This window comes from Melospiza georgiana, chromosome Z, assembly GCF_028018845.1.
Source record: "Melospiza georgiana isolate bMelGeo1 chromosome Z, bMelGeo1.pri, whole genome shotgun sequence".
NCBI classification, from domain to species: Eukaryota; Metazoa; Chordata; class Aves; order Passeriformes; family Passerellidae; genus Melospiza; species Melospiza georgiana.
In genome coordinates, this window is record NC_080465.1 from 4,822,703 (window position 1) to 4,966,881 (window position 144,179).

The 144,179-nt window shown below is 43.4% G+C and overlaps 1 protein-coding gene across 5 annotated transcripts; it reads right to left on the reverse strand.

The window, feature by feature from the left end:
* Positions 1-31,951: 31,951 nt before the first annotated feature.
* On the reverse strand, positions 31,952-121,415 carry ZNF462 (zinc finger protein 462). 5 transcript variants are annotated; one of them, XM_058043517.1, is made up of 13 exons: positions 121,334-121,415; positions 81,636-81,886; positions 75,477-81,001; positions 74,438-74,602; positions 72,575-72,849; positions 69,385-69,503; positions 65,084-65,275; positions 49,872-50,136; positions 47,231-47,367; positions 41,745-41,968; positions 39,134-39,266; positions 34,874-34,988; positions 31,952-33,922 (listed from the first exon to the last, which is right to left on the reverse strand). In XM_058043517.1, exons 2-13 carry the CDS (start codon positions 81,853-81,855, stop codon positions 33,721-33,723), a joined length of 7,572 nt encoding a protein of 2,523 aa, XP_057899500.1. In that variant the 5' UTR covers positions 81,856-81,886; positions 121,334-121,415; the 3' UTR covers positions 31,952-33,720. The 5 variants fall into 5 exon arrangements, with proteins under 5 accessions (XP_057899500.1, XP_057899503.1, XP_057899501.1 ...); XM_058043520.1 differs by lacking the exon at positions 121,334-121,415 and adding an exon at positions 120,697-120,832 and having other exon boundaries at positions 72,575-72,678; positions 75,477-80,575; XM_058043518.1 differs by lacking the exon at positions 121,334-121,415 and adding an exon at positions 120,697-120,832 and having other exon boundaries at positions 72,575-72,678.
* Positions 121,416-144,179: the final 22,764 nt, after the last annotated feature.

A 144,179-nucleotide genomic window follows, 5' to 3' on the forward strand; every position in this document is an offset into this window, starting at 1 on the left:
AAAAAAAAAACCCACCCACAAAACTCAGGGAAAACACCCAGAGGCAGAGCAAAGAGCTGAGATGTTGGGTTTGGGCTGCTTCCCCAGCATCAGGATCTCTGCTGCTCAGAGATGTGTTAGAAAGTCTCTTTTCTGAGCCTGACAGTCAAAGAAGGAGTCAGAGCTCTTCATTTCTTGCTCTCAAGGTTGTTTAATGTTTCTTATCTATAAAATTCTTTCCCTGTCCTGCCAAGGTCCATCCAGCAGGACAGTCAGAGGCACTCTGCCTGCCCCTGGGCAGTGTCATCTTTTTATACTAAAAACTACATGTACAATGTTTACAATTATTTTCCAATACCTATCACCTATGTTAGATAGTGCACTTCTACTCTAAACCAATCCCAAAATGCCAACATCACTGCAGAAAATGGAGAACAAGAAGAAGAAGAAGAAGGCTGGACATTCCCAAGTTCCTCCATCTTGTCCCCATAACCCCCATACCAAAAATCCTAAAATCTACATTTTCACCCTGTGATAATTTTATTATTACACCATTCAAACCTGTGTGACTTTCAGGTCCTCATACAAAGTTGGCAACTTGCTCTAGGGGTCAAAATGAAATCCCCAGGTGTTCTGGGCTGTGTGCCAGGGTCTCCGAGCCCTCTGACAGGGTTCTTGGCAACTCTGGACACGCGGAGGGATGCGCTGAGTTCCGACAGTTTATGTCCTCTCCCAGGGAATATTCTGGGGGAAGGGAGAGCAGGACCAAAGAGCAAACACCCCACCTCAGCTCCAGCAATATTCTCCTCCTCTCTTAGGTGTGGCTTGCCCTTTTTTTTGGCCCTTTTTCACTGCTCACACAGCCTGAAGGGGTGGGAGGGGGCATGGGGCTCTCTGTGTGTCAGAGCTTCCCCATCTTCCCCATCTCTCCCCAAATGAAAACACAAAACCAACACAACCAGAGCAGCTTGAAATGTAACTCGCTAGGAAATAAATTTTTTAGGAGGAAGAGCAAGCAACAGGAAGCCTACTTTGTCTCCACTACTGCCTAAACATCACATTTCTCATATCAATCTGATGTCTCTTACCAAAACTCCTCCTTCTTATGTGTGTACTTTTAAAACTCAAGGCTCCTCTGAACCTAAATGTATTTGTTCAAGCCTAAAGATCTGATTGACTCTAAAGGAGTTATTTTTTTCCCCACTACTTTTTTGTTTTATAAGGAAAAAAAAAAAAAAAAAAAGAAGAAAAAATATAGCTGTAACAAATTGCCACATGGCCAGTAGAACTAGAGATAAGTGTAAAGACCTATTTTTCACAAAGTTCCAGCCTTATTAACTTGTAATATGAGTAAGACAGTGCGAGTTCCAGCATCTCCTGTCCTCTCCCTGTCTCTCAGCACACACCTTATTGGAAGGTGCTAAAATGCACGCGGGGGAGATGTGATGCAGGAGGACAAGCCCCACTGAGTGCCAGTGGCAGCTCAGAAACCAAACCCTTCTTTGGTGTTTTGGGTTTGTTTTTTTTCTTTTTAGCTCCATTTAAATCTGCAACTACATATTTACAAATGTAATTTGTGAATCATTTGTGTCCCTCCACACTTCAGGAATGTAACAAAATGAGACGATCACCCTGTTTGTGTCACTCAGGGCATGTCAGATATCCCTGTGGGAGTGGTGGTGTCAGATACATCACCAGGTGCATTCCAATACCCAAATCTGAGGCCTGACTCTGTTTCTATCCACTTTCTTCAGGCATGTTATAAGGAAATTATCAAAGAGGTCACCAAAATCCTGACAGAAAAATAGCCCGTTTCGTGTCTGTTTGCTGATAGAAGATTTCTGAACCCTCTGGTGTGTCAATAAGCTATTAAAGACCATATTTCCACTGTAATAATAATTAAAATATCACCAGTGGGAATCTGACCCTGTGTGTGTACAAATCCTTGTATGACAGTTAATGTAGTAGGGAGATGTGCTCCTAAAAACAATTAAGATATAATTGGATGGGTTGATCCAGAAAACATATGGTTTATTTGTAAGGAGGCAGAGGTGGAAGAGGCAGCCACTTTCAAAATGGCACAAATTAGAGCACGAGAAGAGACTACACTGTGGCACCCTAATTAACTGAACTATTTAATGTTATATTTAATTTAGTCTTTATCACAGGGAGAAAAACCACCTAATTACACAATTCCACAGCTTCATTTTCACCTTCACAGCTCCTCATGTGGTCAGATGCTGTCACCCTCAGGTAGGTGGCAAAGCAACCCTTCACTTGTTGTCTTCAAGGATGCCACCACCCTGTCGCACACATCTTTTATGGAAAATCCTTTCCTTAGGATTTTTTCTCCTGAGAAGGTGAGAGGCCTCAGGACCAAAATGCAAACAATGGTTATCTGCTGCTGTGGAATGCAACAGGTGCCTCTGTGATTGGGGTCATGTGGTTGTTTCTAATTAATGGCCAATCACAGTCAGCTGGCTCAGACAGAGGGCTGAGCCACAAACCTTTGTTATCATTCTTTCCTATTCTATTCTTAGCCAGCCTTCTGATGAAATCCTTTCTTCTATTCTTTTAGTATAGTTTTAATGTAATAGATATCATAAAATAATAAATCAGCCTTCTGAAACATGGAGTCAGATCCTCGTCTCTTCCCTTATCTAAAAACCTCTGTGAACGCCATCACACCACCCTGTCCTTCCTCTTTGTGTGGCTTTGTTTGTATTTTTTTATTATTGTTATTTTTGTGGGATGGTGTTCTCATGAAACAACTTAGCACCAGTGAGAGCTCATCACGTGGTGGCAGGGCATGGTTTGGCAGCACACAGCACACAAGAGATGCTGGAGATCACACAAAAGATGCCTGGGGCACAGCCAGCTGCTGGATTACACACTGAGCCTTCCTGCCCTCTGCCTTGGCCAAAAGTTGTCTCCAAAAAACAGCTGGCAGGAGGAATAGCCTGAGGATTAACCTGTTCTTCGGGGGAGAACCCATCTCATCTCGTGTGTTCTGCCTAAACAGGCATCCCTCCTGTTTAGGGCTGGATCCCCCGCCTGCCTCTGCACTGCCTGTAGAGTGAGATGGCCATGAAACCCAGAGCTGGGCCAGCATCTGTCTCATCTCCTTATTTGTGAAATGGAAGGCAAAGCGTTTCCCTCTTCCAATCAGTTCCTGAGGTTTTTAAAAGAAATTTTTTAAAAAGAAGGAAAAATTGAAAGCAAGCTCATAATGTGCACAAACTCCATCGTAAAAATGCAGTAAGAATACAGTAAATAAGGTCTCCAAGAGGCCTGAAATAATTTTTTTGAGGACTGAGTAAATCCTGGAGGAATGGGAAGGAGGTCCAATGGAAACCTCCTGTGGTTCTGCTGTAGCTGGGAGATGGCTGACATGGTGCAGAGGCAGTGCTAAAACAAGGCTGTAGGGTGACAAATACTTATCTTAAAAACCTCCCAGCCGTGTTCGGACCTCTTGGAGTTGAGAGCAGGATTATCTGGGGGGTTTGGGATTCTCCAAAACAGGGCAACACCATCAAGACTGTAAGAGCCTTTGTAAGAGAACCAACAACAGAACAAAACCCAAATCCCACAGCAAACACTGGGCTGGACAGTGAAACCAGCACACTCTGAGAAAAACAGGATGACCTGACCACACCTGCAGAAACCATTGTGGCCACGATGGGCAGAAAAATTACTTATATTACAGATTAATCAGCCTGGAACTTTGCGAAAAATAGGTCTTTGCACTTAGTTCTACTGGCCATGTGACAATTTTTACAGGTTTTTTTTTTTTTACAGCTTTTTTTTAGTTTTATTTTTTTTAATTTTTCCCTTATAATAAAAAAAAAAAAAAAAAAAAAAAGTAGTGGGGGAAAAGTAGCTCCTTTAGAGTCAAGAAAATCTTTAGGCTTAAACACAAACATTTGCCTCCAGATAAGCCTGAGTTTTAAAAGTACACACTTAAGAAGGAGGAGTTTTGGAAGAGACATCAGATTGAAATGAGAAATGTGATGTTTAGGCAGTAATGGACCAGGAATAGGCTTCCTGTTGCTTGAGCTCTCTCTCTTCCTCCTAAAAAATTTATTCCCAAAGAAATCCCTCCCTCTTTGACATCCTCTCCCTAGCAGGAGAATGACCTGGATCCACACTGGTGTGGCGGCAGGCTGTGTCAGAAACCCCTGGAAAGAGGCAAAGCTTCTCTCAGAACCTGCTGGTTTTGGCTGCCTGGTGTCTCCTGACACCTGCCTGGATAACAGGAGAGCAGCCAGAGGTATGGACAGGGCTGGATTTTCCTGCTTCTCCTTGCTGGATCCCAGCCAGCTTTCCCTCTCAGGAGCAGCACATCCCGTCCCAGTCCTTGAGAAAACTTTGGGTTGCTGCAAACAAAACTTTAAACTTTAGATAGGGTCTTATTTGTTCCTTCCTGTGTTTTCCAGCCACTTCTTCCAGCTGCACTGGGTGTGGCATGAGGAAATTGTGCAGATTTAGTGGTGCTGGCAACAAACAAGTTCCCAAGAAACAACACAGTGAAGTTTTTCCAGCCTGGGTTGCTATAAAGGACAGAAATCATGCCTTTCCAAAGGGGGGATGAATTTGTCCCAGAGGAGACAAATTCCAGAATACACCAAATCTGGGACTCTTGAAATACACCTGGATGCATGCAAAATTCACTTAATTGAGTCAGTATTCCTTTGGAAATCACTTAATTGCTCCAGGGGCTTAACTGCTGTTGCATGAGGGAGAAAATTCTAAAATGAAATATATATATATATATATATATATAAAATTTTATATATATTTCATTTTAGAAGTTTCTTATATATATATTATATATATTTTCTTATATATATAATATAAATGATATATCGTTATATATAAATATATATTTTATATACATAATATGTTTTTCTTATATATATCTTATATATTTATTTATATATTTCTTTTATATATCTTATATATAATATATATTATATATATTTATATATATAAAATACACTTATATATAAATATATTATATTTTATATTTTTATATTTTTAATATATTATATATGTGATATATTATATACATGATATATATTATATATATTATATAATATATTATATATATATTATATATATATAATATATATTATATATACTTTGGAGCTGAATCAGCCGCACAATTTCAGATTGGCAGGGCAAGCTGTGCTTGCAGCTTGGTGCATTCCGTTAAAAAGGCGATCTAAAACTTCTTCACCACAGCTGAAGAAGTTCTGAACCTGAGCAAACTCATTTCAAGTCCCGAAAAAGTCGGGGTTTTCTTATATAACAAAGCAGCAGCTGGAAGAATCAGTAATAAATAGGTGTCTCAGCCCATATCTTTGGCTGGTAGAACACGCAGACACATCCATTATCACCTTTTCTCTTTTTATATGAGCCCTTCCACCCCTGGCTGTCGCAACAAGAATGGATTCAGGAATCAGAGGAATTCACAGGAGCTGCCGGGAGCACAGAGCCCTGCATTCTGCATATGAAATACCCGTGGAAAACAGAGAAACAGACAGCTTTGGGCAGCCTGTGTAATTGCTGGTGAGTGTTACAGGAAGTTTTGGACCGCTGTCAGGCAGTAAAAGCAAGTGAAGGAATGATACTTTTAGGAGTTTTGTCCCTTTTTCAGTGCCGAGGAGTGAGTCAGTGCAGTCTGGCAGCCTCTGAAAGTCACATTCCTGCTTATATTGCTTGGTGAGGAAGAGATTCCTGATGTCATTCCCAAGCTTGGTGAGACCCAAAGCCAGCCAGTGAAACCTTGGCCATAAACCAGGTCTGCCTCCAAATTCTGCCCCCAAATTCTGCCCCCAAATTCTGCCTCTTTTCCCCGCACATATCTCTGATGTCTCAAATTGCATTTTCCTGCACGAGGCTTCCTCTGTGTGCCTCCTTTCAGGGAGACGCTGCTCAGAGAAGCAGAGATTACCTGGGCATAATAAAAAAGCCAATTTGCAGCAATATTCAGATAAAGGCTGCGTTCGACATTTTTTTTATTCAATATTTTTATTGATTTGAGGGACTCGAAAGTCTGTTCATTAGTCTGCAGGTTGTGAGTGAGAGGGCCTGTGAGCTTTGAAAAACAGGGTGAGGAATTCAATCTGATCTTGACAGAGTAGGAAATTAACCTGGGAAAAGGGTGAAGAAAGTAAATTAACTGACTCAAAAAAAAAAAAATAAAAAAGAAAACCCAAAAAATCTGGAAGGAATAATCAATTGTGCAAATACAGTATAAAAATAACTGGGGTTTTTAGGTGGTCAAAAATTACATGTGAGCCAAGAGTGATGCAGACAAGTTTTGTCTGGATGCAGGAATACAGCAGTTATTGCCAACACATCTGAAGTCATCCCTCTGCTTCTTCAGACAAAGGTTTTGCATGTAATGTAAAACATTCCATTTTGTGGGCATCAGATTCCAAGGAAAATGAGTGCCCATTGCAGCAAATGCAAAGGAGAGCAACGGTGAGATGGAGAGCCTGGAAATCCTGACCTGCAAGGACTGAGAAACCCTTTGGTGGTTGTCCAGCTCAGAGGGCAGCAAAGGGAGGTGTGGGAGGCATCCTCAGCTGCTCTGAGGGAGAATGGAACAACCTGCTTCCCATTTCCATTGCAGATGGGACACAAAATTATGGAAAATGTCATTATCTCCAGCTTCAGGGAACAAAGCATCCAGCCCCAGGGCACGGCGCCACACCTCCACCTCTGGAGGGGTTGAAGAAGAGATTACTCAAACATCCATAGCTCAAACCAGCCTTGGGGCATGGCCATGGAGCTCTTCCAGGCCTGTTCTCTGCTTTCCTGTTTGACTTTTTAAATAAAGCACTTCCACCAGGGGATTATTTTGCTTGAATGGGTTGCTGATGCTCAAATTCGCTGTCTCAGTTTTCCTCGGGCTCCTTTGTGGATCTGGCATGGCAGAGAGCCCCAGAGCAGGGTTTTCCTGGCTGTCTGAGCACTGTGAGCACCTCCCTTGTTTGTGCCTGAGTTGCCACAGCAGCCAGGTGTCTCCTCCAGCCATCCTCCCCAGCTCTGCTCACTGATAAGGAGCCCGAAAACCTTGAGGAAAATACATTTTTTTGGAAAGATCACACTCCTCTCAACCCCTTGGTGTTGAAGGTCTACATGGAAGCAGAATGCTTAATTACACTTGTGTTAATTTCTAATTAATGAAACCTTATTTCCCTCGCTAAATACCCTCACACAATTCAAATTTTACTCCCAGCTCTTGTGAATTTAGTAACTGGGAGCGGCCAAGTTGGAAATCAGGGGTTTGCTGGCCAGCTGCATGGAAATCAGTGTGAAATCAGGAGTTTGGAGCCCTGTGGTTTGTGCTCCTGCAGTGGATTGTTTCCTCAGATGCAAGACCACAAAAGCCAATTTAGATAAGAAGGAACTTTGCAGCAGTTGTGATAAAAGGATCCAGAAACCAGGGCTGGGGGGGCAGGAGCAGAGTCAGAAGGAGGAGGGGAAAGGGGGAATTTACTGTTTTACACACACAGAGAACAAAACAGCACGAAAAACCCCTATGTCTTACCCCAAAGCTGATAATCACTTTTCCTGCTCTTTGAGCAGCAGGAGGAGGCACAGACACATCATAGGGAGGGATGGCAAACCATCCCTCTGCCTGCTGTTAACAGAGTGACACCTGTCCACTTCAGCAGCAGCGGCGTTTTTAAGGAATTTATTGGAATTGTTGGGTAGGAAAACTCCTGTTCCATCCATCAGTCTGGGTGGATAAGGGCCCACATCCTCAGCTGCTGCCCAAAACCATGATTGCCCACACAGATATGCCTCCCCAAAACAAAGCTTAGGTGCCTGCCAGCAAAGTTCCTTCACTCTAATTTGGGACTGGAGATAGGAGAAACATTCCCAGCAACGTTGCTGTGGCACTTGGATCAAAATCACTGTTGTCAGGGGGAGTGGAACAAGAAATTGCACAGGGATTTTTTTTTTTATTCCTGGTGTTTCTTCTTTTCCTTATCTCTCTGTGACTCACAGCCTGAAAAAGTTGTAGTTAGAATATCTTTGGGGTTTGGTATGGTTTGGGATTTTTTAATAAAAAGATAGGCGTGGGGGGGGGGGGAAAACTTTCAAGTGGGGAAAAAAAAAAAAACAAAACAAAAAAACCCAAAACACCAAAAAACCCCCCAAAACAAACAAACAAACAAACAAACAAACAAAAACACACCAAAAAACCCCAAACAAAAAACAACCACAAAACCCCCAAAACACACACTGAAAACCACCAAAAAAAAAAGTCAACCAAAAAAAAAAACAGCCTGGAAAGTGCAGCAAACATTATGCTTTGGTATTTCTTTAGGAAAAAAAAAAAGAAAAAAAAGATTTTTAGGAAGCCACCTTACTCAGTTCAGAAAATCAGGCAGCAGCTCCTGCTTCCCCTTCCACCACAGCATTTCTCATGGCCAAAGCAGCCACCAAGGACGACCCCAAAAGTGTTATTTTTTGTTTTTATCCCCCTAAGGATTTCAAGTCTTTGAGTTTCTCCTTGCACCACTTTTGATGCCATCACTGTCACTTCCCTGCTCTGGCAGACGCACCCAGCAGCCCAAATCATTTTGGCAGATGTTGTGCAAACACACAGGTCCATTTGGTCCCCCCTGAGCTCTCCTGTTATTGCTGGGATTTATTTGCATTGCTGGTGAGTGTTTCTGTGCTACCTGCCTTTCCAACACCCTTGTCTCAGCCAGATCTCTCAGAGAGCTCCTCCAAGTGCAAGCAAGCCAAGACTTGGTGGAGGAATCTCTCTCTCCAAACTGTCACATTCCCAGAGAGAGTGTTGGGTTGGCTTTGTTTTGTTTTGTTTTGTTTTTTCCTCCTTTTCAAAAGTGGAGGCACCAAGGCAGAGGGATGAGGAGAGCTCAGCTCTTTCTGAGCACTTGCCCATCAGCGTGTCTCGTTTATATTCCCCTCACTTTTAGAAACCCTTCTCAGGGCTTTGTTTGCTTTTCAACTGCTGCCAAACATTGTCCAGATGGTCTTAATGTCACATCACTGTGGGCCTTTTATTTTCTAGCCTGTGCCCTGTTTTGTCCTCCCTTCCAAGCCAATGTCTCTAAGACTATTTTGGGCCCCTTACTTCATTTCCCCTCCCTTCTGTCCATCAAGCTGGGTGAGTCACACTCATCTGTCCAGGAAACCTCATCTATTACCCCAATTGTTCTGGGCTGAAAGGAGGAGAGGAACAGTCATCTCCAGATGACATTGTTTATGCCACCCCAAAGCAGCTCACCAAGGGTTTAGGTGCTTAATACCAAGCAGTTGCTCCACACACACACAAAAGGCTGCCCTAGCAGCGCTGAGTGAACCTTCAGGAATGTGCCTTGGAGAGGGAGCATCCTGCCAGGAGCCTGCAGTTATCACACGCCAGTGAGTGTTTCTGAGCAGTACCAGGAGGTCCAGTTCTCACCTACACACAGGAGGATGCCGAAGGAGACCACCAGTGCCAGCAGAGATGCCCAGGCACAAATTTTGGGCTGAAGTTCAGCTCCAACCCTCAGGGAGGGCTAGGAAAGATGCACACAATGCTTGGGTCTTTAATTCAGACAAATGGATGCATTTCCTCAGTGTTTTCCTCATGATCATTAGAAATCTTCATTTCTCTCCTGAGCTTTTCTCTTGCACTGTAAGTAACTGTCTGCCCTGAATTTAGCTCCATCACAAGGAACATTTCTGCATTCCTTCAGTCCCATTCTCAGGGAAGAAAGCTTTCCTGATTTCTGCCACTTCCTTCCAAATCCTGAGGACATTTTTCCAAGGCTACTGGTTTCATCATTGCCCTGAGTTTTTGATGCTCTCCTGCCTGCTCAGTCTTAAAATCGAATCCTGGCCAAACATTGCATTCCTCCAGAACAGGCAGCTCCTTCTCTGCAATGTAACCATCAATATCAGCAAACATGAAGGAAAATAAATTATCTAAGCCTCAAGGAACAGCTACTCCTGCCCTTCAGAGGCACAGCAGAGGAGACATTTGGATTTTGGAAACAAGGCTGTGCAGGGTGACACAATGTAAAGCTGTAGAGCCCTTGGCAACCTTTAGTTTAACACCACTCATTCCTGAAAGGAGTGGGAAGCTTTTCTGCTTTTAAAAAGAAGGGGAGGGGGGAAGAAAGCCTAACCTCACCTGTGTCATAACAAGCTGTAACAATCAAGGGAGCTGAAAATTTTATAAATAAAGGACTTGACTGACAGCATCTTGGGGGCCCCCAGGTTGTGTTCAATCCATCAGACTTTGGGAGACATGCAGCCAAAATCTCACCTTGCTTAACCCCGCAGTGCAGGTAAAATCCCTTCTAGTGCCACAGAAATAACTCTGGAACCACACACTGGCATTTTCTAGCAGGTGAACTTGGTGTTTTCTCTCCCACCCAGTTCCAGGGTGATGAAAGCGCTGCAGAATTTCTCATGGGGGGACTCTGTGTGCTCACCAACCTGTGCAGCAAAAAGTGCTGCAACCAGCAAGTTAACTAGATAGAAAGATGCTGAGGGTCATAAGGTCTGCATGGAAATTAATTTTGGGAAGGAAGGAAGTTTTCTTTTTTTCCATGAGAAAAAAAAAAGAAAGAAAAGAGAGAAAAAAAAAAAAAAGGAAGAAATCTAGTTCACAGAAACTTCAGGTTGACCTCATTTTTTTTCCTAAGAGCACACAATTTCAAAAAATCAAAAGCTCCTGCAATCATTCAACACCTCTGCGAAATCAGGGCAAATCTTGGGCTTTTCTTATTTTCCAGAGTAATATAATACAGCAAGTTCAGACCAGAAGATCCTTCCCAGCCTGCCTGGTAATCTCCTGAGAGCCATCCCATACATCCTAACACAATGCTGTCAGTTGGATGATGGGATTAAATAGCATCCAGGTTAAAGCCAATGCAATCCAGAGAACAATGATTTCAAACTCAGCAGTCCCTGGAAGTGGAATGTATGGTGTTCCTCCCTTTTTTTTTTTTTTTTTTTTTTTTGTGCCTTCAGGAATATTCTTCCATCCACTGAGAAAATGAGAGTGAAACTCTCAAAAGCCACCCTGGCTGCCCACCAACAAGAAGATCTGGGTGGGATGTAGCAACAATGGTGTCAGGAGTCATTTAGGACCATATTTAAAGCAGAGGTGTATTTTACAAGATGTTAATTAAAGGGAACAAAATTTTTTTTAATAAATCTGTCCAATCTCCATTTCTCAGCAGGTTATAATGATAGAGGCTTGAGATTGCAAAAAGCAAAATACTCAGGCACAAAAATCTGGCTTTGGATTTTTCACTCCCTCAGTCTGTAACTCAGCTTTCATTTTTGGAAGACAGAGTCAATGACCCTGACAATTTTGGTAAAATCCTTAAACTCTGGAAATGGTACTGTGTTCTATTGTTGGGCACCTGCTTCAGGGTCCTGGATCCAACCAGGATCTGAGGCTTTGTGGCAGGGTTGCAGACAGCCTGTCCTGCAGCAAGGGTCAATATCAGTGCAAGAGAGGAGAGGCATTGTGGACAGGAGAGTGTACAGAAACAACAGAGACATTGGCCAACACAGGCCAGCCAGTGATCCTGGGACAGCAGCAGCAACCTGCAAGGGTTTTATGTGCATGGGTTGGTAGAAAAATCTGATTTTTGACGTGTTATGCACGCACTGAATAAGCAAAGCTGAAGTGTGGCCTCAACAGACAAATCTGCTGAGAAACCCAAATCAGAAATTCCTACGAGCAGCTTCCCGCCACCTCCACAACCCCATTATTACGGTTGTTACTGTAATTATTGCGGCTGTTGTTATTATTTCACCAGTTCTGATGTTTGCATTTAATCTCCATCTGCCAGGCAGCTGCTGCAGAGCAGGGGATCCTCTGCGAGCGCACGACTGCTTTGGTGACCCCAGTAATTACAGGAGCACTCCACAGCCTCTCCCTTCCCCAGACACCCTGGAGATGACATCCCTGAGGCAGCAGGAGACGGGTTTGCTCTGTGGATCATCACTAAATTGTTTCCTGAGCTCCTGTCACCACCCTGCAAGGATTGATGCGAGCAGAATGAAAAGCAGAGCTTTCCTCTCGGGCCCTTCCACTCCTGCTGCTCACAGAGGAGGGTGAGCACAGCCCCATGGGCTCTCAGCACTTGAGGCAGAGCTCTCAGGAGCCTGGCAGGTGGGGAGGAAGGGGTAGAGTGATGGTTGGGACGGATGGAGATGAGGGATCTCTGAAGCCAGATCGTGGAACTTGAGGTTTATTGCAAAGGGCCTGGGTGCAGGGCCCTGCTGGGAGCTGCCAGCCACAGCAGGCCCGAGAGGAGAAAGGGGTTGAGAGGATGAGAGGGTAAGAGCGTAAGAGAGTAAAAGGGGTAAGAGAGTGTTATAAATGATCAAATTGAGAACCAAATTTATGAGAAAATTTAGCAAAGATTTATTAATTTGTCCGTGAGACGGAAGTTTGGTAGTCAAAAACCACCACAGCCAAGGGCAGTGTCGAGCCCAGGATCAGCACTGGGTGAACACGGATCTGACCCCTGAATGTCAGAGTCTCCCCTGTTCACAAATGCTGCTTCACACAGCGAGTTCTAATACAATTTATTCTGCCCAAGGCAGAGATGACCGAATGTTCTTTGTGTCTCTTCACATGCAGAACCGAGGCTTTACATGTGCAGAGGTGGACAAAGATCCAGTCCAGGTGTCCAGATGTTGTCAGAGAACTTCGGGGAAGTCAGCATTCACATGCATCAGGGTGGTAGATATAATCTTCAGGTGATAATCACTCTTGAGTGGTCCCCTTGTCCGGGGAAACCAGCGATTATTATCCTGGAAGCTTCTATTCTTATATTAAAGAACCCGATTTTATCTCCACCTAGTCTGGGAACTAGATGTGTATGAATAAGACACTGCTCCCAGCCAGGCTGGTCAAAAGACATCGTTTGGATCTTACAATATTTTATACATTAACAGCATGAATTATCTCTACCATATACTACAGAGTAAAAGGGGTAAGAGAGTAAAAGACAAGAGCTAAGAGGCAAGAGGGGCAAGAGCTACGAGAGTAAAAGCCTAAGAGAGTAGAAGGGATATGAACTAAGATGGCAAAGTTCCCGCTACAATACAATAAATAATCTTCTGTGTTGAATATTCTAATTCTCACTAACCAATGTAGTACAAGATACAAATCCTATAGCATTTCCATACAGCCTATAAGAATCACTACATTACCATACTGTGTTATATTGAAACAATAAAAACTCCTCTTTGGGCCCTTCTGCCAAGCTGGCAGGGACTGCTCGGACCCTTGGAGCTGTCTTCAAGCAGAGGGTGTTGTTTCATCAAAATGGGATTACCTTCAGCTGGCCACACCATTGCTTTCCAGTTGTTCAGTAACTGAGGAATCTCAAAGTTTGCTTTCATTTCAATCTCACTTATAGTTTCCATAGTCTCAAAATCATATTTATAAGGCTTTCCTGTTTCATGTTCCCCAACAGTAGAGGACGGTACCCTGAGGCACGGAGGGTGGGGATGTCACCAGCAAATTGAGCCTGCACCTCTCCAGGCACTTCAAGCCTTACTTAGAGGCAGCTCTTTGTCAAGAAATACACTTTTATTTTTTCTGAAGGAGGACACCTTGCTCCTTGTTCCAGGTTGCAATGCAAGATATTTTCTATTACCATCTGTACGGCAGATTACCTTTGTCAAGTGGGCAGTTTGCCTTATCTCTCTCTCTGAGTGACCACAATCACTCCTCCCTCGGGAGGGGACATTGCTGATAACAGCTATTGAATGTCACTGCATGGCTGATAAGAACTATAACAGCCCATTGGGAGATGCTCTGCCAGAGGGAGGAGCCAAGCATTCCTGCCTGGATATACTCTGGAGATTCTGGAACACCAGTATGGGTTCTCCACTGGATTTCCCAGAGGAACAGCAGCTGTCTCTTCTTCCACTGGCTCTTCATAGGAAGAATGTACCTTTTCTATAGGATCCCTGCTCCAGCAGAACCACCCTTGACGCTGCAGGAGGGCTGAGCCACAATTCCAATGGGACTGCCGCCAACACTCTGACCCACAGGGTGTCAGGTTGGGTTCTGACTCTGGCAGTGTTGTTCTAGTGTACTGCATTGTTTATTTTATCCTTTTATTTTTTTCTTTCTTAAAAAGAACTGTTATTTCCTGCTCCCATATTTTTGCCTGAGAGCCCCTTAATTTAAAATTCATAGCAGTTTGGAGGGATGGGGAGGGTTTACATTCTCCGTTTTCAGGGGAGGCTCCTGCCTTCCTTAGCAGACTCCTGTCTTTCCAAACCAAGACACTTGCATTGATCCTGCCTTGTGCTGAATCCCTTGGGCCAAGCAGGAGGCAGAACTGGGGCACAGGGGAGCCCATGCTGCTCATCCTGCTCCTCTCATCCTTGCCAGGTGAGGCCACTCAGCTGAACAGCAGCTCCAGTGGTCAGCCATGCTTCTGAAATCATGTATGCACTGAGCTCCTGAAGGTTCCTCAGGTTTTTTTGCTCTCCAGGCAGTAGCAGCAATAACTCCCATAAATCCTCACAAATTTATGAGGCGCAGCTCAATGTCACTGCAACCATGGTTAGAAACACTGAGGAGCTGGAACCAGCTACCTATTTATAGGGGACCTTCCAAATCACTGGAAGTGCTCCAGGCTGGCTTGTTTTTTCACTGGAACCAAAAGATGGGATTTCAAAGAACCTAGTTGTGTAAATGTGCACCTCTGAGTACCCGACAGGGCAGTAAAGAACTGTGGCCAGAGCCTCTGGTCAGATTTTTGGGGGGTACAAAGGGGGGTAAATCCATTAATCAGGGGAGGGGTGGTGATGTATGCCAGTGGAAGAGCTGCTGCCTTGGGGGAAACCTCACAAATACTTCAGTTCCTGTTCATCAGGAAATTGCTCTTGCAGAGATGCATGTGTGTGCATGTGTGAAGCCAGTGAGATTTCCCTCTTTATTTATTTTTTTTTCTCTGCAGCTGGGTGGGAACAGCTTCATCCAAGTTCTCTATGGAATTGTGTGGCAACTACCCAAACACTAGATCTTCACACACCTTCTAGTTCCACGGTGTTCCCATCTTTCCACGTTCATGGTCCCCACCAAGTCTGTCCTTGCAGGGCCACCACTTTTCCCACTTCTTTTTGCCCTGTGCATCCCAACAACTTTGTGTCCTGCACCATCTTCCTGCCACAATTCTGTCAGGCAGCACTTGCCCTGGCATTGGAATCAAAATTTAGAGCCCCAGCTGAGCCCACAAGGGATCAACACCTTTGCTGTCACTGCCATAGGTTGAGAAATACTCAGGAGCTCATTGTGTTATGTTTTTTTCTTTATGAAAAATATTTTTAATAGTCCTCAGAGTCTTACTGTATTTATTAAATCTTTCTGGGGTAATTTCACAGAGTTCATAATCTTCTTTTTCTGCAGCAGCATGAAGTGCTGGAGGAAACAAGGGCTGACCAGTGTGGGTGAGGAAGGAGAAACTGACAAAGCTTCTGCGGTTTTGTTTTTGCAGTCCCCTTGACAGAGAGCAACAAGCCACAGATGTGCAGTTGAGCAAAATAGGTGCTTTTGTAAGAAAGGGAGCATTACAGCTCTGGGCATCATGTGAGACTCAACCTTTTCTAAACTGAGGTTCAGGAAAACCTGTAAAAAGACTTTGTGCAACAAGAAAGAATATTGAACCAGTGCAAGTCCACTGACAGTTGAAAACTCTTTTTATTTTTGCTGTGGTAATACCTCTGGAAAGGCTCAGAGAGGGGAAGATACTCCAATTTTCAGGCAGCAGCTGGTGGTAGGATACAACAGGGAAACAAAACAGCTACTGTGGGATGCTTGCAAGTCTAAAGGCATGATCCAGCTCCCTGGCACAGGGGAATTTTTCACCAGGAGTGTGAGAAGTGCATGCCCTTCTTTAGGATCCTCAGTTAGTGAGTCTCCCTGGGCTTCAGGAGGTGAGAAACCAAGCCTGGTGAGGTCATGGAAAAACACCAGGGCAACGCTGGCTGACATGCTCTGCCTTTCCTCAGCCTGTGCTGTTTCTGTAATCCTGACCTCATCCTTTTCTCTGGTGTCCAGCCTGGATCCAGGGACGGTAACTGGAGCTTCTCCTCTCAGTTCCCTGCCTCTCTACCAAGCTCCAGAGAAGCTGTCACTAAAGGCATTGACTCCCTGGCACTTCTGCTGCCTGGCTGAGATGCTACCACTCTGTAGAGCCCCTTTCCTGTCGGAACTCAGTGCATCCCTCTGGATGTCCAGAGTTGATGAGGACCCCACCGGGGGGCTCAGAGACCCTGGCACACAGCCCAGAACACCTGGGGATTTGATTTTGACCCCTGGAGCAAGTTACCAGCTTTGTATGAGGATCTGAAAGTCACACAGGTTTGAATGGTGTAATAATAAAATGATCACAGGGTGAAAATGTAGATTTTAGGATTTTTGTTATGGGGACAAGATGGAGGAACTTGGGCGTGTCCAGCCTTTCTTCTTCTTCTTCTTGTTCTCCATTTTCTGCAGTGATGTTGGCACTTTGGGATTGGTTTAGAGTAGAAGTGCACTGTCTAACATAGGTGATGGGTATTGGGAATTAAGTGTAAATATGTTATACGTAGTTTTTACTATAAAAAGACAACACCGCCTCAGGATTGGTCAGAGTGCCTGTGGCTGCCCTGCTGAGCAGATCTCGGCTGGACAGAGAGAAAATTTCATAGATAAGAATTAATAAACATCCTCAAAACTGAAAAGTGAAGAGTCCAGACTCGTTCTTCACCTGCACAGGCCGAAGCAGAGACATCCTGCACATCTTGGGGCAGCAAATATCAACAGCAACCCGAGACCTTCCCTCTGCATCTGTGCTCCACAGGGATGAGATAACCCAGCTTTAATCCCTCTTTGGTCACTGTGCCCTCATTTGACAGCCCAGCCTACAGCACTAGGTTTAAGAGGAATTGGAGAGCATGGATTCCTGCTCCAGAGTGTGTGTCCAATAAAGTGCCCAGGTGTTGAAGTCCTCTGGGATGGGTTTGTGGGACTTGGGGGAACAGGAATGCTGCAGGTTCCAATCAAAACTAAACCCTTCTCTCTCCTAACAGCACATTGTCCCTAAACAAAGGCAATTGCTTGAGCAAGTGGCACCCACTGGCTTTGATTTTCCAGGAGATTCCAGGCACAGCAAAGCTCCTGCATGGCAGGTTTTGCATCCATGGAATCAGCACCTCCCAGCAGAAAACCTCAGCCTCGCCTGTGGAAAGTTTCCAGCCATCATTGCTTTGGAAACAGCGCTTAGGGCAAATCACACTGCCACATCAACACTGAATCATACCTCAGATGCAGATAGAAGCCTACAGGGTTTCCAGAACAAGCTTTATTTTTTTTTTTTTCACCACACCCTGAATTAAAAAAAAATCCTTTTCCCACTTCCAGTTCTTCCCAGGGCAATGAGCATTGTTAGAAGTGTTTACATTGCTGCTCTCTGCCAAATTAACATTATCACTCTCACCACCACAAGAGCTTCTAGGTGATGCTAGCTACTCACAGGCAGTTTCAGAAGCACCAGGAGCAAACAGGATATGTGACTACATTTAACTATCACTCTGCTTCAACAGGCAAGAATCTTAAATTCTAAGCTGTGTGGAAAAGCCAGAATATCAGATGCCTCCAAGCAACTTGCTTTAAACACATATTTTGTTGCTCTTTGCTCTTTCAGGTGTCTTTCCACAGCCACTGTTGCATCAGAAGGCAGGTAAAAGTGAAATTAAAAATGATCTAAAACACCAGTCCACGTTGTGAACCAGGTACACAGGGAATATTTCACACCCTCTTTGCCCACCTTGAACCTCCTGTGGAATTCACTTTCCCCACATTCCTGCTGCTTCTAGGGGTAGGACAGCACTGCCACAGCTGACTGAGGCAGGAGTCACTCTGTGGAGGAGAAAACTGAGGAGGATTCATCCCAACCTTACCCCCAAGCCTGACCTTTAAGATTGTTTTCCCTTTCCCAGCTGCATGTGCCAAGTCTCAATATATCATCATCAGAGGGGAACACTGTACTGGAGGAGGAAGAAAATAACTGGGAGACATGTGAGCAACTGAGACAATGCAGAGCTGCCGGGTCTCTGACAGCTGCTGAGGCCTGGCATTATGCACATCCAGGTAAATTAACGTTTTGATATGTGTTTTGCTGTGGGCAAGCACAAACACATGAGGGATTTGTCATTATTACCACTTTGTGAAGGGAGTATTGAAAGCTCCATTTTGCCCAGTGGCTGTTTTCTGGAATGGGGGAGAAGGCTGGTGGTGTCTGTCCCAAACACCCTGAAGTGGGTTAAATGAAGGCATTCCTTCAAAAATGCTAAATCTGCAACTCCTTAGCCCACCAGAACATATTTTAAATCAGCTTTTCCAAACTTTTCCGAAAGCTCTCAACAAAAATAACAGCAGCCTAAACACTGTCAGCAAAGTGTCTCTTCCATGCTGAACATCTTAATAAAGAAGAAAAGTGAGAAAAAAAAGACACAAAATCAGAAAAGCTGTGGGATATCAAGGCTGTCCCTGTCTCTGTGGGGACAGCTCTGAGTTTCCTTGTAGCTTTTGCAAAACGTCTGGCCCAAGCCTTGAGCTTTGCCAGGCAGGCTCCTGGCTGATCTCAGCCCCTGGTGCTCTGCTGGGTCTCCATCACCCTGCAGGATAAACCACTTTTCCTGCTTTTTGCGCTGAGTGAGTCCCTGCAGCTCTCTGTAGCCTCTGGTGAAATGCACAGCGCTGCCTGAGGCACTGAGCTTCCCCAGCCTGCTTGGAAAACTTTGGCCAAGCTCTGTCAGTGAGATAGGATGAAATATACCATCTTGTGGTGGAAATATTAATTAGTTACTGTTTCTGAAGTGGATTAGATGTTATGGTGCCTCTGTCTCTTCTTATCTGCAATATGGGCTTTCTGGCCCTTCTCTCCACCCCAAACAATATTTTATATAAACCTGGAGTGCAGACTCTGAGCTGACACGTTACAGGATGAGCCAAGTGACTATCATTCAAATATTTATTTCATGAGGAGTAAGAACATTTTGCACTTTTCTCCAGAACTCTTTCAAAATCAGCTCATTTCTTCTTGTTGGAAGAGAGCCCATTGTTCATTTGACACTAAAGATAGAGCTTTGCTGTTTTCTTTTAAGTCAGCATTTGGAGGGTGGACAGCAGAGAGGGAGTTAAGCTTTATTATGCTGCCTTGTCAAAAGGATACAACATTATGCAAAAGGAATGAAGTGGAACAAAAAAAAAAAAAGAATTTTTGCTTTCTTTTCCACACACTCTCTCTCACTGGCATACAGTCTTCAGATTATTTCATTCCTCCTTTGCTTTGTCTGGTAGATTGGATTTCAGATGGCTGTGTCAATTAAGCAGCAAGAGCACCTTGCTGCCTCAGGAAGCAGTTTCCTCCTGCCCACAGAACGTCTAAATTAATGGGGCAGAAGGGTGGTGCTGTTTGTCTGGTTTTAAATCTGCCTTAAATAAGCATTTGAACAGCTCACTGCCAGGAGCCTGAAGCCTGGAATGAGCAATATTCCCAAGGAGTGAAGGCAGGCAGAGGGGCAGGAGGGGCACAGAGGGATCTGCCCGAGGTGACACCAAGCTCAGGAGAAGGGACCAGGGATCACAGCATCCCTGGCTTCATTCTGGAGGCAGACAGAGAAGGGACTGCCTAATCCACCCAGAGAAAAGGGGACAGATGGTTGTTTTCCTCCGTGGCTTTGCAGGATAAACCAGGAAACGCGGAGTGATGCCCCTCCTGATTTGTTTTTCTAACAACGCGTCCCTGCATCCCAGCTGCTCTCAGGATGCTGAGCAGTGGAGAGCTGGAGCTCAGAGCTCATCAGGAGCAGCTGAGGGAGCTGGGAAGGGCTCAGCCTGGAGCAAAGGAGGCTCAGGGGGCCCTCGTGGCTCTGCACAGCTCCTGCCAGGAGGGCACAGCCGGGGGGTGTCACCGTGATATTCTCTGAAAAATCCCCTCACCAGGATCTTTTCTCCTGAGAAGCTGGGAAGCTTCAGCTTCTCCATGTTTTGCTGCTCTGGAATGTGATTTTAAGAATTGTTTACCCAGCATGTGAATTGTTTTTAATTAATGGCCAATCCCAGTCCAACTGTGTCGGACTCTGAATCTGTAATGAGATTTTATTATTCATTCTTTTCTAGCTTTCTGATGTCTCCTTTCTCTTTCTTTAGTATAGTTTTACTATATAATTTTCTTTTAACATACTATAACATCATTATATAATAAATCAGCCTTCTGAGAACGTGGAGTCAATTCTCATCCCTCACCTCATCCTGGGGCCCTCACAACAGCACAAAGGGGGGTCGGGCTGTGCTCCAGGGAACAGGGACAGGAGCAGAGTTTGGAACGGCCTCAGGCTGGGGCAGAGGGGGCGTTAATTTGGATATTAGGAAGAATTTTTTTCACAGAAATGGTGAAAAGCATTGGAACAGGCTGCCCAGGGAGGTGGTGGAGTCACCATCCTTGGAGGGATTTGAAAGATGTGCAGATGTGGCTCCTGGGGACATGTTTTAGTGCTGAATGTCACGGTTTGACACTGGCACAATGTCAGTGTGTCTGTGAAAATATATTTTTTCTGGTGTCTGCTGTGAGATGTGACCAGGAATAGAGCAAAGCAGGCTCCAACTTAGGAATGAAGAAGAAAAACTTTATTAACTTACTACTATATACAGAAATAAACACTCACAGAACTCAGAATGAAAATTTTCTAAAAACATTCCTCCTCCCCCTATTACATTTCTTATACATCTGCCTCTCAGATCACTAACTCTCAGTCTTCACTACTCTTTAGATAATCAATTTTCAGTTTATCAAGGAGAGAGGAGTCTTTCTTTTACCATAGGCTTCCCTTGGAAACACAGTTGAGACTTGTTGTGTTTCCATGTCACACGTGGCACTGCTCGGAGATCATTTGCTATGGTGACATCTCCTTTCTATGCCCAGTGCTCTCACCACTGCACCACTGCACTTAAAGGTTGGACTCGCTGATCTCAAAGGTCTTTTCCAACCTAAATGATTCTGTGAGTGTCTGAAATTTCTCATGATTTCACCTAACTCCTGATCCTAGTGACTTTTAGTCACTGAGTCCTTGATAGCCCAGTCAAATATAAAGAAGTTAGCAAGACAGGGATTTCTCCCAGCACCAAAAGATGCAATTTGGAAGATTTGTGTTTCAGTGCACTATTATACACCTTGTTTCTCAGTCTGGGCAAGCCTTCAGCATTCCCACCACACCACCACAGAAATTCCACATTCTGAGGAGAAGAAAAGCCTGAGAAAGCTTCTCACCAACAGCCTCAGACTGTGCCAGGGGAGATTTAGTTTGGATATTAGGAAGAATTTCTTCATTTAAAGGGCTATTAGGCATTGGAACAGGCTGTCCAGGGAGGTGATGGAGTCACCATCCTTGGAGGGATTTAAAGGACATGTAGATGTGGCACCTCAGGCTCTGCAGAGCTGGGTTAGTGGTTGGGTTTGATGATATCAAGGGGATTTTTCAGCCCAAACAGCTGTGTGATAGCCAATAAAGTGTTCCCCTGTGTGTTTATCATCCTTGAAAGTGGAATCCCTCATGGGTGGGTGCACAGCAAGGTGCACAGAGAGGAACTTCCCAGTGAAATCCAGAGCTGGGTGTGATTAACTTCCTTGGCCCTCTGAGGAATTGCATCAGGAAATTGCCAGCATTGTAAATTGTCTCCAACATGCACTTACTGAAGCCCTTAAAGAGCAATTACTATATGTTAACTGAACACCCATCAACTGTAAAAACAGCAGTTATGTGGGTTTAATAGGTATATAAAGGAGGAAATCTCACCACCCTGCAATTAGTTCTAAATCACATTAAAAAAAAATGTAACTTGTACACTTATTGCTTATTAATACATAAAACATGTACAGCATGTTAAAACATTTAATTAGCACGTACATAACAGGCTAAAAGTTAAGTGCCAAATTATCACTAAAATATTGTTGAGCTCTTCATTAGCCATGTGAAACCACCCCTCAAGCATGCAGGGCTAGAATTGTCCTGGGAATTGGGTGATTTCAGCTGCTTCTCAGTGATTTTAGACTGGGGACAACAATGCACTGCCCATTTCCCCTGGCTCCAGAATATTCCTGTATATTCCTGAGGAAGCCAGAGGGCACGGGAGGGGCAGTGGGAAGAGATCTCCTGATCAAGTGTCCTGAGTTTGCTATATGATGATTTTATCCCAAATAGTCTCGTTCTGTTTATGCTGAATAATAAGTTTTGCACCTTTAAGACTTGTTCCAAGAGTGAAGGGGGGGGGGGGGGGGGGGGAGAAGAAGCAAGGAGTTTCTTTTCAGAAACTGCACTCACTCCTCCACATTCTTGCTCCTGCACTGTGATGTCTGCAGATGGACAGACAGCGGGACAGAGCTCTCCTTTGCTTTTAGTTAGTTTTAGCCAGCTGAGGCAAAGAAGTTCTCTGGACCGTAGGGTTTTTTTCCCTTTTCTTTGGCCCTGTTCAGACCTGCTCTGGCCTGAACACCAGCAGAGCACCGGCAGCTCACACCTGAGGCCCACCAGGCCGGGCCTGGGCCGCGGCATTTCCAGCACCACAGGGACTGACCGGAGACTGAGTGAGCTGAGCCACAGCCCAAGGAGGGGACTTTGTGAGTTTGTCTCTCTTTTGGAGCAGCAAGGGGTCCCATTTATTGTTTAATATTGTTTAGGTTTTATTGTTTAAAAAACAGGTTTTTTCCACTTTGCTCCAAGGAGCTGGTTTCTCACGGCCCAGTTGGGAGGAGGGCCCAATTGAATCTGCTTTCCTACAGGAGCCCCTTTGGGGGGTTCTCTCCCAAATTTGCTCTGAACCAGGACAGCAAGGTCTACAGCCCTCACCTCCATAAGGCTGCACTTTAAAAATACGGCCTTAAAATGAGATGTGAACAGCAATTTACACTGTGCTGGCCTCCACCAGGACAGGAAAAAGGGTCCTGCACAAGGTCATGGCAGTGGAAGAGGAGATCAGAGGTGGAGAACATCAACAGGAGGGTTTTTGGCAGAGGCCAGGGGAGAGGGCAGCCAAAACTGGAGGGCTGGAGGCCCCCACGTCACCAGGAGGGAAGTGATGGGACTGGATATCACCATGGGAAATAGGAAAAAGCAGGAAAAACAAGGTGAGGGCTGGCAGAGCAGGGGCAGGGCCGCAACCTGGACCTGCAGCCAGGATGTATTCTTGCTAGGGATGCCAGAGGGAGGAAAATAATACCTGATGTGTATTGCCACTGGGAACGCCACCCAACCACGCAGTGTGTTGACAGAAGGAAACCACAAGGCAGAATTACCCTTTGTTTAGTCTAAGTCAGCTGCCAGCCTGCACACACACACACACACACCACATGAAAGGCAAAGCCTGAGCATGTTCCCAGAACATCTTCCTGAAAAAGCCATCTGCTGCTGCCCAAGCTAATGTTGCCCATCCTTCCCATCACAACCAGCTTTGGAAGCATAAAACTCAATTTTCCAAGCCAAGTGGGGTTTCTCTGGTTCCACCATGAGGTGGTGAGGACGGGACACGCAAACAGAGCCCTGATTCCATGGGGTAGGTCTGGAAGTGGTTGGTCCAACAGGAGAGGGTCTTCTCCTGTGCCCCAGACACTCAGGTAGGTGGTTGTTTCTCCCCAAAATGGGTAGAAAACCTTTCTTTCCTCAAAAGTGGTTTTTTTCTTTCCTCAAAAGTGTTTCCACCCCAAGGAGGTGTGGAAATTTGTTCTCTCTCAGAAAAAGGATGTGCCCTCACTAAATTTGTTTATTTGACAGTATTTGATTTGATAATATTTGACAATATTTTAGTCATTACCCATCTAAATCCTAATATATGTTACCCCAAGAGATTCAAAGAAAAAGAAAAAAATTTAAATTAACCATTAAAAAATAAAAATCGTAATAAAAAATATGTGCCTTTCATGCAGAAAGGTATAACTTGGAGAAAATATTTAATTAAATATTTAAATAAAATATTTAATTATTTAATTTAAATATTTAGTTTAATATAAAATATTAATTATTAATTACATATTTTAATTAAAAATATTTCCTTTCCATTTCTAAATGTCCTCAGGCTTAGGCCATGGACAAGGACCCAACTCAACAGAATTAATTTTTGGGTTATGATAGAATTCCTCAAAACCACATTCTCTCTTCTACCAGTTCTCCATCTGGCAAAAAGGGATGTTAAACCCCTTTACTGCCCCAACAGCAAGACACAACTTGTTTGTCCTTTACATAGTAAGATTTTTTTGTGAAAGGTTTCTGCTCTCTTCCTACTACAGGAAGCACTACAGAAATATTTGTGTGGCATAATTCCTTTATGCCATTGTCATGCAAAATAGATTATTGTCTTATTCCATTTTTTTCATTCCATCCTCTAATTACTCTCTTTGAAAGCGCATCAGTGGCAGAGGATAAATACCAACAGACTTTTGCTCAAACTCTATCTACTGCTGGTGAAAAGAAACATTAGATTTAAAATAACTGAAATACTTCATGAACAACAAAAGCCTCTCTGGTGCAACTGATCCTCCTTGAAAGGGACCTTGAAATGGTGACAGGAGATATTTACACAGCAGATAGTTCTAAGCCCTTATCTCTTACTGGACTGTAAACAGGAATTAAACTTTGGGGATTTTGAATGCAAGTTTGTACAACTCTTCCTGCTTTGAGAGACTCAGAGTTAAATATTATAGGTTTGGTGAGTGTTATTCCTGACACAGTGAAGTTAGTCAAGACTATCACTACCTTCAAAAGAAAAACATCCCAGCCTGAAATTGGAGGCAACCTCAACTAACCAAAGCTGTGCTGGAAACCTGCTACTGAAGAGGAAAACAAGATTTCCCACTGCGCAGAGTCAGCTGGAGGCAATCTGGAAAACTTGGAGCAGAGCAAAGCAGTCCAGCAATGAAACAGCTGCGCAGGCAGGTTGCTCAGGAACCATCAATTTAGATTTTCTAATTCTCTAGACATGGATCTGAACCGCAACGTTTTGATCAGGATTCAGACAGGCTACAGGCGAGTCTTCAGTCTGACCTACCATGGGACTGGGGCAGTGCTCACATCCTGATGTCTCCAAAGTCCTTGCAAAATTTGGACCTGAGGGGGTTCAATTCACACCCAGCTGAAGCTCCCAAATCTCAGACTCATCCTCTGCTTTGAGGTTTGTGTGGAAAACCACTGTGTCAGCATGGGCAGGACGTACAGATAACCCCAAAGACAGAAAGAAACCAAAGCAAGCTTACATCACCACTCTCTGCTTTTGTTTTTCCTTAGCTTTCAGATTAGGCATCAAAAAAAAAAAAAAAAAAGGAGCAAAAAAGGGAAAAAAATTGTATTGGCAAGTTTTGAGATACTTTAGCTTGATAAAAATGCAAACCACATTTGTGTGCATAATAACCAGCGAGGGGATGGAGTTCCTGGTATTTGCAGAAAATATGAATGAACTCAGAATTAGTAATCTCCCGCAAAGCAGGAACTCACCTGAGTGCTGGAGAACAGCCCAGCTGCACTGCACCCTTGATATTTCATTTACAGCATTTGCTGGTGGTCATTTCAGGATGGGAGCTCCCTGAAACTTCATCTGGACATTTTTAGCTGAGAAATCTTGGAAACTTGTCTTGCTCAAGGTTCCAGTTTTACATGGAAAATGAAGTGATCGCCTCTTCCCTGGGCACTTTAACCACCTGTCAGCACAGCACTTTTCCACTGCTGTGGGAGGAGAGGCACCTGATCATGCCTCTATTTGAATTCAGTGTATAATCACAAAGTTTGCTCTCAAGGATGACACTGAGGGGAAAGTCTGCCTTATTTTTTTTTCTACAGGCAAAACCCAGGTGAATTCTCTCCTTTTACTGCTCTCCCACAATGCAAAATGCTCTCAGAATGCAGAATGCCACTGACTCAGTATCCCTTTTGATATAAATTAATGGGAGGGAGATAAACATATCCTTGTCAGCTTTCCCAATTAAATTATATGGAAAGAAATCTAGGTTACAGCAAGAGACCCTGCAGAATGAGGTCCTAATTGCTAAACATGAACATTTAAATGGATTAAATAACAACACACATTTAATCTGGTGTTAAGAATATAATTATACTCTTTTTTTCTGCTGTTCATTGACTCATTTACATGGGATAGGATACCAACACCTGACCACCAGTCCTTCCCGCCTTTGGTTAACAGCACAGAAGCACCAACAGCTCCTCAAGGAGGGGTCAGTCATTTTCAAAACTGTTGACCCCCAAAAATCTTTTTTCTGCCACTGGGATGAAGAAACACGAATCCTGTTGGAAGCACCCCAACCAACAACCATAATAATGTCTCCTTAAACAGACCAACTCCTACCAGCCCCATCCTGGCCAGCGTTTCCCACTTGGCCTCCAGAGTAATACCATGAGGTAAAAAGGAAAAGAGGAGCTTAAAGGAGCAGCTGAGGAACAGGGGGAGCAAACAGAATTTTCTAACTTGTTTTCCAGGAGGGTATTCCTGTAGTATTAGCAATAAATACTCTGCAGCAACAGCTCAAAGGCCTGGTGCAGTTCTGCAGGCAGCATGTTTTGAGTGCTGGATATTTATTTAGCTATGACAAACCAAACCCTTTCCACTTCTGAATTACCATTTTTACTCAGATCACGTGTCTTCAACAATCACGTGCCTTAAGTCCTGAGGAGTCTAAGCAGAGGAAAATATGGGGATTTTTCCTAGAGAAAACACATCAAAGGCCTAGTGCTTTACAGAGCTTGCCTGCTAATTTTCTGTTGGTTCTTACAGACAAAAACTACCTGCAACAGTTTAAAATTCCTTTAACTGCAGCATCTCTGCTAGAAGCCTGCAGTGGCTTTGGTCTAAGTGATTCCACAAGGAATACTTGAAGCAATACTTGGCACAGCAGCTAAATACGGTTTTCTTCAGTGGCAGAGAAAACTTTAAATTTCATTCCAACGTTTTCAGCGCGAGCTAAATTAATTTGAGGCATTGCTGGTGAATACCCGCCTCTCCCTAAATGCTGCTGAGAGCACAACAGAACAGCTGCAGGGAGACAGATTTCACTTAGATTTGGAAGTCATGCATGTACAGTTGTCTAGACTGAGCTAAGCTCTTCATTAACAGAAGTGTAAACTCCACAGAGAATTCAAGAATCGAGCTGAGGCTTATTTGCTGCTGCTACGCCAAATATTCAAAGAGAGAAATTACTTGAGAAGGAAAGCGTGTCTCTTCTCATTCCAGCACCTGACTTCACCTTTTCCCAAAGCATCCTAGCTGAAATTAATCAATTGCAATTCCTGACTGATTATTTTATGAAAAATGCATTTTATGAACAATGTCAGGGTAATGCAGCTCACACAACAAACTTTTAGGAAACATTTCTTTTTGGGATATTGAAATATCAAAAATTTTTAACACATAAGTATTTTACTTCTCAGTTCTCATCTGAAAAACCAAGTGTACAGTCAAATCTAAAATTGAATTGGTAGCAAAAGTACTGGAACTTATATTATCAGAACACAAAATGAATGTGAAAGAGACAGGACTTCTTCTACTTCCATGGATAAAACTTTTGTCAGAATGGATGAAGGTGAGACTTTCATTAGGGACAAATTATTCTCTTCTTGCTCACCACGGGATTTTCTTTTCTTCTCCTTCAGGAGTCAAGACATTGAGCCAGAGAGGGAACACACCTGATCTGATCAATTCCCACATTCAGCTGGAAGAGAACAGATCTCAAATGCAGCAAAAGGAAAGTCAATTGTGCTACCTGAGTCTTACTTGTCTGTTGTGGACAATACAGTGGATTGCATGAGAATTTATTATATTTTGTTTATTTTTTGGGCCTTTTCCCCCATCTTTTTGTGAGCTGACAGAACTTTGCTCCAGCTATAAACAGGGAGAACATCAGCCCAACCACAAGAGCAAAGCAAACCCAGAATCTCCCCACACTGGCACCATTTTGGGTGTTTTGCTCGATTTGCAGCATATTGTGTGGGTGGTGGAGAGAAGGGATTGTAGGATCCAAGCTGGAATGAATTAAATCTGAAATAGAGACCAACATCTCCTCCTCTGTGATGAAAATCTTCTACATGTTAAAGGCCCTTGTGTGCCGTCCCTTGGCAGTGATGCCTACACACCTAAAGAGAAAATCTGATAAAAATCCACTTTGATTCTGCTAAGAAATCACTATTTCAGTTACATGTTGTGCCACTGAGCAAACATTTGGATGCCCATTTTTTTGCTCCTACCTTTAGATGTGCCTTTTGGTCAGAAATGATGAGACACAGGAGAGGCAGAAACGCTGTTCAGAGTCAGTGAGCACGTCCTCAAAGCAGACATGGGCTTGCAAAAAGAGACAAAGCTGGAGAAGCCAAGGGTTTAGAGAACTCAAGGGTTTAGAGAACACCAGATAAATAGGAATTGGGAAACAGGCTCAGGAGGGAGATCTGGAGATCAAGAGTTTCAGCCTCCTGCCAAAAGAAGGATTATTGCTGATGCTAGACCAGGCCAGTGGTGTTTGGGATCTCTTTGCTTTGGGGCCAGACTCTCATGGAGCAAAAGTCCTGTGTGTTCTCAGAAAAACACTGAAGGAAGACTTCAGGGTGAGGAAGAGAGCAGAAACTCGGGCCAGCCTCCACTGAACTGACCACCAGCAGTTGTGCTGAGATGTTTCCTCAGAGCCTGGAGACTTTTGCTGTGCAGGTTCACATGAAGATAAACGATCCAGGAGCACCAAAATTTCACACCCACTTCCCAAAGAGTGGCTTTTCCTCTGGAAAATCCCACAAATCCAGCCTTGTAAGCGACTCTGCCAAGCTTCAGTGCTGTCCCTGAGCCACAGGGCAGCCTCAAAGGCTGAACTCTCCTCCAGGGAGGCTGGATGTTTGGAAGGGAGGGAGATATCAGCCTGATATTCCTATTCCCTTAGCAACTCCTGCAAAGCCTTTGCTCCGGGGTGGATACAAAGGCAAGAGCTCTGCATGGGGAGCATTCAGCCACTGCAGCTCCAGGCTGGAGGGAAATGCCAGCAGCCAGGGCAGCAATAATGAGGCAAACATTTACCCAGGCTCCGTTAGCAAAGGGAGGACAATGAGCCTGGGAGCACAGTGTGTGCAAAGTCCCACTTGTCCCACGGCACAAATGTCCCCAGGGCTCTCAGCCCAGAGAAAGGGACTTGCCCATGGAGGCAGAAGGGTAATAATGTGAGTAAAGGATCATTTTTAGTAGTCATTCCCTTTGCTTCTTCCCTCCCACTCCTGTGATTTTGGCTCTGCACAGGATCCTCAACACAGGTGATCATGAAGGGAACTCAAGGAAAGACAGGGTGAGACTGTCACTGCAGTGATAGGACACGGGGGAGAGAAAAACTCCAAAGAGAATGGGTTTGGAAGAGATTTTAGGAAATGAGATTTTAGGAAAAAGTTCTTGGCTGTGAGGATGGTGAGGCACAGGTTTCCCAGAGAAAATTGTGGCTGCCCCGTCCCTCAAGGCCAGGTTGGACAGGGCTTGGAACAACCTGGGATAGTGGAATGTGTCCCTGACCATGGCAGGGGATGGAACAAGAAGATCTTTTAGGGTTCCTTCCAACCAAAACCATTCTGTGATTTTATAATCCAGTCACATCCAGCCTGATACCTAAAGATGGGGATATCAAATTCTTTGTTTCAAACTCACACAATCCTGACACTAAGCTGGGTGGGAAAATGCAGCTGCAGGGATCTAGAACTCACCCCAAGGTCTTCCATTGTTACATCAGTGGTGTAATTATTATTAGTGATATATCACCGGGTAGCCCTCTCCTCTTTTAATTTGGTGAAAGTGCAGGTAGGCTCTGGGCTAGAACATATAATGTGCAAATTACTTGTAGTCCTTTCTGAATAAATGTTTCCAGAGATCCTTGAAAAATGTAGTGTCTATATCACCCCTACCCTTTTCCTGTAAACTCAGGTTAAGGAAATAAGCATCTTACCAGGGAAATATAGTATTTCTCTATTTTTTGACTCCTAGGGAAAAAGGCATGAGCAAGTAAAGCTATTAGGTGATCAAAGGTTTCATGCTTTTTCACAGCATACACATTCCTTTGAGATCCAACTCCAGAACAACCAAAAAGCTGCTTAAACTGAGGACAGGATCTGATTAAAACACAAGATGGTGAAAAAATACCCAAAACAAACCAACAACCTTCTGACATCTTACCAACATGCATTTAAAAACGTGCATTTAGCAAAAGAAGATTCTGTGACAATTCTGTGAGCGTCACTTTGGGTTTTTGGAGGAGAATGAGTAAACACACCCAGCTCCAGACCAAGAACAGCCTCAGTGCTGGATCCAGCAGGTCATCAGAAACTGGGGAATGCAATATTCCAGCAGCTCATGACAGGGCTGTGTTGGTAATCCAAACACCAGCCTGTCTCCATCTATTTTGATCTTTCTCATACAGCCTGCAAAATTCCCTCATTTCTCTGTTTGGGTTCAGGAGGAGTCAGCAGAGCTTGGCAGGGTGCCCCTGACCTCTCGAGGGTGTTGGGCTGGGGCACACTCGAGGCATTTTTGGGGGATGTTGTAGACCCTAGACCTGTGTGAGCTATGGCAAGCCACTCCCCACAACCTGCAAATCAAAAATTCCCAGTGAAGCACTGGGGGAAAGGCTGCGGGAGGGAAAAAAGAGGATTTTGCTCTCCCCCCAGAGCTGCAGAACCAGTAACTTGTAGCGACCCACCTCCAGAGTAATATCAATATAAAAACCACGCAAGACGAGCAAGCACTCTTAAAAAGTTTTTATTAATTTTCATTGTTTTTTTTTTTTAAAAAAAACAAACCCGTCAGTGCAACAGTTCAGTATCCCCTTCCTATCCCCCATCAGTAAGCAGTAATTTTAAAATCAGGAAATACCGAGTGCTGAAGCCAATGGGTTAGCATTTTGCTATTATTTCCTTCTGTCAAACTCTGAAAAAGTCCTCTGTATAAATTAAACAATGAAAAAAATGTTATTTTCAATTCTATGTCATTACAGTCAACAGAATCATAATAATGCACCTAAAATGTGTGTCCACAATATATCAGGTATACATTTTTGGGAAAAGAAAAAAAGGAAAAAAATATGACATTCTAAGCTTGTTAAAAGGATAATGGTCCCATATTTTTTTATTACAGGTTAGCAAAACAAAATCCAATGGATTACAATATTTACATGTTATTTGAAAAATTAAGTAGTGATAAAAGCATGTCACAATCATTGTTTCTTTTTTTTTTTTTTTTTTTTTTTTCTTTTTCCTTTTTGGTAACCATTACAAACACCCAATCCAGGTATGGAACTGTTTAAATATATTTGAAATGATGCCAATTAAAAAACAAATACAGACACAAAATGTGTACTTATACTTGTCCCTCCAATGTGTCTTTTTCTATGATGTTCCCTCCCTATTAAAAAAAAAAAAAAAGAAACCAAAACAAAACAAAAAGAAAGAAAAAACCAAAAACAAAACAACAGAAAAATTGAAAGAATCCCCCTAACACACAATTGATGAATCCCCAAAAGCAAAACACCATGCTTCTCAAGTAGCACTTATTCCACAAATGCAACATTTTTGCCATCGCTTTTAAGTGAAGCTCTCCAGGACACAATTTCCTGGAGAGCTTCCTATTTTCCCCCCTCCCCCTCCCCCAGATCCCCCCCAAAAAACAAAAAAAACAAACGAAGACACATGCATTTCTAAAACTAGGTTTCAGTCAAGTACTTTCTACTTTTTGGAAAGAAACTTTTTTTTTCAGTTTTTTTTTTCTTTTCTCGTTTTTCTCTTTTTTTGTTGCTGTTTTTTTTTTGTTTTTTTTTTTTTTTTTTCTGAAATAATTTTAATTCTTTTTTTTTTTTTTTCTTTTTTTTCTCCTCTTTTTTTTTTTTTTTTGTTCACAATCGGAACATACCGTGGGCACCAGATCCTGTGTTGGCCGCTCAGGCAAAATCCCCAAATTTGAGTTTAAATAGGCTTTCTACCCAGGGGGTAGTTGCAGGATCAGCCACTTAAGGTATGAAGGTTCCTATCCATTCTACACTGCTCCCCTCATGCTAAAAAGCTAAGGAGGAGGGGAAAAAAAACTCAGCAACTCCATCCACTGAATCGAGTTAAAAGTAGTTCTCCAGGCTCAATGTCGTGTGTAACCAACTCACCTCCGCTTGCAAAAAGATGTGTTAACAGACACCCCTCCCTCCCACCACACCAAAAAAACAGCAAAAAAATCCCAAAACAAAACAAAACAGAAATACAAACAAAAAAAAAAGAGAAACAACCAAAAACCCACGCACAAACCACAGACGGAATTTAAAAAAAAAAAAAAAAGAGAAAAAAAAAAGGCAGCCAATCTCAACGAAAATTTACAGTTGTGAGACTGATAGATGTTAATATGACAAGCAACAGAACGGTTATGAGGACCCATGTGTTTGGCCCATGAGCTGCATAGCTGTGCTGTAAGTTTGGTTCTTTAGTTTTTTTTATTTTTAAAGTTAAAACTTCTTTGTTATCTCCATTATGTTTAAAATTAACGAGGACAACAACGACGACGACAGCGACAACAAAAAAAGGTTCTATTCACAAGATCTAGTCTCCTTTCCCTGTCCCCCACTCAAAAAGAAATACTCATTTTTACATGAGAAACTTAATTGTGCTGTATTTGTAACACCTCAGCTGATAGAAAACAAAACGTGTGGCAAACAAAACCGCACAATCAGTCACATGAAATCTACCAAATACTAAAATTATAACTGAATACTAACAAACAGCTTACCTGGAATAAAGGATGACAATTCACAAACAGTTATCTAGGAATTAAAGTATCTCTCTCTTTTTTTTGTTTTTTTTTTTTACTAAAATAATTAAAAAAATCACAGTATTTTAAGAAATAAAACCCACACTGGGATTTTAAGCACAATTTGTTTTTCCTTTCTTTAAAACTTTTTTTTTTCTTCCTCCATTCACCACCTTGCCCAGCAGTCTCTCTACATTTAACCACAACAACAACAGGTAGTACTGACAAATGCAGAGATCTCCCTTGGTTAATTCTGAGGTACTAGGAAACAGGTGACTGTTTTAAGCAAAGCAGTTTCTGTTTTGTTTTTTTTTTTTAATTTTTTTCTGTTTTCCATTTTTTTTTGTTTTGTTTTGTTTTCCCTGTGGTGGTTTTTTAATTTTCCTTTTTTTTTCCTTTTTTTTTTTTTTTTTTTTAATTTTCTTTTCTAAAGCAATTGCTTTCAGTCTGGAAAAGCGTTATGTATTAAAACTAGAAAAACGCACACAAACTTGTGCGTCCAAAAGTTGTCCCCCTACCACTTCTTCCACGCTCACGACGCTTCCACTCATAAAACAATCGAAGTCTCCACTGCAAAGCACGATGTGAAATGTAGGAAAAACACGGGGAGTTTTGCTTCATTAGTCCAAAGATGAGCGTAAACTTCCCATCGTCAGATCCGGGAGGAAAACAAAGATGCAGTGATGTAATGGAGCCACTTATTCCATCACTTAAATAACTTTAATATACACACACTCACACAGGTACCAGTGCTTTGAAAATAGATCATTCAGTCCTAAAAGCAGCTTTATTTCTTCCTTCTGCCCGCCCTGCCCTGCCCCGCCCCGCTCATCACTGTTCAAGTACTGTCGATTAGAACCACACCACACTCGCTGTTTTTCTTATTCGCTTTTGGCCTCCGGGGTGTCGAGGAGAGGTTGGTCAGCAGCCACCATGCTGACGGCTGTTTCCCCAGTGTGGGAGTAGTCCAGCACCATGGCCTCGATGCTTTCCTTCTCCTCTGGCAGCGTGCTGGCCGCGTCCTCCACGTCCTCCTTGGGCTGGCTGTCCTCGCTGCTCCGGAGCTTGCTCTCGTTCAGCGCCCTGCAGGAAACAGAAACAGTCAGGGCACACAGCAAAGCCAGCCCGTGCCTGTCACAGGAGGGACAGCAGCAGATCACTCTCCAAAGAGGCAGCCACGCCACTGGCTCCAAAGGAAAGGAGGAGGAGGAGGAGGAGTGGAGCTGCTGGTGGGACATTCTAGCCCTGAAACGGAATCTTTGTTTGTTCTGCGCTGGGACAGGTTTGGGGTCAGAAGGAAGAACTCAAAATGTGACACCTGAAGTTTATTCCCATCTCCCAGGTTCCTTGTAAACAAGACTTAGCAGGCACCTAGCAAAGGCACAGAAAAAGAGTGTTTTTCCCAATGAGTTACTGAAATCCAATAAAACTTTTCACAGGTTGCAGAATTTCCAGTACTTATGCTCAGACTTACATTCTCTTAAGGGTAAGAGAAGTTATTGTTTCTCATTCCAACGCAGTTAACCCACAATGTTGTATTCAGATGCTTCCCACATGTCAGCAGGCTTGAATGAAATCTACTCTTGAATGAATGAATGAATGAACTCTGGCTAGAAAAGAGGTCTCTGCTACCAGTGAGATCTACATCAAAAGAAGAAACAGATTGCTCCAGAGATTCCTATCTGCTATGTGTATCATCCCATAGTGTGCAAACTGCCCTAGAGAGGAAAATTTTTTTTAAAAAAATCAACAGCACACTTTGGGGAAGTTAATCCTGGCCAAGAGGCATTTACCTGGGGACAATCTTAAGTTCTAGAATCACAGTTAAACTCTACAGCTTACAGCCACCCTGGGCAGCAGAGTTAAAAAGGACGCAGAGACATTCAATGACTATCCAACAACAAATCTGGTCTTCACAGAAATATGTTGGCATTTACAGCAGTTTTTTGGGAGGGCAGGGATGGGTTTGGGGGGAACACAGAGAGATGTACTGGCACCTTTGGCTGCTTGGCAAGGGAACAGAACGCAACTCACATGCCATGCCTCAGCACGTGCCGCTCCCACTCGGAGCCCTCGGTGAAGGATCGGCCGCAGAACTCGCACGGGAAGCGTTTCTCTGGAGCGCTGCTGTCAGGAAACATCATGGGATCTGGGAAAAAGACAGCACAGCCCGTGAGCTCGGAACAGCCAGGCAAGAAGGGAATTGCCACCACAGTGATCCTGCTCTGGTCCTCTCTGCTGCACCTCTCGCTCCAGAGAAGCAAAAGGACTTTCTTGTCAAATAACTGGGAAAACGGAGCTGCTGAAAAGAAAAGTGACGCTGCAAGTGACAAATCCCATCTCTGCAAGTAAGGTTAACAAGTTACTAGACCCTGCTCCTCTATTTCAACAAATGAAGAGACTGTGGAATTTATATTCTGTACCAAAAACTGCAAAGCTTAGGAAAGCAAAGTCAAAAATCCCCACTCGAGTCCATCTATAATTCTGGAACCAGTAGTACAAATTTCAGGAAACACATGGATTTGGTACATTTAATATGTGATTCTTGTAATAGATCATAAAGCTTCATGGACTATGCTGCATCTTAACTGCATAGGTGTTTTCATGCTCATCCTAATCTTTCACACAAAATGCTTGGGGCCTCATTTGCAGAAGTGTCAAGCACCTTGTAATATGAGTGAAGTCACTGGCAGCTCAGGGAATGACATTCCAGAAAGCCAAGCTCCATGAGAACACAGCCTGCTCTGACAAAAGATGAAACATTTTCTCACAAATTAAGAAGATCACCGCACAAGCCATTGAAAATAATTGCATGAACTATCTCACTTGATTCTTTTGCTGGAAATGAGACAGCACCATCTGCTCAGAGCATTAATTCCTTAGCAGGGATTATCTTAAGCAAGAAATCAACAGAATGTCTTTCTGTTGATTCTGTTCCTCCTGAACTACATAATAAAAGAAAAGGGATTTTGCTTAATTTTGGTTCTGATCTCTGCTCACTTGATTTCTTCACTCTCAGACTTATTCTGTTCAGGATCAGTCTGTGAACTCAAAATTGCTCACACATCCCCTATTACCCACACCTAAGTCCTGAAAATGCATTTTTGTGACACACTTCTCACTAGCTAACCTTTACTTCAGTTTTATATGAAATGGCTCTTGACACAATTTTTTGACCTCTTCCCATAAAAGGAAAAAAATCGACTTGCATTTCTTATTGTTGGGGGCTCATTTATTATGTGGTTAAACACCATAAATACCATTCTGGTGCTCTGCTGGGGAGCACCAGAATGCAAGCAGCAAATGCCATCAGCTCAGTTTACATCTGGATTTTTAACATCTTGAGCATGGCACAAATGTATAAACACACTGCAACACACAGACTAGTCATGACACTGGGATAAATATTTTTGGTGGGTAACAGTTTTGGAAGCAAATGCTGCTGATGTTCTACATTAGAGCATAGCTATGGATGGGGCTTGGAGCAACCTGGGATGGTGGAAGGAGACCCTGAGCATGGCAGGGGTGGGACTGGATGCTCTTTAAAGGGCTCTTGCAGCCCAAGCAAGCCCATAATTTATACCTGCAAAATCCCCATTAAGTTAAGCAAGTGTTACTGTGGTAAATCCACCACCCCTTCAGACAACACCATCTTGTTCATCCTACTCCCCAGTAACTTTTGCCTCTAGGGATGTGAATTTGGGCTGCTTCCCTGGAGGATTATCAGAAGCTGCTCTTCCCTGGGTCCTGCAGAGGGGAAGTGACACATTGCACACATGCCTGACCTCTCTGTGGTTTTGCCGTCACTCATGGACACTTAATTTTTGCCCATTATGGAAAAACACCTCTTGATGTGCTGAGACCAAGACATAAAGGTCAGTAACAGCCTCTCTGAGGCACAGTTCTGCCTAGAAAGCTGTTCTTGGCATGGTCTTTTATTCTCCTTTTATTCTATATCCTTTACCACCCCTTCCTTTCCCATCCAAGAGTGCTGCCCAGCTCTGCCTGCCCACGTGGACAATGGCCTTTGCTTGGTCCAGCAGCCCATCTGAAGGAGCCACAGTTTCTTATTTGCACCCTCAGTAGTGCACAGAGCAGCTCGAGTCAAAGTGGTGAATCCAGGGAAGAAGAAATCTTAATTCTCCCAAGGTCACAGACCTCAGACAGACACTTGGAGCACTCTCAGCAAGTCCCACTTCCCTGCTAACACCACAAACCTGGAATTGCCAGGTGCACCCCAGCAGCAACCGGGATTGCACGGTGTGAAGCGGTTTGGAAGCTGTGACAGCATCAGCCACTGTGACAGGCTCTGTTTGAAACCTCAGGTCTGTCTCTCTGCTCCCAGGGCAAACCGTTTCTGGGTCAGAAGGATCTTCTGAAACTGCCCAGGGAGATGCCAGCATGCATCCTTCAGTTCCTGTCTCACTGGGACATTTTTCAAAAATCTTGCACCTTATGAGTGGTAATTCACATAACTTACCTAGAAAAATGCAATCAATACAACTGGATTTTTTCTAATATCCTTGTTGTAGTAGGCATAAGTGTTTTTTGCATTTTCTACCTATTTTACTATAATCTATCACAAATGGTTAAGAGGTTGAAAAGGACAAAAAAAAAAAAAAACCTGAAAAAAAAAGGGTGAAACATCAACCCTACAGGCCAGAGAAAAAAGAAATGCTGCAAAGCAAACCTGAAAGCACACCTGATTTTTTTTGGGCTGGTCATCCAAACAAGCATGCAGAAATCATTTTAGCCAGCCACAGATTAAAGAAAACAGAGACAGAGGTGAAAATAAAAAAAAAGTACAGCATCATCAAAATGCTGCCTTGTTTAACTCTGAAACATGAGGACAGCACATCTATTAACCCTTGCACATGTAATACTCCAGCATGGAAGGTGATGGTTTTTATACTTCCAGGGTGTAACCTAAAGCCAATTTAAACAATGAACTTCACCTTGGGCTGCCCCCCCTGCACATGTGGCACACGCACAGGGATTTGTGAGGCTTGGCAGAGAGCACTTTCTTCTCCTTGGTGCCTCCAAGGTGACCTCAGCACCTGTGCCTGTGTGTAATGCTCAGGTAATCCTGGCAAGGACAGCTTGACTCCTCACCCCCTGCTACCCGTGGGTCCACACAGGACATTAATCAGCCTGCTGCATCTGCAGCTGAGGTGGGCTGGTGCTTTAGTCAAATCATGGCACAATCACTGCTCCAGACACACGGGAAGCCCAGAGAGTTGGAGCTGTCCCTAAGGAATGCTGAATTCTGAGATGCACAAGTGGAACTGACATCCCTCCTCTGAGTTTTCTACCTTCCAAGACCTTGTGCAGGGTTTTTTTTCTCTAAAACATAAATGGTTTCCTATCCAATTGGCTTGCATTCCCATTCAAGTTAAAAGCCATCACTAACTGCTCCTGAAGCGCTGCTGATGAGCACAAACTGAATTCGTGCTGCAGGGACACAAAATAAAATCCAAGATGCTGGGGTCTTGCTGTTATAAGGCAAGAAGCATGATCTTAACCCCCTAGTTCTGTAAAATACCTGCGAATCCAGAAATGGGAATTTTTCAATGCCTGAAAGCATGAAAACATGTACAGAGACGCCTTTTTTTTTGTCAAAAGCTCTTGAGTGAATTTGAAAGCTAAAAAATCAGGAGAAAAATATTTACTGAGAATGGTGGTGTACCTTTAGCTGAAGTACACAGAGCTTGGCTAAGTGGAGTTGTCAGCATCAAGAATTGGGTGGCCTGTCCTTCAAACCATGAGGGGACTAAAGATTTTAAAAGGTTATTGCATTATATGATGCATTGTTGCACCAGAACAAAACACAGTTCCACCTGATATTGGAATAACTTGCCTTTCATGGGAGAAGGTCGTTGGAAAGGAAACCCTTCATTTAACTATCAAAGAACTTTCATCCCCCACTTGGGCAATGCCAAGTGAAAGCTGGAAACTGGTTACCAAAACGAGAAAATCTGACAGGCCACTAAAATACACTTACATAGTTTTCCAAGCCCTTATAGATGGTATCTGAACAGGCAGATTAGTCACAGATGCTATCTCATAGTATGTATTCTCTCTGAACAGACAAAAAACTTGTAAGGAGGATTAGAAACACAAGATTCCCACAGGAGCTGTGTCTTCAGGAAATTCAGTAAGATTCTGTTAGTATTTCTGCAGAATATGTGCTGTCCACTCAACAGCTGACCTGGCATGGTTAGATTGGTGAGGGAGGTTGCAGTGCCCAAAAAAATCCAACAAAACCCCCCCAACACATCAAAGAGCTGCACTGACCTCTCTCTTGAGGCTTGGGGCTTAACTCTTCTTCTTTTTCCTCTTCATCACTGCTAGAGCTCTCTGTTTTCCCTTTCATTTGCTCCAACTGGTCCAAGTTAACCCGTCCAACCAGCTCAAAATTACGACTCACCTTTGAAAGAAACACTTCTGTTAGCACTCAGCACAATCACCAACCAGCCAGAAAAGTGGCCACAAATGCAGAATAAAACAAGGTACACCCCAAAGCCTGCTCAGCTCGAGGTGACATGCAGCCCCCATAATCAAATTAACACTCTTTTATTTCCAGGGCCAGTGATTCTTCCATTGCTGTTTATTTTGCATTTCTCATTTCTGTTTTTTTGGCAATTAATGAGATTGGGTAAACCCCCTTCATTTCTTCATCCAAGAGATGTAAAACATCCAGTCATATCCTCATTTTTATGGCATTATTCAACTGCTGTGATCAAACACTGCTACCACACATCCACGCTGAAGGGGAACTCTCTGTGACGGGTTCATTCAGCTTTATTCATGAAAGGATGGTTCTTTTTTTTTCCCACTGAGCACATGGCTGCTGTGTGGCACATACACTCTCACTCATTAATAACAGATTAATTTTCATTACGCCCGGGCTGCGAAGTGCTTTGCAAACTGATACAGCAGCCTATAATGGGAACACTTCACCCAGCAGTCAAATTCAGCTAACCCTGGGGTGAAATGCACCCAGCTACTTAACAGCTCACAGCAGCAGTATGAAAGGAGCAGCTCAGGGCACGGGAGTCAGGAACTGCTCCACATCCAAGAGGAGCAGCAGCCCAGATTTACAGCGGAGGCGGAGAGCGTGGAGCGTGACCAGGACACCGAGGCTAATACTTGCTGCATGACAAGCGCCCCCTGAGCTCATTGATCACTGCTGGGAAGGGTTTTGGATTCATCTCTCATGCAGAGAGACAGCCCTTGCAGCAGCAGCAGCAGCAGCAGCAGCACAGGCACTGAGCCAGGCGGGCAGAGGGGGTGGAGAGGGAGCAGCGAGCATCCTGCAAGGGGCTGAATGAAATAGCAACACCCACTGGCTGCTCTTTGCCCCTCTGTGGGAAAGGAAATGAGAATGAGCCCGAGGAGGATGTGGAGCGGGCTGCAGGACACATCCAAACAGCAAAGGATCCTGAATGTGGAGGTGTGAGGATTCCTGGTTCTGGGTTACAGACGGTTGTGATCAGGTTCTCGAACTTAACACATCACCCACAGAGGTTTAAACAAACAAACAATGCAAGGCACTTGATTCGACTCAGCTCATGTAAAGGAAACTCTTTTTAAGGTGCACTGTACAACCTGGGTAGTATCTGAGCCCCGAACTTAAGACACAAATTGCAGAGGGATAATTTACCCCCCAAAAAAGGGGAAATGATACCTTAAACTACCAGCACCACTACTGCAGATCCAGATCAGAAGGGAGAGCTAAGTTAAGGGAATAGCAATCCCTTGATGAACTGTGTCAAAAAACCCCAAGCAATAGTTCCTCCTGGACACAGCAGGCACCAGGAGGTGTGGAACTCCTTCTGTACCATTTGAATCACAGAAGATGCTCCAGAAGTAATAAAGGTGGCAGAGGAGCCTAGCATGCCAACATAAATTAACAAAGTTTGGTTTTATAAGATGGCCAAATATTTTTTTGAGCATGAAAACGGTTGTTTTTTGGTTTGTTTTTTGTTTTTTTTTTTTTTTTTTTTTTTTCCCCTGGGATTCTGCTGCTAATACCTTCCATATATATTTGGCTTTAAGGAAAAGTCATTCAGTCAATGAAGCCTTTAGTGAGGACCTTTAGTGGGCAGCTAAGCTCCAGGAGGGGAAGGCATATAGCTGCCTCCCCTGGCAACCTGCCAAGGAAGCACTCCAGGAAATATTCCAAAACACATCTCAGTTCTAGAACTTAAACATTTCTCAGCTACAGAAATTCAAAGCTAGCAGTCTGTGGAGAGCCTTTAATGACTTCTCAAAGACTGGACCTGATATGTTCTCAGGTAATCCACAAAACCTCCAAAGCAGCCTTGGCTGAGGACCTGGTTAGACTTGCTGTTTATCTTTCCCTTGTTAAAGGTAAAAGGGGATGTATAGACCTCTTTGTCATTAAAATATGCGTGGCATGTCATGCTGCTGAAGTTACCAGAGCAATCCTGTGTTTGGAATCTCCTGCCTTTCACAGGGGCTGAATCACACTGCCCTGGTATTGTTCCACAACTCTTTCCCCACCCCCTGTAGATAAACCCAGCACACACAAGGGCCTTCTCCAGATAATCACACGCTGCATGCAGCAGCAATTTGCCAATTCTGATCAATCTGAACAGCTTCAAAAACTATTATTGTTCAGTTTCTGAAGAAACAACAACAACAAAAAAGATAAATAAAGAGAAAAATGAGAAAGGGGGGCACAACATGGGATTAGTTCTCAGACATGGGGAGGGAGAAGAAAAATAACCCAAAGGGAAGCACAACATGGGATTTGCTTTCAGATCTGGGGAGGGATAAAAAAATAACCCCAGTGTCAAGCTGGCTAGTCAGACATGCAAATAAACCAATTCACTATTTGCAAAGACTAGATCGCCACAAATTAAAGCCAATGGGGTCCTACCTTGTGCTCATCTCGAAGGTGAGCGTCCAGCTCCTCTGTGTGTTTGGTCTCATAGTAGCAGAGTTGGCATTTGTAGGGTTTCAGTTCATTGTGCTTCTCTATGTGCTGCTGCAAGCTCTCGTCACTGGAGCAGGTGAAGGTACACTTGTCGCAGCGGAAAACGACTCCCTGCAGGTACTTGGACAGCTTGGAACGGCACACCTCGATGGGAACCACCCTCTCCTCTGTGGGGACAGCACAACACTCACTCAGCAACACCAGGAAAATCGTCCTCTTAATCCCCAAGAGCCACAAGTGCAGGTGTCCTCTGTGACGGGGGGGTGAAGAGGATGAGTATGAAAGGTTTTGGGCCGAGCAAGACTCCATCTACGAGTCAGAGGAGCAGAGCCTAGGAACACGAAACCCAGCCATAAATCAGCCCAGACCAAAAGTTTGTTTTTGTTCAGTACTTGATAGCAGCTGGGAGCTGCTTCTACAAAAGCAATAAACAGGGGAGCTGCAGGGTGTGCTTCCCAAAGCATCACACACTGCTGGCTCTGCACAAATTGGAGCTGGTGTCCTCACCACCACACCCAAACCTGCCCTCTGGGGATTGAGAAGGTGAGCAAGGCAGCACTTCTCCCTGGAAAAAGGCTGTGCAACTTCAGCCAGCAGCAGAACTTCCTGATTTACCCAAAGCCCAGGCTCTGCACGCATGATGTACTGAAAATGCCCTTGCTGAGTTTTTAAACTCTGCACTCCCTCTAACAAAGCAGTGATGTTTAACAGAGCAGCAATTAATTTCGGTCATTTGACACAGCCAGAATCTGATGTGCCTCAACACTCATCCACTGTGGTTCCCTCCACGCTGTGCACACCAGAGAAACCCCAAATCTCACCCTTCAGCTGAGGGTCACCAGCAGATCCTCATTAAGGCTTTTGTTACCCAAACTGGCATTTTGAACTAGAACACTCAAAACTTAGCACTGCTCCTCCTTATGCACTGCATACTAAAGGAGGGTTTTTTGATCCTCCTCATCCAGGCTCATCCCCAAGGACAGGAGAAAAAAAAAAAAAAAAAAAAAAAGAGGCCTGAATCTCTTATGGTAGACATGAAGGCTGAAGGAATGTGAGACGTGGCAGTGCACACATGGATCTGAGCCAAAGGGCCCTTTCTTCTAGTGAGGAGGGTAAAATTACATCCAAAGACAACTACAGAAACACACACTCCCTTTACAGCAAGGCCTTTCTTTTTCTGCAGCTCAACAAAATATTCCATCCTGCCTAGCTTCTCCCTGAGCACAAAACTTATCTATCTCCTGACTTCCTCTTTTTGAAGTTTTCCCCAAGGCTATGCCTTAACCCCCCAAAAAACCCGAAAAAACAAACACCCAAAGACTTAGGATTCTTTTCTACACCAACAGCAGCTTCTCTAACTATAAAGAAACCAAACAGTGGCCATTCAGGGTGGAAACAGGGGAGGGGAGAATAGGGTTTAAGACACAGCAGAATTCAAAGCTGTGCTGCTGAGATCACCAGAGAAACTTTTTACAAGGTTGTTGCAGCTGCGTGCTTTCGGGCTCTCAGAAATTAGTGACACAGCTGGTTTCAGAAGTGAAAAAGCCAAGGGAAGTTTTCAAAGACAGAAATATTGATTAAAATATTTTAACGTTCACCTTTCCTCTAACAGCTGGCACGGATTAAAAAGGCTAAAACATGCCATGGTATAAAACTTTAAATCTATCAGCCTGAAGTAAAGCAGCATTCTCTTATTCATGTGAACAAAACCTATTACCTCACAACCACACACACAGAGCCCCAAATCAAAGGCAACACAGTAAGAGAAGGGCAAAACAGACACAAATATCAACTCTAGATTGGAAGATTTCTATTTCAGGGAATGATTTATAATTTTCACATGATGTGTTCATGTTGCAGGGCTACCTGGACCTGGAATGTTACATTTCTTAAGGTGATGCTCTCACCTCCAGCTTGCCCTTGCAAAGCTCTGTTTATTTAATTACTCATTTAGAATGCACTTATCATGTCTGGACAACCAACAAAATTGCAGCAAACCATAAACCCCACACAAAAATTGAAGAGGTAGCTTCTTTACCCCCCGTGAGATTTCTTCAAAGTTCCATCTGTGTCTAATCAAAGACTACTGCAGAAACCTCACAAAAAGATGTCCCAACTTGTGGAACAATTTTGCAAGAGCGGTAATTAAAAAATTAACAACAAAATAAACACCTAACAAAAGCATCATCTTGGTTCAAGAAATCCAATCCTTCCACTAGGCTGGAATATTCAGGCTAATTGTACCAGGGAGTGAACTGAAAGGACATTAATGACTAACTATTCTCAGTACTGTAACTCAAAGCAGACATACATTTTTTGGCTCAAGGCTAAGGATTCTATTAGTCCTTAGTTGTAAGGAGAGATCTTTGTTCAGCAGCACATCAAAGCATATATAACTCAATTCCTTCCCTCAAAGGTAAACAAAAAAAATAAAAAGGCAGTCCTACTATCCAGACACAGACCAATTACATGGTCATCCTGGGTTTTGAAAATACACATTTTTGCCTGGAAATCCAAACTGCACCCACAGAACAAGTAATATTTGGATTCTAGTAGTCAAAAGCAAGCACTGCATAAGGATTCTGAGTGTATCTGTGAAGCTGCATGTACAATGGAAAATGCCAGAAAAAAAGCATGTACAAGGAACCAGGATCTGTAGCAAGGAAGCCTTTGGGGAGATGGGTAAATCTGAAAATTTACCTTAAAGGTAATTAAAGGTATTTAAACATATGGGTGGTATTCTCTTATATGGAATAAGAAAATCACTAGGTTCTTTAAAGGAAGGATAAGAAACAAAAATGCCCAAGGATTTAAAAGCATAGCCAACAGTGAACTTGGTACGTGGGATTCAGCCCTGAAAAAACACCAATATACTTCAAAATTAACAAGGGGAATGCTGCTGGAAAGGATAACATCAGGAGAAAAGGTGGTCAGGCACGGGCAGGGGCTGCCCAGGGAGGTTTGGGGTCCCCATCCCTGGAGGTGTCCCAGGAGCACCTGGAGGTGGCACCCAGAGCTTTGGGCTGGGCACAAGGTGGGCACTGCCCACAGGTTGGGCTCGATGGTCTCAGAGCTCTTTTCCAACCTGATTCTGTGACACACTAACTGTGTTGTGCAGCATAAATTAAAGGCTAACGGGCTGCTAGGTCAGGAATCCTCTGTCTCCCCTTGCCTGTAATAAAGACCAGGAAGAACTAGAGAGCCAAACTTCTCCTCAGTGACCTGCAGCACCCGCTGTACCCACAGGAGGGAGGATGAACTGCCCTGGCACTGCTCAGGGGCAGGTGGGGCATGAGAGAAGCTCTTGGAACTTCTCCTTCTTCATGGAAAGCAAATTCCTTGCCCTATATATATATTTTTTTTACTCACTAGGCATTCAAGCTTCTAGCTGATACTGCTTTCACCCTGTGAAATTCAGCCTCTGTAGCCACTCATCAGGAGGCAAATATATTCTCCATTTCAAGCACATGCTGCTTCACCAAGGATTAGGGGTGCAGCAACTTGGAAGTAATGTAAGAGTCATGCATCTGTAAACATGCCTTTTGCACAAAAGGAACATTAACTGTGAGTGGATCGAATCCTTCACTCCTGATTTTACATACTGCACCACTCCATCTACCTCAAAACTAATTTTCTTGGGCTGCAGCTCAGGGTTATGCCCTTGCTTTGCCAATGCAATGGCCATAAAACAGGATGGCTATCTCAGACTACATTGACTACCCCTCAGTCTCTTTTCCAGTGCACATTAAATCTTGTCAAAACCATCTGCTTCAGCTGCCACACAATTAAGCACTACAGTAGAGGGCTGTTTTTTAGCTGGATGTGTGCACAAGAAATCACTCTAAGTATGAACCCTGGATGCGTGATGTCAAAGAAAACCCTTTTGTGGCCTCTTGAGACTCTTCATCAGCTATAATCCCATTTGCATTAAAACTTCCTTTACTCTGTTTTTTCCTCCCCCCAGCACTGTGGTGTGTAGACCATTACGTCCTTTTGCCATAAGGTTTCTTTCAGCAGCAAAAACTCTTTGAGGTTGGTTTGTGCAACTGAAGGAAGTCCTACAGAAGAAAAGATTCACAGTTTCACTCACCCAGGAGGTGACAACCTCCTTTCAACTGGTCAGAAACAGCTCTGCACAAGCAGCAGAGCTGCTTGATGAAGTGCTCTTCCACTTCTGCAACTGGACATTCCCCACACCCAACCTATGCATGATGGCAAATACCCTAAACCCATCCAGTTCCCTCTGTTTTAAAGGCCTGGCATTGTCTGCTGGAGCCCTGGCATGGCCACAAAATGGAGAAAACCAGGCAAAATCTGACACAGCAACACGTTCAAGGGCAGGAAGTAAAAGCCAAAGCATCGGCCAAACCCTTGCAACCAAATATGTCAGCTTTGTATTGTGCTTTCAGGTCATTTCCCCAGATGTTCCCTCACAGAAGCCCTGCTACACCTGCCAGATTTCTTTCTAGCCCTGCTAGAAAGAAATCTGAATTCTGCCAAGCTCAGTGAGCTGGTACAAGAAGGACTTCAAGCTACCAGCACTGAGAAGTGGTATGCTACATGGAATTACGACAGCACTTGTCACACCAGAATCTCCTCCAGGAAAAAGATGGCATGCAAAACCTGTGTTTGCTCACCAGCAGTACCCCACTGTGAATCTCTGCCCAACCTGCACGCAGGCAGAGTGCCATCCCAACACATGGGTTTGGGTTTCGGCAGCCAACAGACCATCCACAAGCATCAAGTGTGATAGCTGTGGGCAGAAATCCCAGCCCAGAGAGCCCCAACTGCTGTCTCTTCTGAGCCACCAAGCCCACAGTTAATAGAATATAGAAATCCCCTACTCCCACTTGTAGCAGGCTGAAAAAAATAAAAAAAGTATTTAAAAATGGAGAGGTGTAGACAGAAAAGGAGCCTTACAGTAAAGCGAAAAATGAGATAATTATTTTGTTCCTAGGAACACGGAGGAGAAAATATTCAAGGAATTTATCAAGGGATATTCTGAGGCCTCTAGGGTTAGCTGATAAACCTTTTGGGTGACTTTATGATAGCAAGACCTTTAAGATAACAAGGACATGGTCAGGGCACAACTCTGGCCTAGATCGAAGTTGCAAATTAGGGCAACTCTTTCTAAACAGCTGTTTGATAGCTTTTCACCTCCCTTGAGGAAAACCTTAAAAACTATCCCAAACCTGCCCTGTTTCAGCACTGGCAAACTTTGGAATTTACAGGAGATAAATCAGTTGCATCTTATAGAAATGAAACAAAAAGACAATCAAGCGCTAGTGACTCCTTCGACGTATTTGTCCTCATGTACAGAGAGAGGAAAAATTTAATGAAACCAGACTGAAATATTGAAGGAAACCAGAACCAGGCCCCTGTCCAGCACTCCCCTCACTGGACACAGACACGGACATGAATGTTTTTACCTCTGTGCAGAACTATGTGGTCGATCATGTTGCGTTTGTATTTGGTGTGGTAGAGACAGAGAGGGCAGCGAAGGTCTTTGGGTCCTTCCTCGGGGACTGCCGAATGCCCGGCCTCCACGTGCATAGTAAAAGCAGATCTGTGGGAGAGGAGGGAGACAATGGCAGCAGTCAGGAGGGCAGCAGCGAGGCGCCACAGCTCTCTAAAAGGGACGTGTGGGGCAAAGAGGTGCAGGTGCCGCTCAGCCCTGTCCGCGCGGCCCCGCAGAGGGGCTGCTCACACGGGAGACACGTGAGCGGAGCAATCTGCAGGCTCCTGCCCTCAAAGCAGGTGCTCCTGGTGACAGGATAGATATTCTGCTGCATGGGCTGCTCCATATAGTCACACTGCTATAGCCAAGATAGCAAAAGAATTCCCATCCTTTCATGCTCACTATCTGTCTTTGGGCTGAAACATCCAGCGCGCTTTCTCCGGTGAAGGTTGAATTTTTAGCAAGTTGAACAAAATCTGTCAGCTGTTCTGGGCTTGCAGAGGGGAGGACAAACTTATTTCAGGCAGAAAACATCCTTAACCATCTTGATCTAACCAGCTACACAGTTTAGACTGTGGCTACCAAAGGGATTTGTGCACACAGCAAGTTTGGCACTGAGTTGTTTAACTTTCAAAGCATCAGCTGTAATGATCTGAAAACCCAAGACTTAGAATATTGTACTTATTAGTGTGGAAGAATGAATGAATACTTCACAGTACTTCTGAACCAAAAATTTCATGCTGGCATTACACTGGCTGCATGCTTAGAAGTTGCAAGAGATACGCACAACAGAAGAAATTAACTGTACATCCATTTAACCACAAGCCCAACTACTGAAATCAAGAGCTGTCTCTAAACTTGGGGCACTTGGTTATTTTTTCCTAAAATAACGATAAACTTTGCAAAAGTTAAGGGGCTTGACACATTGAACTAGAGTAAAAAGTGGTTTTGAACCCAATATCACTGAATTCTGCAGTTGGCAAATTTCTGCCAACTTTGGTCACTGCTCTCATGCTTTTAAGTTTTTAGGATAGCTTGAAGAGGGGATTGGCATGTTTTTGGGGGGGTTTTTTGTCTCTTCCCTTTCTTAAGACAGAAAATACGCTGCTATGAACGTGTTTAAATGCTGCCTGATTTATTTCATAATATCAAGGTGAAAGAAAATGGCACTTGAAAGACACAGACAGATTGGACCTGTAAATTTCTGGTAGTATTTAAAAGAGCAATCAGGATACTAAACATAAGCAGGAAATTTTAACATGGGGAGAGCAAAGATCAAGCCACAAAGGGAAGACCCAGTGGATTCTCTCAGGTTTGTGCTCAACATTTTCTTCAACAGAACTCCTCCCTTGATCCAGTCCTACTGTTTACTGTCACTCTTAACAAGTTTAAGACCTCAAATGTCAGCTCAGGGTGTTATGCTTAAGGGCTCAGCACATCAGGAGGAAATGATGAACTGCACATGTGCCTTTTTCTCTTTTCTTACAGAACAGCAGCTAAAAACCCACACACAAACAAACACACAAGGCACCGAGCCTTTAAATTTAAATAATTGGATTTTCTGAAATGTCTCTGTATGCTACCAGATGTGCAAGAGAATAGCATCTTTCTATCATTTAAGCTAGAAAGACTGGGGAGAAAAATAAAATTACATGAGAAGGGTTTCTTCAGGAAGGTGAAATAAATTCTCCTGTCACCGCTGAACACTTGATTGTCCGACGTCTCATGCTGGCTGCATGTGGAAATTACATTATTTCTGCAGAGAAAATTTTCACACTTAAGGACAAAGGGATTATGATATGATAGTTTTTGATTGTCAGAGAATCTCAGAGAAGTAAGGAGGGGTGCAGCAGACTGCCACACTAGATTTCCAGAGGGCAGACTTTGGCATGGTTAAAGGATTTGCTGAGAAAGTCCCCTGGGAGGGCATCCTGGAGGACAAAGGAATCCAGGAACACTGGATGTTCCCCAAGGAGAAAATCCTAAAGGTGCAAGAGCACACTGACTCCATGTGCCAGAAGATGAGACTGGCATGGCTGGACAGAGGGATGTGTCTGAAACTCAGGGAAAAATGAAGAGCTTATGAGTTTTGCAAGAAGGATTGTGCCAAGTGGACAACGGGGATGTTGTGAACCTGTTGGCCTCAAGTTGCACCAGAGGAGATTTGGATTGCATCTAAGGAAAAATTTCTTCTCAGGAAGGGTTGTCAGGCATGGGAACAGGCAGCCCAAAGAAGTGGCTGAGTCACCACCCCTGAAGGGATTTAGAAGATGTGCAGATGTGTCACTGAGACTTAACACTGGGCTTGGCAGTGCTGGGTTAATGGTTAACTCCATGATCTGAAGGGTCTTTCCCATCCTAAACAATTCCATGATTCTGAAACCCTCTGCAACTGTGCTGCTGTCTGCAGCAGATGGTCCCGGCTGTTGCAGGAGAGGAGAAAATGGATTACATGGATGCTGCTGTGACCTGGCATGGCATTTCCTACGCTCCTCTCCTTGGTCAGCAGTGCCCATGTTCCTGTTGGCCATCAAAGACCTCAGAAGTCTTTTAAAGCGCTGAAAAAAAAAACCCCTCACCAGTTCAGTTCACCTGTTCAGCAGAGCACTTACTTAAAGCCTGTGTAAAAGGAACAATCTTTGCACTTGAAGAGCTTCTTCCCTCCGTGCTTGTCGCGGTAGTGGCGCCGGATGCTCTGAATGTACCCCGAGGAGAACTCGCAAAATTCACAGTTAAGGATGGCTTCCGCTTTTTCCACTCCTGCAGCACCCCCAGAAAGTGGGATTGGGCTGATGTTGTTGTTGTTCCTGGCCAAAGCTGCGGACTGGTAGTGGTTCAACTGCTGCTGAACATCGGGAGGCTCCGAGTATGAAGAGTCTGCAGGGAAACAGAGCGGAGTTGTTATTCCAGGTGGATCAACAAAATCTAAAAAAGGTTTGATGATGCCTGCTCAAGAACCCACTGGCTTTTGGAGGGGGTTGACCAAGCTATTGGTTATGAAACTAATCCTGCTTTCTGAAGGGATTAAGAGGCGCAGCACTTCTTAATCTAATTTAATGTGTATTCTACAATTTATAAGGTGAGAAATAGAAATGACGCTTTTTTAGATCTGATTCGGGGAGAAAATGAATGACACATTTAAATTAAAGTAGTCTAAAAAAGAAGCCTGATTTTAAGACACTTAATTTTTGAAGGTAAAGCCCTTTAATCATACTGCCAAATGTTTTATGTGTTTGGCACATAAAATCAGAGCAGATCCTCTCAAATATCTTATGCCAGTTCACACAAGGTGAAGATCTGGAACAGGGTACATGTAAATAATCTATCTATATGGGGAAAAAAAAAAGAAGAAAAAAATGTAATCCATTTTCTATCTTATGCCAGTTCACACAAGGTGAAGATCTGGCGCAGGGTACATGTAAATAATCTATCTATATGGAAAATAAAAAGAAGAAAAAAAAGAAGAAAAATAAATGGATACTTTTCCCTGCTCATGCTGATGATGTTAGAAATTAAATCATCATTGGAAAATAAAGATGCTTAATCATAAATTCCAGTAAAGCAAACTTTCAAACTGCTGCTTTGCCATACTGAGAAAAGAGATCTCCAAAGACACATCCCTTCTACAAGCCAGCAGAACTCTGCCACACCATTTTAATGGCATGTGGAGGAAACAGAGATGTCTCAGTAGTGAAACTGAAAGCTGTAATATGTAGGTTGGATACCCCCAAAAAGGAGTGTGGGGGGAGGGAGGGTGGTGTTGAACCTTTCCCAACACACTGCTTGAATGTGGAGGTTAGGAATTCATCTGCTTTGTTCTACATAACCCACAGCTGCCCATGAATGGCACAAATCAAAGCAGATGAATAAAGCACAGATGAATTTCAGCGCAATTTTCCTGAATAGAAGACAAAGGGCTCTTTTCCTAAGCTTTCTAGAAGGGGGAAGAAAAGCCAGGGGAGGGGGGAAGTGGGAGGGAAGTCAGGACACAAACTGTACCAGCCACCTCCTGCTTTGATGTGCTCTTCATTTTCCAAAGCTGAATTCCCCAAGGCCAGATATATAAGAATTCCATCACAGACACACATTTGTGGGAACTTAACACCATCCAATCCAACCAATTAGTATGGGGAAACAAAAGGCAAACAGGCCTATACAACACTGAGTGTGGGGACTTCCCCACCTGTCTTCAAAAGAGCAAAATGCTTGCTTTCTTTTCCCACTACCACAGGCAGGGGGTTACACATGCCCAAGAAACGAGTAACAAATAATGACAATTAAAAAAACCAAACCAGACCATGAAACAAAACAGACACAGCAGGTAAATGTCTCCAGGCTCCCCTGGCATCACCACCAGGCGTACACAGCAAAGAGGAAGGCGGAGACATGAAAGATTCTGGTAAAACAAATGAAAATTGGGTTTGTTTTTCTTATCCAAGCCCCATCAGCTGAGTGAGGCTGGATTACAAGGCTGCGTTTATCATCCCTTGCTTCCACCACTTCCACAGCACGTTTGTTCACCAGGAGGGCTCACAGTGAGCTCCACCTGTTTAAATGTCAAGGCTTTCCTTCCCCCTGTGTTTGAAGCAGGCTCCCCACATCCTTTACTTTGGCACAGGACAGCCCTGAGGAGCTGCACACCCACTGCAGAAGCTTCTCTTCCCTCAAAGGCAGCAACTGTGTGCTCACCCCTCCTTTGGAACAGGACCTTGAGGGCTCAGATGGGATTTGCTGACTCACTTCTCTGGGCTACCAGGTTCAGCGATTCTAAAAGCTCAAAACACTGTTAAGACAGATCTCCTGGCAAGGGCAAGGCAGCCTAAAAAGAAAGTTCATACCATTTGAAACAGGGTTTGGTGGTTTTGTTTGTTTCTTTTTTCTCTTTTTTTTAGTTTTTGTTTTTTTAATGTGTTCTAGTCAAACTAATCTTAGGATATTGAAGTCTACTTTGTGGCTCACTTGTTCCCCTCCTCAGGAAGAAAAAGATCAAAAATTTCCACCACATCACCAATGTTCCTGGCCACAGTCCCAGAGATATCCATGGCTAAGAAAGCTACAGGTCTAAAAAAACCATTCTTTCCAGGAGAAGGAAGTTCTGCTGTTGTCTGCAAGATCTACTGTGCTTCAGATGTTTTTACTCCCCCTATCATCTGGTGTCTATTATTCCAGCTTTCGGACTTTCCATCGGTTATTTACACAGCCCAGTGCAATCTGGTATGTGAAAACTGCAGAAGCAGACAGTTCCATGTCAATTCCCCACACACAAAACAAAACAAAAAAAAAAAAAAAAAAAAAAAAAAAAAAAAAAAAAAAAGGCACATCAAGTAGCATTTTCCCTGTCATCATCAACAGCCAGAAGAGAATTGTACCTTTCACACAGGCCACTCCACAGTTTTTAGTATGTTGCTTCATTACACTTGAAAGAGTCATGACATTTAAAGGAATTTTAAAAAGCCATCTGAAGAGCTTTGCCAGCGAGTTGCACCCTTGAACAATGGCAGCATGCAGGACCTGGTGTACTCCTTGCCTTTCCCCTCGCCAAATTCCCTCTCTACACTTGCTGCAGCGCAGGATTTAGCGCTTCCTGAAGGAAAACACTCGGGATTAGCACATGTGCGCAGGGCTCCTGACGGCGTCTGAGGACCAGCCTGCCAGACAGCTCCCCGGGCACGAAGGGGCAGCCCAGCTCCAGCAGGAACACCCTGGGCAGAGCCCAAAGCTGGCTGAAGGCACGGGAAGGAGTTTTCCACGGGGTTTCAGCGAGCCCCACCTTCACTGTGCCCACTCCAAAACCAGCAGCAGCTGCTGACCACAGCCTGCCTCCAAAGATGCATTCTGGCACACAGAATGCAAACTGCCAGCAAATGAGAAACAGTGGATGGAGGGCAGCTTTGGGATTTTTTTTTTTAATTTATTTTTTTAAAAGCAGTGTCTTAGAGAAGGGCCAGGGGATGCATATCCACAGTCACAGAGCACCGCTTCAAAAACTGAATTTTTCTTTGCTCTACTCCTGCTGGAAGAGTGGGCTGATGTTCCAGACACTTTTTGGAGGTGCTGCCCCAACAAAGCAGCTTTTCCTCCAGGAGCAGAGCTTTTCCTCCAGAACTGACCCAAAAACTGAGTCATGGATGTACACAATACAAGTTCCACCTCCTCTTTTTCCTGCATCCCAAGCAAAAAGGGCTGGGTGCACTCTGATAAAGTGTTAACAGCCTTGGCCTAGAGCAGGAAGGGGGTTTAGCCATCCCTGTCTGAAAAAAGTAAAAAAAAAAAAAAAAAAGCCCTAAAAGCCTACAAAATCAGAAAACATTTAAAATAAGCAAAAGGAAGATTCAAGAAAATTTGTATTAAGTACATGTAAAACGCAGCAGCAGTGAATAAACACGAATGGAAGGGAAATTAAGAAAAATTAAACACCAGGAAATACCATTTACATTTTAAGGAAAAAAGGCACTTTTTTTTCCACTCAACAGCCTTGAGGCAGCACAAGAAAATAAAGCACATTCATATATGCAATGAAAGGGAAGAAAATGGAACACTTAGCCCTGACTCATTTGAAACAATCAAACAAACAAAAAAAGCCCACACCCAAAATGCTGAGGCTCCTTTTTAAAGACCAATTTTATTCCAAACAAATGGAAGGACTTCACTGTGCAACTCCAAAAACAAGATAACAGCATAGGACGATCTGAGATAAAATGAAGGACACCTACAGTCGTGTCAAGAGGCAAAAATTAACAGTGATTGCTGCAGTTAAAAATGAAAAAAACAGTGGCAATGCTGCGAATCTCAATTTTGAGATTTTACATATGGACATACCTACAAATTACCTGCACAGGACAAATAACAAGGCCAACAAATAATGTAACCCCTGCCAGCACCTATGCATCTAAAAGGCATTATCTTTCCTTAGCACAGAAGAGCATTTTAATACCCAAAGTTCCAGAAGTTGAAAGGAAAGCAGAAGAAATGACTGTCCACGGGGTGTTTTATCAACACAGCTGTATCTAAATTACTGCTGCATTCTGGTTAAGAACACATAAGCAAGTCTCACTGTGTCCCTCCAGGGGCATTTCCAGAATGCTTAGAACACTAAAATCCATTGTCTGGAATGCTATCACTCCAAAAACTTCATCCAGAGTACAGTCCCAAATACTGGGACAAATCTGAGTCTGCCAATAAATCTGGAAGTTACTACCTCAGCCAAAAGAGCAAGTCATGAAAATTCAGCTTGATTCCCTGCATACCCCAGGGTCACACACTGGGGAAAATATGTACAAAGAAAATACACAGTGAAAACCCACCACAGAAGCAAAATGAAAACCCAAAGTTTCATTGGATCCTGTGTGGCATATAACATGTTTGAGATACCTAAACGAAAACAAAACTTTGGGATCCCTTCAAAGAGGGAAAAAAAAAAAATGCAGTTTCAGATCTCGAACTGAAAACATAAATTTACACAGAAATTCAGTGATATTTCAGCTGTTTGTAGGTATTTTCAGAGGTATCAATGAACACCATATGTAACAGCAAAACACGTCCACAAGATTCCTAAACCCAACAACAAGAGGCCAGAAATTCACCCAGACACGACAAAGTAAGAGCAACAGCTGAGAAACAAGAGGGAAAAGGACTTTTTGGAGGGAGGAAATTAAAGCTCTGCTCCATCCTTTTAGGGTGGACAGAACCAGACATATGTAATATAAACACTTTCATGCCTGCAGAGTGATGGATAGGGGTGGAGGGAGGAACCCTGCTCAGGGAAAGCAGCTGTTGGAGTGCACTGGAAAGTGATGATGTTGACTTTACAGAATTTTAATAATTTAATAGCTCAACGACCAGGAGGAGCCGCTGGGAGATAAAAGTGAAGACACCATGCCCTCCCGGTATATTCACACAGAAACATCAACCAGTCAAAAGAGACCAGTATTTGTAAGAACAGAAATTGGGGACAGAGATGTTTGGCTCATGAGATAAGGAAAAAAACCCAGAGGGAATGTATAAATAAAAGAAAGTGCTTAGTAACACTTTGGGAGAGAAAAAAAGGAAATTAAATATTAATATAGGCCCAGGACATTCTGGATCTGCGAGGAAATGTTCTAGAGAGACTAAGAGGAAAATATTTGGAGTGCTATTTAATTTTATTCTAATTCATTCATAAAAATAAAATTTCTGCGAAGAACGCCAGGAAAAAAAATCCAAGGATTTCAGAAAAGCAGCAGTCTCCTCTGGATAAAAAATTTGTAAAACCAAGTAAAGATGCAATGCTGCACCAAAGAACACCAACAGACAACATAAGGCAAATTGCTATTTTGAAATGCTTAAGGAATAAGCGCAAGGGTGGAATTTAGGAGATTTAGGAACACAATCCCTTCCAAAATTCAACGGGGCTCAAAACCACCAGCTGACTGAGTGGCAGGATTGCACATAGCCATGAATGGCAACAGCTTGAAAAGTGGGAAGGTGGCGAAGCAGGGAGCCACACAAAGACTGTGAAGACTGCACACATTTGTTCACTTTATGCCACGCAGCACTGACCTGGAAGGAAGAGTATGTGGGAGGGTGAAATGTTCTGGCAATAAATTAAGCTGAGGGGAGGGGAAGATAGAAGAGACTCAGGCTCAGAGAGATGCAACTAAACATTCATGAGGAAGCTCAGGGAAACAGACAGTGCAAGTCGTGTTCACTGAATGCTCAAAAACAAGAGTGTGAGCCTAGTACTCCACCTAAATTCTGATTTCTGCTTAAGAACTTTTACATTGCCAGAATGTTACGAGTGGGAGATAACAGACAAAAGCTTTGTGTCCCTGCTTGCACACTCCCAAAGAAAAAAGCAAAGAGTAATCACAAAGCAAAGAAAATAAAGCCCTGGAATAAAATCGTCATTTAAGCGATTTATACACCACTACTACCCCCAAAAAAAACCCACAAAAAACAACAACAAGCCCAAACCAAAACAACAAAAACAACACCCAACCAAAAAAAAAAAAAAACAAAACCCAAACAAAACAAAACAAAACCTTGTTGGTGGAATTTATTTCAGCTTTATCTCTAAAGACCACTTCTTGGATCATGGCACACCAGCTTTTGTGACAAGGATATTTCATGTATTTCCGAAGAGAGCAATGCAAAAGGCATATGAAGAATGCAATCTTGTTTATTCAGAAGAGGTGAGAGAAGCTATATCCATACTTCTCTATGACTTTGAATTTCCTCTGAATTTGTGTGCATACCACAGCTCTGACTGGGACTGAGACAGCACAGAGGCTACGCAGCTTCTTGTGCCAATATCCAAGAAACTTCCAAGGGACACAAATTTCACCTCTTAAGACAAAAATAATAAATAATTTTTATCTTCTGAAGCACTTCCACAGAGGGACTCTCACCCTGCCGCCTGTACAAGAATTTTGGCGTTTCATAGTTGAGATCAAGAGTGCCTACAACAGTCTGTAAAAGATGATGCATTTGAAAGCAGCAGGAACTAATTAAGATCTAAGGAGAAGCAATATAATTGATGAAAAAAGTTATACCAAAGTATTTCTGTAAGAAGAAAAAGATCAGTCCAGGAAATCTCCAGGCTCCTCTGTTTAAGAGCATTCAACACCACCAGAAATTCCCATTTGCTTGAGCTTTCAAGGCAGGCACCACCCCGCTCTGCTGATGCTGTGATTTGGGAGGGTCAGTTTAGTGCTCAGGAAATGCTTCACCATAACTTCCAGTTATCCCTTGTTTTCATCTCTTCTCCCCACAATAATATTTATTTCCTGCCCTCAAATCAATCAAACTTTCCTGTTCTTTAGGTGACTTGGCTGCTTACTGGTCACATTTAGGCTGCACACAACCCTCTCACTGTCAACAGAATTAAATTCCATTGCCTAAATACAGGATTGCACTTAAAACCAGGATTTCTGCTACATATCAAACACTGGGACCTGTTTCCATAAAACGCATAAAATAAAAAGTTTTTCCTTATTCCTTATTCTGTTGAACCAAACTCAAACTTCATAAATGGAAGTGCATTTGCAGAAGAGGGGGACACAAACAGAACTGGAAATAGTTTTAGCAAGACACTGATGTAACCAATCTGCTGAAAGGACTTACTGGTAACAGGCTCTTTTTGGAATTTACAAAGTTCTACTTCAACTGATTCTTCACTCAAGACAATAATCTACCAATCAACTTTTTGCTTTTTCCTTAGTAGCCATTTGATCCTCTGCTGTTGTGTTCCATGATTTCCTTCTCATTTTTAAGGACAATTCATCAGGTAATTTTCACATTTCCTTCCCTATGTGATGCTCTACATATTCATATTAATACAAACACAGTGCCACAAACACTCATGTTTCTGTCACCTAAATGCTCACTCTCCTCTAAGGCTTCAAATGAAGAGGGGGAGAAAAAAAAAATCAATTTATCAAGCAATTCTTATTGGCATTCTGCTTTAAAACTGGCCCTAAAAATTAAAGTGGCACTATGTGGGCACCTAGGATTCATTCTAACCACAGAGCTCAGGAACCTGAACTTGTGTAATTTGTTCTGGAGACCTCCAGCACACACCTTGACATTATTTTTATTGCCAACAGAAAGTCCTCATCTCTGTCACCAGCTCCGAGCCCAGAACACTCCGGGCAGTGTTTCCAAGCACTTGTAGCAACAATGTTCCTTAAAGAAGAAATAAAACCAGCTACTTAAATGTCAAATCTCAAATGCTATCATCTCAAATGTGATGGTAACACACATCCACTTCAACAGAGCTAAAATGAGCAAAGAAGTTTTTACCTCTCTGCCAAGCACCAGACCCCCGCAGCATGTTTTAAATCAATGGGATGAAGTGGAGTCCCAGGTGACAGGGAGGATATCAGTGAGGCTGACAGAGAAGGCTGTGATGTGTGGGCACGATGCTCAGCAGAAATGCCCTCTCGCACACCCTGCACCCCTTCCATGCCAGCAGCATCCTTTTCACTCTGTGCTGAGTGATCACAAACTCCCCAGGCACACAAGAGATCAGCATCTACCACTCTGCCCTTTATCCTGAACACGAAAACCAGAGCCAAAAGAAACCAAAAACCTCAGGAAGAAAAAAAAAAAGCCAACAACAAAATCCCAACCCACAACAGGAGTCAGGATTTGCTTCCTTCTTTCTCTGTGGGTGCTATCAGGTAACTTCTTTCTGCATCAGATGTTTCATTAATTTCTTGACCTGCCCAAACATTTCGTTTTCTCCCAAGTCTAGGCAAGACTTCCAGGGCCACAGCAATTCCACAACAGCAGGATGGCCAACTCCACACAAGGCTGACACCAACCTTCTCCAGCCTCAGCTTTGCCTTTGCCCATTCAGCTCAAGCACAAAAAACAGCACCAGGAAAAAAAATTAAAAAAAAAAAAAAAATAAAAAGCACAAAGAACAGCGAGCTGACACTCCCCTCAGCACAGCCAATGACATCTCCCTCTGTTCCACCAGCCACAAAACAGCTCTCAACATGCTGCAGGAAAAGGCCAGAAGCCAAACAACTATACCCCAGTGGAAGAGAGCTTCAGAGAACAAGGTCATCCCCCCAGCGCCTCAGGACCTTGGAACAGTGAGGAGTTTGTTCAGTAAAAGTGGAGGTGAACAAGCCCTGTGCTTGTTCCACCAGTCCCTGCCAATCTGATGGAGGAGGAAAGTCCTATCTGATCCAGCATCTGATGTTTGGCTTAACGCTGACCACAAGGAGTGAGACAAACCAACAATTACCACAGAGCTTTAAAAGCACTGTCAGGCAGCGTGGCCAATGTGGGAAAGAAGAGCAAGGGCTGAGGGGAAAAGCAGGAACTTGCTCTAGGTTAGAGAAAGAAGGAGCACAGCTGGGGAAAACAAAAAAAAAGGCAGCCTGCAGGTAACACAGGTTAATCTGATAGCTGGGAGTGAGCAGGAGGCATCACTCCTGTGGGGCACAAAAGCAGGGAAACAAGCAGAACAAGCAACAGCTCCTTGCAGCCCAAGTGTAACTACAAAAGCAAAAACATCTTCTGCTCTGCAGTATGCAGATCACCACCTTGCATCCTTAACGTGGATGCAATCCTTCCATCTCACCTGGCAATTAAAGCAATTAGCTGTGGAAGCTCTGCCTGGATCTGCCCTGCAGTCACTACTGGCTCTCTGCCCTTCCAGCCAAACTGCAGTGAAACAAAAAGGGCCTGAAACATCAAAAGAGTCTTTGTCCAAGCCCTCCTCCCAAAAAAACCCCAAACCCAGAACTAAACCACGTTGGGCTCTAACACCAAGTTCTCTGGCTGTGAGGAATGACCACTGTGATTTTCCCCAGACAGCAGCACCATAAAACACAAAGACACACAAGCAACAATAACAGAGAAACAGCACCAAAGGGGAAGGGACCATCTTAGGAATTTTCTGCCCTGATTGCAAGGTTAGAAAAATATCCCTTATCAAGAGTAACAGTGCACGTGAATAAAAATAAGCAAGTCAGCCACAATCCATTATATGGATTTAAAAGATACAACAACAACAAAAAACAGGAGAACCCAAAAATCAGGGCAGTATGTCTGGCCACATGGGAAGCCTGCCACTCTCATCTGGAAGGTGGAAGGCAGAATCATGACTCACTGGCACCAGATTTGTGGATTTTTCTTGAAATGGTGCCTTGCTGCCCATAGCTCTCCCCTTGTTCTGGTATTACATGAAATTGCTTCAGCCAAACCTGCCAAAGGCCCTCTGCACCCTTTAGGAGCTCAGCTGTGAGGCAGCACAGAAGAAGACATCCAGTCTGATTGTGCACTATCTGCTTTGGAAAAGTGTGCAGAAATGGGAAGGGATTTACAGCTCTGGAACACCACTCCAAGAAACAAGACTTAGTCAAGCAGTTCTGCGACCAGCCTAGCCCTGGCAAAGCAAGCAGATGTATTTATATTTCAGCCTCTAGATGAGGCAAAGTTATTTTCCACTGGCAAAGGCTAAAGTTCAGGGAAAAAAACCTGGAACAGGGCACTGGATGTTTCACTTAGCAGTTTTCAATGCATTTGCTGCTACAATTAATTAAATTTAATTAAGATGTTGACATGCCCATGTACTGGGAGACTCAAGAAATCTTCTAGTCCTGACCTTACTTACACGTGTTTTGTGATGTGTGCTGGTATTAATTATAAGTCCCGTTTGGTTTGCACAGCAGTGAAAAGCACTATTATTGAACTTCATCTGCACACAAATAGTGTGCTACTTTCTATAGATCAAGAACTGGTGGCCAGTAAAAAGAAATGGACTTATACCACAGCAGCATGATTGAGGAGACATTAGAAACCACATCCAGGTCTGTTTAGCCTGGCACGTTGCTGTTTCATTTTGACAGCTCAATATTCTCAAACACTAAAATTTTAAAAAGCTGTAATCTTGAATTACTGCACACAGCCATGGCACAAGGAAATTTATGAGGCTCCAAATCTGCCAGCCATATGAACAAAGAGCAGGGCTTTGCTCTCTACAACATGCCCAGGCCCAAGGGGTTATTTTCAAAAAAATAAAGGGCTACTCCAAAAATTAGTAATAGCAGCCAGGGCAATTTAGGACAGGTATTTCACATGCTCTCAAGAAGCCTCTGCTGTGTTTGAAGGCACAAGATGAAACTGTTCATCAGCCTGTTACGTCACTCTGCTTTAAATTATGGCAAAGAGTTGAGCTTGTGTGTCTCTGCAGTTTGTGAGAGGAGGGCAGATCACCATCCCCTGACCACAAGCACACTGATTTTAAATTTGCAGGCAGTGTCTGTGGCCACGTGCTCTGCCCTCAGCCGAAGATCCCTCTGCACACAGCTCCTGCTGCTGCGCCGCATTTTCTCACGCTCAGACACACAATTTCTGTGTGTCTGCTCTGTGTCTCTGCAGCTCATTCTTATGGAAAGAGATGGAAGCATTCCAGCATGGTGCCTTGGAAATGCAGATTTATTTATTTTTTTTTTTAATTTAATTTTATTTTTTTTTGGATTCCATTGCCTTGCCCTCAACAGGAGCAGAGCTGGCAACACTTACCTGTGACACACAGAGCCCCACAGGATGACACCACCATCCAAAAAAAAACCCAAAACCCCTTTCTGGGCAGAGATTAACATGAATGCAAGCTCTTGTTCTCACAAAGGATGAAAGAACATGGAAGCAGATCCTGTCAGGAGATCCATCCGGTCCTCCTAGCAGTTTGCAGTATTTCCATTTACAACTAACTTTTGCTGCTCATGCTCTCAGAACTATTAATGAACATTTTAGTGTGAATTGAAAATAGGTACATTCAAACAAACAAGACAAAACACTCATGCAAATATATAGCAAACACCCACCATTTCCTTCTTGCAAGACAAAAAATACCTGTGAACTATCAGGAGAGCCAAAGAACATTTTACCACAATGGCAAATTCGTTGTGTACATGAGCTGGACACTACAAACCACTATGTATAGTGCCCCTATACCATGAAAATCAGAAAAATAGCACTCATGACCAGTATTTTCTGGGAATTTTTTGTGTATGTCTGTAAGAAGAACACCCACAAACCAAAATATCATCACTCCACACGCCCCCCAGAAAACCCACAGAGCGCTTTACTTTTGCTTAGAAAAAAGATACAGTGAAAACAGGTTTTTTATGTATTAAAATACTGCCCAGCAGCAAAGAGGGGTAGGATAAAAAAGGCAGGATCTTTGAATGATGCATGTGTAAAAAAGCCTTCTCTGCTGACCCATCAAGAGTGGCACCAGCACCTTCTTACACTACTGCCCTGAGAGGAGCACACACGCTCTGAATGATTGTTATTAACTGCACTGAAGATGTTGTTATGCTTTCTGATGACACCAGAATTACAGCTGGCAAGGATGTGTCTACCCAAAACATTCAGCACCTACTCCAGTTCCGCTCCAGTTCTAAGAAAAGCCTACCAGGCACCCCAAAAACACCTCTGGGATGTGCAGCTGAGTACTCCAGACTAGGTCTGAAAGAGATGAGCCAGAGAAATCTGAATTCATTCACCTCTTTCAAGAATGGATGGATCCAGAAGAACAAAAGGAATGTTCTAAGGAAAGGCCATCAGGGAACAATTTTTTGCAGGGAAAAGAAGCATCACAGAGGTTCCACTGGGTTGCTGTTGCAGAGCAGCTCTGGTCATGCACTTTGCTGTTACAATCCAGCACCCTTCTCCCTCTTCCACATTTTCACAGAGCTCAACAATCCACAAGATGAGTCCTGCCAGCTCCCCAAACCACCCTGCTGTATTCCCCACTCCAACCACAGCATCCATTCACGGGCAGGAGCAGCTCCTTTCTGCAACCACTCCAATTACAAAGCCTGCTGCACACCCATCAGCCTACAAAACAAGCTCCCTAACAATGGGATGCAGCTTTTTGTCTGCCTCTCACCCCAGCCCAGGTTCGGTGCTGCCTCCCTGGAGAACTGGCTTTGATCATGGCTCACACTGCAGGTTATTCACACACACCAACAGACAAAATCCAGCTACTCCACACCACGTGAGCCCTTCCTAATACTCCAGTGCCTGCATTTCCTATTATTTCCTATTATTCCTATTATCATTGACCAGTTGTTTCATCTGGTCTTGCACACCACCTATGACTCACAGGCCTGGGCCACGGAGGCAATGATTTATTGCCTTCTAAAAACCCAAAAAACCATGTGATGCCACAAGAGCAGCCACCATTAACCTGATCTGCAGCCAACTGTAGAATGTGAAAAAACTACTCAAAGCAGGTTATTCCTTCCTCAAGCAATGCTGAAAATGCTAACACTATTATTGTAACACCTGTACTTGTCTGATGAGCTCCCCAGTGGGTGGCTTCTATTATTGTCAAAGTGACTTAACCATTAACCCCATTTAAAGATGATCTAGCTAACTGGGACAAATTTGGCCTTGGTCTCAGGCTGTAATACAGGTCTAGGTAACAAAGTCAACCCAGTGAAATGCTGTTGTTAACAGAGACATCGTTTTAACTATTTCTAGGAAGAGTTCTTAAAGGCTGCAAAATTATCCTCTACAGGATGCAGCAGGTATCCTGAATTTTAACTCCACTAATCAAGAGTTTGAGCTCCTGGGATAAGGAAAATAATAAAAAAAAAAAAAGGTAACTGAACCATCCTTCCCAAAACTGAGTATTGTCCACACACCAACAACAAAAGACGGCTAGCACACAGGAAAGGCTTCGAGAGCCACTGAAAATTATTCTCCACTTTTTAAGTCAGCAGTGGAACATTTTATTTTAAAAGCAGAAAAAAAATAAAGCAGTAGAACACATTTCAAGATGTACTCAGCTTGCTGGATTAGCTTAAGCTAGCATTAGCAAAAAAACTCAGTAGATGCACTGTTCCAGACAGCCCACTGACAAATAGGTTGTCTGGGAGCAGCTGGTCAAAATCTCGTGTTAAGATTCTGACTCTGACCCAAAAAGTGACTTGCTAAATCACAAAAATATTTTGCCTTTTCTTTTTTTCCTTCAATAAGGTATTTTTATGCTGATTTACTTATTTCAATTATTTTTAGCCGTTTTCTGAACTTCTTTTCTTCCTCTCTTTCTGATTTCACTTTCGGTTTTTTTGCTGGGTTTTTTTTGGTGAGAAAGAAAGGAAGATAGGAGACCAAAAATGCTACAAAACGATTACAGATAACATCTACCTCCCATCCTTAGTTCACCAGCTTCCCAAGAAAAACAGCAAACAACAAAATTCCTGCTGTTTAGCAGCTAGAACCACTCAAGCTTCTGGAAAATAAAAAAGTGTCTTCCCCTCTTCTAACACACCTTCCATACATTCCAGTTCTTTGAACATCTGCAAACATTCTCCTTCCATGTCAATGAACCTCATCCAGGAATTAAGGTTTGTTTCTTCCAAAGAAGAGCTCTCCTCATAACTGGTAGGAAGTGACACCAGAAGATGCCTCATAGGTTGCCACTCAAAAAGCCTTAAAGCTTAATGTGATACCTCACACCACCTCTTCTATTTTCTCTGTTTAAGCATTGTCCCTCCCTCTGCTGCTTTCCAAGCTTCTTCTACACACCCCTCCAGCACAAGGGGATCAGCAGTTTCCAAAAGGAAAAGGAAACAGTGCTCAGGTTCTCCTTCCTGCAGCTGAATATCTGAAGGCACTTTTGGTATCCTCTGTACAACAGACAGCAACAGTAATTACTCTTCCTACTATTACTGGTTCACATTTTAAGCTTTATCATGCGGTTTCAACAAAGTGCTCTACTCATGAAATTAGGAAAAAATTGTTCCCTGTGAGGATGTTGAGGCCCTGGCAGAGGTTTCCCAGAGAAGCTCAGGCTGCCCCATCCCTGGAAGAGTCCAAGGTGAGGTTGGATGGGGCTTGAAGCAACCTGGGATAATGGAAAGTGTCCCTGGTCATGGTACAGGAGTGAAAGGAGATGATCATCAAGGTGCCCCTTCCAACCCAAACCACTCTATGATTCTGTGAATATAAAAGAAAATCAGGAGCATGGATGGGATTTGAACACCCCTTTCCTATGGCTACAAATGGAAATTATGAGTCTGAAATATTTTCTACAATGTAAATCTCTGCTAGCAAAGCCAGCAGTGACATGTTCCAAAGTCAGCTGGTGCAGTGAGGGGACAAATAACTGTAGTATGAACTGGTGAGGACCTAAAGCAGATCACCTCCTACAACACCACGTTTAACTCTTGGGTTCTGATGCAACTTCTGGTTTCCTCTTAATGACCAAAGGAAGATGCTTTCGGTGCAAAGCTGCCTGCTGCCATTTGGTTTGCAATAAAAATATTAAGCGGCACCTTAGACAATTAAATTCTCGCTCTGAGGCACCTCTTACCATTAGAGTCCTCCACTTCTTCAGCAGGAGTGTGGTTCTTGGAGGTGTGGTGGGCGTGTGAGGCTGCAAGGTTGACAATGCGGGGTCTTGGTAGTGTCAGTGCTTTCCCATGCACTTTCAAGGAGTGCTCTTTCAGCTGGCTGATTGTCATGGTGGAAAATGAGCAGGAGGAACATTTGTAGGCATGTTCACCTGGGTGAGCGAAATACAGGCAAGTCATCAGCTCACAAAAGAAACAAAATGGGGCCCTCACACTTCTCTTACTGAACTTGGCAGTAAAATTCCCATGGACTCTTCAGAGAAAAGACTGATCCCAAAGGACACAAGCTGTGCATGTCTCCTTGTTGGAGCAGTCTGGAGTCTGTGGGTGTAGACACCTGCTTTGGACCAAAGTATCACTTTCTGGCAACTGCAGATCCTTGCACAGCGGCTGATGTCAAGAAAAACAGAGACCAGACTTTCAGCATGCCTGTGTTGCATGGTATGGGAAGAAAACAGACTCTGGGATGAAAATGGAGCAACTTAACCACAGCACTTCCAAATTGGTTTGGGAGCACAGCAACTAGAGATGGCGAGGTCGTTTGTTTCTGCATGCAGCACATCCAGCGTCATAATTAATGAAGCAAGAAGGACACTACAAAACTCTTAACAGAGGGCCCTCCACAAACAAAAAAGAAAGAAAGGGGAAAAAAATTTTAAAATAAAAGCATGTGGTGTAATTGCATTTGGGAAAGGTTACAGTTTTCCTTAAGAAAAACCTGCCATAAGGCAGCATCAATCTTCAAAGAAGTGGCAACCAAGTCAAGGCTGGTGAACACGGCAATGCCAAGTACAAAAGGGCGCATCTACCAGGCTGTGTGGAAGTGTGTTATGAGAAACCACTAAAAGAAGAGAAAGAACAGAAGTAATGCGCAGTAGTGGATTTAATTTTGAATACATTCCAAGCCACAGAGACAGCAAACAAGGGGAAACAAATCCTGATACAAGATTTGTTTTGCACGGAGGCATGGAGGCAACTGGAACACAAAGTGAAACTGTCCCAACACAAACAATGTGATATTATATACAGGTGCCAAGTTATTGTTTTGGAAGTGCCACTTCCAGGTACAAGATTAACACTGGCCACATATGAGTTGTTCAAAAGGTGCCAAAACTAATACAGAAGCAAAATATTCATGAACAGCAACAGAAGAACGAGAATTTTGGTAATGGATGAAGCAGAAAATGTTTTCCACCTCTTGACAAATCCAGCAAAGAAGGTTCTCAAGCAGCACCTTTTCCCACACCAGAAATAAGTGAACCAAATTAGAACATAAAAACACAGCAGCCATTCAGAGTAAGCACACCTGAAATGATTAGCAACCATCCTTCACAAAACTTCCACCCCTGTCCTCCAGAAAAACCATGCTAACCATCAGGACAAAATACAAACTCTCAGAACGCCCTTTTTTGGTGCATCTGAAAAAGAACAGATCACTCAAAGAGTCTGAAGTGGTGAAACAAAAAACTCCCCTTTGTGTTTTTTCAAGTGACATTCCTGACCCGTGCATTGTACAAGTTACACATTTCCTTTTTGCAAACAGAAATACAACATTTCCTGAGTGGCACACACAACGAGTTGCTCAGTGGAACACAATAATTTAAGGACAAAAGATATTGCAAGGTGACAAGATACCAGTGGGATACAGATTTAGACCTCCATGGCTTTGTCAGTGTGAAGAGATTCCTGGATGACAACGTGCACCAAGCATGAACTTAAAAGCACCACAAGACATTAAAGCAAATAAAAGATGATTACATACCAAGCAGCCTGGACACACTAATAAATATAACCACTATTCATTTCCAATGGACATCAAAGCATGAAAGGATGAGCCTGACTGCAGAGGAAAAGCTACAGTTTGGCCCAACAGAAGTCTTCTGCACTTTTTTTTGACTGCTAGTTTTGCATCTCACCAAGTGATCATATTAATACACATGCAAATAAATAAATGCAAGCATTTATGTAGAGGGTCTCAACACTTGATATGTACTCAAAGCACTGTGTTCCAGAATACACAGATACTGAACAGGACCAGTGCTCTCATCTTACAATCACCCATTTCTGCATTTCCAGAGTAATTGCTGATTAAGAAACTGGTAACAAGGATTCCTCAAAAACACAAGCAAAAACAAAAAAAAGGGGAAAAAAAAGATAAAGAACAGGTGAAAAAGTTCAGATGAAAACAACAGAGAGCCCGTTTAGAGTAACTGTAAACTGTTTTGCTCCATGCCAAAGGAGATGGCACACACACTGGATGAAAAACAAATGCCAGAAACACTGGTACCAGCTGTCACACAAGAACGGATTTTGTAGTTCACTGAATTTTGATCCACACCCAGAAAATGAGGCAGAGAGGCAGACTGAGTAAAACACTTTGGGATTCCGGATTTTATGGACTTTTAAAGATCTCCAGGAGAGTTCGGGGAAAATTCAGGAGGACTGAAGTTTTAAATTCTGAATAAATGCATAATGAGACGATTGACAATTGAAAAAAAAAAAAAAAAGGTAACATAAGAGAGGTTAGAGAGGTTCAGAGAACCACAGTGCCATTGAAAAACTGGGGAGTCTGAGGAAGCCAGACATGCTTGTTCAGTAACACATATTTCTGAATGACTGAGTCAAAACACACCAAAGCAAAGTTCTGACTGAAAAACATACAAGCAACTTTTCTGTGACGTGACCATCCACTTGGTAGAAATGGGACTGAGGCAGAAACATCCATAAGCCTTTGGAAACCCTATTACCCAAGTCACTGTGCAAGCACTATCTAGGCAACCATGAAATTGTGTTCTTGTAGAATGCAAAATATGGCCCTTCAAAGGGTGTCTGTCCACTAAACAAAGCTCAGAAGCATGAATTCCTAATAAATAAATCAATGAATTACATGAAGAGAAGTGTGAAGATAATATTAGTTGCATGGTAACTTTGGGTCTGGCAGGTTCAAGCAAGGAGCCCAGCTGTGTAATAGCATAAAGAAAACATTACTTAATGGTTGGTGAAAATAAAGAACCACGGCTCCTCCACACAGGACGTGGGATTCTGTGAGCTGGAACTGCTGCATACAGTTGGATTTCCTAGAAGGGACAGAATGCCACGGTCCTCCCATACAAAAGGAAGGTGGCAAAAGTTAAGCTAATCTGTTTTATCCATCCAAGTACAGAGACTGGCACAAGCTCTCTGAAATCCAAAAAAATATACAGGAAACAAAGTACACAAGACCATCCATCCCTCCTGTATTTCTGTAGATGAAAAATGCCTTTGGATCAATGGCAACAATTTTTTATTGCATCAGCAGACAGGTACAAATTTCTTATGCCTTTTCTCCCCATTTGTCCATCTTCCTCCTCCATCACAGAGTAAGCAAATAATAAAAGGAGCATACTTGTGGGTCCTTTTTATCAGAAACTCCTGTTCAAGGAGTTTCTACTCTCAACTTTTAAACAGCTGGGCTAGTTCTCACGTTTTCAGAGTGGTCACTATCCTATTATTTGCACCAGAGTGCATGTTTGGACTGCAAACCAAAAGATAACCTCTCAATGCAGGATGTGTGACGGTGCCAAGAGTCTACAGCCAGTCTAAGGAATAAAGATGAGGAAATCCTGAGTCTCACTTTTTAATAATCAAAGGTGCAACAATTTCAGGTGACCTACTCTGGGTGACACATCACCTTCCTAATTCCCTGTTCCTCAGAAGCATGTCTTGCCTGCTTGCTAGTATGGATTCCATACTAAAATACAGAGATTTGCAAGACAAATTTTCACGTTTTGTAACGCAATTTTGACATTCTCAGTCTGTTGCACGCAGGCTTGACTCCCGGGGTTTGCAGGGTTTGGTTTTAACAGAAAAGCCAACATTAGACTCTACCAAAAACCAAGATGCTGTTCACAGTCCCCAGAGTCACCTAAAGCATAAGCAAAAATGCAAAGAGCAGAGCAACGCTCACTGCCAGTTATGTTATGGCATCTCTGGTGTAAGCGATGAAATCCACTTGGAGAGAAGCAGAAATAAGGAAAAAAAAATATCATTCATGTAAGAGAAAAGAGAAGAAAAAACTTCTTGAAGTACCCATCAACTTCCCACTACCCAAACTCCCACTTAGCCCCACAGATTCCGTCGGCTGTCCAGCCACACATGTGGCCCTCGGAAAAAACCTTACCCAGCTCTGGTGACAAAACACGTGGTTCAACCCAGCACCTGTGACCAGCCACAAGAGCACAGTGGGCCATTTCAGCTGCAGGACTGAGAGGGCAGGACTTACCAGCGTGAGCCTTGAGGATATGGGTTTTCAGGCGGCTGTTGTAGGAGGACTTGAAGGGGCAGAGCTTGCAGCGGAACGGCTTGTGGTGCCCGTGGTGGGTCTGCATGTGGCGGTCCAGGCTTGAGGGGAGACAGAAAAAGGGAGACAGAAAAGGGTCAATTTTGTTTCAGCTGCGCCTTCAGAGGCAGAGCAAAGCGCTCTGCAGCAACAGCAGTGCAAGTAAAGGTCCTTTCTCACACTCTCTCTTCAGCAAATTCAACAGGTCTGCTCGCACAATGAGTCAAATCGAGTGTCAAGGAAAGGAGGAGAGCTGACACCAATTCTGTGTATGCAGAGAGCAAGCCACCTAAATAAACTTATCGGGCAAGATTAGTATAAATTGAGTTATGCATGATCCAGACTGAGAGGACCAGCTGAAGAAACATGAAACAGGCAAGAAATTATTTTCTTATTAAATTGTCATTAACACAATTTTTCTCCTGCCAAACATTTTTTTTTTTTTTGTGAAAATATGTATGTCCCCTCTTGTCCTGGTGATCAAGAGTAAAAAAAAAAATAATTTTTTTTGTTGACCAGCTTTACAGAGGAAGCCTTCTTTTGGTTTGAGCAGCAAAAGCAGATTAGAGATCCTGCTCTGGGGAGGGTGCCAGCAGGCTACAGTTGATGAGTTCCAGGATTAAAAGGCAGCAGAGTTTCAGAAGCAGCAGTGTGGGAGATTCTACATGAAGCTCAGCAGGAGAAGAAGGGGTGGCAAAGACCAGCCTCTACTTTCTTCAGGGAAAATGGAACTACCAACAGCCTGAATACTGTGAAGTGATCAAAAACTGCTCTCGACACAATTTGTCCTAGCAGCTCAGTAAAGTTTGGAGGAGAAAAAAGGATGCTTCCCACATCTTCTAACAGAAGATCAAATTCATTCTAACTGAGTGAATCCTGCAGAGCTCTGCAGTTCCTACACTGCGGCCGACAGACATGAATTCACTGTCTCTGGGTGGCAGGCAGGTAGTCTGAGCCCAAGCTGTAAATATTTCCAGTACAGCCCTCTACTTTGGACACATTTATGCTTTGTGATCTCGTCTTAGCTTGAGTCATCTCATGCACAGTGATGGAACAACAACGGGGCAGAGACACTGCAGGAGCTGCAATTTGCCAAAACTGCCCTCCACCCCCACCTCAGTCCTAGATGTATTTCAGGCGTAGCTCTTTCCATTTGTCCCAAATTGTCCTGCTCTTTCACAGAGTATCAACATGTAGCTCAAATAGCAGTTGTTCCAGCCCTGTCACACTACACAAGATTCCACGTGATCTTCAGTCCCACACTGACAAGAGCCCCAGCCAGAAAATCCCTGTTTACGAGAACTAACACTGAAGCCTGTGTATTCAAACATCTGATAACAGCAAAAAAATAGAAAATGAACTTGCATCTCCTCTCAGGGTCACTTCATACAAATGCAACCTAGCAGAAATCCAGGATGGAGTCTGGGACAAGACAACATGCACAGCTTTTCCAGAGAAATGGGGGAAAACGTCTCCTAAATGAGTAAGGCTTTGAAGACTCGCAGTGAATACTTCATAAAACAAAACTTGTTTTAAACAGCCTCCAGGGCATGAGATTACTTAACAATTAAAGCAGACTGCCAAAGAGGTATGTAATACATATTAAGCTATTATAAATATACATACCTTAAGGTATTCAACATGGCAGTAATTAAAACTGTATTCACAACCACACAGTTTGCCAGCTGCACTCTGGCAGAAGGAGATTTCATAGTTTTGGTCAGATTTAGGAGAATTGTGGGCTGTTTAAACATTTGGCTTGGGTTCCTTCACCGACCTAATCTCCCAGGGGAATAATTGCATCAGAAACAAAAATAAAAAGAAGCAAACAACTTCGACAACAGAGACCACACCTATCATCACGTTAGGTGGTGAGCTCTTCCCAGCCATCCACCACTTTTTGATTCAACCGTCCTGCAGCTTCTGGGACGTGACTTATGCTCAGTGGGAAACAGAGTGACCAGGCACCAAACTCAACGAAAGTCTGATTGTTGAAGCAAGTTTACCAGGCAAACAGCAAGCCCTGCAGGGGCTCCCCTCACTTGCCAGCCTGGCCAAAGCAGGGTGGGATACACCCAGCAGGCACATCCTTCCCCCAGCTCCCTCTCCTAGCCTTGGCTGCTCAACCCTGTGGACCTTCCCAACTGTGGCATCAATTTGCAATGCTGTGACACCAGCAAACACTTTGCTTTTTAACACAAGGAACTAAAAAATGTCTTTTCTTCCACCTGCATTTGATTGCAAAACGGTGACATCATCACCAAATTTAAGACTGCTGCATCAAATGAGCACCTGGATCTGCCTCCTTTTGTCAAAACTGAACAAGCAGCTCTCTCCCCAGAAATTAAGAGGAAACACAGACCTGTGAATCAGATCCAGGGTGCCACTGGAAAAATGTATCACAAACCTCATTTTTTGGGGGGGACATATATATTTTTATTATTAAAATAATTTTTAAAACTATCAAACTTTAAGCTAAGTCAAATCTCAGGGAAACAAATGATAAGAAATGTGACTGTTATTATGACCATATATCAGACAAGGAAGCAGGATGAGGAAGTCACTCATTCCACACACTGTTATGAATTTGAATTATTTGACTGAAATTGCATGCCATAATTAAGAAAAAAAGCCTGATTTAAGGTAAATTTATGACACTGTTTCAACACTAGAAAATGAAAACAGCCCACAAAAAAAGGAGCAATTACAAACAAGGTAGCAGAAGTTTCTTAAATATGCAAGATTAACTTTTCTCTTTTTGGCTTGTTAATTCTCATGCATTTTGACAAAGGTTGCATAAGTGGTGGGGCTGCACTGTTCGCATACTGAAATAATCCTTATTCTTTGGCTTGCATGCAAAAAGAAGGCTGACACAAATTCAGGAGCATATAAAGCTTCAATCTTTTACAAACAGCCAATCACAACGGCCAAATACTTTGCAGCGTGGAAAATAATGTAAACACCACGAGAAAAGTGTGGCTCAACATCAATTCAGGTGAGCTCTCCTTCAGCGTCAGCCCACAAACCAGCACCGCTAACTCGCGATTCTTTAGGAAACCAAAAAATAATTTAAAAATTTTTAAAAAGAAAAAAAAAAAAAAAGAAAAAAAAAAAAGCAAAAGCCACAACTTACTTGTGCCTGAAAGCAGAGACAAAGGAGCAATACTGGCAGCTGTACTTGTCTTCCCGGGCAAACATGGCCAGAGCCAAGTGACTCCTCTCGTGGGACCGCAGACCCTGCATAGACATCAAAACCCGGTCACACTGGCTGCAGTAGTAGCCCCCAGGCCTGGCTTCATCTTCCAGGGATGCTCCATATTCAGCTTCTGTAAATTCCACCATGCCAGGGTCTTTGGCTCCCTCAAAACCCTCCATCAAAGTTGTGTTTGAAGGATCTTCAGCTTCCTGCTAAAAAAGACATATCCCCCCAGAGCCATCAATTCTCTCTCTCCCTTCTGCCCCTCAGTCTTTCCCCTGCGTTCACCAGAACGTCCAGGCTTCCCACTGCTTTATTTCTCTAAACATATCCCTACACAAGCTCCACATCAGTGGCTTTCTGGAAAAAAATGACCTATTCTTGGGAGAGAAAAACATAATTACATCTATTATGTACATGCATGCATATGTAAAAAAAAAAAAATCTCATTCCTCGAGCAAGTTTGTGTCAGATCATGCAAAAAGCCAAGAAACCTATGTTTCCATGGTCTTGGTGTGAATCTTCTAAACTTGATCAGATAATAATTAGTAAGCTACACAGAAGTTAATTTTAGTTTATTTTGCTCTACCTGACTGTAGCTACCCTGCAGACTAACACAGCTGTCTACTCTTCAGCAGACTCTGTTCATCAAACTCTCAAGAAACAAGCTGGTAGACTAAGACCCTAGAACCCTCTAAAAATATAGAGCAAACAGAAAGAGTCCTTTTTTTAACTCTCTTTCATAACCTTCCTTTCCCATTTCTAACCAGAGCATGCATTTGTGCAGCTACTTAAATACCCTGTAAGAGGCATTTCCAGCACATTCTTTAGGCCATGGCTTTCAGCTTTTGTTCCCTGATGCAAGATTTTATTTACTCAAAGGAAAGCAGTGACCCTACACAAGCATCACTTGAGAACTGAGAAGAGGGAAAGGACTCTTAGGAGAGAAGCATCTGAATCTGTCAGGAGCACCAGGTGAGAAGGCAAGGAAAGGTCAGTGGTAGGGCAATGAAAGCTCTCTTAGGTGGGGAGAGTTAGGCTGTGGAGGACAGGGCTTCATCACAAAAAGCAGATTATGTCACCAAAAAAAGGCCTTTCACTCATGCAGCAGGAGCCTCTGACAAGAGCTAATTCCCGCAGCCCTGCTTCACTTTCACTTCCCCTGCCAATAAACATCCTGGAAATCAGACTTTGGAACACCACCTGTCCTTGGAGATGTCACAGGAGGCACCCCCTTTCCACAACACGTTTTCACCTAATCACCTGGAGGGGGATCACTGGCTCAGCTGGCCATTGAATGCTTTGTCTGGAGCCAGTGTGCAAATTCCATGTGGAAAAGTGCACCACAAGCAGCTTCACACATTTGTATGTGCACACTTCCTCTTCCTAAAATAAAAATCATACACATACAGAAAAAAAAAAAAAAAGGAAACAAACTACTCTTTTTGAGCTTAACTAAGTAGAAATGTAGCCCATAAAGCCGCTGAGAGAAAGATTCCTGCTCATAAACCATCTTTAGGTCATCAAGGACACCAACTCCTTTGTGGCTGGGAAGAAATGAGAATTAAAGAGTCTTCGTGCCCCTGGATCGAGAGTGAAAAGAAGTTAAAAAACATCTTGAAATGAACCAAACGCACTTCAGAAACTCAGTGTTAGATTAAACCAGCATGCTGAACTGGAATGCCCAGTTCAAAACCCATCCAGCTTCACAAGAGCCCTCCACAGGTTATCAACGAGGCCTTTATTTTAAACAATACAAGTAGTTTCAGTGCCTTTCAGTCACCTTTCAGGAATTCTTACCTTTACAGTGGCCGACACAGAGGAGACATTCCCGTACTGGACGTGCTTGCGGAGGTGATTACAGATGGCTCTGAGTGTTGGATGGACTTCCACGCAAAACTTGCACTTGTAGCCAACCACCTTCCTCTCCTTGAGCTTTGAAACATCCTCCAAGTGTCCAAAAGCCTGTTTGAGCACACAAGCACAAGCCACTGAAGCAGGTTTTGCCACCTCATTTTTCAGGAGCACAGACCAGACTTTGGACCTGATGTTACACTTGATGTCCAGTCTTGCAGAACTGCAATGTTAATTTCTGCTGAGATCATTAATTTCTACAAAGTACGTGGACAAGACATCCATGCAGAAGAAACATTCATTTTATGGCTAACAGTGGTCCTCTAGAAGACCGTTTTGGTTTGGCCTGAAACTGTGCCTCCTCCTCCTCCTCCACGACACCAGAACTTCCCCAACTTCTGTGCAAAGCTTTTCCTGCGCAAGTGCATTTTTTCAAACTGAAGCAGAAGGAAGGGGGTAAGTGGGCAAGAAATGGAGAAACAATTTGGTCCTCTCTTTATGAGGCACCTGCCCAAAGCTCCTGTCACCAGACAGATCCGTGTCAGGCTAACCCCGAGTGCTCAATGAGACAAAGGACTGAGAGGGAGAAGGCTGAGAAGAAAACTGATGCGTTATTCAGAGGGACATGGAAGAAGGGGATGGGACATTTTGTAGAGAATCTGAAAGTACATGGCAGCCTTGCCACAAAAGAACAAGCGAGTGTCAGACACAGATGGCCCTCCAGAAGCGTGGGAGGGAGGAAAGAAGATAAAGAAAATACTGAAGGAAGCGGTAGGAAGGAACAAGGTTTCCTACAGAACCTAGGGAGGATGGATGAGGAAATTAAAGCAGGATGTGTAATTGACTTATGGAGCTCACTGGCACTCTGAGTCATTCATTAGCCTGTGGTCATTTGGCTGTCAAAGAGAACATGCAAGTGGGCATTGGTGGGCTCCCTGGTGGGGAGCAGGGGGCAGAGAAAGAGACCAGACACACAAATCCTTACCCTCTCTTGTTTGAAATCTGCAAAAGCACCATCTGCATATTTCTGCTTGCTCAAAAGCTGCTTCCTCCTCTCCTGACGTTTGGCACGCTTCTGGAATTCCTCATTGTGACCATTCAAGTGTGCAGTCAGCTCTGCCGTGCTATGCAATTTTGTATCACAGTGCTTGCACTGGTAGACGGGGCTCTGAGAGCGGGTGCCGCTTCCAAGTATGGAAAAGTCCCTCTTCAAATCCTTGCTGTGGTGGTCAGTGTAATGCATGCACAGCAGCTCCGCCGTGCTGAAGGACAGCTTGAAACATTTAATGCACCTGAAGGGAAGCCACTCGATCTCCTGAGCCTCAGCCTCCACCTCAGGCTTTTCAAAGTCGTTCCTCTCCTCGGCTGGGGCCGGTTTTTCGTGCTCATCAGCGTACACGGCAGTGAAATATCCCCCCAGCTTGCTGGCGTGCTGCTTCTTGGGGAAAACACCGGGGTGACGCTTCATGTAGTGGGACACGATGCCCTTCTTGCTGAAGGACTGGAAGGAACAGAGCGAGCACTTCTTCTTCTCCACAGCCCTCCTCAGCTCCTCGCTGAGCTGAGGAGTGTCGTCCTTGGGAGGAGATGGAATGATCACTTTATTGGGTTTGTCGCTTACTGTCCTGGAGGCTGCCAGGCAGTGGGTGTAGTAAGCATCAATGTCATGTCTTTTCTGGTAGTGTGCCGCGAGCCCTTTGCGGATGGGGTTGGTGTAGGAGCACAGGGCGCACTTGAAGAGGTTGTTCTTGCCCTCCGGCTGCGCCCGGACGTTGTTGTGTTTGATGCGGTAGTGTCTTGCTATCCCCTTCCGGGTGGAGCAGAAATATTTACAGAGCTGACACCGGAAAACTGTGTGAGACACTAGGTGAGAACTGGAGAAATGAGGCGCCGGCATGGAGACCTCCCCAACGTCCTCAGCAGCAATTTCTGGGGAGGCCTTGATTTCGGTCACCATGTCTGGCTCCACTGAGGCAGACACCTTTGGCGGTGACTGGGCAAAAACGTCGAACTCGGGCTGGTTGTGGTACTTCTCATAGTGGATTTTCAGCTTCTCGAGGGTTCCGTGCGTGTAGGGGCAGAGTTTGCAGCGGTAAGCACCATAGCCCTGCTTGAAAATCCTGCTCGTCTCTTCCACGTCGTTCTGAGCTATGTCAGTCGACTGCTCCACGTCGTGCACAAAGTCCTCAGCAGTGACTTTCACTGATGGGTGACGCTTCTGGTAGTGTGTGAGGACGCCATGAATGCGTGTGTTAATGTAGGGGCAGTGCCTGCACTTGTACACAGCCCCTGGGTTAATGTCTATATCCTGAGCAAAGTCTGCTGCCTTCACTTTCATGCCAGGATGCTTTTTGCCGTAATGCGTCAGGAGGCCGTGCAGGTTGTTGTACTCAGACTGGCACACTGTACACTGGTATGGAGTGGAGGAGATGGCAGGATTTGCAGAAGCCAGCTGGACAGTTTTCTCATGGGAAAGGCTGGGATCCTCTGCACACTCTGCATCCTGATCCATCTGTGGTGTTGCTAGCTGGTCTTCAGATTCCATCCTGACCCCACCTTCATCGGGCTGTGGCATGGTTTTCTCAACAGTATCTTTCTCCTTGATGATATCCAACAACACAGATTCATCTCCATTCATGGCCCAAGGGTGAAATGCTTGGTAGTGATTGGTAATATCCCAAATAGAAGAAGCTTCAAAAATGCAGTCTCTGCATTTGTAGGTCTTCATTTCTGTTGGCATCACTAGGGCAGGAGGGGAAGGATCGGGACCCGCCCAGAGTTTGGTGGCCATGTAGGTATAATCAACATAATGCTCGGGATGCCTCCTTTGGTAATGCACAAGCAAGCCACTCGGCTCTGTGTGTGAATAAATGCACCATTCACAGTGATAACCAGCTTCTATCAAGCCATCCAGAAACGCCCACCTCAGGATGGATGTCACCGTGGCCTTCAGATTTGGGTGGTCCTTCTTGATATGCTTCCTCAATGCATAGAAGTAAGGGGAGGTGTAGCTGCACTGCCTGCACTTGAGGGCTCTCAGCTTGGACTTGTCCCGCTCGGCGCCGGCGGCGTGGGTGGGCAGGCTGCCAGCCGATTTCTTCTGCCCGCGGTCACAGAGGCTCCTGATGGTGGCCGTGTGCTGCCTGATCACGTCGGCGTTGGCCTTGAAGTCGCGGTGCTTCTTCTGGTAGTGGATGAGCACGCCCTTCACCGTCCTGTTCCCGTAGTCGCAGTGCTGGCAGAAGAACATCTCGTTCTCCGGAGGGTTCACGGAGCCCTCGCGGCCCAGCTGCTGCATGGACACCGGCGGCCTCTGCATGCCCGGCGGCAGCTCCCCTGCCCTCATCATGGCTGCGGTCGGCGGGGCCTGCCTGATGTACTTGGCCGTGACCTTGATCTCGGGGTGCCTCTTCTGGTAGTGGACGAGCACCCCCACGACGGAGCGGTTGCTGTAGGAGCAGTGCTTGCAGTAGTAGAGCTCCGTAGAGAGGTCCGGCGGTGGTGGAGGGGGTGGTGGAGGCTGAGAGCCCAAGCTGGAGAGTTTCGGGGAGATGGGAGCCCCCAGCTCAAAGGACATTTGGGCCAGGGCAGAGCCCCTGTCGACAGAGACTACGCGCATGGTCTTCTGGATCCTGAAATACGAGGCCTTTTCTTCGGGGTGCTTTTTCTGGTAGTGCACCAGAACTGAATGCATGTTAGGGCTTGCAAATGAGCACACGTCACAGTCATAAACAACCACAGTGTTGACTGAAGTTTCCTTCTGATTTTCACATTCAGGACTGAAACTCTTGGTGGCACTTTTGTTAAAACCAGCTGGCACACCAGTCCCGCGAGCCACGGGGGTGGAGGTTGCCATAGTTTTTGGAGCAGAATTCAAGATCTCTCTCAGCGTCTGAGACTCTGTGTTCAGCCCTTCTTGCTGCTCGACAACATAGCTCGAAAATATCATTGCATTGTTAATTTTCACTGTGGGATGCATTCTTTGGTAATGTGGCATCAGGCTTCTAACATTTGGGCTTGTGTAAGAGCAGAAGCGGCAGCGGTAAATCAGATCAGAATGATCAAAGTTCAGTACATTCATAGCTTCAGGATGATGCTCCCCATAATGCTGCTGCAGGTCTTCAAAATTTGTGTAGTCGATGTAGCACTCGAGACACCGGTACACTGCGCTGTGATCATTGGGATCCAGGATGTACCTAAAGCTGAATTTGATGTAGGGGTGCATGCGCTGGTAGTGGGTGCTAACACTCCTGGCAGATTTGTTGCTGAAATCACAGTGTTTGCAATAGTAAAGCCTGCCAGAGTCGCTGAACTCAGAGTTCTCGTTGTTCTGGTCGGTACCGTACATGTTGGACTGGCTGCCCAGAACAGAGGCATTAGGGCTCTGATGGTCCTTCATGCTGACAGCAGAGTAGTAGTCCTCCTCATCCTCAGACAAAGTGAGCTCAATCTCCGCCCCGTTGGTGGAATTGTAGTCGTGCTGCATGCTCCTGAAGCTCGCCTCCTTCTGGGAATCATTAGCCTCCCTGCCCCACATTTGCTGGGGTGCGTAAGAACTGGAAACCTCCATCATTGGTTCTGTTTGCTCTTCTTCTCTGTCCAACTCCACCTCTATCTCCACCTCATTGTCCTCCTCCTCCTCCTCATCATCCTCCACGTTAATCACAGCATCCTCCTGCTGTTTGTTTTGGCTGATCTTGCTCTGCAGGTTGCTCGCTATTTCGTCAATCCTAGTTCTCTTTTTCACGGGAGAGAGATCCAAAGGGAAGTCATTTGAGACCTTCCTGGGGGCTTTTGCAACGAAGTTATTTTTAGATGAGAGCCCAAGGATGGAGGTCTGGCTCTTCTTCACCGTGCTGGCAGAGGGGTGAGCATCTGCCTCGCTCTCCTGCGGTGCGTTTGACGGCGGCCCATCGTATTTTGGCAAGTTGTCACAGAAGGAATGCTTGTGCTGCTGATGAACTCGGAGGCCCTTCAAAGTGGTGGTGGAATAGTTGCACAACGTGCACTTGTATGGATGCTGTGAATGGGGCTGGGGCGACTGCTGCTGCTGCTGCTGCTGCTGCTGCTGCTGCTGCGGTTGCGGCTGCGGCGGCTGCGGCTGCACGGGTTCCATCATCCCGGCCGACTTCCTGCCGTTGATGTTCCCGCCCTCGTAGGACACCGTGCTGTCGTTCAGGGACGAGGCAATGCTCTCAGCCTGGGAGTTCATGGTGTCCCAGTCGGATGTTGCTCCCGTGTGGCACTGCTTGTGGGCACCGAGCTTCAGGGAGCTCTTGCAGGTGAAGGGGCACTCGTCACACTTGTAGACAGCCGTCTTCCCAGACAGGTGGATGTTCTCGATGTGACGGGAAATACTTCGGCGGTGCATCGTCAGGAAAGGGCAGAAAGGACACTGGAACCTGTTCATGTATCTCCTGAAAGGAATCCCCTTTGTTTCCAATAGTTTGTTGCCATCAGATCCCATCAGCTGCTCTGCAGACATTCCTGAGGTCTGGTGATCCATGGAGTTTAAGCCATTCTCGCTGTCCATTTCATTTAGCTCTTCATCTGAGCTGGAGTCATTTAGCATACTGCTTGTTTCCAGGTCAGCAGAAGAATTCGTCATATCAGCAATTCCATAGCGGGATCTGTCAGACAAATTAACCATGCCCGAGTTGTGAGGTGACTTAGGCTTCATTTGAGGGTAAGACACAGAAGAAAACTTCGAAGATGTAGAAGAGTTGGGCCTGATGAGTGAATTGCCCATAGATCCCCTGAAGTTTGAGACATTAGCACTCGACATCTCACGTCCTGTAGTGTTCATGGACATGTAATTCGAGTTTGGAGAGGCACTCTGGGCACTCTTACTCTGCACCTCGGGTGCGCTGGTTCCATCCTGCTGCTGCCTCAGGCTCGACAGGATTTTCACCATGCTGCGGTGCTTCTTCATCATGTGGTCACACCAGCGCTCCCTCCGAGGTGTCTGGTAGCTGCACCACTCACAGCAAAAGTTGCCCCTAGACTTGGTCAGGGGCTTGACCATCGACTCCAAAATGCTCCGCTCCACCACCTCTGCCGGCAGCTCCTTGCAGGGTTCCTGCACTGGCACAGAAGCAGACGTTGATTCAGACACAGCAGCAGCAGCAGCAGCAGCAGCAGCAGGAGCTGAACTCTCTTTCAGGTTGTTTTTGTGATACATTTTCTGGTGCTTAATAATCCTCGCACGCCTGGGTGACTTGTAGGTGCAGAACTGGCAACTGAAAACTTTACCAAACCCTTCATGCATCATGATGTTGTAATTTAGGGAACTAGAAGCTGGTGGCCCCACTGAGCTCCCCCCAGCCTGTGCTCCGTGAACCTTCCGTGTGTGCTCTATGAGGAGGTTTTTGGAACGGAAGTAACGCACACAGAACTTGCACTGGAAAAACTTGCTGGTTGGTTTAGGGTTTGGAGCCATATGCTGGCCATAGAAAGTCTGGCTCTGGCTATAGTAACTTCCAGTCCCCATCTGACTTGTTGCATTTTGCCCTAAAATGAGAATTAAGGTGTATATGTAAATTTGTAAATAAAATATAATTTAAAAAAGGCTTTTCCTTCACCCACCCTGTATGCTTAAGAATGTAACCACACCCTGAACTGACAACAACCATTACAGGATTCCCTCAGTTGCTTATGGTAATATCTACAGACCTGGCAATGGTCAGAAAAGTGACCATTATGCATAATTTCTACATATACATGACTGTGGTGTATAGTTTTGGGTGGATAGTTTCCAAAATGACCTTCTCGGGGGAGAAAAAATAAAACTAGTTTCAGTTTGAAAACTAACTAAAGTTGTAATTTTGAGGTGGTTCATGGTAGTGAAGAACAACCATGAAAAGCTGAAAATGAAAAATCTGTATGAAGAACCCCATGAAAAGAAGCCGGGAAATAAAACCATCCTCCATGCTTGCATTTGCAGGGAAAAAAAAAAAAGCCATGGTCAGAGCCAGTATGGCTGATGCCAGATATCTGCTTTGCTGACACAGCCATAAAGATAATGCAGATTTTTAAGCCACAATTAAGGCAGAAATCAAAACACAGGGAAATAAGACACATGTAAAATAGGGGGGTAAGAGCTGAGATCTTAAGAGCTGAGATCAGTCTTGGAGTTGAGATTTACCTGCTATGTCATCTGCAATTGCGAATTCATCCTTTACAGAAGAAAATTCAACCTCGGTCTGGTTGCTGGCGTTGATGGAACCAGACCTTGGCTGGGTAGGGCTCTCCTCAGAGACATCAGTTGGCTGCAGGAAAGCAGTATGAACATCCTGAATGTGAGCTTTTAGGTCTTCGTAGGATGGAGCTCGAAAATCGCAGCCATCACACTGCAGGACCTCCATGGTTCAGGATGATCTTTTACATTAGAAAAATCTGCAGGAGAAACAGGAGAAGGAGAAGAACGATATGAGTTTACAGCAGCTTTTGGAACAAATCCTGGGAACACCAAGGTAACACCAAGCTTTTGATGACTCAGTCACTCGCAGAGATTCCACAAACACAGCGGCGTGGAACTCAACCTTTCCTTGCCCTATTAAGAAGCGTCTGCTCAGATTCACAAGAAGTCCTATCTAGGTAGCTCACAAGCTGCTGACTCAACTCTCTGACAAGTGACTACTCATCCACTGGACTTTGTCCTCTTGGCTTTTCCATCGGGCTGTTTTTTCAGAATTTGGTCTTGTTCAAAGACCACAGCCCATGTGCAGAGAAATGCACTGGAATTTACAATCAGAAGACACCAGCTTCTGCCTTCAGGAGACACACTCTAAGCTTCCTGGAAGTTGCCAATTCCTGCTGCACTCAGTACCATGCATCAAAAGCTTCCACAGGGAGAAATTGGTCTTTCTTCACAGCATACTACTATCTGTCCTGATATTGAAAACCTAGAGCTAACAGCAAGGTTAGATACACTTACACGTACCCAAGGCACAATATTTTGCTCTGCCCTACTTCCACCAAGCTTCTAAGGACACCTCCACTCTTTGTTAAAATGTTTATAGTTCCATCAGTCTATTCTAGGGACAAGACCTTTGTGCCTTAGCAGTCTGGGGGATGGAGACAGCCCGAGGAAGAAAAGGACAGCAACGGGAATAGCCACGCTGAAAAAGTACAATGGAAACATGAGTTACAAACACTCAAGAGCCATTATGACTTCCCTGATTTATCAAAAAACCCTGCATACCTGCAAGTAGAAAGCAACACAAGACACAGTGAAGAACAGTGGTTCAGTTGTGACAATTAATCCTGCGATAGAGGGCTGCACTGCCATGAAGGACAGGAGACACAAAGCACAAGCCAAACAAAAGACTTAGACCCTCCTACCCTGTGCAGTGCTCAGACACAAGATCCACCTTCCTATGCTAATGCAGCAATTCCCTCTTTAAACTTCCATGCATCTGCTGGAAAAGGATGAGCATTTCAGAGGTCCAAGACACAACAGCAGCCCACAGCAATTTAAATCCCATGTGTTTGTTGTGTGTGGAATATGAAGGAAGCAACCTAACAAAGTGAGGAGAAAGCTCCAAAACATTAAGGCACAGAAACAAGAGAGGGTACTGCACCAGGATTTTAGATGAAAGAATGCTTCTCCTGATAGCCTGCTAAAATAAACTTCTAGCTGGTCAAATTCCGGACAGTCTGAGCACAGAGGCTCTCCTCACATTCACCTACGCTACTTTGCAGGCTGCACGGTGTCCTTTCTCTCCCCCCACTCCCTCTCACCACCAATAAAGAAAATGAACGCTGCACCAGCTTCTTTTCAGCTAACAAAGTTACAATAATCGAGATACTCAAGCTTTTATGTGCAAGCACCAGACCAAATTGTGTGGAAGAGGTTGCTATCTGCTCTGGATCAAATTACAGCAGCGAGTGAAGCCCCACCCCACGTCTCCTTTAGCACAGTCCATTAGACCTGAAAACAAATTTTTCCATGGAGCAGACGACTCCTGCATTTAGAGCACTTCACAGAAAAGCAGATCATCCAGTTTTCACTACCCATCCCCCAAGCTTAGTCCTTTCATCTCAGCCAAACAAGCCACAGCTCCACTGAATGTGTTTATCACACTTTCAAGAGATATGAGCCCCTGCGTCACTGAAGCTTTAAGACTCACTAAGCTGCCCTAGTCCTCTGAGCTTTGGGAGCAGCCATTTTAGCTCAGACAACTCCTGCACTCAGAGCCTCGGAGCTCCTTGCCTGTGCACAACATGGCCTCACTTAGCTTCAGCTCAAGCACACCAGCCTATTTTTTCTTCTTTTTTTTTTCCTCTTTTTTTTCCCCCCTTCCTTCTTTGAACTCCTCCTCCTCAAGGTGATGCTTTAAAAACCACCACCCCTCAGAATCACATCTCCCTCACATTTCTCCTGCATGGCTTGCCCTCCAAAATCGTGTCCCTGCTGTCCTCCCCCTGCGCCTTTCCCTCAGAGCTGCACCTTCTCTCCTTCAGCAGAAGGTTTCCCCAAAACATCTCCTCAGGCAGGGTTGGGTTCCCCTGTCCCATGGATGACAAAACGTGGCTCCACAAAACGCTGCAATCACAGCGTCCACACACTGGTCCAAGCTGTCCTACAGGCAGAGGCGACATGCAGCTGAGCCTCCCAGGAGCAGCAGCAGCAGGAGGAGGAGGAGGAGGCGCGGGGGAGTGAGGGGGGACAGCAGGCGGGAAGGCTCCAGCCGGGCCTGTCCCTGGGGAGCTCTCCTGCTTGGCGCAGAAGACACACCACCCCACTGCCCTGCCAGATTCCAAAGTCTAATGACCTTTGTTAATCACCACCCAGCCTGTCTGCATCAGCAAACCGTGCCAGCAGACACACCCTTCACACAAAGGCTGTAGCTATGCCTTTTAAGAGAGGTTCTCTGAAAGCTCCATTGTGTGGAAGAGATGAAAAACAACGGCGCGCACACACAAAAATCTCACTCTTCCCCCCACCCTCCCCTCAGCCTTCGCCCCCCTCAGCCCCCCGAAAACTTCAGACCCTTGAGAAACATCACCACAAAACGCTCTGAGCTCTGTCTCTTTTGGAAAACCTCAGGCCAGCTTATGAAATAGAAAACCAGAAGGGAGACCAACGTTTTTATGGAAAAAAAAAAGGACAATCCCGGTAGCTCCAAGAGGTGAAAACCACCACCATTTTCATTCATCTCCAGCAAGCATTGCTGCTTGGAGAATGTATCCTTGAGGATGCTGGTTGCTCTCTACACAAGCTTGAACCAACCATTGTGTTGAGAGATATCATTAGTAGGTGCTGATTACACAACTGATGGAGACTCTCCAATGGGTTCCAGCTCCAATCTCAGCAGGGTCCACACCACAAAGGCAGCACCAAGCCCAAGAAAGGTTAATCTTGCTGTTCTTCCCGTGAGGAACAAACTCTACCTCAGCTCAGGTAGAGCTGAGTGGACTTCATTGTGGTGTTTCCACCACCCATCACCTGCTGAGAGCAGGATGGAGCCTTCCATAAGGGATTCTGCTCCACCATTTCCATGTTCTTTAAAATCCCTCAATTGCACAAGGGCTAAAAACACATACTGCCAGTTTGAGCTCATATATCAGAAGAAAATGTAACACAAGTGCATCTTTCTTCTTTTTTGTCCACATGGGAGATGACACCAGGAGAGACTCACCCAGTGAAAAGAGCAAAGAGCATTTTCAAGGGCAGATGTTAAAACTCTGTCAAACCACATCCCAAGCCATGTAGACAAAGCAAGGTTCACATGTCTCCATCATGGTCAGCTAAGCTAACTCATTCCATAACCCTTTAGATTTTCAGTAAAAAAAACTTAGAGGGGAAATGGAGGTGGAGTGAGACAGGAGTTACCAAATCTAGTAACTCAGCAGCAGAAGTGTGGGAAGAAAAACCTGAAACAACCAAACAAAACCACCATTAAATGAATCCATAAATCCCAGAAGCCCTTGAACATATTCACAGGCAATCTCTTGAGACCAAATTGTGTATAAATAATATGCGACTTCTAAAATATCCTTACTAATGCAATGCTAACCTCACAAAACATTATTAAAATGCCATTGTCTGGCTAATTTGCATTTACAACATCTTCTTAAATATGGAGGTATTCTCATTTTTCTTATGAGCAAAAAGCTTTCAAAACATTGAGCAGCAGAGATTCTCAAAGCCACAGTTTTAAAGATATGAGGTGGTCTCAAATTGTCTACAGCATCCTCCTCTACACTCATAAATGCTTGAGAACATCTGAGACACAGTTGCATTAGATTTTGAGGTTTTTAAAAATCCAAAACAAAAGATAATTGTGCTTGTTGAACAACAGTAATTACAGAATTTGGCAGCAGCCAAAGTAGTACAAATCATTATGTTTAAGTTTGGTTTTAAAGCTTCAAAATACAAAATTAATTGTGAAGCCCAAGGCGCTGACCTCAAAATTGAGCTTCTGTGGTTTGACTACCCATCCGTTATATTTTGAGATGGAGTCAGCAGAGCTTCTCCAAGTTAAGAATATGCACATGCACAACCACAACTAAAAAGGTCAATCAGACCACACAACACTCCACCAGCTTCCAGCTCAGCGTTAGTAACACTGCATGTGAAACAAAGGCATTTCCAGCTCCTCCAGCCGTTCCTCTGGTCAGATAATCAGAGCCCTCTCCATCCCTACAACTGCAGGTTGCACTCAGAGCGCTCATTTTACTCAGAAAAAGGTGGAGCTGAAGTGAAAAATCTCTTCTCCCCCCAGACCTTGGAGCGGGGAAGTGGTTGAGTCACCCTCCTCGGAGGTATTTAAAGATGCGTGGATGTGTACCTTGGGGGCACGGTTTAGTGGGTGAACATGAGGACTCCATGGTCCTCGAGGTTTTTCCAGTCTTCCCCACCCATCCAGAAATTAACTGTCAAACACCACAACAAAATTTGCTGGCATATAATTACAGATAAGACAAGTTTTCAGAATTCCCATGAGTAGCACCTCAGGCACTTTTCCTTGCTAGAGAAGCCTGGGTTTTATACCAGTGCCTACAGCTGGGCTCCCGGCCAGGTTCAGCCCATGTACAGTGGAGCTGCAGCTCTCATCTTTGGATTTGGGGTTTTGGGCTTTTTTTTTGCCCCCAATTTTTTCTTCTTAAACACTTTTTATAGTGCCACAACAGTGAAAATGAGGACTAAACAAAGAAAATAATAGGAGTAATGCAAAATCTGACACATTTGAGAAGCTGGAAACCTGATGTCTATTCCAACTGGAGGAAGCCAGCCTCTGCTTTCATTTATGAAAGGAAACCCCATAATTAATTAAGAATTCAGAGAATCAATTCAACTATCAACTACAGTCAGGTAAACCTACTCAACTCGTGGGTCTTTTTCAATGACTGAATTCCAGTCAAGCTGTTGGAATTTTTGGTCCTCCAAGGACTGGCTTTGGAGTTACTTCTCTGAGCTGGTAACAACATAAACTGAACTGAAACACCATTTTTTTTTTTCACTATTTTTTTTTCTTTTTTATTTGATACAACCAGATTTTCATAGAACTCCATGGGTTGGGTTGCAACTCCATAATATACAAATACTTTGTGGATCATATTTTCTTGTGAAGGAATTAATAATAAAACTGTATCACTGGTTACAGCTTAAATTCTCTATATATCCAGTTTTGGGTTGTTTGTTCCATTCTGAAACTCAACAGTTAAGATCATAGGAGAGCTGATGCTTGTGATTCCAATCTTCCAGTAAAAATTTCCCTTGATTTACATGGAAAGGTATATCAAAATGTAAGGTATTTTCAGGAAGAACTTTACTATTGAAGATTCAGTACAAATCAATAATAAAAACAGTCTAAACTGAGAAGACACAAACTCATTTTCTTCCCAAAATGGCCTTATCCAGCTACCTGAAAGACTGTTTGAACCTGAAGTGGGTTTCAGATCTGACTTCACAAAAGGAAGTCTTCTACACATGCTTTGCCCATTATTTTTCAAACTTTTCAGAAATCTCCCTGTCTTGGAAAATAGGATGGCTAACCCATACAATAAATATTTATTTATGTCCCTGAATCCAGACACCAATACCACACTAAATCTATCACAGCTTGCAAAATCTTCTACATTAAAAAAAATTATATAAATCACATTATTCTTAAAGCTCATGGAAGAGATGATTCTCGTTGCTACCAGCAGCACGGTTGGGTTTTCTTTTTTTTTTTTTTTTTTTTTTTTCAGTTCAAGAAAGCAAGGATTCATAGAACCTTTCACATAAATGAGATTAAATGGGTCCAAATGATTGATACACTGGTTTCAACTCAACTGGCTCCCCACGACTATGACTTCTCAAAAATGGGGGTGGAAAAAAGGCAAAACAAATTAACAGAAAATCCAAAACCCCAGAAAAATGTAGTTATTGAATATTAATACCTATTAACCATCTCACTGAAAGACCATGGATTTTAGAAGATGAAAGGAGAATCACAGATAGTGGCACCTATCTGTCTGCTTCTGCCAGAGCTTTACTGATTCAAGCTACCTAAGTGCTGGTGACTCCTTCTTTTCTCACAAATAATGTTTCTTCCCTTTCTTTCTCACCTGGGGTCTACATATACACCTGATCTGTTAAAAAAAAATACATTAAGAGGCCACCTGAATGCCTGAAGGGTACTTTCAAACTTCAAACTTCTGAAATAAAAGCAGATTGCAAATAAAATGCCACAGTCTTATTAAATGACAAACTTGGACTGTCATACAAATTACAATTCTGGCCTTTTTTGTCCCTTTCCTTTGGGTTAGCTGTGAGGCAGTACATGATACAGAGCACAGGCACCAGAGTCTGAGGATAAAGAACTTCCCTGATGAGAAAGCCTCTCAAACATTAAATGCTCTTGCTCCAAGCAAGGCTAGAGGAGGATGGGTTCTTCTGATCTTCTGAATTACTTTCATGGCAAGTTATTAATCCCTACAGAATTCTGAAAGACACTAAATATATATATATGAGAATCTGAACAACTGGGTGGTCAGAGTAGGACCTTTTCCCTTATTAAGTATGACACTTAATTTGCTGCACAAAACTAGTTTAAGAGGGAGGTGAAGCAGGATGGGGCAAAAATTCAGAGCAGAAGTGTGGTTTTGCCGCTTGGTTCCTGTACTAACAGGACACAAGCCAAGTCATTCACCTCCCCAACACAACCCACAGCCCCTCAGTGCCCTTCTCCGCAGACACAAGGGGCAAGAGGGCTGGCCCAGGCGAGGAAAACAGACACCAGAGCCAAGCAGCTTGGCTTTTGTACCCTGCTCATTAGTGCTCCCCATATGGCACAATGGAATTGAATGCACTGGGGTCCGGGGTTTCTAATTTCCAGCCAAGGGTGTATTGTTAATTACCTCGTGTAAGAAAGAGGTGCGAACCCCCGGTGTGTGCGCTGAGTTTGAGAGGGAGAGGAAGAAGATGTCAGTAGGTGGTGCTGAAGAACACGGCAGCACCGGTGCCCGGGTACTCCAGAAAACAACCTAATTCCTTCTCATGCATTTGCAAATACCTTCCAGGAGCTTTCACACAAAGGATGCATTACCAGCCTCACCCTGGAAGGAGCAGGGGAGGAGCAGGCTCCTCAGCTTGGCACAGCCCCAGCAAAGACCTCGTCCTTGCCAGGAAAAGCTGTTTAAAAGGGGGTCCTGCCAGTGGCAAAGCAGGTATGACAAACTCCATGTGGGACCGTGGACTGAAAGAACGGCCACAAAGTCTGAGGAGAGAAGAGATTATCTCCTGATAGCCATCTGCCCTTAAAACACCCTGCAGTGCCTTCAGAGGTAATCTTGCCATTCACCCTGAACTCCCATGCTCCGTTCCATGGTCACTGGCAGTGCTGCGAGCTTTAAAGAGGACCAAATCTCAGTTTGCAAGAAGCACAGTATTTTTTACAGAGGCTAAATACAGCTTTATGAACTGGTGACAGGGCTAAACCATGGGAACACAGAAACTGCTGGATTATTTTAGGGGCCACAGAATTTTAATCTTAAGAGATCTGAGATTAGACCAGCCAACACAGCTGGTTCAAAACACATGCAGGCACTCTGAGTGTAGTCACAGAGGTGAAAACCAAGTCACTAGCGCTCAGAAACCACAAATGCAAAAGGGCAAAGCTCTGCTTTGGCCCTCCAACTAAAAAAATGTGATGCCAAATAAAGCCAGAATAACACTAACTTGAAAGATGTATGTCAAAAGTTGTTTTTCTAGACTCATGTTCCTCCTTCAGGTGCAGAAACTGAACTGGACCTCTTGTAGCCGTGGTGACAAAGACTGAACTTGGCTGGTGAGAGGAGTAATCTTCCAGCCAGAGATCACTTCCCTAATTTGGCACCCTGTTACCCTGTTTGGTCACTCAAGACTCGCTAAGAGAAGTTCACAAGGCAGCTGGGAACCAAAGGAACATTGCCTGGATCAGATCCAAGTGAGCCATAGCCCTCTGCCTGTCTGTCACACCCATCAGAGCTCAGCTTCCTAAGGACCCTGGGGAGTAAGAAGCCCTCTCTCTCAGTCCATCCAGAGATCTTATGTGCTCCAGAAGTACTTTAAAAGTACAAGAGAGCTTGGGGAGAGGATGGAAAAGGACTTTCAGTGGAATGTTTTTAACCCCACAAAACCAAAGCACGAGAACTGATGTTCTGTACCAGCCAGCAAAGCTGAGTGCAGCAGCACAACACCTCATGCAAGCCCACTTCATGCATGACTCCAATTATAAAGCAAAATCCACTGCAGAAACCCTGCTGGAGGGTGAGAAAATGCTGATTAACAAAGTCTAAAGATTGTTCAGCTCTCTCAGCTCACCCTTCAGAAGCACATGTTTGTTTGAGGAGCTCCTCTGACACCCTGGCTATTTTAACACTGCCTTTGTCTCCAGCTATCCCTCCCCTTCCCCCAAGCTTTCTGCTATATTTGACATTTGCAGGGCAGCAAGCAGAAGCTTCTCTGTCCGCCAGTTCATTTCCTCAGGTAATACAAATCCATCACTGACCCATTTATAATACCAGACAGAATACACAGTTTTATTTGCCCACTGACTCGCACGCAGCATGGCAGCCAGCATCTCTGCCCCAGGTAAAAGAACATATACTTTCCCAGCACTTGACAGATCTCAGACCAGTGATTACCATTAGGCTGACACCTTTTCTCCCTGACAACCCCTCCCAAGAGTTCTTTTCCACCTGGGCAAGTGAAGGTCCCCTGTTTGTTTGGTGGTGGTGGCAGCAAGATGCTGGTCCTGCCCGCTGAGGAGGGATGCTACAGAAAAGGAGGAGCAAGTTGCTGGTAACACATTGCCCAAAATAACAACTTATTTGTCCCAAACACCCTCAGATATAGATATAATCCTTTGGAGTGCATGTTGAGGTGCGATATCCTGGGTCCAAATGAGAACCTTGCTCCTTTTACTCCCCATTTTCACTCCCTTACTTTTTCCAGGAATCAGATTTTTGCAGTTGGTGTAATAATACAAAGCTCAAGTCTTAAAATAGCACTCTGGCTCATAATCATAATCATTAATGTGATACATAGATGGCAGACAGGCTCTAGAAGAAACCAAGTGGAACATCTACAGTGCACTTCAGGGTTGGAGGAAAGGGAATTCTGAGTGATCCTGCAATTATGGATCACCACATTTGCGAATCGACCAGGGTTAATGACAGTTCTTCAGCCAGAAAGTGGTTTAATCAAAGAGGAATTAGAAACTATGACATTAAAACAAGGAAAAAGCTGTTAGTCCCTGTCTGTAAAAAAAAATATACTTCATTATGCAGGTAATAATTAAGAACAATCTCCCACACAAAAAAAAAAAAAAAAAAAAAAAAAACAAAAAAAAAAAAACAACAAAAAAAAAACCACAACCAACCTCTTGTTAACCTTAGTTAATGTCTTTCCAGTAATAAACATCTTGTGTCCCTGACTACTATGAATGCATTCAAATTAAGGAGAAATCTAGTACTATGACTCAGTTGTATCAAAAATTGTAAGAAGTTGAAGCTCCTAATGGAGTTCTTCTGTCCTAGTTTAATTCTCTTTGCTTTAAATAAGCTGTTTGAGGGTCAACCACTGACACCTATTTTCTTTTTCTTTCTCCTAAGAAATACTCAAATAGGAAATGGATCATAAAGAATAAAGAAACCCTGATTTTCTTTGTAATAAGGGCTTAGATTATAAGCAACTGCATCCTTCAAAAGCTACAATCCTTGCAAATATGTGGACATTACAGAACTCTTGAGGGTTTTTTTCTCTTCTGCAAGTCCATTACACAACACCTTATTTTTTTCAGCTGTTGCAAATGCTCTGCACTTAATGATTTAAAACTCAGCAATTTTCGAGCATTTAAATTTATCTAGGAAGGTAACAAAATCTAATTTTAGAACAAAATAATCAGTCTCCATTGTCATAAGACAACTCTCATTTCTGAAGAACCATTCTCACGTGGCCTCAAAGATACAGGATGACACCTCATAAAAGAAAAAGTGAAGCAAAAACTTCACTCCAGAATATGTAAACAATTGCCAAACCACATATATAACCCCCAGTGTCTATTGCCACAAGGAAAGTTCTGTTCAAGACTAGGTTGTCAAGGTAAAAAGTATCTCTTGAGGTAAAAAAAAACAAACAACTAAACTAAATCATCATTACAACAACTGAGTAACCTGGAATCTGCACCCAAATCTTTATTTTTGTAACAGAGGAGAGTGGAAGAAATTTTCAGTTTTCCTGGTCTAAAAGAAGAGAATTTGTGAGGAAATTCATTAAAAAAAAAAAAACAATTACGTGTGCTTATTAAAAATTTGAACAGTCTCCAGTTAGGAGAAGACAAAATGCACTTAAAACCCCACCAAGATTCTTAGACAAATATAAGGAAATGCAGCCCAGTGGCAACTCAGGCTTTGTCAGGATTTTGGTTTGGTGTATAATAAGAAGCAATAAAGACAAGCCTCAGGAGAACTGTTAAATAAATGGCCAATAAATGGTCTTCTAATAAGACCTGGCCTCAGAAAAACCCTTATTTTGTTGCATTACTGAAAATTGGTGAGACATTGGCTCTTCAGGACAGGTATTCTGCTTTTGGCTACGTGCTTTGGGACCCAAAAAGGCTGTTTGGAACTGCAGAGCCTCTGTCTAAATAACTCCATGGCTAGGCAAACCTTGACATTTACTCTGCATGCAAAAGTGGACAGGAATGGGTAAGATGTTTTCAAGATGAGAAAGACTGAAAAAAAAAATTCAAAATATGCAAAAGAAACACAGAAGACTGAAGCCCTGTGGTGGTTTAAAATCCATCTGGAAACCAAAGAGAACCTTCAGCCTGATGAGATACAAACAGAATTATGGAATTTAGCTTGCCTTTTAATCTGGGGAAGTTCAGAAGTAATGTTCTGAAAGCAAAGGAAGGGTTTTCTGGCTCTGGTAAATTCACCTGTGATAATGACAAAGGCACATGTGCTGCATTCCACAGTTCGAAAGCAAATGGGTACATAATTCCTATCATCTTTACTGATTATTGTAGAACCATTAAAAAGGGACTAAATTTGACTTAAAGGGAAGGCACTTAGAACCTTCCCAGCTTGCTGCTTTTCCAAGTACATCTAAGTACTTTCAGTAGATCAAGTGTCTTTGAATCCTCCAGCTCAAGCAAATTTTAAAATAAAGCAGGATTAAGTTCAAAGCAGAACCACGTAAAGAATTTTATCTTGTTCCTACTAAAGGAATAAAGATGGAAACAAGCAAAAGGAAAAAAAGGAAACAAACAAGCAAAGAAAACCAGAAAGCAAAACCTGAAGCGCAGAGGCCTGTGTTAGACTCAACTGTTGAAAAAACAAAAAGATTTATGGTGGTTGAAAGGAACAGGGTGCATCTTTTCATTTACAAATGGAAGGGATACAAGGACAATCACATATATAAACAACATATTCTCCTTGCACTAAGAGTCCAGCTAAGTGAACAGCTCTTCAGACACAGCATTCAGCAGCAGCACTTGCCAGCCAGGTGGATGTCCTCCCTGTTTCTTTCATCCCAAAAGAGGCATACATGACACCAGAATTCATACAAAGAGTGTTCTGAGACATTTGATTTGTTTTTAGCCAACGTCCTTGAATGGTATGGAAGGGAAAAAAAAACCCAAAAAACCATAATGTGGTTTGCAGTCCACTCTAGACTTTTTTCCCTTTTAAAAGTCATTTGAATAAGAGGTATTTGCGCTTTTTTTTTTTATTCACTTCAAGCAACAAGCATTCATTCAGGCGTGGGTTCTTGTTTGCAGGAATGCAGGCAGAGTCAAAGTTCCACATTAATTTATGACCTCATTGACAAAGTGTCTATGGGAGAAGTGTACAATCAGTTCTGCGCAAATTTCATTTTCCCTTCTGCTGTTTATGGAACACTGGAGCATGACAAAAGACAGGATCATATGTTTCAGGTTTCCATTCATTTATCACAGACAAGTCATTAAGGCCAGCAGAAGTGACTTGTGCTCTCAAAGACAGCAAAGGCTGAAGTATCTCCCTGGCTTTCAAATGGCTGCAAATTCAAAATGAAATCTGAAGGCTCATGGTTTCAAATTGCAGATAAGAAACAAAAAGTCAGATATCTGTAAGCATTTCAGGCAGCAATACCGACAGTCTGCTCCATCCAATCACAACCTGTTTATTTGACTCACTAAGTTCAGGCCACACTTGTTGGTGGGCTCTGTCTGTGTGAAAAGCAAGTTGGGTGAGTCTGCACCACAAAAAAAGCCTTGCTCCCTTCCCTGGCAGTGGAGAGCCACAAAGAAGTGAAGCAGCCTGGCTCCAGGTCACACAGCTGGTCTGTGGCACAGCCAGCAGCACAAAGTGCCTTTCCAGACCCCAGCCCTTCCCTCTCGTGCCTTCCTGTTCCCCTGGAATCCCAGCACTAACTCTCCACAAGAAATTAAAAAAGCTCTCCAGCACGGCAGAAGTTGTAATTCCAGAAGGAAGGGTAAATCAAAACACCACACACAAGGATACAAGTGATGCTCTTTATTTATCTCTGTGTTTATTTTCTAGCTGGAGTTGCCATTTCCACCCTTCTGCACAGAATCCAGGTCTTTTGCTGAAGAATTTAGGTCAACTTGGCAAAATGTCTGCACGGCTGCAGAGAAGAATGCCAGTGAGATGGGGTTTGGGGTTGGTGAGCAAGGTCTAACCCTCATATTACTTGACACTGCAGTGGAGGATGCACATGGTAAAAAATCCTGGTTTTTTAGGGAAGCTTTTTATGACAGTGAGGAAGAATATTTGTTTTGCAGGGCTGGCAGCTAGAAAAACTGAAATTCTTGGATGATCTAAAGAGGTCTTTGCCCAAACTTCTGACTTTTTCTTCTCAAACTCTTCTAAATAATCAGAAACATAATAATAATAATTCTGTTCTATCAAAGAATTGACCAAACCCCATCAATACTCACTAGCAGTCATCAAAGAGAGTCTCCTTTAGAGCACCTTCATAAAGATACCTGCAAGAGGAACTCTCTGGGTCTTCCTTAGTGTCTTTTTTTTAAGCAGGAGATATTCAAGGCCATAGAAGAGGAAGTTTGATTTAATCAGACCTCTCTTTCACACATGCTAGCTGGAGCCACAAAAGCATGTGCACACTTCCACTCCACCCTGGCTGACAAAAATTTATGACAGCAGCAAACCAAGCAATTAATTTTCACATGCTGACAGTTGCACCTATCCTTCATTGTTTGTGTATCACCACAAGCAAGACAAAGGTATTTTATAGATTTTTTTTTAAAAAAATGCTTAGATTGTATGAGAATCACGTCCTGCAGAACCTTTAGGCTACACATCACCTTCAGCCTATGTTCAACCAGTACGTGAAGCTACTATGGTTTTTCTGAAAATAAGGTTTTTCAATAAAATAAGTGTTCCCCACTGAGAGTCTGGATGCCTGAGAAAACACATCTTTCCAAAAGGCTCTGTGCTCAGAGCCATGCACAGCCTACCAAGGACTCCTGATCCCATTTCATGTGAACCCAAACTCTGCAAAAGGAGCTTACGGACACAGAGCAGCCTCTGTAGTAATCCAAGGTACTGCTGGCATTCCTGCTGAAAGGAAGCACACTGAGCATGCTTCATCCTGTGTCTGCAGAGCAGAACCAGCCTGAGCCCTGCTGAAAGCCAACTGTGTCATGGGCAGCTCTGACTGCTCCTTTGCCTGGGCAGAGATGAGGAAAAACACCTCTCCTTTGGGTGTTTTGGTTTGTTTGTTTTGGGTTTTTTTGTTTTTTTTTTCTGCCTGTAGCTGTCAGCTGAGATACACAAACATTCTTGGTGCAGTTGGAAGACACTCGGCTGAAAACACAGCTGGCATTTACCACGAGGTGCATCTGGGCAGTCAAAAGCATGGGCTCCAATCTTTCAGCACACCTGAGGTGGCACACAGGCTACAGGTGAGGCTGCACACGGCTGCCTCCTGCACACAGTTTCTGCCAGGGTCACCTGAGAGAAGAACAATCCCAGCTGCTCCACACCCAGACCCCAGAGGAATCCTGGCTTCCCACCCTGGCCAGGAGTTGGTGTGAGATCACATCAGCACTTTGAAGCAGCCAAAAAGGGTTAAATCTTTCGCCTTCCTCATCCCTCTCCACATTCATAATTAATGAAGAATTGTATCTTCCTAGGTTCCTAGACTTGTTTGCCTGAGTAGAGTCACCTTTTCTTTCAGAAGACCGTTCCTATCTAACGCAACTTGCCTCGCTTTCCAAGCTGTATTCCTGGCACTAAGCCATACCTTTCTGCTTTCCTGCCACAAATTATTCTTCCTGGTCTATCCCCTATCTCCTCTGTATGCCTCCAGATCTTCTAGAAAGATGATCTGGTCATCTGCTATTTCTGCAGTCCAACAGATAAACACGTGAGCAGCACGGCTCTGAAGCCAAAATAGTCGGTCCTTCCTTTCTTCTGAAGGTGTTTGCCATCCTGATCACTCAGCACTCAGCATGACATAAAAGCCACTGCTTTTCTGTCTCAAGAAAGGAGCACAATCTCAAAAAAGAACTGCTCGGCTCAGACCCCCCTACTCAGTAGGGCAGAGAAAATGTGGGAGAGAGAAGGCAGGGAAGGACCTACAGCAAACATCACCAGGAGTGACTTGGCACTTGTCTGTCCCTCCACCTTCTGCTGCTGAGGGGCCTCCTGTGCACACCAGAAACTGGCATCTGAGGCTACAAAAAGCCTTGCATTTCTTCCTCTTTCTTTTTGAGGAACAAGGCTCCCCCTTTTTGGTTCTCATTGTCTGCTGCCCTGGGCTCTGTAACTGATACAACCGTGGCCAGCCGGGGTCCTGCGTATGTGTGTGCGTGTGTGTTTGCTATGTCTGGATCCTCAGGAAGGCAGCCTGGTATTTTATTTTTAAACCCTGGCTCCTGTTGCACAGCCCCACGTATAATGGCTCCACTCCTGAAGGTTGGATAGTCTTCTGCTATCAGTTTTCAAAGAAAAACAAAGCCACCCAAGCCAGTGCCACCAAGTGAACAGGAGCAAAGTTCTCGCCTTAGGATTTTCGCTCTCACAAAAAAAAAAAAAGAAAAACACCCCAGGAGATCACAAAAAAATATTAAGCCATCAGTGTCATCCCAGCTTCATGCTGCTGTATTGTTGCAGGCTGTAGAATACTGTGCAAGCCCCAGCAGCAACTGCTGTGGTTTTAGAGACTTCTCTAGGTTTTTTATTTCTAGAAATTTGCTGGAGCTCTGCCAGTTTTCCCCAGCTTAGGACCAGACCTTTGTGTGGATCAGTGCTCGCCTTTATCAACAAGTGGAGGGTTGAAGCAGGAGTGAGTTTCTCCTCACCTGAAAGCAGAACCTGCACTGGATCTCCCAGGTCTCAGAAGCTGAAGGAGGCAGAACCCAGACATGCTAATCAGGGGCTGGTGCTATTGTTCACCCTTCCTGGAGAGCCTTCAGATGTGTTGCAAAAGCTGACAAAATAACTGATATCATGTACCTCTAAAGCCACCTGCACTACAAGATCATTTCAGCAGTGAAGGTTCACTGTGAAAAAAGGAAAAAAAATAATTGTTTCCTATTCAGCTGAGCACACAGGGCCCATATCTGTAGGCTTCATTAATAGAAGAAAGGAAATGTTCAAAGCTGAAGACGAAAAGACTTGGAACCCATGCCTGGGAGAAAAGATCTGACACAGAACATGGGAGAGAAATGGAGAAAAAGTGGTTTGTCAAGAGGAAGCAATCTTTTTATATCTTATCTTATCTTATCTTGCATTTCATGATGGGACACCACTAATCAAGAGTGTTATTTACAAGTTAAAAGAGTCACTCATTCCAAAAACAAGGAGAATAGCTTCAGCACCTTTCTCCTTCTTCAATCCTGATCTCCTTCCTTCTCCCATTGGCTTCTAGCTCTTTTAGTCAGACTGCTGCCATACAGAGTTCTGAATTTTGAAAGAACCCTTCCAAAACTGAAATTGTAAATTAAGAATTGAAAGCAACCTGCCAATTAGGGAATCAAAATTCTCCTTCATCCTGCTGTAGTAATTGGTTTAGAAAAAAAAAAAGGCATTTACAGTGAGGCCTCTACTGCTGACCTTCAAAACCAAGCTAATGAAGTATTTTTCCCCTGAAACTGACTTGTTTTTGCATCAGTTATCAAAAAAAGAGGATCTAATGACAGTGCTAACTGTTGAAGTCTTTTATAAGCACAGAAGACAAAATGGCCTAATCTCTAGGTTTCCTAGAGTTATTGCCCTTGACAGACCAAAGCCTAAGATTTTGAGAGATGACTAACAAAGAAATGAAACCAAATTACTACTGAAATTGCTGAGACCCTCAAATTTACTGAACAGCATTTACAACAATAATTCTGCTGCTAATAATAATTTCAGGTGGCTTGGTTGGTCTATCTATAGTAGAATGTTAGGTTACCCCAGGAAACTGACATGTTGACAAATTATGATTGGGGTTTTTGTGCAACAACCTCCTCTATGGTAACTACAGGACAAAAGCCTCTGGTTGCCATCTGTACAACCAGGACTGTAGTTCGGGGTGACTGAAGTGCTGCTAAATTCCAGAGGAAACCAGAGATGCTCCTTCTGGGGATTTATTTATCCTTTAGAAATTACTGTGTGAAAATCTGCAGTAGCTCTGTCAAATTAAAAAAATTCTATTTCCTTTTTTTTTTCCTCTGTGGTAGAGAAAACAGAGAAATGCATCAGACTTTGGAGAGGAAAGCAGCTTCCACCAACTTTCTGCACAGATTCCACTTGGAGAACCCTAATGCATATCACTTGTCCATAGTTTTAAGCCTAAAATGGAGATATGGAGGAATGCCCAGTACAGATAATCAAGCCTTAACTGATAACTACAAACCCACAGTCAGCCTTATCATCTCACCTAATTTGGTTTGTTTGCTTCCCGTTCCTTTGCCAGGTGAGGAAGAATCTTCTTGCACATTCTGGTAGAACCCAGCCACCTCCCTGGACTCCCTGCAGCTCCAGGATTCTCATCAGAGGGGCTTTAATCCCTAAATTGAGATAGCAGCATTGGGGGTCCTTCTGCTGAAGGTTCAGCTTTTACAGCTACACAGTTTGTCCACAAACAACTCAATCAAGCCTTTTTCCCACCACAGCATCTGAGGAGAAGCTACACTTGACAACTTTTGACAGTCCATCAGAAATTCCAATAGCTCCTATTTTTTTTTTTTCCTGCAATTCAGTCAGAAATTAGGAATTGTTTACATAACGAGCATCTTCCTAGTCTCAGGTTCCAGCCACTGCATCTTTTTACAGCTTTATCCAGATTCCTGTGGTACTGTACACAGACAGGCAAATTGGCTGCTTTTAGTCCTCCAAATGCCACTCCTGAAAACCTCTGAAAGGAAGGAATGGACTACCTGAGAGCTCTCATTTTCCAGGCTTCAAACCTTTACCAGCACAAGCATTTCCAGCCTAGTCCACTTAGCTATTCTAACAACTTTAAATATCTACTACTTTGCAGGATCACTTTTTTTTTTTTTTTTTTTTTTTTTAATTAAAAGGAAGACAGGAGTCTTCCTTCAAGTCCACACAGGCTGCAAAGCCAACACAGTGACTTGAGTGAGTCACAGATCATTTTCTGTTCCACATTTTCTGTCTTTTACATATAGAAACTGACACATAAAAATTATAAATTACTGGCACAGAAAACAGACAGAAAAAAAGGAAAAGTGTCTTTAAATCCTGTCAGATACCCTTCTTGTTTGACCTGTGGGATGCTTTTGTTTTGAATGGAATGGGTCCAAGATACAAAGGAAAACCCTTGCTTATCTCTTTGGGATCAGGGCTCTCAAAGGCACAACATTGGTGTTATTTGTTTGATACATCAAAGCAAGGTCATTACTTACTTCAGTCTTGGAAAGATCCAAAAGTCTTCTGATACACCAGAAAAGCCAATGGCCAAGGAGATCTATGGCCCTCCTGCACTTTCTGCATGGTCCCTTTCTCCTAGAGCTGCAAACGACAGGTTCCTCCATCTGGATGATCCCTGAGCCACTGACCCATTCCCAATCCCTTTTAGACCAAAAACCAACCAAAACCAAACGACAAAATGTGGCAGATGTAGATCTGAAGATGGTACAAATACATGTTTTTGTCATTTATCTCCTTCAGCTCAGCTCGACTGAGAACATTCAATGGCAGCCCAAAACTCTGTTGTAGTTTTTTAAATGTAATTGATAAATTCCAAAATTCAAATTTTGTCCACAGGAACTTCAGGCATCCACTTTGCTTGACCTTATAGATGCCAAGCACATTGCTGTCATTCAGAGTTTCATGCAAGACAATCCTCCATGCTTCCCATGCTTCCTCTTTGATTTAGGCCACAATATAGCCTTTTTTCCTTTTTTTTTTTGGGGCAAAAAAAATGATCAACTTTATGACTGGCACAGTGCTCTTAATTTTCAGAAAGCAGAGATTGGTCCAGCTGTCTTAATATCTCTAGGAGTCATATTACTAAGAAAATAATAAAAATATCCCACAAAGATAACATCTGCCCAATATAAATTTGGGAATGTAACAGCTTCAAAGGATACTTTTCTCAAGATCTCCAAACCTAGACAAGATCCTCTGCTCTCCCTCCTGTTTCCTGAAGAGGTGAGTAAGTAGAAGATTGTAAGAAATCATTTTGCACCCTTCACTGATACACAGTTCACCTTTTAATCTCTGCTTAGTGCCAGGCTGATACTGTTCTTTTGCTTTTAGACCCAAAACTTTATAACTGGAGAGAACACTCTTTTTTTTTTTTTTTTTTTTTTGAGAGAGAGAGAGATTTATGTACAACCATGAGAGTTTTCTCCTTGTCCTCACACTCAGGCATGGATTGAGAGCTCAGTGAACTCCTTCCACTGGACATTTTTGGAATATAAACATTTTTGATCACTCTGTCCAAATAACACTGGCTTAGTTTAGACACAGTTTGCAACCACGGTTGAATAAAGGAGCAACACTAGTGGTATTATTTCCCGTCCCCAATATTATTCCCCTTAGGTCAAAGAAGCTGGAAGCACATGCTGGTGGTTTTTGGGTCAAATCCAGCATGGCACATCCTCTGGGATAGCTTTTTAGCCTCTGCTGAGAATAAACAGAGGGAGCAGTGAGGTGGGCTGAGAACTGGCTGATGGGCAGGTCTCAGAGGATGTCACCACTGGCACAGAGTCCTCAAATCAGTGGCGTCCCCAAGGTTTGGCACTGGGTCCAGTATTGTTTAATGGCTTGGGAGAGAGTGTCCTCTCAGCAAGCTCACTGATTATACAAAACTGGGAGTGCTCTGCTGCCCTTCTCAAGAGTATGGGAACAGCAGAAACTTTTGAAATGCAAAAATGCAGGGTCCTGCAGCTGGGCAGGAATAACCCCAAGCACCAGCACAAACAGCTCTGCAGAGAAGGACCTGCAGCTCCTGGGGGACAAAGAGCTGTCCCTGAGCCAGCAGAGTGCCCTGGGGACAAGGAGGCCAAGGGGACCCTGGAGTGCCCTTGGGAGGGCATTGCCAGCAGGTCAGGGAGGGATCCTGCCCCTCTGCCCAGCCCCGGAGGCACCTCTGGAGGGCCGTGTCCAGCTCTGGATCCTCAGGGCAGGAGGGACACAGAGCTCCTGGAGAGGGCCAGCCAGGGCTGTGGGGGTGAGGAAGGGCCTGGGGCATCTCCCTCACCAGGAAAGGCTGGGGGAGCTGGGGCTGCCTCTTGAAAAGAGACAAGAGGAGCTCGGACCAAAAAACCTCCAATGGTCACTTCCCAACCTCACCCTTGCTGTGATTCTGTGAATTTTCACAATTGCTTTGGGACACTGAACATGCCAGTCGTGGCAGCCCGGCCATCACACATTTAAAATTTTCAACAGAGGCTTCCAATCAGGAGAGTCTGATGGGTTTCTGATGTGCTTTTTAAAAGTGGGATTCTAAAGCAGCAAGCTTTGTTCCCAGTGCATGCTGATGATGGACTGTCAGCATCCTGTGGAATTAATTTACGTCTCTTTTGGATTGACAGCATGGTCTAGGCTGTACGTGGGAAAACAAAGGGCAGAAGGGATCTCATGGACGACCAAGACTGGTTCTGTTATCACAGACACAAATCTAATCTCCATTAACTTAAAGAAAAATAGCGTGTTTGCTAAAAAAAATACAGCTGTTGATCCCTGAGCCAAGGAATGCTCGATTTTAAAGAAAACTGGTTCCATATGAAAGCTTTCTGATCATGGTGCACCTATAACTGCCAGCATTTTCTAGTCCCAGTGACCATGCAAAAAGGTAATATACAGAAATCTAACCAGCCAGATCACTGATATAAATTCTACACCCCACCCTCCAAAGGGTTCATTTCTCAGATTAAATACCCCTTGAGGCTGGAAGTCATATATTGTAGTTCTGAAATGTGAAGAAACCAACAATTCTACCCAGCTTATCAAAAATCCCTGTCCTGCTCTCTCCTTTCTCACATTTCCTTGCCTTCATCATGCTTTTAAAAAGATTGCTACTAAAATCCCAGTTGGGTTAATTTGACAGCTGGAACACGAAAAACCACAAGAATCTCCCAAGTAGAAGGTCCTGGCTGTCCCAGTAATTTGATCAGTCCAGCCCTTCCTATGCAAAAATCCCATCAGGAACACAACTGAGAGGTATCCCAGAACACACAGGCTATTCAGGGGACACAGGAAAAAAAAAAAAAAAAAGAAAAAAGAAATATAGAAGAAGTCTCAAGCAGGAGGTCAGAGTTCACTGGATTTAAAGACCCACTGACCTTCCTTCAGGATAGGCTTGGTCCCATACTCCAGGCCTGGAACATTTCACCAGTTTCCTAATTACAGATCAGATTTTCTAGGCAGGCTGCAGAAGGGAAGGTGCTCCTCCAACATCAGTAGTCCACTGCCACATTTTCCCATTGCAAGCTTGTCATGCTGCCAATGCAGAGAACTTCTAGAACTCCTCCTTGCTCTCTTCCCACAGAACACAAAGCAGCATATTCCTTCAGAAGCCCTATTCAAACTCCCTTTCTTCTCCATGAGCCTGCATCTTTGAGACAATGGATAAGAGGAGGCGGACCACTTCCGCCATTCATTTGCCCAGCCTGCTGAAACGTCAGATCTGTCTGATCTTGCAGCAGAAGCATTATCCTTTGTTCTGATCAGGTTGCACAAATAGCTGTGCTTGTGTGCTTGTGTCAGTCGCAGAGATTTTTCTTTTTTTTTTTTTTTTTGTCTTTTCTTTTTTTTCATGACCAGTATGATTTACGGCTCACACAACGCGCCGTGTCCTGCTAAAAATGTTGCAGTTTTGTTTTCCACCAGGCAGCCCTCCTACAAAAAGCTCAGTTCAGCCTTAAATGCTAAGGCAGAAGTGGAAACTGCACAACGCTGCTGCTGCATGTGTCCCACACCAATGAGCCAAAATACTCCCAAGCCTCACACAAAAGATCACAGAGCCACCAGCAGCACCAGAACAGGCTCGAAGGAGTTGGAGAGGCACAGGATTATTGTGACTCCCAGGACTTCCCACCTCTTCTCTGAAGGTTGGGCACTCCTCGTGCTCATCAGCAGCAGCTGCCTCTGCGTGTCCTGACAGCTTTCTGCTTCCCACACAGACAAATGGGGCTGGCCCCAGCCACCCCCACCACTGTGGTGACATACCTCTGCCCAGAATTCACACCTGGGCTGCTTGCGAGCCATCTGCAGCCCCAGAGACAAAGGCTGGCCACTCACTGCCAGCTTGTGTGAACACACAGCCGCGGTGCTGTCTGCTGAGCAGATCCGTTTCCCACACTTGCCAGAAGAAAAATAAATCGCCAGCCTCTACTGATAGGGAGTCCCGAGCTCTCGAGAGGTTACAAAACGTGGCTTTAATTTTACCCCTCCCGTTGTTCTGCCATAATGCACACTTGCTTATGAAAACAGTTGTTATCATACATCCTTCCTCTTCCTAGGGCACAAAACCAAATCAACCAGAAAGCACAGACGGTCAAGTTCTTCAGAACTTCAGCACATCCAGGCTGGAGGTTGAGCTTTACCCACCACCTCCAAATTTCTTATATTTCTGCCTAAATATGTACATAAATATGCAGTCTCTGTTATCAGGTAAAAAGCTCTAATACCAATTTCTGGCTTCTAGCCAGCATTTAAAAAGGGAAAAAAAATTGCTAATCCATGGTTGCAATGGAAAAAACACCTACCACAGGGAAAAAATCCTCCTGCCTTTAGCCAAATCTAATCTTTTCTCACAGCTGTAATATCACTCTGAATGCTTCACTACCTAACTTTAGCTTCACACACGGAGCACGGGGGAATTACTGATACAAACCTTTTGTACAAGGCCAGCCTGAAAAAAAAAAACCCAACATGGGTGGCTGTGTTTAACATTCCTGAGCTTGCCATCAGAATCAGCACAGTTCCATGAAGATATTGCCATTTTTAGTAACTACGATCACCCTCCAGAACACAACAGCATTATGATTTCTGTTCCACAGAGGCTCTGATGTTCCATCTATTATCCCAGTCTTGCTTTAGCACATATTTTATATTAGAATGCGTTCCAGGAGGCATATGGCAGTAGAACTAGGTCAACCATTAACCAAATAACAGGAAGCTGCTCTGCAGAGCACACCCTTCAAAGCTCGCTTAATGAGCTGGCTCTTCAGAGTGTGTCCTTCAGTAAGGTTGGAGCTAGCAGTTCCACAGGATTTTCCTTAAAGACACAAGGTCGTCCAAGGCAGGTGATTTATGGAGGTGACAGACCCTGAAGAGCCATCCCAGAGTGCAAAAGCATCTGGGTCAGTTGTTGAGATGAAGAGCAATCCACAGACGCTGAATACCAGGAACCTGCTCCAAGAATTTCCTCATCTTAGACGTGAGCAGAGCCCATTCCACCGTGAATCTGCTCCCACAACTTCACAGGAAAAGAGCAGGGCCTTTGTGGAATTTCTAGGGAAGGATACCATCACTAGATAAAGATTTGGCATCTCTCTGTCTGGATGAGTCAATTCCATGCTTTTGCAATGTTTGGGGGATAAAAAAGGGCTGTTGTTAAGACTTGCAAGTCAGTGTCTGCCTAAATTCTTCCTGCCTCCTGCTTTCTCATTGATCCCGTTGAGACACATGGATTTAACATCATCTGCCAAATCCAGTAGAAGAAAAAGTCCATCATCATTGCTGGTATCTTCATTTGTTCCACCTCAATCCCACCAATTCCTTCCACGAAATAGCACGCTCCACACTTCAAAGCAACCACAGATGCCCAGGCTTTAAAGAGAAGGTTTTAGGACTGAGAAGCATCAAGCACCACACAACAAAATCCATGAGTAACATGGAAGTTAAGAAAAAGTTCTGATTCATATTATACTGTCAACAAAGCAGTAGAGATGGCCTGATCAAGTTGTTTTCAAACAAATAAAAGGCAAACATTTGCCAGCACTCTAATTGAAAGGAAGTTTGCCACTGATATCCATCACATAACTGTTGCAATAACATGATAACTCAACAGTCATGTACCACAAAGCCGTGTAAACTTTTCAAATTCAAAAAAAGTTACCATCCAGCTATGTGACTACAGTCAAATCTTGACACTAGGTGTATACAGATACTAATATTCGTTTTATCATACTCTCATAAAAAGAGGATATCGTCTCGTATCTCCTTATCATTATCTTTCTTATGGACAGCATCCCCACAAAACTAAACATTCAGAGATCCTGAAGTCATTATTTACCCAAACAAAGCTAACAATAAAAAAAATACCCTCTCTACACCACTGCCAAGAGTAGGCTTGCATTTCTCCATAATTTCTAATAGGAATGACTGCTGTAAGCATACATACATACATATATATATAAATATATCAAGAGTTTCCCCAGTAGTTTACATCCATCCTAGTGACAAAAATAATAGGCAAAAAGCCCATGTCTAACAGACATTCACCTGCTAGAGCCTCCACAACTGAGAGCTTCTCTGCAACCAAAATGTTTGTAAGGTGGGAAAACTCAGGTCCATCTTTCTGGAGGTGGATCCTGCTAGTTCACCAGATAATAATTCCAGTTCCTAATTACAGGCACAGGAAACGATAAGGCATCCATGATGACTGAGAAAACAGTCAGTGTGTGTGATCATATGTCCCTGCAGATTGCTTTGTATCTTAAGCGACAGCTCCTTGCTGAAACAGGCTAACTCAGTGGAAGACTGCCAAGCATGCTGTGGTGAGATTATCATCTTAGTAGTTATTTATAATAAACTATCTTCAGCAAGTAGCACCTTTTTCAGTAGGAAAAAAGTCAAGGACAATGCATTTCCTTCGCAGTGCAGAGATGGTTCTATGAGAAAATGTGCAGACAATCTCTGGTGGCATTGTTCATTTGTTCACTTCTGATGAACATTCCTCCAGCATGCTCCGAAAACTGTTCCAACACCACCAGGAAAAGCACAAAATTACCAGCCACTAGCAAGTACAACCTGCAGTGGAAATTACATGGATAGACACAATGGAGTGCCCATACTTTATCTAAAAAAAAAAAAAAAAATTTTGATTTGCCTGCATCCTTAATACTTTTGATGATGAAATAGCCATATCATGGCCTATCTATGGAACCAAGAAGGAGTTGTGCTCTGAGAGATGATGTTCAAGCCCCATGTAACTCCTCAGAGCCTTTTATTTGCAAGTGCCCTATGCAGAAGTGCCAGAGTGCCACAGCTCCAACCAAAAAATCCGAACGGGGCCAGTGGAGCAGTTTTAGGGATGGAGTTACCGCGGAACAGAACAAACAGCCTTCACACACAAGCCATGTTTTATGTGCACCCCCTCCTCCCGTCACCAAACTGCGACTGGGAAAACATACCTGTGGGTTGACTACTCCCACTCCAGCTCTCAGGAACACATGGAGGAGGCCGTGCTTTGGCAGGGCTGCCACAGAACGGCGTCCAAGACAAGGATTCATTCAAGGGGATCTGTGGTACATTATCTGGAGGTCCTGCTGAACGGGCAATGGGAACCATGAGAGCTCTGATGATGAAGTTCAGCTCTGCTGTGCCCATCAAGGAGCAAGCTTTGGTATCCCAGAGTTTCCCTGAAGCTACAGGAAGATATCTCCTAATGTTATGCGTGGGGAAAAAAAGCCCCAAACCGCTTGGCCAAGCGTGTGACTGAGCTGACAGAAGCCATGCCACCAGATTTTTCAAGTCCATTGAATGCTTAGTAGATTTAATAATCTATATATAATAATCTATATATAATAATAATTAGTCTATATATGATCTTTCTGCTTCAGATTTAGATAGACTAGCAACAATTTTTTGGCTCTTCAAAAAAAAAAAAAAAAAACAAAAAAAAAAAAAACCAACCAACCCAGAAGGGTGTTATGCATTAGCCAAATAGGACAAAGGCGTTCTAAAAGTGCATTTCTGGTAAAAAGAAAGCAGGAGCAGTTACAGTAGCTTTCTACAGCTTCCTAGTAATTTCAGAGTTTCAAGGTCTACACAGTATCCCAGCATTTCATACCTTCTGCATTTCCCAGCTGCAGTTGGATGTTCTCAAATGGTTACAGCTTTTGAACAAACTGTGTCTGCAGCAAAGCCAACAGGATCTACAGTGGAGCTTCATCTGAAGCTCAGGACTTGCACATGACTGAGCTCTTCTCTTTCTCCAGATCTGCTCTTCTGCCCTTCAGCCTCCCCCCAGGCCCTTTTATAACCCATCAGACATGCTTTTGGAGCGCACTTCATTGCTATTTGTTTTTTAAAAAAGAAACATACAAAACAAACAAACAAAACCCCCAAAACAAAACAAAAACAAGAAAAAAAAATCCCACAGGTTCAGGAAGAGAGGAAGAAATGAAACCCTGTTGGGCTGAAGTTTCCAGATGACAGAGCAGAGAATGTAAATTGTTTAATACGAAGCATGAAAGCAGCACAAAAGGACAAGATGCAGAGGGGAGGGAAGGAAAACAAAAAATCTATCTGGGCTTCCTGCACTGGCATGAAATGGCTGCTTTCCTTCTTGCTGCCAGCTCCCATGCTTCATGTTGACATTACACATCCTGTGCTGTAGATCCACCCCCATGCTGATGCTTGCCCAACAGAATTATCTCCTGCGTCACAGCAGTGGTAACAGAACTGCTGGCTCTGCAGATCCCAGAGCACCATTTCAGCCTCACACACACAGCCACTGGACACGCTACCAGAAACTCTGGGTTGGTTTGTGGCACTCTCAGTGCCTCACTGCTTTGCCTAACCTTCTGTTAACCAGATGGCCTGTTCTCTCCCCTTGGGATCAAACCATTAAGTTTTATTTTATTAATCTCTACCAAAATGCAGGGACAGTCGGGAGCCCTCGGATCTGGTTTATCTCCAACAGGGTTGATGAAATGAAAATGACCTAAAAATAACTGGAAATGCTGCTTCACACCAACAGAGAACAAGCTCTTTTGGAGTAAATATTTAAATGATCTGCCAGATGAAGCACCACAGCAGCGTGAACCACATGGATAGGAACTTGTATTATGTACACACACACAAAGGTACTCACTTCTGCCATTGTAAAAGGACCTAGGTTGCATTTTTCCTGATCCAAAACATTTGTCTTCAACAAGCCATTACCATACGAGTATCTATGCAAGCCAATCCCTTAATTAAGAGGAAATTTGAGGGGGAGAAACAGCTTCCAAAACCACCACAGTTAGTGATGGGGCTCCAGAACATGTGAGCATCATCCACAGACAACACAGCAGCAGGGATGTTCTCACCAGAACATCTGCAAAGTCACATGAAACAGTACTTCAGGGACATGCCAGCACTAATTGAAGTCAAAGCTGAGTATTTATAACATACATGCTCCTGCTGTCAAAATACAAAGAGCGAGAACGAAAGAAGGAGCACACGAACGAAAGTGAAAGAATTATCTAATGCATATGCTTCCGCTGAATCCTGCAAATCTGCTACAGCCATGCCCTCACATGCAACCACAAATGAGCATCTCATGTATGTAGGTGGAAGCTGTTGAAAGTTAAGGGCATCCTCAATTCAAGATGTAATTTTCAGAATGCCTCCCTGAGAAGCTCCGCGAGAATTACTCCATGCAGCCAAGGATCTGATCTTCAAATGTTTACTCACACAAGTAGCTGCAGTGAAAATTCGGAATCAGGGCACAGAGACCGTTCACATGAATGAGCTCTCGGAGCATAAAGGGCTTTTCCTCCCCACCATCTATTATCTACCAAATGCACTGTGGTAACTATGAAAATGCAACAGTGGTGAGGTCTGACCTATTAAAAAGCCTTTGTTAATATTCCTAGCAGTGGCAGTGAGCAAAGTAAATAAATAAAGTGCACATGCCTGCACACTAAACAAAATCCCAGGAATGTAAGAGGAATCCTGTAAGAAGTTGCAGTTTTGCTGTCTTCCAAAGGAAATAGGAAGCAAATCCACGTAAAATCTAACTACAATAAACCATTAAAATCTGTTCTCCGTGGCTGCCACCACAGTGCAGTGCTTCAAAAGCTCAACTGGGTTCACTGCTCAGATTGCTGCTCACATGCATTTGTCTGAGGCTGGATCCTTTCAACCTAAAGCTCCAAACCTCTGCAGGCTGGGGTGTCAAACACTCTCAAAGAGGATGGCACTATCCATCTACTACTGCTACTATCCAACTTCCTACATGTGACTGACTTCTGATGTGGAAGGAGATCACAGGCCATCTTCTTCACACCACCTGGGCAGCTAAAATGTTCTTGTGGTCATCCATTACTAAAAGTCTTACTGAGACATGAATAACCCTCCAATCTGGATGTCAACAGATCAGCAGGTATTGCCTTCAGCTCATAAGCAGACTGCTTAATTCACCTGTAAAGAGGATTAGATGTCTTCAGCACATCAAGGAAAAAAGCATGAGAACAGGCGGCGTGACATTTTAGCTCCATCTATCTTTAAAATTTCCCCAAAGAGTAGGATTTTTTTTTTTTTAATGTCCCATTTAAGTTACTAACTCATCATCATATGACTGGCCTCCACTGCCATGACATACAAAACTTCAGTATATGGTGACAGGCCCCCTAGAAAGTCATTCCACAACCTGAAACATCATCTACCCTTCAAACACACTAAAAATAGATTCCTCACCCCCTTGAGGTCTCAGCAGCCCATCTGATATTACAGTACAGTATTAACAAACCTATGTAGACATGAATTCTTAAAATAAATATCTTCAGAGATAAGACCAGAATACCAGCAAGCAAACTATATTCCTGTACACCAACTGGAGAACCTGTGGAAGCACTGGAGAACCATGGAGGGCAGCGACCATTCCATGTTCACTTTGCAGGAGCACAACCCGTGCAACCTCTGGTCAACCTGCCTGACATCTTGCCAAGCAACTTCTGACTGGCTTTAAGACATTTTATGACTACACTACAGCCTCAGCATGGTTTTTTTTAATGTGGTTCCTTGGGAGAACAGCACACTGAAAATCTGTGTCTTCCCCCCTGACCCACGGTGGAAGGAGAGCCGAACACCAGTAGAGGACGTGGAACGGAAAGTTCATTGCAGGTTCTTTATCACCTCTGCAATCTTATCATTTTTAAAATAATTCAGGTTTACTCATTTTTTTTCATGCAGAGACCCAAACACACTGACTCACTCTCTCAGCAGCCCCAGTGAGTAATACAGTGAAGCCCTTGGAGCCAGAGATTTCAGGTCTCACACAAGCACAGGTGCTCTGGCAGGAGAAACCCGCGCGCGCTTGAGCGACAGCATCTCCTTCCCAACCCACCAAGATGGAAACCACTGAAGGGTTAAACACACCCATCCTGCATGGCAGGACATGGCCCTGGGTCACATTTACCTACAGAAGGGCTGCTGGAGTGCTCCTGTGCCTCGGTGCTCTTGCACACTGGGCTGTTTCACACCATATGCTTGATCACAGACAAGAGAACTTGGCCTCTGCATGACCTGACACAGCTGAAAGCCGATATGCTTTCTCCCCACTGCCCGCCCCCAGCAAAGATAAAAGGTCATTTAGACCAAAAGGAACCTGTCCACACTGACTTCGAGTTACATTAATTCAACTTTTGGGATGCACGCTCCTGGCCAGGAAGCCAAACCCTTTCTCGCAGGGCTGCAAGCCACAGCCATATGACAGAGCAGGAACAATTCAGCAGTCAAGGAGCTAATTAACCAGGCTGAGAGCTGTCTGGCTGCTCTCGATTTTCCATCAGCCATTTGTTACATTTTTTTTTTACACTTGTCAAGCTATTTAGCCGAGCACGGTGGAAGCAAGGCTTCGGAGGTCCCACATCCTGCAGCCCGAGCCACCCAGCTGCAGACAAAACTGGAATGCAAAATCAGAGCTTCCAATCAAATACAGAGAGAAATAATTCCAAATTCGTTCACATTCACTTTTTATTTGTTTATTTATTTGTCTTCAGGGCGCCACATGTCTCACAAGACAGAGGAAAACAAAAAGATGACTCCGTTGGCCACTGCCTTCCAAACTTTGCTGCATCACCAACTAAGTAGGTTCTGTGTATACATAAATATATTCATCCATACTCACCACAAGCAACAACACACTTGAGGAGACAGGCTCAGTCAGAACGACAGCAGGGACACAAAAACAAGCTGGCAGGTAACCACAGCTCATCTCTCAAGCGCTCCCCAAAGGAAAAGCAGCTCTGCTCCAGTCTCACACACCAGAACTACTCACAAAAGGAGGTTCTTTCTTTCCTTATCTTGGCTTGTTTTAACACACACAGCAGCAGAATCCAGCACCAGGGTGGTGATTTCCAACATCCACTTTAAATCCTAATTATGCCTATTTTACTGAGTAGAGGGATAGATGAACAAATAAAAGAAGGAGCAAGACTTCAAGGGATGTACAGCGATTATTTGGTCTCCTTTCTTTTTGGTCAGAGAAACCCAAATACCCTCAACAAAGAGCTCACAAATCTAGCAGAGTCTGACTATGACTGAAGAATCCAAGCCTGAGTTAAAATAAATAAATATCCATGGGCCTCTTAAGTTCTCTTCAGAAGCAGTTTGCTCAACTAGAGATGAGTATTCGTCCTTGACTCACTGCCCCTCAAGACCAGCACTCCTCAAGCTATTCCAAGTTTAGCCCAGACTGCAGTTTTCACTTTGTTTAATAAAACCGTGAAAATTAAAAATTAAAACAGGAAAAAAATTAAAATTACAAAGAAGTTGTTAAACAATCACCACTGACACAAAGCACCTTCACCAATCATTCTGAATTTCTGACCTAGGATCTATTTCAGCTGTCCATTTAATAGCAGCGAGAGGGGCAGAAATGAAAGAAATAAAACCAAACTCCCAAGCAAAAAAAAAAAAAACCACCAAACAAAAACAACCCTACCAAAAAAACCCCAAAAACCAAAAATCACAAAAAAAAAAAAAGCCCCACCAAGAAATAAACAAGAAAAAACCCTAAAAACACCAAAAAAGAAAAAAAAAAAAAAGCCAAAAAAACCCCCAAAAAACAAAAAAAAAGCCCCAACCATTTTCAGCATCATCAGCCAGCTGAATTCTGACTTTTGGATCACAGCAAGGCCTTTATTAATGATCCCTCTCCCAGCTACACACTCAATCAAATTCTCCAGCAACTCAGTCATTGGAAGGTAAATGAACCACCCTCCACATCAGCATCACGCTGGACCAAAATCTTCCAACACAAGTAGTCTCTCCCTTAACTTTGCTGTTTATTTGACAAAGAGGGGGAGAAAATTTAGGAAATTTAAGAGAAATTCAAGGAAGTGTTGTTGAAGCACAGGTTCCAAGTGTTACATCCCCCCCATCCTGCCCTTTTCTTTGGAGAGCTCTGGGAGGAATGTGCCTGCCTGGCCCCTGTGATAAGTGGCCATTGTGCTGTGAAGCATTTGCATGACAACGGTGCAGCCCAGGATGACCCATCTTCTCCCCAAAAGGAACATCCTGTGATGCCTTCTTTCCACAGCCACCATCCCAGGCCTCTGCTGGAACCCAGGGGCTGCAGGCGGGAAGGGAAGGAAGGGCTTGCTCATCCCAGCCATGCAAAGAGAAGCCCCCATTGTCCTGCCAGGCCACGGAAACACTGACCACATGTGCATCAGAAGATTCCATTTTTAGCATCTCTCAAAACAAAGTCTTCTCTTTCACATTATCACGAGCACACTGAATCCTCAGTCTTCCTACATCGTTCTCTGCAATGTCTGCTTTGTTTTGTCCTGAAAAATCGTTCTCCTGCCTCTCTACCCCATGCCACTGCTCCACTACCAGCAAGTTTCCACTGCACATAATTATGGCATGCCTTAGCCTACTTTTTTTTCTGTTTGCTGAGCAGCTCTGCCTATTTTCTACTTGTGCTGATGCTACCGTTTACTTTTCCTGCCGCTCTAATCCTTGCATCCTTTGAAGGCCTGACTTCCTCCACACCATGACAGCAGCTGGGGTTCTCAGGCCCCTTTCCAGGCCTTTTTTAATAGCAACTGTAATGCCACTCTGATGAACATCCCACTTCCTAATCTTCAGGTCAGCACAAAGCCTGCATCTGTAACAAGTGCTGCAAATACAACATCCAGGGCTGCTGAGCACCCATTATCTAAATGACTTCAAGTTATTAATTGCATATTCCTGGAACTGGAAGGAGAAGGAAAAACACTGTCACATAATGCAAGCACTTAGCTTCTTCACACATAATCCCAATTAGAAGGTCTTATTTTCCACCAGGAAGTAACAAGTGACACACGTCAAGAACTGAATTCTTAATTTAACAGGTTCAAAACTAACAGAAGTAACCCAGTGATACAAGTGCTTTCCCAGAATTATTTGTCCTCAACACACACTGGCCTTGCAATGATTGCTACCCTAATAAGCTCTAAATAAGTCCTTCCTAATCACTCCTGACATTGATGCTGCGCCTACAGCTCTCTATGCTGACACTATTAAACAAGTATTCTTTAAGAGACTGCCTTTGACTCCACTCAAGAACAACTCCTGAACATCCTGAGGTCTCCTATTTCCATCTCCTTTCAATTACCAGCTAAACTCAACTTAATTAATTGCCTCTCCTGATGGATCTTAACATCTTCTACCTAAGAAGCTGCTTTCAGCCCAAGCCAAAAACCCACTGTATTCCCCCTGGACAGCAGCTGTGGAGGTCCATAATTATAATTATGGACCACAAAAACCAGCCGAAAACGATGAGACTTTTGATCAAGGTAAAATACAATGTATAGCACTGCTGCTAGGTCTGGGAGCTATCTTCTGACAGCAAGTGTATCTCAAAAATTACTACAAAGTAGTCAGAACCAATGATGAGGGAAAGCCCTTTGCCAAAATTTGCTTAAAGTTCCTTCAAGGAGTGATTAAACCAGGAGATTTTGAGTTACTGCAGTAACATTTGTTGCCTCAAGCTGGCCAAAGGAACTGCACCAAGACCTTCAACTCCCAGACAGGTGAAAAGAGCCCAGAGAAAAACAAATTACACTGTATTTAAGATTGTGTTCAACCGTAAGACACCAAACACAATGGTTTCCCCCTTTCCCTATCTCAAACTCTCTCCTCTTCCTCAAATCCCTTCAGAGATGAATTTGTGCTGCAACCTCTGGCACAGCTTAATAAAGCTCAAGAGATGAGGAGCAGACTTTTTAGATCTTTGGCATTGTTTTTAACGTTGAAAGAACAAAACTGAACAGAACCCAAAAACCCAAAAGAGAACTCACACAACTCTGTGTTTACCTGTGTGCTGAACTTCCGAAACACAAGCTGAAAGCAGAAGAACACTTCCAAAACTCAGGATATGCCAATAAAGACCACTTCTATTAAACCTGGTCCCTTAAGTTTGGAAACTCCTAGTAAAGACCTTTTTTTTTTTCTTTTTCCTTTCATTTTTGCTACAACCAACAAGATAATTATCATAAGTCGATCTATCTCCCTTCCTCCCCCCTTTTCTTCTTTCAGCACTGGCATACAAACCATGCTATTTTAACTTCTTTCCTGTTCTCCCAGTTCTTCTGGAACATTTTATTTTCAACAGTCAACTCATTTGGAGAAGTGCCATGCTGAAGTTCAACCGTGTACAATGTTAACTGTGTCTCTGCCAGCAGCTGAGGACTTGCACCATGCCACCTTCTCCAGCACCTCTTGATCAAGCAATTTTGCAGTTCCTCTCTCTGACAACTCAGCAGATGTTTAAGCAACCTTCACTCTCACCACGCTCCTTTTATTAATCGTTTTTGCCCCCTCTCAAAAATTATTCTCACTCTCCGAAGAGTGAGATGGAATTTCTCATTCTCTCCTCAATCAGCACTCAGCAGATCTCCTGCTCACCTCCTGTGAGATTTCCTCATTGTTTAGAACCCAACTGCTGGAAAAGCAAGCAGGCATTTGGGCTGATGAAGTTCAACATCTGTGCTGAAGCCAGCAATTGGAAGCTCATACTTGAACACATCTTGGATCAAGCATGCAAGTCAAGCCAGTCATACAGTTCTGGCACTGGTTAATCCATGTTCATCCAGAACAAGTTCATAAAATATATAATCTTCTACTTCAAGGTAGAAAAGTATCTGTTAGGGAGTCAAAATAAGATAAATACATGATGCTAAAGGAGTATTTCCATTATTTTTCTTCCTCAGTAGGTTGGAAGTGTAGCGAAATATAAGGAAACAAAATAACACAGACATCTTGCCCTTTCCTGATCCGTGGAAAACAGGAACCTCATTCCTCCATCAGCAGCTTCTTCCAATCCCTATTTCACTGAGGGCTTTTGCATTTGTTTTTAAGTTTTCCTGGTGAAGCTTCAACACTGGACAATATTAGTTAATGAGTAGCACACAGCTATTCACCAGTTTCGCACTTTCAAGTCCTTTTTATGGAGTTTCTTACTTCAAAGCGGTGTTGTTCTGCCCATTTTAGGAAATTAGCCACAACACCACGCAGAGAAAGAGTTTCAGTAAACTGAGGTAATCTCAATTTATATCGTAACTCCACACATGTTGTTTGGAATAATGGGAAAACTCAATAGGAAATGCTAATTCACACTGGGTTTCTGGGAGTTCCAGATTTCAAGAGACATCTTTTGAGCTCTTCTGAAGTAATCTTCCTCAAACTGCAAGTTGTACTATTATAAGACTTAAGTTCTTCCCATTTCCTTTTTAAGGCTAAAATTAAACTTGCCCATTCCTTGGGGCCCAGAGGAACATCTGCCAGATGTCCAGACATCTATGTTGAACAATAGTCATCTACTTGTCAACTCTCTTTTTAATCATCCTTTTTATCGGTCTTCATAAAAGTCAATTCCCCTTTTAAGTCAAAGTGCACAATGCTAATGAATTTTCTTATAAAGGTCACTGGACGATCACATTTTTTTCCATTTCCACTTGCAGTTGCCCTGCTTTCCCTTTCCAGCACCCCATTGTGTACTCATATTCTTCACACTCCAAGCATACATATTATTGTATTTTTTGGTTTTCTTGCAAAAAAATAATATTTTTAATTATGGAAGGAAATTGTAAACATGACATCCTAAGTTTCTCTACAACATAACCTGGTGTGAAGCTAGTGAAAATGTAAAAGGAAATCAAATAATCCTTTAAATATTTTTAAAGCAGTGGTTCACAGGCTATGTCTAGTAGGTGTGAGAAAAGTGATGAAGAAAAGCATATTTAAATAGTGGAGTATAAGCTACCAATTACTCTTTCTATTAGAGATTGGACCAATAAATTGGACCAATAAAATATTCTGTGTGCCCCAAACCAAAAGCAATTGAAAGCCATTGTCTGAATGAAGAAATTTATGCCTGATTAGGAGAAACATTCATGTCACCACCATGGCATGAATTAAGATCATCTTTCTGGAGCTTCTTTAAAAACCAATGGGTTTTGGGGATTTTGTTTGTTTGGGATTTTTTTTTTTCGGTGGGTAGAACTGTTTTGGGATTTTTTTTTTTTTTAATCAAAGTTCTTCAGCTAGAATTTTAACAGCAAGGAGAACTTCACTCTGTCTGGGCAGAACCACAGCAAGAAGCACCATTGGCAAGAGCACAACTCTCTGGAGAGGTTTCAGTCTCATAGTGAGGAAACCCAGGAAAAAACCCAAAAAAACCCAACAAAAAAAAAAATTAAAATTAAATCTACTGCAACGTTGTTTGGTTTTCTAGGGCGTTAAGAGGCCCTCCCAAAAAGATCCCGATCTTAAATCTCAGAGCTGTCCTTGGATTGCACATGCCACGCTCAAGGGCAGTGTGTCTGCAGGGCACTGCCAGCACTGGGCTGGCCTCCCCAGGAGTCAGAGGAGAATTCACAGCTCTGAACCACAAGCACTCTGCACACGGCCCGTGTAGGGGATGGATATTTGGGATCTGACCCAAATAAGCAAAGGTCAGTGGGCAATTTTTCAGTTTTTCTTCAATGGCTGACTTAGACCTGTGCGGAGGTCTGAAAAATCCATCCAAAAAAATATCACCTCGGGGAAAGGGGAAAAAAACCAACCAAAACACCACAACAGCAGCAAAAACAAACAAACAAACAAACAAAACCCCAAAACTAAAAGCAGTTAGCCTCTATTTTTTGTCAAAACACAAGATTAAACATACCTGAAATGGTATGTTCCATGGCCTTCTTCTGAAAGATGGAGGCAACCAGAGAACCTCAACAATTTGGGTGACACATCAGCAACCAGGACTTAAGAAATGCACAGTTGATAAAGCAATATCCTCCCGAGGTGTATTAGATTACACATTAAAACATTTCTTCCACAGCAAAAAATAAAACAAGGGCATTGATTTTTAACCTCTAAGACGGATCTGGAGTTCATCACCCCGTCACTGCAATCCCCAAATCCCTTCTGGTTTTTTTGCACATCTGGGAGGGTGTTCTGATTCAGATTCACCGGTCCCCCATCCTGCCACTTAACATCTTCCCACATTTGTCCTTAAACACCTCAGAATAATCAATGTGTGGACATCACCGACACCTTCCCATGGAGCTGTGCCTTCAAGCTCAGCAGCACCGCGCCCCGGTGTCCCCCTCCTGCATTTCAGGGTGTATTTTGAACTTTTTGAGGAATTGCATCTACTGTGCATATTTCAGTGGGTGGGAAAAGATCCGAGGCCTGCTCTGGATCTACTCAAAATTGCTTCAGATTAAAAGGTGGGTTAAAAACAAAGCACACGGATTCCTGCTCAACTGCTATCTCGCTTTAAAGATCTCAGGTTTCCATAATGACATTAAAATCACAGTAAGAATGCTGCTGTAAGTTTTCAGGAAAAAGCAGTATTTTATGACACCAAAAAGACAGCTGTGAAAACTGTTTTGCTTTTTCCAAGAGAAATTATGTATGTTATGATGCTCTGAGGAACCTACTAAAAGCTTGCCAGTATCACTTTAATGAAGCCTAGTGAGTGGGGAGAAATATTCCATCTTAATTTAAAACGCATCCAAAAGAAGGAATGCTCTTGAAAATGAGATGTTAAAAATCCCAAAAATTAGGCATCATCACCTAGGAAAAAAAGAGACATTTCATGATACACTCTGGAAGAACCTGAGCAGCCTCAAGCTGCATGCACTTACCTCCAAATGCTTTCAGAAATCTAAAAATATATGCTTATATACACTATTTGCTTGGCCAACTGATCAACCTCCAAAATCCTGTGGTCTTTAACCAAGGAAAAATATCTAGAAAGGTGACCTCCGCATGAAAGCATCAGAGAAAAAAAGCCTGAGGATGTGTTTCTCTGAGTGAAGGAGAATCTGAGCAATTTCCTCCAATCCTCATTTCCTGATAGCATGAAGACAGCGAGAGAAGACCCATCACAATGTTGTGCATTGAAAAAAAAATCTGAAGGGGGGAAACCTTTAGGGGGGTAAAAAAATCATGATTAAGCCATCTCCTCTGCCCAGCAAAGCCTCGAAACATGGAGAGACATCCACAATGTCAGGAGCACTTCCCATCTCAGCTTTGTCTACTCTCTCTCTCTCTCTCCCTCTCTCTCTCTCTCTCTCTCTCTCTCCCCTCCATTTTCTGGTGGAGCTAGAGAACATGACATGGCTTACCTGACTCAGATCACAGCTCTCTGCCAAACTAGTCACTTCCTCTTAGACATGCGAGCAGCCTTCATGAGACAAACAGACCCCCACAGACGCACACACAAAAGCAGGAGCAAGGAGGCACTCAAAAAAACTTGGGAGGTCTCTCCCCTTCCAAACACCAGAGAAACAAATGAAACTTTTTTTTGCCTTTTTCTCTCTCCCCCCACCAAAAAAAAAAAAAAAAAAAATTAAAAAAAAAAAAAAAAAAAAAAAGAGAGGGAGGTGAAGGGGAAAGGGAAGGGAGGAATCCTATCAGATCACAACCACATGAAGCTCCAGGAGGATTCTCTGTGTGAGGAGAATAGAAGCCACAGTGCTGAGGGGAGCCGGGGGGCACGGAGAGGGGGGAGAAGGAAGGAGAAGGTTACTCCAGAAGACATAAAGAAGCCTGTGGACTGTGTGTGTGCATGTGTGCGAGAGCGAGGAGAAGCTTTGTGTGGTGGAGCCTGGACTGGAACCAAAGCAGACAGCTTGCAAATGGAGGACAAGGGAGATAAAGAAAGGGAAAGAGGGGGAGAGATAGGGAGAAACCTGCTCCGGGTGGGCTGGGAAAGGGGCAAAGGGGAGAAAGCGCCTTCTCCCTTGCCTGGTTTAAAGGTAGGGACATCGGGGAACTGAGCGAGTAGAAGTGGGCTCCTTCCCCTTCCTTTCTTCCCTTCTCGCTCTCCTTTCTCTCAAAGGAGAGCCACAAGCGTGTGTAATGGCTCCTGCTCTCCAGCCGAACGCTGTCCTCTCCTCCAAGGCACCTCCTGCGGGCACCAGCAGCCCCCCAGCCCCGGCTCCAGGCGCCGGGGACCCCCGCATCCCAACTCCAGAGAGCCGCCGAGGGGGCACCACAGCCGGGGCGAGCAGGGCAGCGACCAGAGGGGACCAGGAGCAGAGAGGAGGAGGAGGAGGAGGAGGGGGAAAGAGTGGCTGGGAGAAAGGAAGAAAGAAAGAAAGAAAGAAAGAAAGCAAGAAGGAAAGAGAGAGAGAGAGAGAGAGAAAGAGGAAGGAAGGATAGAAGGAAGGAAGAAGGAAGGAAGGAAGAAAGAGGTCACCCGATTGCCTGGGTCGTGCCAGCACGGAGCTTTTCTCTCCTCCGTGTGTCTCCCGTCTCTGATCCAAGTCCACACGCACAGCACCATCCAGACCTCGCACACACACACATATCCTCTCGGGCACCCCCCACCCCGAAAGCTCGGCTGGTATCTCACTTATCTCCCCATATTTCCCCCCACCTCTCCCCCAGCACCACCACCACCGCCCCCCCCGTAATGCAACAACAAAAAATTAATTAACCGCCTTCCTCCTCCTCCCACCACCACCACCACCACCAGCAGCACCTCCTCCTCTTCTCCTCCTCCATGCAAGAGACTTCTCTCTCAAACAAAACACCCCGCTCTCGCTCCCCTCTCTTCTCTCTCTCTCTCTCTCTTTTTTTTTTCTCCTTTCCTTTCTTTCTTCCTCCTTCCTCCGTTGACCGAATGAATGGATTTCAGAGGAAGGTGGTGGAAAGAAAGACAGACATAAAAGACCAAACAAAATAACACACGCACACACAACAGAAAGAGACACACACACCACACGCACCACACACACACACACACACAACACAAACGAGAGATGATCTCTCCAATGCCAAACCAGAGATGGGTTTTAATTGCGAGAACTTACAGGAGCGTCCCGGCACTGCTGCTCTTGCTGCTGCCTCCTCTCCTCTCCTCTTCCTCTCTGCCTAGCTCTTCTTGTTATTGTTGTGGAAGTTGTTTTGTGAGTCTCATGTGCTCCTTGCCAGGTCTCAGCAATGGAGGATCGCCATCTTTCCCTGCTTTTCCCCCCCTCTCTCCCTCTCCCTCTCCCTCTCTCTCTCTCTCCTTCACTGGTTTGCTGCAGCTGCAGATGACCTGAGATATCCGTCTCTCTCTCTCTCTCTCTCTCTCACCCTCTGTGTCTCTCTCTGAATAATGAGCAACCAGAGGGAGAGAGAGAAAGAAGACAATCTCCTCTCCTACCACACAAAACGCAAGAGCACCAGGGGGTGCAAGAATCCTTTCTAACAACAACAACAACGTGTAGGGGAAGAGGAGGAAAAAGAGAAAGAAAAGAGAAGAAAAGAGAGGAGGAAAAGGCAAGAAGAAAGAGGAGGGACGTGGAAGAGGAGGGGGGAAAGCAAGCAAGCGAGAGAGATCCAGCAGGCAGACAGATGGAGGAGAAGATGGTAGTGATAGAGGAGGAGGTGTTGAAGATGAAGGAGATTAAGAGGAGGAAGGTGGTAACAAAAAGTTAAGGTTTGGGACACTGAATCACTCACAGGCCAGGGAGGAGGAGAAGAAGGGGGAAAGATCTGAAGATCTTCCCCTTGCCAAGCTGTTGCCTTCACCAAGCTCTCGGTGCAGGAGCGCTCAGCAGCCCCTGCGATGCTGGGGGAGCCGCTGGCATGGAGCGCTCTGCTGGGTCATAGCTCTCCTCCAGCCATGACAAAAACCGGTTTCTGCATGCAGATCTGCCCCCGAGGTGATCCCTCAGACACATCCATCTAGAGGCTAATCTTCCCTGAGCAGGGTAAAGAACATAAATGGAGCTGGAGGTTGCAAAGTATAAAACCAGATCTACCACGTGGTTGGTTTTTAATCCCCCTTCCAGCTCGCATTTGATGTGGAGAAAGGACACTCGAATTGTCCATTTCTGGCACGTATTTTGAAGTCTACTCCTGGAAATAAAAGGCAGTCATCTCCAGGTTTTTTGTTTCTCACAAGCGTTTGGGAGAAAAGAGAGCTTGCACCACTATCACCAAAATCACTTCTACGTTGGTGAAACGTTGTTTTTTTTTTTGGTTGCTTTTTTTTTTTGGCCGCAAAATAAAATAAATAATTCCACTTAAAACAACTTTTACGCCTCCCAACACCTAGTTGTCTGCCTCTTTTGTGACTGATTATTTAAAAACCGTGGAAACTAACGATCAAGGCTCACAAAGAAAGGTATCTGGGTGATGAAGGCAAGCAGACAAAGACAAAGCGGCTGTAGCCTGCATTTTTATTTAGTCTCGTTTCTATTAAGCATTGTCCTGAGCTACTTCTTTTTTCTTTTTTTTTCTTTTTTTTTTCTTTTTTTTTTTTTTTTTTTTTGCCCGACGCCCCCACCTCAGCCCAAATCCAACCCCCCTTCCCCTCCCACAGCACCAGGTCAGATTCTTTCTGGGGTTACGTCCAGCCAGGGAAAGGGGGATGGGGGTGGCAGGGGCGGGAGGAATTAGGGTTTTACGTGCAGACTCGGTGAATCAATACGCGGGGAGTGAGGCAAAATCAATTTGAGCGCAAGGGCATGGCTGGGTGTTGGAACATCAGCGGGGCTTCTCCAGCTCCGCATGGCTGGGAGAGGGACTAGAACCACGGAGCTGCGGTTCGGATGGAGCGGGGAGGATGCTCCCCGTGCTCCCGAGGAAAGTTGGCGTGTTGGGAGTGAGTGGTGAACCTGAGGTGATCTCCTGGAATTTTTTTTTTTTTTTTTTGGGTTTTTACTGGCTCTGGGAGAAGTCAGGCGTGTTAGAACTTCATTGTGTGTGTGTCTCTCTCTCTCTGAGCTCAGCTGAAGACCAAGCGCAGGAGCGCTGAGCGCAGCGGTGAAATGAAATGAAAATAAACGGAAAATCGGTCGCCCAGGTGGTGGTCAAATATTAAACCCATGCATGCTCCGATCTTCCCATCCGCGAGAATGCCGTGAGGACAAAGCAGGATCTCTCCCATTAAATCTTCCTTTTCTTTGAGCCGTGCAAGTTAATGACTAAACAGGAGAAAGATCTTCTCCCTCCTCCTCCTCCTCCTCCTCCTGCTCTCCCCTCTTTCCGCTCCCCCCCCTCCACCCCAAACAAGTGCTGTGAGGAATGGGAGGAAGGATAATTCCTGGGCAGAAGGAGCACTGTTGGATTTGGAGAATTCTTCTTAAGGAAAAGGGGAATAAAACACCACCAAAACTGAGGATTCCTGCTAGGACTCCTGGTTTCATGCAGACAAACGGAGCGGACACCTCCTAAGAAGCTGATAAAAGAACATTAAGGAAAAGGGAGGGACTGTCTTTACGGCTGCCAGAATGTGCATGTGTTCTGCCTGCAATTTTCTATAAATCATCCCCATCGCAGGAGCAGAGCGCCTGGGCTTTGCAATCCTTGACGTGTACCATCAACGCCGAGACAGATAATTCACCTCTTTGTCTCCCGGCGCTTTAAATTCAAAACCCGGGCAAACAAACAAACAAAAACAAACGGGAAAAGGAGAAAAAAAAAAAAGAAAAAATAAAATTAAAATTAAAATAAAATAAATTAAAAGCGAGCGACAAAGACCAACACACAACCACAAAACACGTTGCTTCTGAGCAGAAAGAAAGAAACTGGATCTTCATGGAGACACTCTGGAAGTGTTTTCCCGCCCTGTCCCCCCGGCCTTTGGGAGGGGGAGGAGGGGGAATCCTCGCTCGCCGGTCCCGGAGGAGCCCCCGAGCCCCGCGGGGACCCCCGCAGGATGCGCGGGGGGCTCGGGATGCTCCGCAGGGCTCCCGTGTGGTCCATGCTGTCCATAACTTCCTCCCGCGGGCTTGCTGCCATCCCAGGGGGGAAAAGCAAGGGGGAGCCACCCCGGAGACCCCCCCCCCCGAGCTTTCGGAGCGCTCAGGAATGGGCATTTGTGGCTAAGGAGAGGAGAGGGGAGAGCCCGGGGGGTGCAGGACCCTGTGAGGGTGGTGGAGAGCAGGGGGGACCCTCCTGGAGAGCCCCGGCAATGAAGGGGTTAAACTGGCTGGCAGCCGCCTGGTGTTGAGGAGCCGGGCGGGTTCAGTGTCCCATTGAGGGAGATGGGCATGGTTGGCTCCTCTCGGGGTGCCGGAGCCTCGGGAGCCCCGCTCCGGGATTTCAGGGCGATTTCAGGGCGATTTCAGGTTCTTTCTGTCTTCCCAGCAAAGGTGGTGTCCCACTGCCGTGGTGGTTGGAAGCCACAGTAGAAGGGATGCTTTTTGGGTTTATAAAACAAATTAAGCCTTCGCTCATTTATCTGGTTGATGTTCCGTCATTTATCTGGTTGATATTCCACCATGTAGCCACGGGAAGAAAAAGCCAAGAGTGAGGGTAAAAAAAAAACACCAAAAAAAAAACCCCAAACCAACCAAAGAACTGTTGGTTTTTCAAAAGGAACCCAACACAAACATCTTTCCAGCCGCTGGGATGGACTGCATCTCTCCTCACCTGGAGAATCCAACCAGCCTGAGCTTGATCCCAAGCATTTCATCCCTCGATTTGCAAATGGAAAATCCCTCAAAATCCCTCAATTTGGGCTTGGCTGTTGTGCAGTGAGTGGGGTTTGCATGGCCATGGCTGTGTCCTGTTCCTGTGAGCCCCAGGGCAGCATGACCACAGGCAGAGGGGAGAGAAGATGGTGTGGAAAATCAAGATGATGCTGTCCTGAATTTCCGTTCTTCCTAGCTCATTCCCCTCACCCAAATCTGTTTTTCCATGGGTTATAATTATCTTCTCAGGGTGGCAAATTGGTGCATTTAGCATGGACAGTAAAGGTGGTGTCACACCACTGTGTTGGTTGGAAGCCACGGTAGAAGGGATGATCTTTGGGTTTAAGTAAAAGAAATTAAGCCTTTGCTGATTTATCTGGTTGATATTCCACCATGCAGCCATGGGAAGAAAAAGCCAAGAGTGAGGGTAAAAAAAAACACCAAAAAAACCCCAAACCAACCAAACAACTGTTGGTTTTTCAAAAGGAACCCAACACAAACATCTTTCCAGCCGCTGGGATGGACTGCATCTCTCCTCACCTGGAGAATCCAACCAGCCTGAGCTTGATCCCAAGCATTTCATCCCTCGATTTGCAATTGGAAAATCCCTCAAAATCCCTCAATTTGGGCTTGGCTGTGGTGCAATGAGTGGGGTTTGCATGGCCATGGCTGTGTCCTGTTCCTGTGAGCCCCAGGGTAGCAGGACCAAAGGCAGAGAGGAGAGCAGATGGTGTGGAAAGACCACAATGATGCTATTCCAGATTTCCTTTCCTGGGCAGAAATTCCCACATTCCCATTCCCCCCAGCCAAACCTGTTTTTCCACAGGGTCTAATTATCTTCTCAGGGTGGCAAATTGGTGCATTTAGCATGGACAGTGAACACAGCCACAGTGAGCAAGAGACATCAGGAAAGCAATGTGGAAAATAAAGACACTGAAAGCAAAATCTATGTACATTGTCAGCAGTGAAGCACTGTTGTTAATGTCCTCTCACAGAACTGGAAGTGGCTTCTCTTTTTTCCCCTCCAGATTTGGAAGAAATTATTCATTTTCCTACAACAACTTTGCATGAACTTGTGTTTATTCTCCTCTTCTTCACAGACGTTTTATCCTACCAGAACTAGGCTTCAGAATCCTTATGCAAGGGGCAAGTATTTTGTCAGCTCCCTGAACAACAAAATACCACTCTGTCTGTAGAATATTATGTTCTCCAGCACTTGAGAGAATTTCACTTTCCTTTCTAAAAAAGATTAGTAATGTGCTGATCTGACTTTTACCCTGGTAACTCTCATATTTTCCTAACCTCTAATAGTTTCCCTATTGGGAGAGGACTTTGAGGAGAAACTGGTTGTCTGGAAGTGTTGAAGTCTTGCTCTGATCTATGAAAGACTAGAGACAGAGATGAGGCATCATCTCATCAAGAAAATTTTCTTTAAGCAAGTACTCTTATAGACGGCAGTGTATTCAAAAAGGTTTACCTGTAAATAGTGCAAATCCAGGCTCTTAAGAACTCTTCAGAAAATTCTCCTATTAAAAACAAAGAACATTTAGCCTGCTAACAAAATTGGAAATGCTTTTCTTTCAGGCTGGCAGAGCTCAGGCTGGGATCTCCAAGAGCAAGCTCTTCACAAGTGAGATCACTTTGTCTGCAAGCACACCCTAGAACGTTGAAATCCCATGGAAATATGTATTTTCATGTTGCTGAGAATGCTTAAGAGAACTGCACTGGTGAGGACCATGCTGGGTGTTGGAAGTCACTTCCTTCTCTGATAGATGCACAAGAGGCAATTATTAGAAATAGAGGTTTTGCTACCTTGAGGAAGCTGAATCTTCAGCTTGAGTAAACTCACACTTGGGTTTTTACACCTGCCCCCAGCGCTCCTCAGAAACTCTTCACCAGGACCAGGACTCGGTCAGAAATCACTTTGCAAAGGGAACCAGAGAACCATTCCTCCTCCAAAACCTTTCCATCGAGGCGTGGGACAGGAATAATGGATGTGTGTGGTGCTGGCAGGCTGTGGTAGACCGCAAGGTGGGTTTGGTGGCTACCACAGGTCACCCTTCCCCAGCCTCAGAACACGCCTGGAAGTGCAGGCAGCAGGAAAAAAAAAATAAATAAAAATTGTGTTTGGAGGCCAGTGAAACTTGCAGTGGAGTTAATGAAAAAGAATTCCTCCAGTGTTAAAATTAACTGGGTTGGAACCAAACTAAACACATCCGTTGGTCACTAGAACGTGAACCACAAATGGCCCTAGATCTTCATTAAGTAATTTGTCGGCGTGCATCCACTCTGCAGTGATAAGTTTGATTTAATAAAATAACAGAATGCAGCCTAGTCAAAGGGAAGTTTTATCCACCACTAGAACACAAGCAACAAACTGACTTTGCAAAAAAAATCTGCAATTACCATAACAAGGATTTCTAAGCAGCTAAAGGCACATCCTGACTTCACTTACTGCTAAAAAGCAGTGACCATGAAGCTTAATCAAATTCACTTTTTTTTTTTTTCACTTCTGAAATCTTTAGAAGCAAAATATTCTTTGCTGTAGGTGCAAATTAAGTTTTATGAAATTCAGTCCCTCAAAAGACACAGCTGGATTTCATTTACCTTCAGCATGGCTTTAGATGGAGTCAATGAGATTGAAACTGCAGTCATTTTACATCACCTGACCTCTGGACAATGACAACAGTTTGCTGGTTGGGATAAGGTATCCCAATATTGCATTATGCTCACTGCTAAGAAGACTTAAGGAGAGAAACGTTTTGATTTTGTCTTCAGAGGCGAGAGGTACTGAGTGATTTGTGAAATGATTTTGAATTTATGGGTTAGATACAAACGGTTTCTGGCTATATTTACTGGTCATTTTTCATAGTGTGCCCCCCTCCTCGTGTATTTTACTAGATGTATGCAATTCAATACAAATCTATTTTTGCTTGCACACCTTTGAGAAAAGCATTTCCTTTTTTTTTTTTCCCAAGACCTAAATAAAACCCTTGCATCTCTTGATTTGTCTCTCTAACACCTCAGTATTTTTAAAACTTAAGCCCTCAAATACCAGCCAATAATTTTTATTCTGTGTGTCCTAACCAACCTGTATAATATACAGCCTCCAAAGAAGCTTGAGCTCCCCTTTCTAGCTGGTTTTTCTGATACCTAATTTTTCTAGACACACCATAAAATTGATCAAGGCCATCTCTGGCTTTGTAGGGAAGTACCTGCTACCACAGAATAATCTGTCTGGTAGATGCAGTTTGATGACATTTTTATTGATACATTACAAAGTTAGCCCAAGTTTCTCCTTTTGAAGCAACTCCAGCAGGTATTTTCCTTGCCTGTGGAAGGATTTCAGGCGCAGTTGATTTCCCATCTTGCGTGCCTTTGAAGATGTAAAAAGGAAACAATGCATTTTATCTTCTCCTTTTTTGAAATGCTCCAGTTTATAGTTTATTTCCTAATGAAGCCGTTTCTTCGTCAGCTTTTGCTGATAGTCCCAGTGGTGCCCGTGGGTCAATTCCAGTTCATTTTCCCTGGGAGCAGAGGGATGCGCGCTGCAGAAAGTGGAGCACTGCTCAAGTGCCTGCCAAAGCTCTGTTCTTCTAATAATGTCATTTGTTTTGGGCACACCTTTCCTCTCCCTGGGCTTGTCACTGCTGCTGCTGCTGCTGCTGCTCTGGAGAGGTTTTCACAAAATCCCTCTGTGGGTTTTGCTCAGGGTTTTAAATCCATGGCCAGCAGAAAACCAAGTTCTTTCTCATCCATTTGCTGGCCATTCATCTCTGTTAAAACATTGAATTTTCTCTAATCCCATGTATTTATGGCACTTTTATTTTTTTTTCCCCCTATTCCACATCTCCAAATGATCAGCCAAATCCTCAGCTGATGCAATTTGGCTGGCTTCATTGACTCCAATGGATAAACTGCTAATTTAAACCTTCTGCTTGGCTCATTCTTGCATCTAATCGGGTTAATAATCTTTACCAATTCCTTTCAGTAATTTAGAGATTTCTCTTTTTTCTTGTAGGTGTTACGTGTTGAAATTATGTGCTTCTCTCCATTGGTGCTTTATCTATGATTCAGTGATACCTCCTAAAGTCTTAGTCTTTTTTAAGAATTACATTTCTTTTCTGCTCCCCTTTCTGATCTCTGCAGAGTTATTGTCTCCTAATGCCCACCCTGACCTCCTTTATTTTAAACCACACTTTTTGCTGAGTTTCTCTCTGCATTAATTCAGTTTAATATGCTGTATTTCAAAGGAGCCCTTCTTCTGCAACATCTCACCTATACTCGTGCTGTGACAATTATGTAGAAGGAATTTTTTTTCCCAGTTTTTATCTTCACAGCTGTTGTGTTCTCTAGAATAATTGAAGATGCACCATTTGTGATGTGAGTTCATATTTCCAGTGATTGCGTTGCAGACTGATCTAGTCAGGGATAGCCAATCCTGTTGCCATGAAATGTAACTTCATCTTTAAGGAGATTGGTGCTACATTGCATATTAAAAAAACGCCAAAAAAAAAAAAACCCAAAAAAAACCCCCAAAACAAAAAAACCCAAAACAAGTAAAAAAACCCAAAAATTCAAGTATATTTCATAATTTATGGACATCCTTACCTGTCTTGTGACTGCACATAGTAATGTTTTTTACACTAACATGTGGAAACAGCTGGGCACATTTTGTTTCCTTTTTTCCAGCACAAAAAAGATGAGGATTTTCCAGCTCTTTTATGGAAAACCAGGCTTTTGAGGTGACTGGGTGGATCCCATCAACAGGGAGGAGGTAGGACAAAAGAAAGATGCAGAAAAGAACACAAAAGAAAGTCCATAAATAGTACCAGCACACTTGGAAAAAAATCCTCACCTACAACTGCGAAAATATTTCAGCATCCCATTCTGTCATCAGAAAGGTAACAATTATTTATACATATCAGGCTCTATGTAAATGCCACCTGTCCAATCAATATATTAATATTTGAATTAATTTCAAAAGAAGATGGCAGAAAAAAAAAAAGCCATCATTTCCTCAGTAATGAACTAATTTATCTGAAAATCTGACAACTGCAAGTGGGTGGTACTCCTTTTGGTGTAGTCTTTCAAAAGATATAGCTGCAATCAAGCTGGTACTTATTATTCTAATAGTAAAACACGCCGAGCATCAAAACTTGACATGGAATGTAATGAGAAGTGATATAATTGAGCAGAGATTTAGCAGATATGTTATTAGTTATGTTATTGTGAGAGTGATTTCTGCTCTGGGGAAGGGAAGGGAAGGGAAGGGAAGGGAAGGGAAGGGAAGGGAAGGGAAGGGAAGGGAAGGGAAGGGAAGGGAAGGGAAGGGAAGGGAAGGGAAGGGAAGGGAAGGGAAGGGAAGGGAAGGGAAGGGAAGGGAAGGGAAGGGAAGAATGGGGAAGAGAAGAACAGGGAATGGTCAAAAAAGGGAAAAGAAAAAGAAAGGTTCAAATGTGACTTGATTGCAGTAGTAACCAGAGAAGGGGATTCAGGAGAAGGCTGAGATGTAGAATCATGTGAATAAATATCAACACATGGAATCATGTGTTGATATTTATTGGTGGTATCTGGGAGAGATTGGAAGGGTCATAGTGGGTATTTGAAAATGCACCAGCAAAGGCAAAGTTTTTTCAGAACAGCCACAAAGAAATTAGTAGTTTCATGGAAAACACTAAGGGTTCATGTTTTGGATAGAAAAGGTGAGAGCAATATCAAGTTTGCAGCTCTTCAGAAGGAAAACTAGGTCAATTACATGTGCTGGGGATATATTCTGCAGCCAGTTAGCTCCAGTTCCATTGAGTCTGCACTGAAAATTGCTCCCTGTCTCTAGACTGGATTATCAGACCTGTTGCTGCTTGCCTGTTCTGTTCTCAGTGTTTTTTGGTTTGTTTTCCTTTTTTTTTTTGCTACAGGTGCTGTTGCCTGTGGAAGCTTCTCCCTGGTGCCTGGTCATTCTCCAAGGTCCGAGTGTGCATAACGTGTTCCTAGTCATTGTGAGTGCTAATTAAATTCTGGTAAATGTGCCTCAGACACAGCTGATGCAGGTACTTCTGAGTCTGCAGAGAGCCTGGAGCAACAGCTCCAAGAGGTTTGGACCTTCTCATTCATCTCAGTATGTTCTTAAATTGTCATTCTTCACATTCTTCTAACTTAAACATCAGCTTTAGAGCCAGGCTCACATGTTTAACTGTTTCCCTTTTGATCATTTCATAGAAGCCCTCTGAGGTTTTTTTATTCCCTAATTTCAAAGTGTTTCTTGTGCCTTCCAGGTGAGAAAGTCCAGAGCTACGGTGATATCTGTTTTCCCTCTTGACAACTTTCAAGCTGCAAATGGGAATTTCCAGTGCAAGAACCCATGGCACACTAAGAAAAAAAACATAGGCACTGCAACAAATTAATTGGTTTGCCTACCTACCTAATTGTCCCTGGGATTAATGTGCTGAGTGATTAATTGCCTTCATTGCCAGTTACTCGCGGGTTTCAATGTCCTCAGTGTAAAATCAAGCTGCCCATGTGATTTCACAGCAACAAGAACCCTTTGGCACACCAGCTCAGGTGGGGTTTGCTGGTGAGGAGCTCAAAATGTCTATCCACTCTTCATCTGGCACTGCTGGGGTTGGCGGGCTGGTGTTCACCAGTTTTGTTCCACCAAACCTGATGGTGCTGATCAATTCACAGCAGTTTGGTGCTCCACGAGTTTATTCAAACATCCATTCTCCTCTACTGCTAAGTTAAACAATTGCTCTTTGTTCCTTGGGATGGGGGCACAGCAGAGGAGGTGTGAATCACAGGAGGTGAACACTTGGCATTCCTGGCCATTCCTGGGCATTCCAGGTCAGTGTGCAGCTCCTTTCCCAGTGTTCAGGTCCAGAAGGAGCCCAGTTTCCCATCTGACCTCTTCATCCGCCATGAGCTGTTTCACCTTGGTCTTCTCCAGTAATCAGGACTGAAATCCATGCTCAGACTAAGCTCTGAGATAGATAGCCACAGTTTTTAGGCTGATGGGTGAGCCCAGCCAGCTTTGTGCTTTCCCTCTCTCCCAAGGTTTTCTTCGCCTTGCCTTGCCTTGCTTCTGTCGCACACATCTTTTAATGAAAAATCCTTTCCTTAGGATTTTTCCTCCTGAGAAGCTGGGAGGCCTCAGGAACAAAATGTAAACAATGATTATCTGCTGCTGGGGAATGCAACAGGTGCATCTGTGATTGGGCCCATGTGGTTGTTTCTAATTAATGGCCAATCACAGTCAGCTGGCTTGGACACAGAGCCCGAGCCACAAACCTTTGTTATCATTTTTTTCTATTCTATTCTTAGCCAGCCTTCTGATGAAACCTTTTCTTATTTTATTTTAGTATAGTTTTAATGTAATATATATAATAAAATAATAAATCAAGCCTTCTGAAACACGGAGCCAGATCCTCATCTCTTCCCTGATCTAAGAACCCCTATGAACACCGTCACACTCATCTGCCTCAGGAAATGGACCAGCCAAGCTCTTGCAGTATCATAATTTCAGTGTAACCAGCCCATTTCCCGTGTAGACAAGCCCTTAGGACTAATCTCCTTGCCTGACACACAACCCCAGTTGCAGAAGCCTTGGAACACGTTCCGGGAGCTCTCATTTCACTCCTGGATCATGAAGCCTGCCAAACCTTTCCATTTTGTTCGAGGCTTCCTGCCATTTCAGCTCTGGAGCCCATCTGACTCCAGATCTTTTGCCCACCAGCCAAGGGGTTCCAGCCAAGGCACACTCATCCTGCCACCGGGACGCTCCCACCGTGCCAAGCTCAGAATCCTCCTCAGTTCTCCTGTCCATGGGTGTCCAACCCTGTTCAGACACTTAACGGCTTGAGGAGTGGGCGTTTTGAGGCCAGAATGAAGGTTTGGAGGTCTATGATTTTTGCTCATTGTTAATTTTCACAAATGGACAGAGAGGCACCTGCTCCTGGAGAGTTCTGTGATCTAAAGGCACCAATACCCTCCACTGTCTCTAATGTTGCCTTGCAAAATCAAGAAATTCAATTTTTCCTATTCAATCCTTTTAGTAGTTTAACCACCAAACAATGATGTTTTTTTCATCAGCTTACCTCTGTGAAAATAGCAGGCAAAGATGACATCTTTCTTCCTTGTTTCATGGTTTTCTACATCCCATTATTCTTGCTTTAAGTTATTTTAACATATTATTAGATTATATGAAAAATCCCCAAAACACCTAAGAGATTTTGCATTGATGCAGATGGATGTATCTTATGAAGACACTTAAGTGTAAGTACACACCACAGGCTGAATAGGTTTATTTGCATTTTGTAGTTTTCAGTTTTAATAAGTTTCACACACTATTCCTAATTTTCTTTTTTTTTTTTTTTTTTTTTTTTTTTTTTAGTTAGATTCCAAGCCAGACCAGCAAAAACAAGTTTATATGGAGTTTCTAGCATTGGGGAAAAGCACCATAAAAAGAAGATTGCAGCAGACACAAAAGTTTCACTTTATAGCAGGAATTTTTCTTCTCGCTGTGTAAAATTCAGCAGTACAAAAGAATCTCACTGCTTGAATGCTCTCAGCTAGGAAGTGCAGTAACTCCTGCTCATCCCTTTACTGGAGGGCAAAAAAAAAAAAAAAATAAAGATCACAGTCCTGGCTGTTTTCCTCACAATTTCAACCTCGCTTCTGCCAAATTTTGTCGGGGCCTTCTGCTCACCTAAAATCCTCTAAAATCTGAAATATCTCCAGTAGCTGTCAGCCAGGTGTGTCCTCCCTCATTTGCCCCATCCCTTGGGGACCAGGCTGAGGAGCAGCATTCCCGTGTCCTTCCCAAGGATCCCCAGCCAGGCTGGCTGTCCCAGGGCACCAGAGAGTCACCACATTTCTCTTCACAGGGAAAAGCAAAGCACAAATTCCTGAGAAATCTCTAAAATTCATATTCTCTAAACCTCAAAAGGAACCAAAAACTCTCAAATTCTCATGTACTACACCTATATTTATTCACAAATAAAATTTGTGGGTATTTAATTACATTAATATATTATATATTAATTACATATAATATACATTATTATATTATATTATATTATATTATATTATATTATATTATATTATATTATATTATATTATATTATATTATATTTTATTGTATTATATTATATTATATTATATTATATCATATTATATCATATCATATCATATCATATCATATCATATCATATCATATCATATCATATCATATTATTACATTACATTACATTACATTATTATATATTATTTTATATATTATTATGTTCTTATATTATTATATATTAATTATAATATTATTTTTATGCATTTTAAAATTATTTACCTAAAATAATAATTAAATTATAATATAAATATATTAATTCACTAAACAATTAAATCCATATATATGTATATGTCAAGACTGTCAACTGACAGTCACAAAATACTGTACAATAAAGTGCAATTAAATACTTAACAAAATATAATATAATATAATATAATATAATATAATATAATATAATATAATATAATATAATATAATATAATATAATATATGTAATATAATGTATATAGTATATAGTATATATTATAATATTATATAATAATTTACCTTCTAATAAAATAAAATAAAATCCTCCTCATCATTCCTCTGCATAATAAAAAAAAATCTACAATATTTGAAATAAATTATATTCAAAACTAAAATCTACAATACCAGAGGGACACATTTATCTCCCCTGGGATGTCTCCCTACATCCAGCCATGCCTCTCATCCTGCTCCACCAGCTCATTTCTCTCCACTGGGCACTCGAGGTTGAAATCAGGGCTGGGAAGGGTCTTGGAGACCAAAGATGTGATCTGGAACAAAGTGTTGGAACCAAATGCTGTACAGGTGAGGAAATGTGTATCTGGAGGGCCATCTAAATTTTTCCTGTCTCAAAAAAATAAGTTGTTTGTGAAAGATAAAAAAAAAGCACTTGTATTTTGAAATGTGAAGTCTGTTGATCTTGTTCTTTGGTTTATTAAGAAATGCTCTTGCAAGTGAGGACAAAAATCAAATTAATCCCATTCCCTGCCACTAGTGACTCTTTTCCCTGAGGTCTTGGGAGCATAAATCATTTCCTATTCTCTCATTTTCTCTGGAACACAAGAGAAGAAGATGCAATGGCTTTCCATTGATCTTCCTGAGGAGAATGGGTGTATTGGGTCACCTCAGCCATGCAATGGAACACAATTAAACTGACTCTAAAGTATTAAAAACACACTGCAAAAGGCCACCAGTTAATCTAGGCGCTTCTTGTTTCAGGTTTCTTTTCATTAATCAGTGTGTTATTTTTAACGGCCACTAAGTAGAGTTGTCAAGAAAGCAAACTTTTAAATTCAAGAGAGGTTTGATATTTTGAATTTTCTTTTTGTTCTGTTTAGAAGAGGAAGAAAAAAACTCTCATGACTATTTCACTGTGTTTTAATTTAATGACTCATTTTCTGATTAAAAATTACCAAAGACATAAGAGTAGCATTTTGGTAAAACTGAATAACTCCAGTTGTAAAAGTATAACTATCTATATTACTGTGTACAGAAAATTGGTATCTCAAGGGTAATTTTTATAATTATTTTGTCCTTCCATGCATTTTTCTAGCAGTATTTGCTAAACAAATTGTGCCAATTTTAAAAATAATTAGTTGGTAATATATATATGGTATCCCAATAACTTATTGATAGCTGGACAGGTTTAAAAATACTCTTCTCTAACAGAGGCTTGAATGAAAGAGCAGTTGTACTGAAATATATTAATGTTTTATAAATTTTTTTTTGTGAATACAATGAAAGTAACTTGAAGACTTTTAAAACAGGAATTTAATATTTTCATGACACTTTTATCACCAAACTTTAGAAGTTATTGGCATCCTAGATTGAGCAGATCAATTCTGTAGTCTAGGAATTTGGGAAAATTATAACCACAGTCATTGAGATTTGCAGAAAAATTTAAGTGGAAGTTGTAACCCATTTATCTTGGCAAATTTTGTAAAATTTATATTTGCATTCCAATCATATAAACAATGTTCAACATAAAGGTGAAGCAAGCATCTTTAAAAATGTTGGGTAGGAATGGCAGACACTAAAGAATAATACTGAACTAAAGTTTTTCAGGCAAGTGTTATCAAAACAGCACCAATATATTTACCAGAGCATTCAAAACATTGAGAAGAGGGCGAACAAACCAATTTTTGAATGATTTGGTAGATCTGTAGCAAAGATGGAGCAACACAAAGGCTTTCAATGCCAGTGTTGCCTGCAGAAAATATCCAGTTTACAGGGAAAAAACAGTGCCCACGCTCAGTTTAAGGCACAGGTGAGTTTGGCTGGGCAAAGAAAGGAAGGAAATAACCAGGAATTATTCCAACTCTGGCATGCACAGGCACCTCCTGTGGCAAAGAGGGGCACAAACCACACTGCACTGATTTCTGCACAAACGCCTCACACCCAGCCCCTGCCCTTCAGCAACTGCTGGGGCCGGGCTGGAAATTGGATTGCCAAATACTAGGAAACAATTTGTGGGAAAATGAGTGCCAGTCAGGTTTGATCAGCCTGGAAACCAGGTTTCATACATGGCCAAGTGTCCTGAGCTGCGGCCTGGTCCTGTTTCCACTCAGAGTTTATTCAGCCCTGTCACTTTCTCACCCCTGTTGGATTGGAGAGGTGAAACAACAGCAAATATTGCTCGAGGAGGACATTTCTGCCTCCCTGTGTGTGTATTCCTCGTTGCTGAAGGCAAAGTGAGGTTTTCCTTGAAGATCAAAGACTTCCTGTAGCGCGATCGGTATCTAAAGGTGATTTCATATGCATGATGAGCCTGCACCTTTCTGATTCACTCCTGCAGCTGGGGAGCTGCACTGCTCACTGCCATAATTAATGCCACCTCTCATTAGTGTGCTACACTCAAATTAGTCCAAACCTCCCCACCAACCACAACAGGGCTTGACTCAAACCTTGAGGGCATCTCATCTTCCTTGCTCCAAGTTGCGCTTCCCTCTGGATGTATTCCCACCATCCTCATCCTCCTGCCACCTCTTCCTCAGCCCAGGCACTGTTTTTTCTTCTCTCTGCAAGCACAGGAGCAGAGTGGAGAAGGAGGAGCACCTGCTCATCCTTGGTTTTCAGTCTGGCTTCACTTTACAGGCAGGGGAAGGATGCTTCCCTTGCTCCTTCTCCAAAATTCTGCTTCTGGTCTCACCCAGCAAGGCCATCAGCCTGTTGCACTCATTTGTTAGGCTTTTTTTTTTTTTTTTTTTCCTCATTTTCAGATGGTCCTTTCCAAGAGATTAGCCCCTCCCTGCCACACATCTAAAGAAATAGAGGAAAAAATAAAGTTTTTCCGTCTAGGTGTGCTTGCGCTTTGCTCTTTTATGGAAGGATCGGTCAATCCTTCAGCTCAGAAAGGATTATAAGGAGGGGAACAATATCCCATGGGGCCTCAATCCGCTTTGCCTCTGTTTCCCAAGGTAACAAGTGCCCTTCATGGGCGCTGCAGAGCACAGTGGATCTCCCAACCCTGCACACTGTGTGAAGAGAACAGAGCATCTTGTCAGGGCTTGGGGCCACGCTAAAAAATGGCAAACAATTGCAAATACAGGCAATTGCAAATACAGACAATTGCAAACACAGACAATTGCAAACTGCACCACTGTTTGAAAAGGAAAATGGACTCCTTTGAAATTGCCCTGGCTCATGCAAACACACAAGCAATATGTGTATGTGAAGGCTGAATGCATGGAACACACAGAACTGTGTGAGGAGGATACCTGTGAGCCCAAAACTGCTGGGAAAAGGGCAAAGAGAGCCACAGGAGCACCACAGAGCTCAGCAGGCTTGCTCAGCCCCTCTGGAGATGCTCAGAGGCCCAGGTGATGCTCGCAGCACCAACCCCAAGCAGAAAGGAACAGAAAGCTTCTTCAGCCAGTGCAGAGCGAGTTGATTTTGGCTGAGCTGCTGCAGAACATTTGATAAAGCCAAAATTTTGGCAAAAGCTTCAGGCTTCTCAATCCAAGTGAGGATTGTCCCACAGAAATGAAGGGATTGCCTGTTCTATTTTGGCCAAGTAGCTTGCAGGGCTGAGCATTAGTAATAGTTTGCATTAGTGACTGTCATCCCCATGGTGTAAACTCAGATTCCTCTGTGTTTTTAGAGCTTCCACTGCTCGGGCAGCAGCCTGGTGGATTTCCCTCCCATTATTTAGGTGTGCGCTCCGTTTCATTCCCAATTAAACCCGTTTTGGAGGAGGGTTTGTGCAGGTGGTGCCGTCCACACCTGGCCAGAGCTGAAAATCTGAGCTGAAGTAAAGATGGAAGGCTTGGCAAAGACACCGCTTTCAAAATTTGAAAAAAAAAAAAAAATTAAAGATTTTGAAAATTCAAAAAAATTATCTCTCTTTAAAAGACACCACTTTCAAAATTTGAAAAAAAAAAATTGAAAATGTAGAAAACTCAAAAAATTTTCTCTCTTTGAAAGACACCGCTTTCAAAATTTGAAAAGAAAATTGAAAGTTTTGAAAAGTCAAAAAATTTTCTCTCTTTGAAAGACACAACTTTCAAAATTTGCAGTTTCAAAGCTCTGTTGTGGAGTGCAGCTCATTGGTGTTTTTTTGATGGAGGTGCTGGCCCTGTGAGGCTGCTGCTGTTCAAGGTATGAGATTGGATTGGAATCCACTTCTGGACATGCATGATACAAAGCACAGGGGCAATTACACAACCAAATTCTCACAGCATGCAGTAATACATTCAGTTTTGTAGAGGCTTACCTTAATTTATTTTAGTTTTTCCTTTTCTTCAGAATGTGGAGGGGTATTACCAGGAAAGGATCTCTCTTGTGGCTGTTCTGACCTTGTATTCCTTCCTCAAGCATCTGCTCTTGGCCATTGTCAGAGATGGGATCAATCTGACCTAACATGACAAACTCTGCATACCTCAGGTAATTGCATATTTTCGTTTTTCTTCTGCTTGACAATGCTGGTGAATTGTTGAGTAGGATGAAGCCTTGATTTTGTCTGATGCTGTTAAATAAATAATATTAGTGAAGGAGAAGGGAATGGATTAAATTCAAGAGTCTTGGCACTACAACACCTCTACAGCATCATTTTCTGCATTAGGAGCACAACAGACATGCAAAAAATGATGTTGATGTTAAGGTAAGCCAGAATAGGCCTCAATTTTCTACAGAAGTTACACAGGCTCTCTGTTGCCTTGCTTTTTATTTAATCAGGAGTGCTTATTTTATTTTATTTTATTTTATTTTATTTTATTTTATTTTATTTTATTTTATTTTATTTTATTTTATTTTATTATTTTAATATCTACATTATTTTATTTTTTAAATTGTATTTTATTATTTTATTTTTATTCTATTTTATTTTATTCTATTTTATGCTATTTTATTATTTTAATATATATTATTTTATTTTATTTTATTCTATTTTATTTTATTATATTCTATTCTATTTCATTTTGTTCTATTTTATTTTATTATTTTTAAAATTTTATTTTATTTTATTTCATTTTATTCTATTTTATTTTATTCTATTTTATTTTAATTTTAATCTTACCAGCTCAGCTAACAAGCCTTTCAGAGGAGGAAGCTGAAGGAAACAAAAACCACCTGAGCTGGCTGTGGGCACACTGGCAGTGCTGTGGGGAGCACAAATCTCCATTTTTGTCCCCAAAATTCTTGCCCAGGAGGTAACAGAGGTTTCAGTGGAGCTGGGTTGACTTTCCCCTGCAAGATTCCAGATGTGTGCAGGCACTCATGCCAGAAATACACAATAATTTGTAATTCCAGAAAATTCCATATGATGAAGGCTGTATTTGCATGTCTTCCCTATAGATCAGGTGTGGAACTCTGCATGTAAAGGCTTAGCTGCTTTGCTTTTCACACCAAAGTCTTGTAATGGAAATTTTTTAGGTCCTTCTTCAGTTTTTGATGAATTTATGGCATCAGATATTAACTACTAGACTGTAATTTTCATTAATGACTTTTTAATAAAAAATGGAAAATCTGCAACATAAAGTTATTCACATGAAGTGATCACTGAAGTCTAAACTTTTTTGTTTGCTATATTACAAATTTTCTCTATTTATCATTAAAAAGTCACCCTTTACTGAAAGAAAAGTGGAATATATTGTCTATATGAAATATATCTTAATATTGAAAATATATGAAATATCTTTTCATATTGAAAATATATGAAATATATTTTCAATATATTGAAAAATATATTTTTTCAATATATTGAAAACAACAATATATTTTTTTCATTAGTTAAAATAAAAATATATTAATATTATAAACACATTTAATATTAATGCCATAAACACATTTAAGACTTGAAATGTAAATATTCAGGGAAAAAAAAGGAGGTTTCAGCTTTTCATTCATGAATACCAGAGAGCTAAACAAGACTATCCACATGCTGTATTTAATCTCATATTACCCAATTTGACAGCGGGGCATGAAAATATGAAGCATATATTCTGCAAATCTCGTGTTAACAGAGGCATCTCATGTATCATGGAGAAGTTCTGTGTGTCTTTAAAGGAACAAATCCTGGGTGAGAGGTGTAGTAGAAAAACAAAAAAAAAAAAAAAAAAAAAAATGAAGTGCCAAGGCTGTAAGTGGAGAAATGCTTGGATGGAGTGGTAAAAGTGTATGAGAACAGAAGCCTGAACCAGAGAAAAAGGATTTAAAGCTCCCTTATGCCCTCCAGATAACTCTCTTAATGAAGAAAAAGTCCTCCATGAGTGGCAGAAATAATGAATTTTGGTTTTCAGCATCTCTTTCTCATGTGCTTTTTCCCATCTCTAATAAAGGGTGAGGTTATTAGCCACTCTCAGGGAAAGAAAAAGGAAACATCATAAGCTCAATTATTCGAGTGGTTTCTCACTGGGAAAAAGCAAAAATGAATGGCTGAAGCTGCTGCCCAAGGAGAGCAGAGCCAAAGCTAAGGGCACCCAGGAACCAAATAAAACATCCCAGGTAAAATTCTGCCCTTAACTTCACATTTCTGGCCTTTCACCCCCTGTTTTTGCCTGCTCAAACAGGTATTTTTCTCCACTCTCGGGGTAAGATGTGAAATTTTTACTAACTCTTTGTTTCTCCATTAGCCAAGGTTTCCTGGCTTGCTGGGGATGATAAAATAAACCTAAATTTACAAAGTGCCCCAGCTATGAGGACACCAGCTGTATCTGAGGGTGAAATATCAGAAGACTGCAGTGCTGGAGGAGAGGCTTAGCACATCGACTTTTCTGTTAAAAAAAAAAAATAAAAAAAGAAAAAAAATAGCACTTCTGATGATGCAGTGATAAAGCTAACATGGTTATGAAGGCAAGTGACTGCAGACTTTCCAAGCTTAAGGATTAAGGTTTTAGGTTAAGCAGCCCTTCTGGACAGAAAAGGGGAAGGATTAAAAATCAGAAGGAAGATCAGCTGTCCCTGCTCATAATATGGGCGATAGGTAAATTGGAAAAAAGCTACGTTGGAATGTTTTGCCTTTGGAAATTGAGGGTGAAATGGACATGCCAGGCCACAGAGCAATGGAGTGAGCCCTCACAGGTTAAACCCCAGCTGTGTGATAAGGAGTTTCCACATGGCATGGGGCTAATCTGTTCACTGCAGTGATGCAGATGATCCCGTGGCCTGTTTGTTTTCTCTTCTGTTTTATTTTTTTTTAAATTTTTTTCCCCCTTTGGGATAGTAGACTAGCATAATCCACAGATACGAATCTGCAGAACAAAAATTAAAGATTTGCTTCTCAACCAGTCAGGCGCATTCAGGGTTCCTCTCTGAGCTTCCAGCAAGGAGGGAAAGTTCCTTCAGGAGAGAAAGTGGAGGAAATCTGCCTGATTATTTGTGCCACCACCTTGTTCAGTGGCCAGAAGAGGACAAGTCAGGAATCTCTGTGGTGTGGGATGATTAACCATTCTTCTTTCTTCTGCTGCTCACACAAATATAACACCCCCCTCTTTTCTCCTAAACTTGGTTTGCAGAAACTTGAAATTTTTACAGAAGCTGATTTTATTTCCTTCCTAGAACTTTAAAAGGTATATTTATGTTTCACATGCCTTGTTGGTGTACAGGTGTTATAGAATGGGTTGTGGGGAAGCTGGGGGGTGTGGGACATCTTTCCTATCATCTCAAATATTTGCAGGAATAGAAAAATCAATGTCATTTGCACAGTGTTATAGAGAAAAAGAAAAAAAAAAAAAAAGAACAAAAACCTAAAACCAGGACCATTTAAATTTCTGTTATAAGACACAGTGAGCAAACTATGACTTTTGGGGAAAAATATAGAACGCTACAAAAGGCTGAGTTATAATCAGCTCAGCAGAGGTCACAGCAGGCTGATCCAAGAGCCATCCTCACTGAGGTCCCAACTCCACACAGCATTTAAATGCATGCCTAATTTTTAATCACAATGAAGTCCTGCATGACCTTTATGCTGAGCAGTGCTGGAGGGAATTGCTGAAGCTCAGGTGGAGACGTGGTTTGGTGAGGGCTGGGAGCAGGAAGAAGAGAGAGCCCCTTGCTGTAGGTTCTCATTTGTGGGACTCAGGCAGGACCAAAGGCTGCAGTGTCAGTTCTGGAGCAGGAAATGTCCCCATAGAGCTGTGAGGCAGGAAACAGGGATAAGCAATTTGTAAGGAAGGTGTGGTGGGAGCTGGACAACGTGTCCCACAGGTCAGCTGTGCACCTTCCTTCTCTCCGGGCTGGATCCCTTTGTGTTCCACAAGGACTTTAGGAATTTATTGTGGTCAATGCCTAATGGCTTCAGTGGGGGAAATTCAACTCCTGCTCTGCTTGTTTTGCAGAACGTGAGTCCAGACACACACTGCTATTTGATGCAAGGTTGAATTTTACAGCCTGGTCCCTTTGCCGTCGTTCTTTTGATTTTAAGAATGTTGTTCTCCTGATGCAAATGGAAAAGTCCACCTTCCAATTAATGATAAAAGCGGGAGAGGATTTTTCTTTTGAGAACATCAGACCAGTGTCGCAGACATTTTTTATAGAAATCTTTTTTTCGAGATTTGTTCATCTTCTGAGAAGCTGAGGTCTCAGAAGAAGAATGTAAACAATTGTTATCGGTTGTTGTGAAATGTAGCAAGTGCCTTGTGATTAGCTCATGTTCTGTGTTTACAATTAAGGGCTAATCACAAGAGCAAGCTCAGAGACAGATTCTCTAGACACAGAACTTTGTTATTCATTCTTTTCTATGCTATTATTATCTTAGCAGCTTCTACAGCTTTTCTCTTTTTTTTTTAGTATAGTTATAATGTATTATATATCATATATCAATAAATCCAGCCTTCTGATCATGAAACAAAATTCTCGTCCTTCTCTCACCCTAGAGACCTTCATCAAATCCCTGTAATAGATCAGTACCCTAACAGTTTGGTTCCTCAGTCATATTCACTTTGATAGTACTAAACTATCAAAAGTGTCCTGATATCTATGTCTGGATTTTGCAGCTCTGCTGCTGCAAGAAAAGCATTGGAATGATCAGTTTTTTACTTTTGTAGTTATGTCAAATAAACTGAACTCAGGACAGATGAGGAAGCATCTTAGATGGGCTCCTAACATCAGTATTGTACTCACTGAGCCAAATTGTTTTAAACTTTTTCATTGCTTTGTCAGGAGCACTCTGGTAGACGCAGTGATTTAAATGAGCCAACAAATACATCCAAAAGCCCAAGAAATCAGTGTATGAGAGCAACCATAATCAGAAATGTGTATTCTCCTAGTGCAGTGCCCAGACTGGCAAGTTTGGCCTCTCTGGACTCCTGGATGACTCTCCTGGGCAAACAACTCTGCTCCTCCACCCACGCCTGGGGGGAAAAAAGGCTCTCTGTGCCTCATTTGTGAAAGCCAGCACGGTAAGGGCTATGGTGAGCCCCATAAAACAAATATTTTAGCTTGAGGATGAAGGAGGATCAGCATGGCTCACAGTTCACCACTGTTTTTGCTGTGATTCTGGCCGATGTGGCTGGCAGCACAGGGACTCCTTTATCAGTCCTGCTGCTTGGCCTCAGACAGAAAGTGTGTTCATGGCTTGAGCAGATGTTTCTGCTTTTAGGAATCAGCCGTTTCCTCTTTTCCAGAAGCACATGCCAGCACAGTCAATATCTGGAAACCTGCTGCTTCACAGTAGGTCCAGAGTCTAAACTGGTACTTTACTAGAAAATGGTAATAAAGCAGTTTGAATTGCTTTTCATCCTTCATGCTCTTAATGGCTTTCAGGTTCATATGAGACCAATCAATTAATCCTGGTTCAGGCCTAGAGGAATGGGATGTTTCCTACGCTCTGAACAGGAAAGAAACCCATAACAGAGATTACCAATCCACTTATTAAGACTTATGTTAGCAGTGTAGTCTAACAGAGCCTCCAGCTGGGGTTGGGACTACAGATTTGCAATCTTGTAAATGCCTAGTGTTCACTAGTCATATGCTAATTAATTGCTAAATCACAAAAGGCAAATCATAATTATTGTTTCAGGTTAGCAATTCTCCCTGACCTGATTGCATGCTTGCTGTTTGGAAGAATTAATGAACGAGGCTCATTTAGGAACACTCACCTGTATAATCCGCAGTTTTGGCTCTGTTATTTTTTGTTTCCAGGTGTCGAAAAACACTTTTTGACCTGAATCTTGATCTGAACTGCTCTTGGATGGACTCTGCTACACTTCATCATTCTGCAAGGCCAGTCAAGTAGTGAGAGCTCACAGAGCTGAAGTGATAATTGCTCTGGTCTTGCAAACATTTTCAGGGGACTGAATGTGTCACACTGTGGCCAACAACACTTGACTAGGTTTGTGCGGTCTGGGGCACTTGAAGTTTCCCATTTCAG

Excerpts from the sequence above, each read along its gene's own strand:
- ZNF462 (XM_058043517.1), bottom strand. The coding sequence starts at position 81,855 with ATGGAGGTCCTGCAGTGTGATGGCTGCGATTTTCGAGCTCCATCCTAC. Across the intron at positions 74,603-75,476 it reads CAGATTTCAAACAAGAGAGG|GCTTTTGGACACTTGGAGGA; the intron begins GTAAGGATTTGT and ends GTGCTCAAACAG. Across the intron at positions 39,267-41,744 it reads ACCTTCGAGATGAGCACAAG|GTGAGTCGTAATTTTGAGCT; the intron begins GTAGGACCCCAT and ends TTTCTTTCAAAG.